The sequence below is a fragment of the Hippopotamus amphibius genome, chromosome 15, assembly GCF_030028045.1.
Source record: "Hippopotamus amphibius kiboko isolate mHipAmp2 chromosome 15, mHipAmp2.hap2, whole genome shotgun sequence".
Lineage (NCBI taxonomy): Eukaryota > Metazoa > Chordata > Mammalia > Artiodactyla > Hippopotamidae > Hippopotamus > Hippopotamus amphibius.
Genome location: NC_080200.1, coordinates 28411904 through 28555496, shown reverse-complemented (window position 1 = coordinate 28555496; position 143593 = coordinate 28411904). Strand labels below are relative to the sequence as shown.

At 44.7% G+C, this 143593-nt stretch overlaps 2 protein-coding genes and 1 long non-coding RNA gene across 5 annotated transcripts; 2 read left to right on the top strand and 1 right to left on the bottom strand.

Annotated features, from left to right (window-relative positions):
- Nucleotides 1–31686: 31686 nt before the first annotated feature.
- GFPT2 (glutamine-fructose-6-phosphate transaminase 2) lies at nucleotides 31687–77703 on the top strand. The gene is made up of 19 exons (XM_057708153.1): nucleotides 31687–31794; nucleotides 50117–50224; nucleotides 51099–51197; nucleotides 51706–51831; nucleotides 54083–54141; nucleotides 54797–54931; nucleotides 57214–57275; nucleotides 58898–58977; nucleotides 59752–59869; nucleotides 64345–64508; nucleotides 65936–66031; nucleotides 66111–66208; nucleotides 66496–66616; nucleotides 69230–69387; nucleotides 69541–69655; nucleotides 72209–72336; nucleotides 74266–74433; nucleotides 75443–75604; nucleotides 76831–77703. Exons 1-19 carry the CDS (start codon nucleotides 31788–31790, stop codon nucleotides 76873–76875), a joined length of 2049 nt encoding a protein of 682 aa, XP_057564136.1. The 5' UTR covers nucleotides 31687–31787; the 3' UTR covers nucleotides 76876–77703.
- A 3781-nt stretch (nucleotides 77704–81484) lies between these two features.
- Nucleotides 81485–86632, bottom strand: LOC130836142 (uncharacterized). The gene is made up of 3 exons (XR_009049128.1): nucleotides 86435–86632; nucleotides 85377–85600; nucleotides 81485–82543 (listed from the first exon to the last, which is right to left on the bottom strand). It is a non-coding gene; the product is annotated as an uncharacterized LOC130836142 (long non-coding RNA).
- Nucleotides 86633–86897: 265 nt separating this feature from the next.
- On the top strand, nucleotides 86898–138568 carry MAPK9 (mitogen-activated protein kinase 9). Of its 3 annotated transcripts, none has more exons than XM_057708154.1 (12): nucleotides 86898–87054; nucleotides 99045–99215; nucleotides 110753–110882; nucleotides 113330–113388; nucleotides 115925–116063; nucleotides 124993–125158; nucleotides 126574–126645; nucleotides 129764–129946; nucleotides 131297–131421; nucleotides 132615–132678; nucleotides 133938–134009; nucleotides 135376–138568. In XM_057708154.1, exons 2-12 carry the CDS (start codon nucleotides 99094–99096, stop codon nucleotides 135516–135518), a joined length of 1275 nt encoding a protein of 424 aa, XP_057564137.1. In that variant the 5' UTR covers nucleotides 86898–87054; nucleotides 99045–99093; the 3' UTR covers nucleotides 135519–138568. The 3 variants fall into 3 exon arrangements, with proteins under 3 accessions (XP_057564137.1, XP_057564138.1, XP_057564139.1); XM_057708155.1 differs by having other exon boundaries at nucleotides 135371–135518; XM_057708156.1 differs by lacking the exon at nucleotides 135376–138568 and adding an exon at nucleotides 135266–135344.
- The last annotated feature ends 5025 nt before the right edge of the window (nucleotides 138569–143593 follow it).

Sequence of the window (143593 nt, the reverse complement as noted above, 5' to 3'; positions counted from 1 at the left end):
AATGTTTTCTGTGTGGTGTAAGATAAGGGATCAAGGTTCATTGCGTATAAATTTCCAGTTGACCCAGCTCCATTTATCTGAAAGATCTTCCTTTCCCCCATTGAATTACACTGGAGCCTGTGTGGAAAACATATATGTGAATCTATTTCTGGGCTCTGTAGTCTTTCCATTGGTCTGTGTGTCTGTTCTTACACCAATACTACGACATCTTGATTATCGCAGCTTTGTAGTAATCTTGATATCACATCGTGTAAATCCTCCAACTTTGTCCTTCCTCGGGTTTGTCTTGGGTCTTTATATTTCCATAAAAATTTTATTTTATTTAACTAATTTATTTTTATGAAATAATGTTTTTCTTTCATCTTTCTCTGGTATAAAAAGTAATGCATGCTCATTATATCCATATAAATTTTAGAATCAGCTTACTGTCTGCTGGAATTTTCTTATGAATAGCATTGAACTCATAGATCCATTTAAGGAGAATTGACATCTTAACTAGAATGAGCCTTAGAATCCATAAATATGTCTACCTCTCTATTATTTAGAACTTTATCAATTTGCTTTAGTAATGTTTTGTATTTTGAAGTGTATAAATCTTGAACATCTATCATTAAAATTTTTGAGAGTATTGTATTTTGTATTTTTTGTACCACCAAAGTGGTACAAATACTCTCTCTGTTCTTCCCTTTCTCTCAACCATCGTGTACATATTCTCGATCTAAATTTTGACAGGAGCCAGTCTGATTGGCCTGCTCATCACCACAATCTCCCTAAGAAGATAACTGCCCTTGAGTCTGGTGACTAACCTGAGCAGGAGCCTTCAGGTACAATATATTTTCACAGGAGGGAGAGACTGTGTGTGGCAGCTACTGTGACTGACATGACTGCTACAGTTCTGTAGAGGGTTGAATGGTGTCCCCCCCACCCAGAGATATGTCCACCTAGAACCTCAGAATGTGACCTTCATTTAAATAAAAAACCTTTGCATATGTAATTAAAGTAAAGCTCTGATATGAGAACACCTTGGATTAAGGTGGGCCCTAAACCCAATGACAGGTATCCTTATAAAAGACAGAAAGGAGAAGAGACACAGAGAGTGCACAGAGGGGAGAAAGTCACGTGAAGACAGAGGCAGAGATTGGAGTGATGCTTCTACAAGGCAAGGAACACCAAGGATTGCCCACAGGCACCAGAAGCTGGAAGAGGCATGGGATGGCTTCTCTCTCATAGATTCCAGAAGGAGCCAGCCCTGCTGACACCTTGATTTCAGACTTCTGGCCTCCAGAACTGTGAGAAAATAAATTTATATTGTTCTAAGTCATCGAGCTTGCGGTAATTTGTTATGACAGCCGTAAGACACTAACACATACACAAGACTAATAACTGATACCTAATAGACACCTGAACTGATAGATAATTAAAACTAGTGCACCTGATTGAGTGAAAGAGATGCACTTCAGAGAGTGCAGGCAGAAGCACCTCCCTCTTTCACACCACACTTTTTCCTCCACGATGTGGAGGTTGTCCCTGAGCTCCAATGGGGCCAGCCTCAGGCTGGGATTCCTGCAGTAGAAAACAGGAGCCCTGGCCAGTCCCTTCACTGTACTGTGCCATGTTTTTCTGACTCCTCCAGGGTTGGAGGGGTGGGAGAGGAGGGAAGAGAAGTACCATTTTAACCTTGTGTGGTGCCTTCCAGACGTGGCAGATATCCAGATGCTAATTCTTTCCTTGGCTGAGTGCTTCTGAGATGCTCTCAGCACCCTCTGGCTACCGTTTCTTTACACTGGAAAGACCCTCCCTCTGCCTCTGATCTGGAAATTCATCCTGCAGACACCCTCTTGGGTTTGGGCAACACAAGGTCAGCCACCTTTCAGATACCAAGTGGCCACAGGATGCTCATCTTGCTGAGCCAGAGTGTAAACACCAGCCATTCCCAGCATGCTATTTTAGTTAAAGTGACTTTAAAGTAAGATTTAACATCTGGTAGGTCAATTCCTGCTAACCTTTTTATTTTAATAATTCCTCGTGGCTTACTGGCTCTTTCTGGCGTAGTGAATAGTGAAGTAAGCCAGAAAGAGAAAAACAAATATTGTACGCTAACTCATTTATACAGAATCTAAAAAAACAAAAACAAAAACAAAAAAACGGTACTGATGAACCCAGCAACAGGACAAGAATAAGGATGCAGATACAGAGAATGGACTGGAGGACATGGGGTTGGGAAGGCGCGGGACGAAGGGGAAGCTGGGATGAAGTGAGAGAGTAGCATAGACATATATACATTACCAACTGTAAAATAGATAGCCAGTGGCAAGTTGCTGTATAACAAAGGGAGATCAACTCAATGATGGGTGATGCCTTAGAGGGCAGGGTCGGGGAGGGTGGGGGGGAGTCACGGGAGGGAGGGGATATGGGGATATGTGTATAAATACAGCTGATTCACTTTGGTGTACCTCATAAGCTGGTACAAGAGTGTAAAGCAATTATATTCCAATAAAGAGCTTGAAAAAAACATAATTCCTTGTATACTTACTCTTTGCTATAAGCTTTTAAAGCATTTGTCTAGCTCCCGATCTCCCTTCCCATCTCTTTCCCCCAGCTCCCAAAAGCCAAAACACATTAAACTTCTATTTTAATTTGAGGGAAATTACACTTTTATGGTATTACATTTTTCCCATCCAAGAATTTAAATTTTCTCTATCTGTTAAATTGTGAGTATTTCTATTCAGTTTCATAGCTTTTCTCATATAGGTTCTGAATCTTTCTTTTAAAATTATTTCTAAGATTTTATAGCTATCATGAATACATTTTTACTTTCTTTTCTAGCTGTTTTAGAAAAAACAGACTTTTTTTTTATATATCGTATTTTCAGCCACCTTAAATTCTCTTATCAGTCTTAGTAGTCTGTTTCCAAAATGTCTTGGCTTTTCTGGATGTACAATAATTTTGTTTGCAAATAAAGATAATGTTTTCTTTTTTTTCAAATATAATCAATTAACCAATTATTTTCTTTTCTTGCATTATTTCTTTAGTACCTCAAAAATAGGCTTGAATTTAATGGTGATGGCAGAAATATACTTTTTGCTGGTAATTTTAATGAAAATAATTTCAACCTATCAGTAAATAGTATGATACTTGGTTTTGATTAATATGTTTGTCTTAGTAAACATTTTTTCCTTCTATATTTTATTTGAAATTTTTATTAGGTATGATTGCTAAATTTTATTAAATGCCTTGTTACGTGTCTTGATATAGCCACATGCTTTTTCTCCTTTATGTAAATATTTTCTGATGTTGAATAAATTTTCATTTTTGGAATAAGCCCTATTTGGTCACTGTGTATGTATATATATACATACACACACACACACATACACACACACACATATATACATATATATAAAATATAGTGTAAAATATTGTATATTCCATTATATTTTATGTCATATCATATTATATAAAATGATGTATAACTTATAATATAAATTTTATATGTATATAATGCATACGTAATGACCAATAGGGTTTATTCCAAAAATGAAGTTATTCAAATCAGAGAACATTTACACAAAAGAGAAAAAGCATGTGGGTACATATATGTGTATATTACCATGCATACATTATATATATATATAACTGGTTTCAATTTTCTATTACCCTGTCATAGAACAAATGTAATCGTAAAAACAAAGTGAAAATATTAAATTCTAGTTATATACCATGGCCTTTGGAAGGCTCTGCGGTTTAGTGGCTACAGCACAGACTCAGGAGCCCACCTCGCTGAGTTTAAGTACCTACTCTATCACTTCATGTGCCCAGGTGAGAAGCTATATTTCCCAGCCTCACTTATGGATGGAGGTGGCTAAGGAGTTGTAGGCGGACCTTTTGAGAAAGGCAGACTTTTCATGTTTCTGTTTCTCACCTTTCCTCCCCCTTCTCTCTATTTAGACACTGGGTATGATAGCTGGAGGCCCAGTAGCCATCTTTTGACCTTGAGGATGAATGTTACGTGCTGAGAATGGTAGAACAGGAAGGTAGAAGAAACCTGGGTCCTGGTGCCATCATGGAGCCATCACCCCAACTGTAGCCTGCCTAGACCCAGACTGCATTTACGTGGCACAGAAACACACCTGTGTTGTTTAAGCGTTATTTCCTGAATATAATTTCCAGCTGAAAAAAGTAACAAAGGAGCCAGCTCACCCCACTGCAAGCATAGAGTAGCTCTGTGGAGCCTTGCATACCACAAGCCGCTGCCCCCAGCCTCTCCTACCTGTTGCAGACCAATCCTAGGAAAGCAGGAAGGGCGCCCCAAGGGAGACCCAGACCTGTGCTTTCCAGCCATGCAGCCAACGTGGAAATGCATAAGGCACCAGCTATGCTCTTCTGGGAGCCTCCAGCCTGTGCAAGACACCTGGTCATCTTTAGGGGGTTCATCCAGATGCCCAAAACCTAGCCTTCTTGGGACTTAAAGCCCACAGATGTTGTCAAATCCATCAAGACTCAACTTCCCTGTGCTCACCTCCCTGCTGGCCAGCCCCTCAGCCAAAGCCAGTGCCTCAGGCTTTGAATTGGAACCTCCCTCCCTCAAAGCCTGACCTCATTTCATAGAATTTGGTCTTTCCACCAGGGGAATAGTTACCCCTGGTTGGAGGCCCTACCCTGAGGCCCCAGGACAACATGCATGGCCTTTAGCAGCCAGAGCTGTTGGGCCCAGGAAGTTGGGCACATGTCAAAACAGGGCCTGCCTGACCTTTAAAAACAGTAAGTTATACATACTTTACTAAAATGAATGAGCTAGAAGTTGTTCCTGGAAGAAAATTGCAGAAACAAAAGTCCTCCCCCAAGAGGATCAAATAGTTCCCCCAAATAAAAATCAAGCAGAATTTCATAAGAACTCTTTTTGTGTGAGATATATTTTCTAAACTAATACAGACCCCAAATTAAGAAGACAACAAGACACCATTCATGCTCATAACACTTAAACCAGATACACTAATTTTATAACTATTAAAGCAATGGTGATGATTTGATTGCAGTGTGTTTTCCTACCTCAACAAGGTTAACAATCAGAAAGAATGTATTACTCATTATGCTTAATACAAACCATCCATTATGACCACTGGAAGAACACTGACCACGTGGTAACTGCTAAATCAATCTGAGATGCACATAAATACTAAAGTCTTTATTGAAGTGTTTCATATTTGGTAATTACTATGATGCTGTACTCTATTTCATGCTTCCCTTGTGAGCTTCTCTGGCATTCACATAGAACAAATAAATTCTTCATAGTCTCTGTAAAAAAAAACAAACAAACCAGGGGCTGCCTTATGTGAGCTCTTCAAGTTTCCCGTATCTTGTATTCACTGTTTAGAACAACTGGGCAGACCCTTCCTCCCAAAGCCTGTGGGTCTCAGGGCTTCTATAAACTTTCCCATCCCCATACACCCCACAATACTGTTGGCTGGGAGTTTGTCCAAGTCTGGACCCTCACAAACACTGCGCTCTTTCTGTGGGTACCACAGACACCAGGAAGGTGTCTTCTCGCCTGCCTAGTGCTCCCAGCAACATTGGCCCTGCTTTCCACTCCTCAGTAAGAGCTTCTGCTACATCCAGCTTCTTGCACACCTCATTTCCCACCTTGGCCCATGTTTGTCTCCTGGTTTGAGAGGGCAAGATTCTCTAAGTTAGGGATATAAATGGCATCAAACTGGCTTAAACAGCAAAAGAATGTATTGGATCATGTACCTGAAAAGTCCAGGCATGGATTACAGGTCAGACTTGCTCCAGCTCTTCAGACAATATCACCAAGAACATAACTCTGTTCTCTCCACTCTTCCTTCCATGGTGATGGCATCCTTCTGCAGGCTCTTCTCTCACGTTAACAAAGCAGCTGTGACAGTTCTGCACTCATATCCTCTCCCCACAGAGGTGTCTTCTAGAGTTTCCACAATACAGAGAGGATGGGTTGCATTCAAAGAATTCTCAGCAAACAGCTTGTGTTGCATTGGCCCTGGTGACTCAATGAGATTGTCTTAACATGGACCTTCCTTAGCGTGAAAGTTATCCTGGCTTTCATTTGGGGAACGATCCTTCCTCTTGTGGTTCAAAAGGGGCTGACTTCACTGATAGAGAGTAGCAGGTGATCTGAAGCACCGAGGGTACTCAGCCGCGGCCTCCTCCTTACTCTAGACCCCGGGTGCTCATTCCTCGCCCTGGCCTCATTGGGCCAGGAGTCTGAAGCCAGAGGAGATGGGAAGGCCTTGGGGACATGGAGCCCTCAGCACAGGTAGAGGCTGGAGGGGTGAGGGTTCCACTCCACCAGCACCCCCTGCGTACTATAGCCTGGGGCAAAACTGGCCTGCAGGCAATGTGGGCCAGGAGAGAAGGCTGCAGAGGATTCTGTGAGGGGCAGGACCTGTGGGCCTGATGGCCACAGGCACAGAGAGCTTCCCAGAGAAGGTCTTGAAAGAGGGGTGAGGTAGACTGTTTCCCACAGAGAGCATGGCCTGAAAAGCAGGTATATAGGAGCAAGTGGTTGAGATCCAGCTGCTGGATGGACAGGTTAGGGCCCATCCGAGGACCACATGGAACAACAGACAGTGTTGCAGGGGAGGGGTGCACAGATAGGGCCTTGGAGCACAACACTAGCTTCAGCAGACACGTCTGCATCTTTCTTCTTGGATGCCACGTCCCAACCCCATGACCCTTCTATAGCTTCTCCCCATTCTCCAGTGACCTGTCTCTCCTCCACCCAACCCCCACCCTTGCCAACCCTGACCCCCGCCGCCTGCCTGGTCTGGCTGTTCCGCTGTGCACCAGGTTGCATCTGGTATTCATTAGCGAGCAGTGCCCCCCACCCCCTGCTGCTGTCTGCACCCAGCCAGGAGAGCACACAGAGCGGGGTCCCCAGGCCCAGGCCCAGGAGGAACAGGAGGGGGATATAGGAGGATGTGCAGATCTGGGGGATTTGGACATTTTGCAAGAAGTAAGTGGTCTGAGCCAGTCCCTGCAGGCACTAGCGGTGGGGACGGCAACGATGAGGGCGCCTACTGTTGCCATGGCCACAGCTCTTTGAAGTGGACACAGCCAACCGCCCCTGACAGAGGAGGATGCAGGGCTCAGGGAGGTTACGGAGCACCCCCCGGGTAGACATGGGTAGGAATGGAGCAGGGCTCTGCTGGCCTTCCAGACCTTCCTCTGGCCCTTGGGATACCGAGGCGTTGGGGTGACCCACTAAGAAGATGGAGGAGAGAGGTGGCTGCAGGAGTGGAACTCAGGGGGCCAAGCTGAGAAGGGACCTGGGGAGGAGTACTGAGGCCTGGCCCGCAAGTGCTGGAGGCAGGCGCACATCTCAGACCCTCTTACTGCCCTTAGAAACAGCACTGCTTGGACTTTCTTGCTGTATAAGACATCCAAAGGTTCTGGCTGCCAAACTGAGTTCGTGTTTAAGAGACCACACAGGGATGGAGCAGGAGCAAGACTCCGGCCTGCCTGGAGGGCTAGCCTGAAGCAGGTGCCTTTTACCCAGGCCTTACTGAATTGTCACCACCACCTGGGGTCCTATTGCCCATGGTACAGATGGGAGGCTGTGACTCGAAACGAGGTCACTGTGCGAGGTCACGAGCCAGAGACTCCTGCTGCAAGGGCCCTTGGCCTCAGGCTTACCCGTCCTGGGAAGGAGGAAGAGGAGGCAGTGGTGCAGGCACGTTCCTGCAGGGCCTCCTCTGAGAATCCAGGAGGGGTGGGGGGCGGCCGGCCTGCCAGGCTGCAGAGCAGAAGCCTTTACTCCAGGATAGGAAGCCCCACTCCTGCCCACGTCCCTGCTCCGCCACAGGGTGCTGGCATATTTCTCTAGCACATTCTTGGCAGGGTCTTGTTCCTGCCCCCAGAGAGGCAAAACTTTCCCAGTGCCTTCCTGTTCAAGTTCGCGGGCATGGGATGCAGACTCACAGTTGAAAGGACCAGGTGTGCAAACTTGGCTGAACAAAGTTTCTTTTCTTCCTCCATGAGAAGAGTGAAGGCCAGACCTCAGGCTCCTACCAGGGAGCGGAGGGGTTTGGCCCAACCATTAGCTCAGCTGGAAAAAAAGAACACAGCATTCTCAGACACAGGGGCTTCTCTATTTTAGGGACTCAGAGTTCCAAGTTTCAAACCAGTCTCTGTGTTCATGGCAAGAACTGGCTTCGGGTGTCCAGGACAGGAGGCCTCACATGTGTTAGCAAGACGGCTCCAGGGTTCTCTGAGCTGCTGCCCTGGCTCACAGGTATCGCCCCAAGGACAGAGACACAGGAAGCAGAAAAGCTCACTCTGAAAAGACCTTTTAGAGTATTTGGTGTAATTATTCTTCACCATTATTTGCTTTGCTTTAATTTATTGCCATGAATAATGCTTTCATAAAAAGTAAATGAAAACAAAAACGTTATTTTAAAAGATAAGTTCCTCTTAAAAAAAAAAAAATTCCCTGAGTGGGTTATTTAGAGTTTTGCCTAAAATGAAGCACAGGGCAACCATTAAGAAGTATCTTAATGTGTAAGCAGATAGACTCTCCCCCTTCTTTCTATTCTAAGAAAAATAAAAGAAGCAAGACATGATTCTTGAGAAAAAGGTGGACAGAGAGCCTGTTGCAGACCAGCACGGAGACAAGAAGTCCTGCTGGTCCTGGGTCTCCACCCCCATTCATCCAGCTTAGATGGACCTAAGGGCCCCTCAACCTCACTCCACTCTCCATCCCATCCCCACACCCTTTTAAATCAACATGAACAGCTGCTACGCATCAGGCACTGTTCTAGAATCTGGGGCTACAGCAGTGGACAAAACAGAAAAATAAATCCCTCCCCTCGCGGAGGACATTTCCATCAGGGAGAAGGACTAGGGACACAAGACCAGTGGGTGGCCTGCTGACAAAAGCTCTGTTCTGGAGAGAAATAGAGCCAGGAGGGAGGGACGGAGACGCTGGGACAGGGGCTGTGTGTGTGGCCGGCGGGGGGTGGGGGGGGGATGCTTCGTTATTAACCACGATGTTCAGGGAAAAGTTTCATTGAGAAAGTGACAGGGGAGCAAAGACTTGAAGAAGGGAGAGAGGCTCCCACAGGATCCTGAGCGAGGAGAACACAGGCAGAGGGAAGAGCCTGAGGAAAGGAGCTGACTTGTTCCAGACACACCCAGGGAGTCGGCTCTTCTGAGTGACTGGATGAAGGGATAGGTGGGAGAGTGGCAGGAAGTGAAGAGAGGGTGAGGTGGTGGCTCGGAGCAGAGGGGGGACCCGCTTGTAGTGGGTCCCCCCAGAAAAGGTATGTCCCTGTCCCAGAACCTGTGAATGTGACCTTCTTTGGAAAAAGTCTTTGCAGACGTCACAGAGGAAAAGCCAACGTGAAGACAAAGGCAAAGTAAGAGTGATGCCGTCACAAGCCAAGCGATGCCTGGAGCCGGGAGAGGCAAGAAAGGGTCCTCCCCTAGAGCCTCCAGATAGAGGTGACCCTGCTGACCCCCTGACTGCACCCAGTGAAACAGATTTTGGACATCTAGCCTCCAGACAGAACTGTGTGTGACTAACTGCGTGTTTTTTAAGTCACCGATTGTGCGACGGCGGCCACAGAAAATGAATGCAACATTGCAACAGGCCGGGATGAAGGTGGCGAGACCCATGAGGAGGTCACTCCAAGACCCAGCACCCAAATGACTCCCCAAGTCCATCAGGCCTGCCCATACCCAGGGTTTGCCATGTGTACCCACCACCCGGTTTTGTTTTGTTTTTTAATGTCTCTCCTTGTTTTAATTTAAATAAACATTTCGAAATGCAATATTCGATGGCTAAGTTAAATATAAAACTAGATTCATCTTCCATAAATAGAAGGTAACCATGAAAATAAATTCAAAGAAAGCCAAGGTGTTACCGCATCCTAATGACATGCCCCACGACCTACTGAGCTCTCTGAGTCTACAGCCATCTCTTTGTATCTAAAAACATAAAATAGCTCTAGTGTCAGAGAAGGCCTTTCGCCTCAGGGAGAGCTGCTCCAGCAGTGCCCCTCCTGCAGTCAGCACGGCTCCGCTTTGCAGCGCCCACCCCGTGTGGGCCAGCACAGCCTTCATTCCTCAAGTCCCCAAGCCCCTACCAGTGGCAGTTTGGGTGGTGTTGGTCTCTGTGTCAAACCCAGTGGGTGGGAGGAAGGGTTTCCATGATGGGGGCAGGGACTTGCAGGCCAGGGAGGTTGCAAGAAGACTCATTCCCTGGAAATGAATGGTTAAATTGATATGAGCTTCTCCCCTGGACGACGGACAGCCTGGGGATGAACCTAGTTTTACTGGTATTTCTAACTGTTGAGGTTATCAAATGAAGTGCACCAATATTTAGTTACAGATTCATTTTGCTCCACATGGTTTTTAAATCATGTGCACACAGAACTCTGGCTTGAGTTTTTAAAGACACAGGGAGCACACAAATGAATGACACACAGGCATGATGAAAACACTTGCCAGTTTCAGAGACAAGTTGTAGGAGACCCAAATCTCCAGCTGTGAGCTCAGAAGTGTAGGAAATGAGTGTCAGTGACTTTGGTTTGCTCTGCAGAAACACTGCACCCTGCTTTGTGTTCCAAGAGCCTGACCTCTGGGTAAATCATAAACCCACATGCCTTCCTCAGCAGGGAGTACAGATCAAGGTATTTCTTCCCCAGGGCTGTCTGTGTTCCTTTCCCAGAGGTCATAGTTCCTGGCTGGCAGCCCCTCCACATAGCCCCCTCCTCCTTAGTGTCTGATACTGCACACTGCTCTTGTCCCTGCAGGCAGAGGGTAGTGGCAGAACTTCTCCTTTACAAAGCCTGGGGCTCTGCACTCTCCCTCAAGGCTTTCCTACATCCTCTTCACACCTTGATGGAGTCCTTTATTAAACTCTCCTTAATTTACCCTATTGGAATGTGCCTCAGGAAACATATCCTCAAAATGGTCCCTGGGACCCAGTTGTCTACATATTCAAGGAACACAAACAGCACTTCCTAGCCAGGGGGAAGGCGCATACGGGATATCTGGCACCATCAGTCCCCAAAGGATGGCTGGGGGTGGCATGAGATAAGTGCAGGTGGAGGGCAAGGCATTGGAGCATCAAATGGCTATGATACTCAGTTGCTTAGCAACTATGGTCCAGGGAACAGTAACAACCCTAGAGCATCATTTGCCAAAATGTGGCTTCTGTCCACGGACTGGTGCCATCCACTGACTGATTGTTGCTGATCAGAAACTAGGTAAATTCAGAAAGTGCACGTGTTTGGAAATCTTTATAGCATTTTGATCTAGCTGCAATATTCAAGTGCATCCAAGAGCATGACCAGTGCTCTTATTGCCCAGGGCATAGATCTGCTGGGGCATTGTCAAAGACTCACGGTGAGTCACACGTGGTGCAGGCGTGTTCTTAATGTGTGCAGCAGGACCTTGTTACCAGGCGTGGGTTTTTAGAGTTAGTCTTTTCTGTAAGCCAAGAGCATTTAAAATATGTAACCCATTTCTTTCTTTGAAAGATAAATTTAACTATAACTTATAGAATTAATTGTTGTGATTTTTATTAATGAAGACTTGGAGATGAATTTTTAAAATCTGACATGACTTGCTCCATTTTAGAGAAAAGTTTAAAATGGACATCCTGAGCTTGCTTACTTTAAAAGCTTTGCATTCATTTCTGTCAACATACCTCTGTATAAGATTGCTTTGGTTTCTCTACTATCAAAATTACTAAAGTAAAGAACAGAAAAAGCTTAGATATATATTATTCTCTGCGTGTAGCTCTGGGTCAATTCAATCTATTAGATAAATTAACAAGCGAGAGGCAAGTCCATTTAAAAGCTTCAAAAATGGGAATCATTATTGGACTCCTTTTTGTTTATTTACAGCTGCAGAATGACAAAGTTATTAATGTAGTTAAGATTCTTTACATTAATCACCTGTAAGTACACTTTCAGTGACAGGTACAGTTTTGTGATCTTAACAATTTTTTCTAATACAATGCTGGTTCTAATTACATTTACTGAAAAGTAATTTTATGCACGTCAAATCTACTATTTTCTATGTCTTGTTTTTTAATTTCTTTTTTCAGTAAATCCTTTTTACTGTGTTTTACATAAGTACTGGTCTGCAATGGCTTGGAAATTTTTTTAAATGAACCTTCCCCACAGACAGTTTGAGAAGCCCTGTGCTAGAGAAGGAATTTAGGGACAAGGAGAAGTTCAGAGCCGAGAATGTCCACCTGAGCATGCAGGTGCAGGGTCAGGAGGCTTCACAGCAGCCTTGAAGGTGTTCCTGAGAAGCAAGGCAAATGTGAGGGAAAACCACGCCTGGGGCCCTGACTGTGATGACAATTAAATGCTCAACACCTCTGGTATTAGTTACACGTGGTAAGGGTGTGGGGAAGAGGGAGACCCTGAGACATGGTACAGGGACAGTCAGACAGGCACACATGAGGCTGAACTCTGAAACCCCCAGATGCCTCCAGAGCCTCCCTCGACAACAGAGCCCCCTCCTGTGCCAGGAAGTAGCCACTGCTGCACAAAGACCCCTCAATGTCTGTGTCTGTGCGTGCCTGTATCCCTCAGTACCACTGGACCCAGAGTAAGTCACAGTTCACTACATCAGACAGAGAAGTCCAAGGCCTAATCTCAGAAGGGGGATCCTCAACCCCCTAAAAGTTACCTGGCCTTGCCAATCAATCCAGATGGCCAGGAGCCCAGGGAATACGGAGGCAGGGGTTGTGGCACAGGTTCTAACGCGTTCATTAAATGTAAGAATGTATGTAAGAATCAACCAGCCCCCATTCATTCGTAGATGTACCTTATAGGAAAGTGCCGGCTCGGGTTAAGGGAGTGATGCTGTTGGTTAGCCATTGGAAGGCTTGAAGGAATATGGTTGAAACATTGGAAACTCCTGGCACACTGAGCAGAGAGCCTGGAGGGCTAGGAAGATGGGCATTTGAAGTCACATAATAGGTGTCATCTGCTCTACCACTCTCCAAACACCACTCCTGGAAAGGCCTGGAGTCAAGTCCTTCACAAAGGCAGTAAGTAAGGCTTTGGTGAGGGGCCACCCACATCCTTGCAAAGCTCGGTGGCAGCTATCTCTGCGGGTTGGCAACAGCGGGGGACACTGCAGGGGAACTCGGTTATCCCACCCTCAGGGGGAATAATGGAACCCTGGAGAGGCAGAGGCAAGTGGCAGCATGTAATCAGCAGTAACAACACCCAGGTGGTACAGGTACTACAGGAATGCGTGGTAGCAGAGTGACCTGACTATGGGGGCCTGTGCTGGGCGCTAAACAGCCACAGAGTCTTTGGGATGAAATCAACAGGCAACTCTAGTGGGTACAGTGGGGATTTGTGGCCTCTCACCAAGGTCCGGGACCAAGAGTGCCTGGACAGGAGAGGCCCTGAAATGCTAGCATTCTACTTTAAATCTGCCCTTATGCCTTCCCCAGTGAGACTCACGTTCATTTTCCAGAGTAACTATGCACCAGGGGAACGTACCTAGGCCTTGCAGGAATTCGATACTGGCTGTGAACTGATGCTAACCCTTGGAGACCTGCAATGGCCCACGCGTCAGAGTGGGGCTTCTGGAGGTGAGGTGATGGGTGGAGTCTTGGCTAGGTCCATCTCATAGTGGACCACATAATTCTTTCATAACTCCCCGCATGCATAGCGTGAGGGTAACGTGTTTCATACCGAGACGAATCCCCACATTGATTCCCTGACCCAAGACCGTTATGGTAAAAAGTATAGAGCCTTGGCATACTCCCACATCCCCCCAGGAGAGGAAACTGAAAGCGATGCTATTGGACTGGTGTGTGCAGGGATTGGCCTCAACGGCTTGAAAAATACAGTGTGGCGTCTTCCACAACATCCTCACTTAATTCACCTGTGTGTTCAGGGCACGTGTGGCGGCGGCAGGGTTGGGGGAGGGGGAGGGGTGGAGAATGCCGTTCCATATGATATCTTTACCAGGGCAAATACACTCAGCTCCTGGCACCTATTATCCAGCTGTGAATTTGTTTTTCCTGTACCTGTCAGTAAAGAAAATCTAAAGCACTTTGTCCTCACATACCCTGGGGCCATGTCACTTTCTTCTTGAAATCCCACTAAACAAAATGCTGGTCCGTTGCACTGATCACATTATACAGCAGAGGTCTGAAAGGCAGGGAGCAGCAAGCATCCTCAAAGCCCTGGTAAGATACATTCCTGCCAGAGTGTATGAGGTGAACTGTGGGAAACGCAAGGGACCTCCTCAAAGGCGAAGTTTCTGAGGGGCTGATGATCTTGGAGAACGCCTCTACAGCAAGAGAGAAGTTGCTATACATTTCTCCACCCACCAGAAAAAAAGAGAGGTAAAACTATTTGGATTTTGCAGGCAACATCTGCCACCTTTGAATACCTTTTCCAACCATTTCCTGGGTAACCTGTGGTTGTGAGTGAGGCCTGGAACAGGAAAGAGCCCTCCCCGGCACAGACGCCAGGGTCCTGGAGTAAAGCCATGCCCTCTTCTGCCCACATGATTCTCCACTTGAAAACAACTTTCTGAGCCACTGCTGGGCCCTGCTAGAGCATGTACATTTGACTTTAGGGTAGCAAGTGTTCCACATGACAAAATACCCATCAGGAACTGGGTGCTATGTGACCCCAAAAATCCCAAAATTGTATGTACAAACTGCCTTCCATGTTAAAATGGAAATAGTAAGTGCAAGCAGGTCTGGAAGGCACCATGTGCTGTAGGAACTGGAGGCTGGGATCCCCCACTGCATTTGCCCCAGTGCTTCCCAGCCTCCGCCCCAACTCACTTCGGGCGCCTTGAAGAGCTGCTCCATGACCAGTTAACAGGAAGTTAAAGGTCCTATCTCATACATAGATTCTATAGCAAGCCAGCATCAGAACAAAGTGAGAGGCAGCTCCCCTACAGAGCCTCCCCCAGCTGACCCAGAAAGAGCATGCTGAAAGGAAATCCTCTCTGTGGAGGCCATGTATAACGTGGCCTTGGTGAGAGGGATGGAGGCATGTAAGGCGTAAGGGCTCAACAGCATGGACTTTGCTGCACCAAGGCTGATCTGGCCACTGCCACTGCTGCATACCTACCTGCCGACAGCAGAAGCCAGTGCCAACACCCTGGTGTGGCACCACTCCCTGAGGGACCAGCTGGCCATTTGCTGGCAGTTTCATTACGTTGGAGCCCTGCCATCATGGAAGGAAAATTGCTTTCTCCTACTGGGATGATGCATATTCCAAATTCATCTTAGCTTCCCCAGCCTGTAGAGCTTCTGCAGCACCACCGTTCACAGACTCAGAGACCATCTTATCCATCACATGGTACCCCACACAACACTGCCTGCAGCCAAGGGACACATTTTATGACAAAGGAGTGGGCCAGTGCCATGTCCCATCACTGAGAAGCAGCTGGATTGTAGGAGTGATGGAAGGGCCTGCTGAGGGTCCCATTGGGGAATCATCTGTGGGACAATAGCTTCTGAGGTTGGAGTGCTGGCCTGCAAAGTGCTGTACATGCCTCAAACTGGTGACTGATTATGCTGCCATCTCCTCCTTATGCAGAATTCGCAGGCCAGGGAACCAGCATTGGAAGTGGGAGTGGCCCCCTCTCACTATTTCGCCGACACCCACTTAAAGAAGTTTTACTTCCCTTCCCAGTCACCTTAGGCTCTGTGAGAGTTTACCCATCCTGGCACCCAGTGGAGGAAATATCACAGCTGTTGTTCCTACTGCTGGAAGTTGAGAGTGACCCCTGGCCATCTGAGCTCTCCTTTCACTGCACCAATAGGCAGATGGAAGACAACTCTGTACTGGGCAGGAAATTGACCCCAGTTACCAGAAAGAAAATGGGTTATTGCTATACAGTGGGAACAAGGAGGACCCTGTGTGAGTCCAGGGGGTTTCCTGGGGTGCCTCCTAGGACCCCTGGCCCGATAGTACTGGTTAACGGAAAGTGCACCCCCTGTAAAGACAAGCCCGCTAAGGAAGGATTCGGAAGCTGTAGGAGTAAAGGTTCGGAAAGAATCACCAGATAAAGAACTCCACCTGGGTGGTGGAAGGAGGCGCTATAGAAGTAAACTACAGCCTGTGGACCAATCTACTTTGCCACCGGTTTCTGTCACTAGAGCTTTATTGGGACACACCCACACTCATTGATTACGTATCATCTACAGCTTCTGCAGCAGAGATGCGTTGCAACAAAGAGAGCATGGCTCACAAAGCTTAAATATTTACTATCTAGTCCTTGATAGAAGAAGTTGTGTTGGGGAGGATATGCAAAAAAGTGAAACTTTGTACACTTTAGTGGGAAAATGAAACCACTATGGAAAACAATTCAGAAATTCTTCAAAAAAAATTAAAAATAGAACTATTATATGATCCAGCAATTCCACTTCTGGGTATTGATCCAAAGGAAATAGAAACACTGACTTGAAAAGATATCTGCACCCCCATGTTCACTGCAGCATTATTTACAATAGTCAAGACATGGAAGCAATCGAAGTGACCACAGATGGATGAATGGATGAAGAAAATGAAGGCAGTCTTGCCATTTGTGACAACACGGATGAATCGTGAGGGCATTACCGTAAGTGAAGTAAGTCAGACAGAGAAAGACAAATACATATGATTTCATTTATGTGCGGAATCTAAACAAACAAACACAAAATCAACTCATAGGTAGAACAGATCGGTGGTTGCCAGAGGCAGGCAGTGAAGTGTGGTGAAACGGGTAAAGCTGGTCAAAAGTCACAAAATTCTAGTTATAAAATAAATAAGTCCTGGGCATGTAAGGTACAGCGTGGTGACTATAGTTAATAGTACTGTATTGTCTGTTTGCAAGTTGCTAAGAGAGTAAGTCTTAAAAATACTCATCACAAGGAAAAATAACTAATGTGAAGTGATGGATATTACCTAGACTTCCTGTGATCATTTTGCATTACGTATATTCAACTATGAATTGTTATGTCGTCCACCTGAGACTAATATTACATTATATGTCAATTATATATCAGTGAAAAAAGAAAAAGAAAAGAAAAAGTTGGCTAACCCTTGCTATCATTATTGGGAAATGTTGGGCCCACTGTAGAAACACAAAATTTTCCCTGAAAGACTGGATGCTGAGGGCAATCTTCCGTTTGCCCCTCCAGACTCGCTGTCTACCCTCCTCCATCCTATCCTACATCCCAGGAGGTTGATCCGTACGGACCACCTCAAAGGGCTCTCTTTCCCTTTGACATCCATTTGGGTTCAGCAGTGGGAGACATGCAGCAGGAAACTGGAGGAAGCAAGGAGAGTGAGGTTCTTCTGGCCAGATCTCCTACCTCCCACAACCCGAGAACACAGCTTCTGTCAGACAACAACTTCCACACAGCCCCTCTCGTCTCAAAGTTCTGGGAGTTTCTCCCTCTCCTTACCCCTTCAGGCCAAGGAACAGTAACATTCCCTGCTGCTGTCCGCACCTTCACAATGGGTTCTTTTATGAAAATCTTCTCAAACAACCCAATTTGAGGGTGGCATCTTATCCTGCAGGAACCTTGACTGGTACAAAATATAACTGCTTATTTTTTCTACAGTGAAACTTAACATGAATCTTCCAGGACTGTGCTCAGTTTTAGTAGATTCCTCGCAATCCTCACTAATTTAGGGTTTCACTCATGCATGCACCGCACACACCTGCCTTCTCTGAGGTTGTATATAAGTAGAGTGACCCTACAACTGATTTGCGGGGGATAGTCCCATGTGACACCTCTTGTCTCAGCATCATTATTAATTATGCCCTCCTTCACTCCCAGAGTCCCCAGTTTAGATAGTTAACAATATGGTGACCCTACACAGATGGTGCTCTGTGTAGACAGCAAATGATGTGGTGACCTACATAGAAAGTGCTGGGCTAGTCTAGGGGACAGCCTCATTCTTTGGCCAGACTATCCAGCTGGCATCAGCCCCCTTACCTAGTCTGGCACTGAGCTTTCAATCCTTGCAGTTTCCAGTGGCGTCCTCCTCTATCCTGACCACAGAGCCTTCCCTGTTCTACCATTCTCTCAGCTTCTTCTGCCCACTCTTCTAGCCACTTGGGATTTATCAGTTAGAACACATGGGGGAAAAAAAGCCCTGCTTGCAAGAGTTTTTCTCCTTTCTGATTTTTGAAAAGGTGTTTGTGAGACTATGAACTTTCCTTTGAATACCACCTTGGATGCATTCCCTAGGTTTTAATATGTACATTCTTACACAATTTCTGTTCTAATTCCTCTTCTTCTAAGGTTATTTAGAAGGATTTGTTTTTTATTTTCAAGTAGTTTTTTTTTTAACTATCCTTTTATTGTACTCAGAAAAGTATTTTTCTTGGCTTCTACTTTTTGAAAAATGTTTAAATTTATCATAAAATTTCATGAACATTCCTGTCACCTTCTATTATTTAATCCTAACAATTCATCAAGCTACAGTATCATTTCCTTTTCACATGAGAAGATGGAGATTCAGAAAGGGCCAGCAATTTAGGGTCTTTGGGGCAGACAGGGATTCAACCCTAACCCAGTAGACTGGAAGCTGTTTCCCTGCCATGAGAGGAGTCCACTGGGGGATCCCAACAGGAAGAGCCTGCTAGGCAGCTGCTTCTCAGCACTGGCCGGACCTTTGCATCTTCTCAGTGGGTGACAGCAGAGGAACAAGATTGTCCAGTCAGAGATATGTGGTCACCCTTGCAGGCCTGAGAAGCCACCCCCTCAGATCCAAGTGGCAGCCCAGGCCCCACTTGGCCCTCCCTCCAGTGCAGCAGAGGAAGCAAGGCACCGGCAGGGAGGATTACCTCCAGCCTTGCTCACTCAGTCTTGTACTCTCAGAGGCAGCAGGGTGAGCAGCGGGCAGGCAGTGGATGTCAGGCAAGTAGCCAGGACCATTAGGTGGCTACTTTTAATAGGAGCCGTCAGGGGAGGCTTCTCTCATGAGCCAGTCCAGTGTGGCAATTATGGCAAGACAACTTCCAGGCTGGGGGAACAGCAAGGGGCAGGACGTTGAAGATGAAACAAGTGACTTCTTGTGCCGTCCACTCTTTGTCACTAGAGAATCAAGCTCACACATCTGAGCACAGCCCTTGAGGTCTTTCATACCATCTCCTGGCCTCCAATTTGCTCCTTGTTCACATATACACATACATACACCCATGCACACATACAAATATATACATGTACACACACTCAAATACACATACACAAATTCACACACGCACATGCACGTGCACACAGACACACATACACACACAAACTCCCCAGAACATGCTGGACCCCTCCGAGAACAATCTGAACAAATGTGGGCCATGAGGAGTGACGGAGCATGTGTGCCAAACCTGGGAGTGCCACCCCACCTGAAGGGCCAGCGTCAGCAACAGCCTGTGGTCATTTGAGGGCCCCCCAACTGCCAGATGACTCTGCACAATGCACTGAGCTCTCCTCTCTCCATCTGTCCAATGGGTGGATTGGCTCAGAAGGCCTCGGAGTTCCCGTAGCCAGCCACAGCCTGACTCACCCGAACTCTGTAAACAAGCAACATGCAGCGTATTTTCTTCGTCTGTTAATGACAAAATGAAAATCCAAAAATCCTGTTGATCTGGGAGGGGTGACAGAAAGGCCATCTGGCCAACACCCATCCCCATGGCCAGTGATCTTCCATTTCCCAGCTGTGTTTTTAGGAGAAAATAAATAAGACTCCAAAAGCTGCCAACAGGGTGGCTCTGCAGTTGTCCTTGGCAGTGACCCCTCAGAGAACCCCCAGTGACTATGCTCCCTTGCCCTGTCTGGAGCCCCACCCATTGGTCCCTGCTGGGACCACTTTAGTTCACATCACTGAGCAGCAGCAACTGTAGTCCACTTTCCATGGAGGGCCCAGCCTCTGCCTGTGCTATAGCTCTCAGACCCTCTCTGGCCTTCCCCACTGTCCTCTGATCACCTACCCTGTGCTTCATGGTTTGCAGAGCCCATCCTCATCTGTCCTCATAACCGCACAGGAGCTAATAGTTCTCAGCCCCATTTTATAGATGAGAAAACTGAGGCTCAGGAAGATGAAGGGGCTTACAAGGTCACAGGCCTGCAAGAGGGAGCAACAGAAGTCTGATCAAGCCTCTGGGCTTGGATTCTGTCCCTTTCCCCCTACATCTTCCATCTCCTCAAATCCAGGTCCCAACTCCAAATTCCGTCTCCAGCAGAGTCCCCTCTCTGAGCTCCAGACTCATGTCCAACAGACTGAGGACCTCTCTGCTGGGGGTAGGTATCCACAGTCACCCCAGATTCAACAGGGCCCGAAGAGTTGTCCTCACCCCACTCAGCCTGCTACCATCTTATATTCCAAAGACCAGCAAATGGCTCTCTTGTTGCCTTTATAGAGCTGGATATTGGGGGCCATGCCATGGCTCTCTTTCTCCCTACTGTCCCCTTCTGGTAGCTCTGCCTGGGCAACCTCCCAGGTCTCCTGCTCACCTCTCCTGTCACCCCAGGCCTACAGCAAAACTACCCCTGCCCCCCACCCCGCCCCCCGCCTCCCGCTGCAGAGATCTTTCTAAAGTGCAAAGCCCACCAGGTCACTTCTGCTTAAGGACTTTCATGGAAGCTCTGTGAGGTTCTGAAGTTCTGACTGAATTTCAGAAAGCATTTTTATAATTCTTAGCTGATTGAAGATCTTATTTATATTTTTCAATTGAATGCCTTTTTTACAAGCGGAGGAAAACATTGGCCATCTAGGAAATAAGTACAGTCAGGGTGTTCAACATCGACTTACTTGGAGCTGGAAGCATTTGTTTTTGAAGTGGTACATAGTAATAATATGCCATTGTACATGCTGAAAGGTTTCTATGGTACTAAAAGTTGTATTTTATCAAAAATTAAATGTTTTAAGAAAATAATTGGACAGTAAAACAAACTTTTCTTCTTGTCAAAAAACAAACAAAAAAACAGAGGAAACCCCAGCCCCCTGTGCTCCACCCAGTAGCTCAACCTGAGTGGGCTTCCAACATACCTCTCTTCTGCCTGACCTTACCTGTCCTACTGATCTGTGATAGACAAAAGGTTACCCCATTAGCCATGCCCTTAGTCCGGTAACAGCACCTCGGATTTTACTTGGGAATGTCCACCCCCACCATCACCCCCTCAGACACTCAGCAAGTGTGATGGATGGATGTGGCCCATCGAGCATCTTCCCCCTTTCCCACGTGGGGACCCTCCCCTTCGCCTCTCATTCCAGGCGGCTCTGGGGTGAACCCTATTCCCCAGCTCGAGCTCAGGTCCATGACTAGGGAAGTGAACTCACTTCTCACCCCTCCGCAGGGTGGCTCATTATATACACCCCAGCCACCAAGAAAGCACACTTGCCTGAGCCCTGAAATCACCCAGAAGCAAGCTGAGTGGGAGACAGCACCGTGAAGACAGTGTTTGAGCCCTTGGATCTACTTTCAGGAACAGCAAATTTCCTGTCTTTTTTGCTTAAGCTGATGTCAGATCGAGCTGCTATAACAAAATCACTGTAGACCAGGTGGTTTAAAAAGCAGACTTTTTTTTTTTTTCACAGTTCTGGAATCTGGAAGTCAAGATTAAGGTGCTGGCAGATTTGATTCTCCTGGTTCTTGGTGAGAACCCTATTCCTGGCATGAAGACGACTGCTTCTCTCTGACCTCACATGGCCTTTCCTTGGTGCGTGCACGTGTAGGGCGAGAACTCTCTCTCTTGCTCTTCTTGTGAGGCCATTTATCCCCCAGGAGGGTCCCAGCCTCATGACCCCTGCTAAACCTAATCTCTTCTTAAAGGCCCCACTTTAAACACCATCACATTGAGGGCTAGGGTTTCAACATACGAGTTTGGGAGGACACAATTCAGTCAAACATCCAGTTTGAAGTACTTTCCTGCTCCGTGAACTGAGCAGAGGCCTGAGGCCAGCACCGTGCAGGACTCAGGGTTGGGGACAGAAGGCAGGAGGCCAGCCCAGGCAGAGTCCTGTGCTTGGCAAAGACCCCGGGGGTCCCAACACAACGAGATGCCGAGGTGCCCCATCACAGGATTACAGGGATTTCCTTGGTGACAAATGAGAGAACACACGTCACGTCCCAATCATCTTCAGTCAGACAGGTATGAAAGGCACCTGGCACAAAGTCATATGATAGCCAGGGCCCCCGGCACGGGCAGTCCCACAACCTGCCTGTGTGTTTAGGGAGCTAAGACAGGGTTAGCAAGTCCCTCCCAGGAAAGGCTTCTGTGGTCATTTGTTACCAGTGTCTCGTCTCTGCTGTGAATCCACATGTGCATGTGGATATGCCAGGCTGGAGGCGAGGGGTTCCGACGTCAACCTGGTCTTCAGTTAGTTTTGCTCACCAACGTCTGCAGACCACGAGCATTTTCAAAATATTTCACTCCACAGACTGAGTCCATCAGCTTCAGGACATGAGAGAATTTGCACCCCTGTAGGACACAGAGCCCCTTGTTCCCCTTGCCCCAACAGCTCTGCTGAGGAGCTGCCCAGCCAGGCAGCTCTGCCAAGAAGGCCAAGACCTCAGCTCAGCAGGCACGCAGGTGAGGGCAGTGGAGCCACCAGGAAGAGCTGGTGGTGTAGGGGAGGCTGGGCCCCATCACACCCCTGTGGGCACTGTCCCTCACCAATGAGCCTGGAGGGCCCCAGAACTCAGGGACCTTGTCCTGGAAGGCCTGCGTGTGCTCCACAACCCTCAGCCTCACAGCACCAGCTAGGCCTGAGTCACAGGTCTGCCATCGGCCACGTTCCAGGCAGGACAGAAGACCCACGCTGCTACTCCCAGGCAAGGGGCTAGCCCCTCTGCTCCCCAGGAGCACCTAAGCCTTAAGGACAATGTGCCTTTCCCACCAGCCTTGGAGGCACTTGATTTTTTTTTTCAAGAGGATGATGAAAGTGTTCTCACATGGATCGTGGTGACGGTTGCACAGCTCTGTGCATAGGCTTAAAACCACTGAATTGTATGCTTTACACAAGTGAGTTGTACGGTTTGTGAATTATATCTCAATAAAACTGCTCCATTGAAACAAAGCACAGTGAGGATTACACCCTACCTAGTATATTTGTAGCCCTCTTTTCTACTGAACAACATAGCCTGAACATAGCTGTGCTGTGTTTCGTGGTGGATTCTTTCCACTCTTCATGTAACCAGTCCCCTGTTGATATATATTGCCAAATTTCTCTCTAGAAAGTTGCACTCATTGACACTTTCTCAGGCAGTGTGTGAGAGTGCTTGCTGTCTTCTTCTTACGGAAGAAGAGATTTTGCCTTGCTCGAGACCACACCCTGAAGCTGCAGAAAGCCAGGGCTCAAAACTGGCCAGCCCAACTCTGGGGCCAGTGTCCTCTCTGCTGTCACGGCTGCCTCTAGTTTGCACTGGCATCTCCATCCCTTCCTGGTCTCCACATCTCCTGCCTGCTCCAGGCCCTGGGGCTGCTGCTCTTCCAGTAGCACATGGTCCCACACAGCCTGCTCTGTCTGCTCTGAGCCAGGCAGGAGACAGACATCCAAAGGAGCAGTTATGCAGGGCCTCGCAGGGTATAAAAACACTTGCTATTATCAGACCATCCCAAGTGGTGGAGGCAATGGTGTGGGGGAGGCTGTGTATGCTTTATGGATTATAAATTTAAATGTCTTAGAGATGTATCACACAAAGGCACTGTGTAGACACTGTTAGTATCCTGATTTAAATCAAGTTATAAAAAAAACATTTTGAGACAACCGAGGAATATTGAATGCATTCCGATATATATCAGTGTTGAAAATAAGTGAGTGTCTGATAATATTAAGGTACTGCTATTAATTTTGTTCAGTGTGATAATGGAATTGAAGTCATAAGAGTCTTAATTTATAAATACACATAATGAATTATTAACAAATCAAATCATATCAGGACTTGTTCCAGCAAAACAAAACAAAACAAAAGCTGGAGGGACAGGTGAGACAAGATCAGCTACATGTTGGTAATTGTTGACTCCGGGTGACAAGTATGTGGGGATTCATTAGACAAGTTTTGAAATTTTTCATAACAAAAATATGTGTATGTATGTATTCATATCTGCTAAGATCAAAAAAGATTTTCTAAAGATAGTATTGTTAAAGAAAGGAAGTTAAAAACTGCACAATCTGGATTCCATTTGAAAGAAAAGGAACAGGACTTTTTTAGAGGGATGTTATTTCAGAACATGTGCAAGACCTCTCCGTGCCAGCACAACGGGGGTTTTACTGTCCCGCTTGTTTTGTCTCTGAAGGAGGTGTTCTCACCACTAGAGGCATCGAGGTCCTCCTTCATGTCAGCTCAGGCTGGGTAGAATAAATCTTGGTCCCTAACAACGGAGTCACTTCACTGATGCAAAGGTGGAGAACAGACACCCAGCCAGGGCTCCTGCCTTCTCTGGCAGCTGGTTTCCTGGCGCACCGTAAGGTACGAGACCTCCAACTCCCCAGTTCCACAGAAGGTCGAAGTTTCAGTAACAGTCGGTTCACAGGTTATATAAACAGGTGGTGGCGCTACCTGCATCCTGTGAGAACCCTCAATGCATTTCACAAAGATCAGTACTTAGAAGACCATGTCCACTACATGGAGGACCCGCCCCCACAGTGTACTGCACAGAAAGACAGCGGATGCCTACTCAGTGAATGGGCAGGCTACCTGGAACCCCCCAAGCAGGGGCCAAAGAGAAGGCAGTAGTCCTTGTGGACAGGGTCAACCTCACCGAGTAAGGCAGGGCCCCTGCCCAAGCAAAGACAAAGTGCCTCAGAAGTCCAGGCATGCACACCTTCAGGCAGGACTGGGTCCACATGCACAGATCTGCTCTTCTCTGTTTTATTTCCACTCTGGTGGGGATTTTCCCCACCGGGGTCAAGCTGGTTACAAATGACACCCCAGTCTTACATTCTAATACCTTAGTAACTTCGCTGGAAAGAAATTCCCTCTTTTCTAATGGGTCCATCAAAACTCCTCCAGGATGACACTCACTGGTGCTCATAGACCTGATCTAGGTCCCTGGCCCAGCCCAGACCCAACCCCTGTGTCCAGAATATGATGCCATCATTGTCCAGGCCTGGGTCATGTGCTCACTCCAGGAGCCAGGGAGCAAGCAAGCCCCTGTGATCCAGCAGGTTGAGAGCAGAGCCCAGATGTCTCCTCTGCACATCAGTTACTCCAGAAGCACCCTGGAGTACTACTCTGCCGGCCTACCTAGTGAACACCCAGACAGTCCCTCCCTGAAGCCTCCTTCCTGCAGCAGGAGGGTCTGGGAAGGTCTCACATCCCACTGCCTCAACAAACATGGAAATGAGGCCACACGTGGGTCAGGAGTAGCTCCAGGAATGTTCTGGGGCCCAGCCCCTTGTCTGGTGGAAGTGGACGGACCCTTATGTAGGATGCCCTCCATTGCCGTGCAGGGTGGCCCAGCCAGAAGCAACCCCTCCCCACTGACGGAGAGGGAAACCAGAGAGTCCTGGACCCCAAACCTCCACTTTCTGTCCTTTCCCCAGGCTCTAAGAATCACAGCCAAATGCCACTGCTAGACTGGACGACTTGGAGGGAACACACACACTAGCCTTGGAGAGCCCCCTTCCCCACCCCCCACCCCCACACAGGAATCTGTAGGATATCAGCAGCGTGAAGGAGCAGCTGGCCCAGTTGCCTTCGGGCCAGGCAGGAAACCCAGGCAGGGAGGACAGCCAGCACCGGCCTGGGAGGAGAGACAGGGAGAACATGGGGGTCAAGCTCTTCTCAGGACACTGCCACCCTCAGTGACAGGCAACTGTCACCCCTCAGGGTGAGGCCAGGATCGCCAGCTCTTCTAATTGGTCACAAGAAACGGGATGTCCAGGGCACAGCCTGGGCCCTTTTTCATCTCCGCTTAGTAGAGGGGAAAGCAAGGAGATGGGAACGCATATCAGGGACTTCTTAGGTGGCGCAGGGGTTAAGAACCCGCCTGCCAATGCAGGGGACGTGGGTTTGATCCCTGCCCTGGGACGATCACACATGCCTCGGAGCAACTAAGCCCATGTGCCACAACTACTGAGCCTGCAATCTAGAGCCCGGGAGGCACAACTATTGAGTCCTTGTGCCGCAACTACTGAAGCCCCATGCCTAGAGCCCGTGCTCTGCAACAAGAGAAACCACTGCAATGTGGAGCCTGTGCACCACAATGAAGAGTAGCCCCCGCTCACGGCAACTAGAGAAAGCCCATGTGCAGCAACGAAGACCCAATGCAGCCAATAAATTAATTAATTTTTTTAAAAAAGAATGCATATGAGAACCTCTGCAGGGATCGGTGGCAGCGAGAGTCACCAACTGTCACAGTTTGCCCAGGATTGAGGGGTTCCGGGAACATGGGAACGACAGTGCTAAAACCAGAACAGTCCCAGGTAAACTCAGACACAACCCAGGTCACCCTGGGTGGCACCGCTGAACAGAGGGATTCAGAGCATTTCCTGAAGGGAATGTGCAGGATTAAGGACACCAACAGGGCTGGGTCGGCTTTGGGGGGTGCTCTGCCCATCATAACCACTTGGGCAGGAGCCACAGAGAACAGCTGCCAGACAGAACCTGAACCATGGGGGGAGAATGGCGATCCTGACTGCACCCCCACCTCCACCACAGGCCTCCTGCTGGGTGTGTCCCCCTGGCTAGAGCCAACCACAAGTCAGAGGGCCTGGGACCCCAGATGAAGGCCGGCTTCGCAGGGCACAGAGCAGGGGGAGGGGTGAAGAGTGAATCTGGTGACTTTTTGTCTCCGAGGAGATGCTTGCCTGAAATAATGGAGCCTGAAATAATGCACTGTTTGGCATGGGTTGAGCTTGGGTAGTGCCATGCAGGTGTTACCATCACCAACCCCTGTGTCTTGGCCAGAGAGCCTCCAAGGCCTGCACTCCATGGGGCGGACCCGCTGTTCCCCACTCACTGCCACCCCACAGCCAATGCTTGATGCACTCTCAGATTTCTGCTTGCCCCACACAGACCCACACCCTCTCCTGGCAGAGCAGAGCAAGAGGCCAGGCTTTCTCTGGGTACAATGGCACCAGAATTACATCAGGGACAAAGCTGGCATTCCTCGGCCAAATTCAGGCTTCGCAGGACTATTTGAAATTCTTTCTAATCAGAATTCAAACATCAGCTACAAGACAATTTTTGCAGTAGGGCCATATTTTTGTTTAAATAATGACGATATATACAAAAAAATAGTGTTTGTGGTGGGTGTAAGGGGAGGTGGCATAAAACGTTAATAGTGCTTAACCCTTAAAAAAAAATTTTAGGGGGGGACTTCCTAGGTGGTGCAGTGGTTAAGAATCCACCTGCCAACGCAGGGGACACGGGTTTGATCCCTGCTCCAGGAAGATCCCACATGCCGTGGAGCAACTAAGCCCATGTGCCACAACTACTGAGCCTGTGTGCCACAACTACTGAAGCCCACGTGCCTAGAGCTCTTTGCAACGAGAAGCCACCACAATGAGGAGCCCACACACCACAACGATGAGTAGCCACCCCCCCCAACTCGCCACAACTAGAGAAAGTCCATGTGCAGCAACAAAGACCCAACACAACCAAAAAATAAATTAATTCAAAAAAATTTTTTTAATTCTGTATTTCCTAAAATGAATACGTATTTCTTCCAGAAGAATGAAGTTATAAAGATTTATAATTAGCCCTATTTTTTAAAAAAAATTAACTTACAATCATAAAAGAATACATGAATTCAGCCTTATGGCAGACCTCCTCCTCAGTACCTGCAGGAGAGAGAAGCTGAAACAAGTTCTCCAAGGAGCTCCTCGGGAAGGTCTGCTCTGTGCAGCCCAGCCTGTACTGAAGAGCAGTCTTCGCTAGCCTCAGAGCTGGGGGAGCTGAGGGGAGGAGGGGGTGGGGGGGAGGGGGCGGGGCAGTGGAGTGCAGCCACCTGGCGGCCAAAACTTGAGCTGCACAACCCTCCCTGTTTCCCATGCCCTAGCCAAGCTTCTGAGGCCTTCCTCCCCAAGGCCCTCCCTCTGTGGAAGGATTACTACCTCGCTTTCCCATCTAGTTCACCGTTTGGGGCTGTCCTCAAACCCTCGCCCCAGGCCAGACTCTCCAACTCTCCCTAGCCAGGGGCCTTTTGTACCCCACTCATCCCGCATCCACCTACCCCCGCTGCACAGGAGGTGGGAGTGGAGGGCTGGTGGGTGGCTTCCTGCCACACAGTCAGTTCTGTTCTCATGCTTTGCTGCTCCTTGTTCTCCCCACTTCAAGTCTGAGCTGAGGTCCAGCTGCCCTGAGTCAGGGTACCCCATCCAGGTCATGACATCTGGTGTCTGGCCTAGGGTCCCTGAACCCCATCTGCTGTGGGAACCATTCAAGGTCCCCCTAGAATCTCAAGGCTGCCCCCAGATAAAGTGATCCAATGCAGGGCTCCCAGCTGCAAGCACCAGTACCCTGCATCCCCAGCTCCCTGGACCCTCCCCTGAGGCCTGGGAAGCACTGTATTCCACCACTCTGGGCAGGATTGGGTCTTTGGGCAAAAGGAGCCAATATTGAGGTCTGCCTGGCAATTCTGCTCCCAGAGGGGTACAAAGAGATATGGAGGAACAGGTTATCACCCCAGGATTCCCAGTGGCCACAGTCCAGTTGGGACAGTTGGAGACTGGTGGCAAGGTCCCTGAAGGGAGTCCTTGGGAGCTGGTGACAGCCCAGCCAGAACTCCTGCAGGAGTTGTTAGAGAGTGGCCTTCACCATACCACGGACCCTGTAACCCTCCCTAGGCCCCAACAGAGATGACACAGGGAAAACAGCTGAACAGGGCTTGTGGCCGGGAGATAGCAGACACCTTGCATGTCTTCCAGAACAGCCATGGGACTCAGCTGAACTGTGTATGGGGTGCCGGAGAGCAGCTCTTTGGGGTGAGAGAAACCAGATCAATTAGCAAACCTTCTGACTATAAAAATGGCCTTGAGGTTGGAAAAAATGTGCAGGTGAAGAAGCCATGTCTTTGGCTGCTATTTGCAATCTTAGTGTGAGGTCCCACCCTGCTGGCCAGAGGGGTCAAGGTCACTCCTATAAAGTGGGGTCAGAGCTAGCAATGGTGATCAGCCTGGGCACTAGATACCCAGCACCTGCTGGGAGTAGGCTCAGGGCCCTGCTCCACCAGGCCCTGTAGGCTTCTGCCTCCAGCTGCTCAGTCTCACCCTTCCGGAAGCACAGGTATGGGGCCGGGCTGGGGAAGGCATCTATGCACAGTCCCACATCCTCCCTCCTCTGAGAGGGACAAAGCCTGGGTCGCCTGATCCAGCCCCCCACATCCTGGCTTTGTGACTTTGGTCAGATTGCTTAATTTCATCAAACCTCAGGGGCCTCCTGGGCTGCACCTGGACAGGTCCCAGGCAAGGCGAGAGCAGGAAGGGGCTCCAGCCAGCAAGACCAGCTGCCTAATTTCTCCCCTGCACTTCAGATTCCAGTTCCAGCAGGTTGAAGGAATCAGGACTCTACTTGGTTGCAAATGACAGAAGTCACTTCAGAGTGCCTTAAGTGAAGATGGGAAATTATTGAGGCCTGATGCTGAGAAGCCTAGAGATAGATCCTGGCTTCAGGCCCAGCTGAATCCAAGGGCTTCAAAAATGTATACTTTCTCCATCCTAGGGATCTGCTTTGCTCTGGATTCTTCACTCTCAGCCAGCCTCTCCCCAGCCAACCCGGAAGGTGAGAAGAGGGTCCCTGGCATCACCAGTCTACCCTCTAGCCAGCTGTGCCACTGAGCAAGAGACAAGCTCATCTTTTCTGCTCATCTCCCCCAGGTCCATAAGCAGGTTGTCTTGGGCCACACCCTAATCCCTGAACCAAAGCCAGGGCCAGGGGTATCTAATGGTTATTTGGCCGGGCCCAGGCCACTGTCCTCCCAAAGGTCTCTCAGGGGCTGGTCTCCAAAGCAGGGCAGCAGCTGCAGATACCTCCACAGGGGTCCTACCATTCATGCCACTCCCCACCAGCTATGAAACCCCGAGGATGAGAGGGGACAGATGTGGACACTGCTAGGACCTCAGGGCTTCTGCTGTCTTGGTGCTAAGACAGGGCCTGATCCTACCCCCACCTCAGTTACAGAGGGTGGAGGCCAGTCTGGGACAGAACGGCCTGATCTCGCAACTCAAGCTCTCGCCCTCAGCCATGGGACCTTTGCACATACCAGTACCTCCCTCTTGAGTCTGTTAACTTCCTCTGGCAACTGCCCTGGCCCTATACTGACCTGCAGCAGCCCCAGCTCCAGCCCCAGCCACGTCCCAGGCAGCCTGGCACCCTTCACGTTAGCCAGGCCTCTCCCTCCCTACACCCTATGTCTCCCCTGGAACCGTCCGGCTCTCTATGACACTGGACCAAGCATGTGCCTCCCACCACTTTGTAAGCGCCACGAGGGCCCAAGCTGGATCTATTTTCACTCATCATTAGGTCCCTCGTACCAGGACAGGCATGAAGCCAGCTGCTCAGGAATGAGGGAATGAGGGAGCGAAAGTGACAGCCCACTGTGGAGGGTGAGAAGCAGTGCAGCAGTTCCTGAACCAGCTCTGCTGTTCCCCAGCAGGGTTACTCAATCAACCCCTTCCTTACTGCCGCTGAGCCTCAGTTTCCTCAAAGGTCCAATGGGTACAATAAACACCTACTCCTGCCATGGCCTGCAGAGCCTTGTGAAGCTAGAGACGGATTACATCAGGAAAAATGCTCTAGACGAGACGTAAAAAGCTTTGCTTTTTCTCTTAAACGACTGAAGAGTATCTGTTTAGAATTTCAGGATTTTTTTTTTTTTTAAGTAAAATAAAAAACACCAGATGGCTTCAAAGTACGCAAATGTTGGGCCAGTTCTCGTCGTGATCTTCCTCGGAAGACCTGGCCCAAAGTGTAGAGGGAAGGGGAGGGGACGGCCGGGAATAGGGAGGGGGAACGCACGCCTTCGTGACTCACCGGCCCGATTAGGGCTCCCGAGATTAGGCCGGCCGATGGGGCCAGCTGCGCGCAGAGGTCGTCCAGCGCCTCTCGGGGAGGGGGTCGCTTCCTGGGTTCCCCCAGCTTTGCTCAATACTCGGGGAATCCTGGCCTCCGACTTCCGGCTCTGCAGTAAATCCCAGGTGCGAGTTCTGACACCGCCCTGGCTGCCCAATTTGGCCAAAGTCCCTTTCCATCTCTGAGCCTACCTTGTGCTGTGCCCCTGGTGCCCTGAGAGCAGTTTGGCACACAGAGGGGCGCACGCCCGGAACACGTGATGTTATGCCCGACATTGTGCTCTGTGACACAGACTGCCTTAAACCTCACGACGACCAGGGAGTTGGTCCATTGTTATCCCCATTCTACAGACAGGAAAACTGAAGCACAGAGCGGTTCAGTCCCCTGCCTAAGGTCCCACCCCGACTTAGTGGTTGAGTCTCAGTCTGAACTCAGGAAGCATTCACCCCCCCCCCTCACCCCCCGCACCCCTCCCCTCCCCTCCCCATTTCCAGCACCTAACCCCGGACGCCCACGTATTACAGCCGGGACTTGCGCTTGGGAGCCGCCCCTCTCCCGCTGCCCCGACTCTCGGAGGCCCAGTGCCCGCCGTTGTCACGACAACCGGGGGCCAATGGGGAGCGGGCAGGCGGGAGGAGGCCCCGCCTCGATCCCGCCCTTGGAGGAGGGCCTCCGAGCTATAAGGGCCAGAGGCCGAGCGCCGCGAGCCAAAATCCAGGAGCGCAAGGTGCGCACGGGAGCGTCGAGCGTCAGTATCTCGCAAAGGCCCGGAGGCGGAAAAGGCGCGAGGAGCCGCGAAGATGTGCGGTGAGTGCAGCACCCACCTGCGGCCGCCTCGGTGGGGGCCGCGGGTTCCGGCGCCCCAGCCTCTCAGAGCCCGGGCCCGAGAGCCGGGCGCCGGGGACTGGAGGCGGCGCGAGATGGGGGCGTCGATTTGTCCGGGTCCCCGACCGAGGGGCTTTCACCGGCTGGGCCTGCCTGCCCTTGCCAAGGCTGCCGAGTGGGTGTCCCAGGGAGGAGTGAAGGCGGGGCCGGGGAGGTGCCCAACCCTGGTCTCGAACCCACAGAGGGGAGAGAATTGGTCCTGCCCTGGGCCTGGACCCTCGAAACACAGAGGTGTGTCCGCACCCCACGTCCAGTGAGGAAAGCGCCCCCAAGTCGCCCACAAAGGCGGCCAAGCGCAAGCTAGCGCGCATCCGGGTGCGGGGTGCCCAACCCGGCTCTTAGCCCATCGCGAGCACAGTTGAGAGGCGACCACACCTGTACCGTCCCCGTGGTGTCCGGAGCAGCCCGTGGTGCTCTCAAGAAGGGCCTGTGCCTCCTCGTCGCGTCTCAAAATGAACTTCTTGTCCCTAGAAGGATTGATTCCGTTATTGCCGCCTCTTTGCTGGAAAGAGCCCGCGGCGAGGCGCGGGAAAGAAGCAGCACCTACCGCCGAGCCTCGCGCGGAATCTGGGAGAGGGAGCCCTGGACTGGGGAGCGGGGTCGGGCCCCCGGCGTCTCGAATACGGCGGTGACTGGCCGCTGTCCCTCGAGCCTGCGGGACGGTGGGGTGGGCGGCCCGGCCGAGCGCGCGCATCTGCAATTCCTTACTTGCTGGGCCGCCTCCCCTGGCTGGGGAGAGGGCCGAGAACTTCAGCTGGGACAAAAGGTCACTGTGCTTTTATTTTTTTCTTGAGTGAGATTCAGTTTCCCATTGCAGCGTTCTGTGGCTGGAGGACCTGGTGGAACTTTTGAAGCCATGAAAGGCCTCTGTCTGACATTGCTGAGGGCTGCTGGGGTGGGGTGCCAGCGGTGAGCCTTGAGTCAAGGTCTGTACAGGCCTTGTTTCTGAGGCCAGGCGCTCCTGAAAAAGTAAAAAAGGACCGACTGACCAAGGAGCAAGCAGCTGACTTTTGCGATGCAGCCTCTCCCAGGCCAAGCAGACATCAACTGAAATTCCTAAATCCTCAGCAAAAAATGTCAGGACTCCTGGGCTTCATTGGTAACGTACATCTAGGGCTGCCTGTAGGCATTCCTGGGGGGAGAGAGATAAGGCAAAGGGGACAGTTTTGCCAAGAAGCTTTGAGTTCCAAAGTCCTGAGTGTTGCCTTTAAGGCCCTTGGCCACCTGGTGGTCTTAGAGCCAGACTGGTGCACCCAGACCCTCCCACTAGGTCTGAGCCTCCAGCATGAGTAGCTTTCCTCCTCTCTCATGTCCTTCTGCTCCTACCACCACCCTAGCCTTCCATCCAGCTTCCTACATGCATCCACCTTTCTCTGTCATCCTTCTGAGCCTGGAGGTGCTCAGACTCTCAATTTGGAGTTTTGTTCTACTTTCTGAAAGGGCTGCTGTGTTTTTGGCCCCTATGGAAAGGATGGGCTTTGGTTTGTAACTACCTGTGTCCTCCCATCAGGGGTCCCCGCTGGCACACCCCACCCTCCAGCCCTCAGGGAAGTCGGCAGTCTGGTGGAATTCCTGCAATGGGAAAGTTATATCCTTTTCAAGTAGCCAAGAGAAAGTGTCAGCTGGGTGCTAATGTGTCTTTTACATCTTTCTAATCCTTGCCAAGCACCCCTGGTACAGAGGAAGCTGTCCTGGGCTCAGAGCTCACAGCAGCCACTGGCTTCGAACCCATTGGTTTGGTTGGTTTCTGTTTTTTTTGTTTTGGGGGGTTTGTTTTATTTTTGGATTATGGTCTGTGTATATATGGCAAGTGATATTGGTTTTCGTTTATGTTTGTTTTCTTTTGTAATGAGTTTAAGTTTTAAAAACTTTAGTCAATTTTGTAGAAAAATATTAAAGAAATGATTGTGCATTTGGTACAAGGATAGTGCGAAAACTGTGACGGTGCTCCTGGAATAAACCACTTACCCTCTTCCCTTTACCTTTGGAGAAACTGAGGCCCAGAGAGGTCTGTGTGCACCTTTTTCTAAGCAGTGGTTTTAGGTCTTTTCTCTGGGCTGGCTGTGGTCCCGCTGGGACCTGCCACCTTGAATCCACCTCAGAGCTCAGATCTCTGGGGCTGGTTCCTCAGGGGTCAGCAGGGGTTGAGCTGAAGGCCTTTCCTTATCAGTTGCTGGTGACCAGGTTCAGAGTGGCTCCTGCTCTCCCTGTCTTTGCTGTGTCTCCCACAGGAAGCTGGACCCAGTTCTAGTTGACCCGCCACACACTAAGCAGTTTCAGTGAATTGAGAGTTTAGCTGAAGTGACACATAGGTACTCATGGGTAGTTTTGTGGACATCTGAGAAGTGCTGGCATTTTGCTGACTGTGTGCTGATAAAAAGGTTACTATAGTCCCTCTCGTACCCTCCATTCCCACCCCAGAGAATAAGTGCTCCTGGAGAGGCCCTGGGGCCCTGCTGGCATGGTCCTCCCCCCAGAGAAAGGGGCAGGTAGTTGGAGGGCCAGTCCAGAGGCTGACCAGGGATGGAATAAGTCATGAGGTAAATGCTGCCATGGAGGGAAGACCTGGGGCACAAGCTGCAGCCAAACTGGCAGACAGACGTCTTTCTGTTCGGTGCACAGGATTTAAAATTTTTTTTTTAATGACTGTGGTCACCAAATTACACAACTGGGAGATTTCACATAACTAGGTAGGATTTTGACTTCTCTTGAAAAAATCCTAAGATGAGCAACTCTGAGTCTATGTTTCTGAATAGTTTACAGTGACCCCTGGGATGATGGGTGCAAGCTCCCCAGTTCTCTCATCCTGACCCAGCTCCTCACTCACTGATGTCACCTGATGGCCCCCATGCCGTCTGAGCTTGGGACGCCAGCACAGTGGAGACGGAGACACTGACTTCCCCTGGATGAGGGGGAGGGACCTGGGACAGTGCCCCAGGCCTGATTTCAAGCATGACCTCTGCAGAGAGAAGAGGGTGATAGGTGTGCCGGGCTGAGGACATGGCACAAACCCGGGCACGGCAGCAGGCATGGGTGGGGAATCTGACGCAAATGATTGCATGTCCCCTTTATGAATTCATAAGTCTTCCCTGTCCTTCATTCCTGTGTTTAGTAATCTATGAGGGGGGAAAAAGGACTTGAAGAAGAAAGGATTGTTAATTTTTGCTAGAAGATAAAGCCCTTGCCTTGAATTCATCTTCTTTTGTATTAGTTTCTCTCGCTGCTGAAACAAATTACCACACACTTGCTGACTTAAAATAACATAAATCTATTTTCTCACAGCTCCGGAGACTAGTTGTCCCGCAGTTAGTTTTATTGGGCCAACATGTAGGTGCCAACAGGGCCCCGCTTCCTCCAGAAGCTCTGGGGAGACTGTTCCTTGCCTCTTCCAGCTTCTAGTCATTGCCGGCATTCCTTGGCTTGTGGCTGCTCATTCCAGTCTCCTCCTCTATGGTCACATCTCTCTCCTCTTCCATGTTAAAGCTCCCTCTGCTGCCCTCTCATAAGGACACTTGTCATGTCATTTAGGGCCCGTTCTGTATAATTCAGGATAATCTCCCATCTCAAGATCCTTAACTTAATCACATCCATAAAGGCCCTTTTCCATTTACAGATAGATTCTAGGGGTTAAGACCTAATATTTTTGAGGGCCACTCTTCCTCCTGCTACAGCTGGGTTCTTGCTTTCAGATGCCTTCCCCAAGAATAGTCCAGTGTTGCCAATCCCGACAGCCACAAGAACATTGACCAGAGGGTTACCCTCATCCCCTGCACCACACACACCCAGCTCCTCTGGTCCCAGTCAGAAGGTGAACAGAGGCATCCGTTAAAGACCCCTTCCTTCACTGGCGTCATGCCACATACTCAGTTGGACCTAATAGGTTTCATACTTTCTCTGAGAGTCAGTTCCCATGTCATAGAAATATCGTGTTTCTTGCTCTCCATGAGTGTACGTGACACCCTTCCTACTCATCTCTTCTCTGCAGAAACAGTCATGGTTTTATTCCCCAGAATCAAGAGGGGCCAGGACACACACACACACACACACACACACACACACACACACACACACACACACACACGCAGTCTGTGTACTGCACAGTGGTCTTTCAGGAGAGTTTGTCAAGTGCTTACGGGGGCTTGCTTGCCTCTTGTCTTAGCTGAGGAAACAGCAGTCCAAGGAGATTACTTGACTCAGGAGAGCTCATCCTTTTGTCCAGAATTTCTTTTGGCTCTCAGAACCCTGTTATTTTTGACACTCTCTTCCTCCTTAACAGTTCAGTTCATGGATGGATGCCTCAGAAGAGACTGGGCTGGAATTGATGGGACACAGACTCTGGGGTCAGGTCGCCTGGCTTGTTGTCTCTCCAACCCACAGCAGCCTTGAGAGACACACCCTCCTGCACAGTGATACGCAGATAAATGTTTAACAACCAGCTCTTTGGTTTGCCAATTTCTGTGGAGGGAATACTCTCCCCATAACTACTTTCAGGTCATCCATGTGAGGTCCCTGAACCTGGAGTTGGGAAGAGATGCACGCAGTTGACGCTTAGGAGCCAGTCTTAGCCACTCTCGAACACAACTGTCCCTACATATGGGGCTTTCGTGGCACTCTTTTGTGGAGGGCTGCAGAGAGGCCACTGGGCAGGGGCTCAGCACGGGCTGCCACCCTCCTCCACATCTTCCTCCGCCTCCCCCACGTCATCATGCCATTTCCCCATCAGTCTTATTCATCAGGGGTTTCCCAAGCTCTGAGAAACCTTGTGGAGAATTTGTGATATCAGATGAGTAAATAGTGCTTTTCAGTTGAGGATTTATTTTTATATTTAGCAAAATTTACTTATAAAGGAATAGTAACTTGAGGTTCAAACACTCCTGGGAGGAAGTTCTGAAGATTCATTAGGTTCAAAGCCAAGTAATTTAATCTAGTCATCTGCCTCTTTTTAATTTTCAAAGGAAATATTTCAGTGGAAAAAAAAAGCTTGGCTTTTTTATAGCTGAATTTGGCACTTTGAACTTTTTTTTTCTTGAAAAATTTTTAAGTACAATTTAGAATATTTGTATGTTGCTTCCCCTTTGTTTTTTGGTGAAACCCTAATGGAACAGGGACACCAGGAATTTTCTATTAAAAAGAAAAATGCGTTGCCCACATTTACTGCAAGGAAGCAGAGTCTCCTGTTATCTCAGGGATTCGAATGTTGTGGTAACTTTAACCCTTGGAGTCCCAAGGAGGCCTGAAGCAGGGTAAGGCTGTCCCCGGAGGAGCCAGCCCCCTCCTGACCCTGAGCCAGGCCTGGGGGCTCCTCTGCATTTTTGAGAGGACCCAGCTATGCGACCTCACGCTTCCTTCGCATCTCCACCTTTACTCACTTTCGTGAAGAAGCAGCAAAAATTGTCCTCCCCACTTCATGAATAAAGTGGCCTCCCCTGGTCTGCACAAGAGAGACCTGGACATCCAGCGAGGCCACAGCTTCCTTTCAACCCTCGCTCCTGGCCCAGTGGCCTCCCCCTTCTAGGGGCCTCACCTGGAAGAGTATACTGCCCACCTCCCCTGGCATGCCACACACACACACACACACACACACACACACACTCAGGAATTTTATGAAGCAGAAATCCAACTGGCCATGTCTTCCAATGTGGGACTTACTCTCTACTAGACTCATGGACTAAGGAGGTCAACCTCTTCAATTCTGAGAAGCATTGGATGATGATGGAAAGAGCACCCTCTGTCTGGAGAGGGCCCCAACCTGGCTGGGTGGTGACATAGCTCCAGTGGAGGTACAGGTGGTATCTCTGCCTGGGACTGTCCACTCTCAATCACAGCGAGGGCAGTGCTTTTGGGAAGCTGATCCTTGGAAAGATACAGATGTTTTCCAAAACTATAGCCGCAGAATCAGAATGGGGAACCCAGCCCACCCACTGTGGACTTAGACCTTCTTCCCTCATCCTCCAGGCCCCCAAAAAACCCTCCCCCATCCAATACCCCAAGCACCCCAAGGGTTGTAGAGGAAGTTCCAGGAGTTCAGCAATCCTGGTTCTGGCGGGGAATACAGAGACCTTGCCCCTCCATCTAGTGGTTGTCATTTTCTGTCACTTGAAGGTTGAAGCACCCCTGCCTACATGGATGGACCTCTGCAATGCCTTTGGTCATGAGTTCCTATATGATCTCTCAAGTCATATTTGGAGGGAGCATTTGAATTTCCAGACCCCCACGGTGGGCTGGGCTAAGGTACACAGTCTCCTCTTAAAGGGCTCATCTCCATCCTGCATCACGTGTGCAATCTCTTCTGGAATCCCTCTGAGTTTATCTGGGTTTTTCTCCTTTTGGAACCTTTTCTCACTCATTTTCCCCATCAGTTTTGAGAGTGGGACCCTGAAAAGCTGGTTGGAAGCTCTGAATGCTGGGATGGCAGTGTGGGCCTGGTGTATACACTGAGCTGCAGTGGTTAGGCCAAGGCAGCCTCTGCCCCAGGGCTGGGCATTTCTTCAACCAGCTTGGAGGGATTTCACCAACCCTCTTGGGCAAGGGAGGGAGGTATGTAGTGGGAGCCAGCCTTGCTGTGGTTGCCTCTGCCCTGTGGGGAGGGGGCTGGATGGGAAGACAAAGGTGGAGTCAGAAGCAGGAGTGTACGGTGGAAGGGGTGACTTCCCAGGGGTCAGCGGAGGGTGTATCAGCACGACCTGGACCCCACCAGGGGAGCTCTGAGTGTGTCCATCAAGGGCCAGAGGGGCGTCTCCCCACAGCCCAGGTACCCTCTGCAAGCTGTTTCTCATCCCTTGGGGTAGGATTCTCATCAGATCTTATGCTAATTTGAGGGGCAGCAGTGATGAGTCCCTGCAATCAGGTGGACCTGGTTGTGAATGATTCAACTCTTAGGCCTTGGGGCCAGAGACGCCCTGTCTGTTCATGGGAACCACAGCCTGGGCATAGGCATTGTGAGGGTTAGACAAGGTGAGGTTCTGAGAGTATTGGCACATGGGAAGGCTTCATAAATGGTGGTAGGGGTGGTTGTGATTTACTCTGCAGTCCTGCCCGGTGGAGTTCTGGGATCCTTGCCCAGGACCTGATTCATTTATCTAGAAAGCGCTCCGCCCCAGTCCCAGGACCCTCACAGTGCCTGCTGGTTGGGGGTGGGTGATGCTGGGGCATAGAAGCCTCTGTGCTTGAGTGTCTTGGGGTTGCCCCTAGAGCAGTACCTCGCTGCCCTGATGAAAGGAGCTAACACGCAGGGACGCTGGGCTCAGCACTACTCATCCCCCTGGCCTTTCTGTCCCTCGTCTTTACACTGGGGGTTCCATCTGTTTGTGCCTGGTTGAGGGTGGCGATCTCCAGCCCAGCTCAAAGGTCACCTTCTCTGATCACCCCTCCCCAAATCCATTCATGCATACATTCATGCAAAAAATAGTTACTGAGTGCCTAAAATGTACCAGGCTCTGTGCTGGGTTCTGGGAATATAGAAATGAATAGGACAGATAAGCAAGACACGTGTGATCTCCATCCTCGTGAAGGTTGCAATCCAGTGGGGAGTCAGCCAAAAGACGAGAAGGGAAATGCTGTGTAGGAAATGCACCGGGCCATGTGACTTTTATGCCGGGTGGCCACCTATGCAGAGAGCGGTACAGGAGCCCTCTGCCCCTTTCGCACTTCGCAGCTCCCAGCCTCTCTGCCTGCAAGTCTCCTGAGGGGTGCAGTGGTGCCTGTACACCGTGTGCTGTCCTGACTCGCCCTGCAAGGCCCCCTGACTGGTCCATCTCGGCACCTCGCAGCATGTAGCACTGTGATGAGGCCCCCATGGGCCAGAAAGATGTTTATGGGATGGTTTACATAGATCTTTTTATTTATTTATTTATTTATTTATTTATTATTTTTTGGGGGGTACACCAAGTTCAATCAACTGTTTTTATACACATGTCCCCGTATTCCCTCCCTTCCTTGACTCCCCGCAACAAGTCGCCCCCACCCTCCCCGCCCCAGTCCTCTAAGGCATCTTCCATCCTCGAGTTGGACTCCCTTTGTTATACAACAACTTCCCACTGACTATCTATTTTACAGTTGGTAGTATATATATGTCTGTGCTACTCTCTCGCTTCGTCTCAGCTTCCCCTTCACCCCCCGCCCCCCCCAAACCTCGAGTTCTCCAGTGCATTCTCTGTATCTGCTTGCTTGTTCTTGTCACTGAGTTCATCAGTACCATTTTTAGATTCCGTATATGTGAGTTAGCATACAATATTTGTCTTTCTCTTTCTGACTTACTTCACTCTGTATGACAGACTGTAGTTCTGTCCACCTCATTACATATAGCTCCATCTCATCCCTTTTTATAGCTGAGTAATATTCCATTGTATATATATGCCACATCTTCTTTATCCATTCATTTGTTGATGGGCATTTAGGTTGCTTCCATGTCCTGGCTATTGTAAATAGTGCTGCAATAAACATTATGCTACAAGTTTCTTTTGGGATTCTGGTTTTCTTTGGGTATATGCCCAGGAGTGGGATTACTGGATCATATGGTAGTTCTGTTTGTAGTTTTTTAAGGAACCTCCAAATTGTTTTCCATAGTGGCTGTACCAACTTACATTCCCACCAACAGTGCAGGAGAGTTCCCTTTTCTCCACACCCTCTCCAACATTTGTTGTTTCCAGATTTTGTGATGATGGCCATTCTGATTGGTGTGAGGTGATACCTCATTGTGGCTTTGACTTGCATTTCTCTGATGATCAGTGATGTTGAGCATCTTTTCACGTGTTTGCTGGCCATCTGTATGTCTTCTTTGGAGAAATGTCTATTTAGGTCTTCTGCCCATTTGTGGATTGGGTTATTTGCTTTTTTGGTATTAAGCTTCATGAGCTGCTTGTATATTTTGGAGATTAATCCTTTGTCTGTTGTTTCATAGGCAATTATTTTTTCCCATTCTGAGGGTTGCCTTTTAGTCTTGTTTATGGTTTCTTTCGCTGTGCAAAAGCTTTTAAGTTTCATGAGGTCCCATTTGTTGATTCTTAATTTTATTTCCATGATTCTAGGAGATGGGTCAAAAAGGATCTTGCTTTGATGTATGTCATATAGTGTTCTGCCTATGTTTTCCTCTAGGAGTTTTATAGTGTCTGGCCTTACGTGTAGGTCTTTAATCCATTTTGAGTTTCTTTTTGTGTATGGTGTGAGGAAGTGCTCTAATTTCATTCTTTTACATGTTGCTGTCCAATTTTCCCAGCACCACTTATTGAAGAGGCTGTCTTTTTTCCATTGTATATTCGTGCCTCCTTTGTCAAAGATAAGGTGCCCATATGTGTTTGGGCTTACTTCTGAGTTCTCTATTCTATTCCATTGATCTTCCTTTCTATTTTTGTGCCAGTACCATACTGTCTTGATCACTATGGCCTTGTAGTATAGTTTGAAGTCAGGAAGCCTGATTCCACCAACTCCATTTTTCCTTCTCAAGATTGCTTTGGCTATTCGGGGTCTTTTGCGTTTCCATACAAATCATAAGGTTTCTTGCTCTAGTTCTGTGAGAAATGCCATTGGTAATTTGATGGGGATTGCATTGAATCTGTAAATTGCTTTGGGTAGTACAGTCATTTTCACGATGTTGATTCTTCCAATCCAGGAACATGGTATATCCCTCCATCTGTTTGTGTCGTCTTTGATTTCTTTCATCAATGTCTTAAAGTTTTCTGCATACAGATCTTTTGCCTCCTTAGACAGGTTTATTCCTAGGTATTTTATTCTTTTGGTTGCAATGGTGAATGGGAGAGTTTCCTTAATTTCTCTTTCTGCTCTTCCGTTGTTAGTGTATAGGAATGCAAGAGATTTCTGTGCATTAATTTTGTATCCTGCTACTTTACTAAACTCATCAATTAGTGCCAGCAGTCTTCTGGTAGAGTCTTTAGGGTTTTCTATATATAATATCATGTCATCTGCAAAGAGTGACAATTTTACTTCTTCTTTTCCAATTTGGATTCCTTTTATTTCATTTTCTTCTCTGATTGCTGTGGCTAAAACTTCCAAAACTATGTTGAATAATAATGGTGAGAGTGGACACCCTTGTCTTGTTCCTGTTCTTAGAGGGAATTCTTCCAGTTTTTCCCCATTGAGAACGATGTTGGCTTTTGGTTTTTCATATATGGCTTTTATTATGTTGAGGTAATTTCCTTCTATGCCCATTTTCTGGAGAGCTTTTATCATAAATTGATGTTGAATTTTGTCAAAAGCTTTTTCTGCATCTATTGAGATGATCATATGGTTTTTATCCTTCAATTTGTTGATATGATGTATCACGTTGATTGATTTACGTATATTGAAGAATCCTTGCATCCCAGGGATAAACCCCACTTGATCATGGTGTATGATTTTTTTAATGTGCTGTTGGAGTCTGTTATACATAGATCTTAATCAAGCTGTAACCAGATCACACATTTGGTTTCACCATCATTTCCCCAAGTAGAAAGCCAAAAATAAGTAACAGTACAATGGTACTATTTTCCTTGTGGTTTTATTTAATGAGAATTTCTCAAGGGCTTCTCACGTGCTGTATGCATACCTGCGTGAGGAGGAGGGAGCACTTGGCCTGCTCCATTTTCACAGATACAGACACTTACTATGTGGCAGGCACTGTTCCTCTTGCTTTACAAAGACTGCCGTGAATTCTCACAGCAACCCTAGGAAGCAGGTGCTGCCATCACCAAGCTCCACTGGGAGTTCAGTGACCTGCTCCAGGCCACACAGAAGCAAGGATGGGTCTGGGATTTGAAATTGATATTTGATGAAGGCAGCGGGCGGTAGCTGCCACCCTCTGTGCTTCTTGCTGTCACAGACTAGTGAGCAGGTGAGGGAGGAGGCACTCAGGCAGGGTGACCCCGAGCCTGTCTTTACACATTGGACCGTGCGCTCAGACAGTGCTTTCTCCCTTCTTGGGGCTCTTGTTCCTCCAGGTGAGCAGAGCTGGGGAGCCATAGTGAAGTCGAATTGGGCTAGCTGACAATCCTGTACCCCCCACTCTCTAATTCATACAGCAGCACCTGGTAAAACACGGTATACAGGCACGTGGCAAAATATCCTGACTGTACAAGAGGACATATGCAGTGGAAAAGGAGTTTCTGCCTTCTGTCCAGCACCCTCGGCAGTGGCAACCACTGCTCCCTGGGTCTTCCAGAAATACTCTACGTGTCTCCTTGTCCCACCTTGGGTAATTTACACACGTTCTCAAGCCGCTTTTTTCCCTTGACTCATCTTAGAGAGGTAGCTTGTTTTCCGAGAGAACTCACAGCTTCGCCTTGTTCTCTGTATAGTGCTGCCTACCCGTGGCCCTACGGTGGCCGCAGGTGGCTGTGTCATCACTTACCTGGGCCCTGCCAGGCATAAGGCTGTCCCCAGTCCTTAGCTACCACAGACAGCACTGAGCAACTATCCTCATGCATGCACACTTGAATCTCTGCACCGATATCTGTTGCATACACTCCTACAAGTGTGGAAGCTTTGTTCAACAGATGTGTACATTTTAATTTGAGAGATTGCCAAATTGCCTTCCAAAGAGAATGCACAAATTTGAACTTTCACTTATTGTCAGACTGGTTGATCTTTACGGATTTCATGGGTTAAAAATGGGTTCTCGATTTCTTTCCAAAGAGAATGCACAAATTTGAACTTTCACTTATTGTCAAACTGGTCTTTACGGATTTCATGGGTTAAAAATGGATTCTCGCTCTAGCTTTTATTGTGGTTGAAAGAGATTCCAGAGGGGAATTCTGACATGGGTAGCAAGTAAAATTCTGGGAAAGCAGCTTTATTTTATTTCATTTTTTTTTAAATAGTAAGAGCATGGTATAGGTGCTGTTTTATTCACTTTCACCTGGTAGCGTGCAGGGAGAATCCAATCAAGAGGATAGAGGAGAGGGACAGTGCTTAAAAGAGTTTACTGAACAGATGTTGGCATGCAAGAGATTGCATGTTAAAAATTAAATTTATGCCTTCTTGCACAAAGACCTTGAAAACCACTTCTTGGCAGCCCCTCTCACCACAGCAATCAACCAAACGGTGCCTGAGTGGCTGCCAGGCCTCCAAGCTGGGTGTGGACGCAGCTGGTGGTCCTGAGGGCAGGGACCCTTTAGCAGTGCCGGCCAGTTCCAGCCCACCAGGGGCTCTTTCAGCAGCACCACCCCGCCACCAAGGAGGCTGTTCAGATCTCAGAGCCAGAGATGCATACGTGCCTGACGTGAGTTCAGCAGTGAAGTTTGACCCAGAGGAAGGGGAATTGCAGGGGAGAATCTGCGAGCAGAGCCGTACCGCGCTCTTGTAAAAGCATTTGGGATTTAAAAGAGTTGGTGTATGGGCCTTTGTGTCATCTGCAATGCCTGTAGCTCCCCTTTGAGAGGGTGCAGGTATAATTCTAGAACAATTCCCAAGGTGCCAGGAAAATTTTGCAGTTTAAAAGATTACAGAAATGGTTTATGAGTTGCTCCATCCTTCACATAACCATCTCCCATAGCTATGTGCTCTTCACATTGACTGGAATTTGACCATCTCCTCGAGGGAGCGTCCTGATTTTTTGCAGAAAAATTAATGTTGTGAAAAGTTTTACCTAAGCATAGATTGTGGTGATAGCTACACAACTCTGTGAATATACTTTAAAACCATTGCATTATACACTTTAAATGGGATCATATTATGGTATGTGACTTGTATCCCAACAAAACCGTAAAAATTTACATTAAAAAGTAACTACCTTTTTTTATATATAAGTAAGGTGACAAAAATACAACCTCTGGCCAGACGCATTTAAGTTTGAAGTGTAGGGTAAATTGTGAACTCTTAAAGCACAGATGCTCAGCCAGGGAGGTGCTTCTCACCTGACCCAGAAGACAAAAATAGCTGACTGCCAAAATTATCCTTGGCCATTTTTTAAAAGAAAATGTCTGTAACTGCTCAGAAAGCACACTATGAGTGTTTTTAAATATAAACCCTGCACCTTAATATTTGTGTGCAGATATATCCTGTATATAGCAGCATACAGTACCGAGGAATGCAAAATATAATTTTTAGCGCTGTGTAATTTTATCGCTTTTCTTTTGACTGTCTAGATTAATTTTAGCAAGTTAAGTTTCATATGATGTGACCCTACTTACTGCTTAGGAATACAATATTTACTTAATTGCAGTTTAATCATTCATTCAGATATACTGTATGACTCGAATATGATCTAGAGACATTACATATGTTACAGAGATACCACGTGTGGTTTGCTTTATAATCATGTTCAGCCCTCAGTTATCTGCAGGCAGGTTGTCTTCTCGAAGGTTTATCTCTGGCAGATTTTTTCCCAATTTTATTGAGATGTAATGGACGTGTAACATTGAATAAGTTTAACATATACAACATGGTGATTTGTATATGTATATATGTATTGGCATATGTTATATATGCGTGTGTGCATGTATTGGCATATGTTATATATGCATGTGTACATGTATTGGCATATGTTATATATGTGTGTGTACATGTATATACATATTGCAAAATGATTACCCCAATAAGATTAGTTAACGTTCATCACCTCACATACTTAACATTTTTCACTATGATGAGAACTTTTAAGATCTACTGTTTTAGCAACTTTCAAATATGCACTAGAATATCAACTATAGTTACCATGCTATACATTGCATCACCAGAATTTATCTTATAACTGGAAGTTTGTACCTTTTGACCACCTTCACCTAATTCCCTCACCCCTCACGCCCCACCTCTGGCAACCACCAATCTGATTTCTGTATTTATAAGTTAGGTTTTTTTAAGATTCTGTATATAAGTGAAGTCATACAGTACTTGGCTTTCTCTGTCTAACTCATTTCACTTAGCATATTCCCTCAAGATTCATCCATGTTGTTGCAAATGGCAGGATTTCCTTCTTTTTTATGGCGGATGGTATTCCATTAATATTACATGGATAAAGAAACCATGGGATATATGGACACTTAAGTTGTTTCCATGTCTTGGCTATTGTAAATAATGCTGCAATGAACATGGGGGTGCAGGTACAGATATCTGGCAACTTTAAAATTTTGCTCAGACCTTTCTGTCATCCTAGAAAATTGTTGAGCAAATTAAAAAATAATAAAATGTAAAAATTAAAACTGAGAAAATAAACCTTCTTTTAACCCTATTCATCCCCGAGGCAGTGCTGCCCAGAGGTTAGGATCATTTAAGTCCTAAAATCAGGTATCTTTGGTTCCTCTCCTAACTCTGGCCCAGTTCCAGAAGGTAAGGGGACGGTAATGACAGATTCAACCTCTAAGGCTGCTTCAAACTTTTTTTTTTTAAAGAGCTTTTATTGAGATATAATTGACATATAATAAACTGCATATATTTAAAGTGTACATTTTGATTTTTTTTCTTATTAGTAGTGTATATATGGCAATCCCAATCTCCCAATTCATTCCATTCCAACCCCCCCCCCCAACTTTCCCCACTTGGCATCTGTGTGTTTGTTCTCTACATCTGTGTCTCTGTTCCTGCCTTGCAAACCGATTGATTTGTACCATTTTTCTATATTCCGCATATATGTGTTGCTATATGATATTTGTTTTTCTCTTTCTGACTCATTTCATTCTGTATGACAGTCTCCAGGTCCATCCATGTCTCTATAAATATCCCAATTTCGTTCCTTTTTATGGCTGAGTAATATTCCATTGTATATATGTACCACATCTTTATCCATTCGTCTGTTGATGGACTTTTAGGTTGCTTCCATGTCCTTGCTATTGTAAATAGTGCTGCAATGAACATTGGGGTGCATGTGTCTTTTTGAATTATGGTGTTCTCTGGGTATATGCCCAGCAGTGGGATTGCTGGGTCATATGGTAATTCTATTTTTAGTTTTTCAAGGAACCTCCATACTGTTCTCCATGGTGGCGGTATCAATTTACATTCCCACCAACAGTGCAAGAACATTCCCTTTTCTCCACACCCTCTCCAGCATTTACTGTTTGTAGATTTTCTGATGATGCCCATTCTAACCGGTGTGAGATGATACCTCATTGTCGTTTTGATTTGCATTTCTCTATTAATTAGTGATGTTGAGCAGCTTTTCATGTGCCTCTTGGCCATCCGTATGTCTTCTTTGGAGAAATGCCTATTTAGGTCTTCTGCCCATTTTTTGATTGAGTTGTTGTTTTTTTTTTTTTTTTTTTTTTGATATTGAGCTACATGAACTGTTTATATATTTTGGAGATTAATCCTTTGTCTGTTGAGTCATTTGCAAATATTTTCTCCCATTCTGAGGGTTGTCTTTTCATGTTGCTTATAGTTTCCTTTGCTGTGCAGAAGCTTTTAAGTTTCATTAGGTCCCACTTATTTATTTTTGTTTTTATTTCCAATACTCTAGGAGGTGGGTCAGAAAAGATCTTGCTGTAATTTATGTCAAAGAATGTTCTTCCTATGTTTTCTTCCTAGAGTTTTAGAGTTTCTGGCCTTACATTTAGGTCTTTAATCCCTTTTGAGTTTATTTTTGTGTATGATGCTAGGCAGTGTTCTAATTTCATTCTTTTACATGTAGCTGTCCAGTTTTCCCAGCACCACTTATTGAAGAGCCTGTGTTTTCTCCATTGTATATCCTTGCCTCTGTTGTCATAGATTAGTTGACCATAGTTTATCTCCGGGCTTTCTATCCTGTTTTTGTATCCATTTAGCCAGTCTGTGTCTTTCAATTGGAGCATTTAGTCCATTTACATTCGAGGTACTTATCGATATGTACGTTCCTATTACCATTTTCTGAATTGTTTTGGGTTTGTTTTTGTAGGTCCTTTTCTTCTCTTGTGTTCCACACTTAGAGAAATTCCTTTAGCATTTGTTGTAGGGTTGGTTTGGTGGTGCTGAATTCTCTTTGCTGTTGCTTGTCTGTAAAGCTTTTGATTTCTCTGTCAAATCTGAATAAGATCCTTGTTGGGTAGAGTATTCTTGGTTGTAGGTCCTTCCCTTTCATCACTTTAAATATATTGTGCCACTCCCTTCTGGCTTGCAGAGTTTCTGCTGAGAAATCAGCTGTTAACCTTATGGGAGTTTCCTTGTATATTATTTGTCGTTTCTCCCTTGTTGCTTTTAATAAGTTTTCTCTGTCTTTAATTTTTGTCAGTTTGACTACTATGTGTCTTGGCGTGTTTCTGCTTGGGTTTTTTCTGCCTGGGACTTTCTGTGCTTTCTGGACTTGGGTGGCTATTTCCTTTCCCATGTTAGGGAAGATTTCAACTATAATCTCTTCCAATATTTTCTCGGGTGCTTTCTCCCTCTCTTCTCCTCTGGGACCCCTATAATGCAAATTGTTGATATGTTTAATATTGTTCCAGAGGTCTCTTAGGCTGTCTTCATTTCTTTTCACATTTCTTGCATCTTTTTGATCTTTGCATCCAGTATTTTTTCAGAGTCCTGGATCATCTTCACTTCATTATTCTGAATTCTTTTTCTGGAAGGTTGCCTATCTCCACTTCATTTAGTTTTTTTTTTTTTTCTGGGGTTTTATCTTGTCCCTTCATCTGGTACAAAGTCCTCTGCCCTTTCATTTTCTCTATCTTTCTGTGGCTGTGGTTTTCAGTTTCACAGAACAAAATACTGCTGATACTGCTTGACACTGCTGTCTGCCCTCTTGTGGAGGAAGCTATCTAAGAGGCTTGTGCTGATTCCTGATGGGAGGGACTGGTGGTCGGTAGGGCTGGGTGTTGCCTTGGTGGGCGGAGCTCAGTAAAACTTTAATCTGCCTGTCTGCCAGTGGGCGGGGCTGAGTTCCCACCTTGTTGGTTGTTTGGCCTGAGGCTACCCAGCACTGGAGCTTACAGGCTTTTTGGTGGGCTAATGGCAGACTCTGGGAGGGCTCACACCAATGAGCACTTCCCAGAACCCCTGCTGCCAGTGTCCCCGTCCCAAAGCCACAGCTGCCCCACACCTCTGCAGGTGACCCTCCACCACCAGCAGGTTGGTCTGGTTCAGTCCCCTATGGGATCACTGCCCCTTCCCCCTGGGTCCTGGTGCACACACTATTTTGTGTGTGCCCTCCAAGAGTGGAGTCTCAGTTTCCCCCAGTCCTGTGGAAGTCCTGCAGTCAAATCCCACTGGCCTTCAAAGTCTGACTCTCTGGGGCTTCCTCCTCCTATTGCCGGACCCCCAGGTTGGAAAGCCTGATGTGGGGCTCAGAACCCTCATTCCAGTGGGTGGTATAACTGTTCTCCAGTTGGTGAGTTGCCCACCCAGCAGTCACGGGAATTGATTTTTAGCGCGATTGTGCCCCTCCTGCCATCTCATTGCGGCTTCTCCTTTGTCTCTGGATGTGGGGTGTCTTTTTTGGTGAGTTCCAGTGTCTTCCTGTCAATGATTGTTCAGCAGTTAGTTGTAATTCCGGTGCTCTTGCAAGAGGGAGTGATCGCTCTTCCTTCTACTCCCCCATCTTGAACTGTCTGGTGCTTCAAGCTTTAATTGATACTTGTGTAAGAATGTAGAGACAGACCAAGGGTCTGTAGTCTCAAGCAGGTGAGTGGAGGAGTTTGGAAAGAACCAACATGATGCCTGTGTCTTCCTATTTGGGGAAATACTATTTTAATGTATGAATGCAGAAAATAAAGCCAAACAAAATCTTCTTAGCTGGTGGGCCTCCTTGAAGATAAGGATTCTCTACGGGGCAAGAGATGATTTTATGCTTGCTGTTGTAAACGTAGTGCTTATTGATGGAAGGGCTCCAAGCAGCAGGGCCAAGTGGAAAGTGGAGCAAAGGCACCAGCCCCTTTTCCTACGTGTCGCAGGAGGCTGGGGTGAGTGACCTCCTTATAACTCTTCCCAGGTGTGTTCTGTGCAAACCAAGGAGTCCACATAGCGGGCACTTCCAGATGTCCCTAGGTGGTTGCTTTCTTTTGCTAATCTTTTCTATTATAAATGTTGCCACAGTGAAAGACGTCTTCTGCAAGTATGTCCATAAGAGAAATTCTCTGCAGTGGAATTGCAAGGCCGTGGTGTGTGAGTGTGTTCCTCACATGCTTTGTGAGTCCTTTTATCACTGCAGGAGGGCTGCATACCATGCCTTTCTTGAAGCAGGAAGGGAGTTTGGCTCTTCCTCCGTTATGTCTGGGGAAAGCCACACCTTCCTCTGCAGGCAGCCTGGAAGCCCTGCGGTGATGCCCCTCCAGTGGTGTTGGTTTCCCCAGAAGTATTTTCTTCCAAACATGAACCAAGTGTTTTGTAAACATAAGGTTTTCCCCTCTTTTAACAGGAATCTTTGCCTACATGAACTACAGAGTACCCAGGACAAGGAAGGAGATTTTTGAAACCCTCATCAAGGGCCTGCAGCGGCTTGAGTACAGAGGCTATGACTCAGCAGGTAGGCTTTGCAGGCTGCTGTCGCATAAACATAATGCTTGTTCATTAAGGACATTTGAAAATGTCTATAGAAAACTAGAAAGAAAAACTAAGGGTAAAGAAAATACCCATCAAAAGCCCCCACGCATCAATATCTGTGTCCCTCCTCTGGTCCTCTGAAGTCTGGGGATGGTAGAGGTGTCATGCAGATCTTTATTGTTTTTACCTAATTATAATTATGCTATTCTGTAATTTTGTATTCTTCTTCTTTCGCTTACCTTGTCGTTTTCCATTACCCTAAATGCTTCCTAACATAATCTTTCTTCGTGGCTGCACAGTCCTCTACTGGATGGCTGTCTCAGAGTTTACTCCTCCATCCATGTAACAAGCGGATATTTAGTCTTTTTCCCATTTTTAATTAAGCAGCCTTAGGAGAAAAAGGAGAGCCAGATAATTAACATCCCTGTAAATTCTTCATAGGAAGCAAGTCAGATGAAAAATTGCAGGAACTCTAGTGCAGTGGAAACACCAGCTAAAGTAGCAAAATGCAAAGTGCCCAAATGTCCTTACATGAGCCCACTGCTATTGGTGGCAGATGTGGTGGCACCCCTCCCGCAGGCAAGCTCCCAAGAATTACCCTGGTAAGAAGCCGGGTGAGGCAGCCAGAGCCCGGCTTCCAGGCATATGTTCCCTGCTGGCTGGGAACAGTCACAGCCTCTTCTTTCCAAGTTGATATCCTAACACTGTCTAGTTCTCTTCCGGGCAGCAAGCCTGGGGAATTAAAAACTAATAAATCCACGGTTCTGTATAGCCCTCACCCTTGGTCATTCCCTGTAATGAAGTATGGGAGACAAAACTTAAATTCCAATCCAAAAAAAATCATTTTTATGTTACAGGTGTGGCAATCGATGGAAATAATAATGAAGTCAAAGAAAGACATATCCAACTAGTCAAGAAAAGAGGGAATGTCAAGGCTCTGGATGAAGAACTTTACAGTAAGTGGAAGACACGCCAGGCAAGAGTAATAAACGTGGCCTGGGTCACTTCAAAGTCTTTCCAGCACTGGAGACTTAAAATATTAACCTACCCAAGCAGGGAAAAATAGGAGGGTTAAGTCTATGTTGCAAAACTGTTTCCCAGGGTATGGGATGGTTTATTTCAGGTGATGGCGCACTGAGAATGTTTTTTTTTTTTTTAATATGCAGTACTTATGTATTTTAATTTTTCTGGCAAATGATACTACTTTTTCGTTTATGGTAAAGACCTATAATTTTCTTTTGAAAGTAAGTTTATTTCAGTGAAGTGAGTTAGGTTACTGAGGAGTACTAAGTAAGTAACAGCAGGGGTCTGGCAGAAGTCCCCAGAATGGGGCCTTTTTGGTCAATGGTGGGATGCACTTTTGCTGTAGCTGTTTTGTCTCCGTGTACTGAAGCCACCTCATGTAACAGTACTGTGTCAATGCTTATCGTTAAAGTGTGGCAAACTTATTTTTCCTTCATCTAGAACAAGACAGCATGGACTTAAAAGTGGAGTTTGAGACCCACTTTGGCATTGCCCACACACGCTGGGCCACCCACGGGGTCCCCAATGCTGTCAACAGCCACCCACAGCGCTCAGACAAAGGCAACGGTATGTAATATAGCCTCGCTCCCCTGTCCCTGGTTGTGCCTGGCTCTGACCTGTGCCAGGGTTGATCCACACCCACCACCGGCTGGCTTCTCAGCAGCCCTGTCTTCCCCGAGTACCCAAACTGGTGGCACTGGGCCCCAGACAGGAGGCAGGTTCAACCTGGCCCCTGGGTAATGCTGACCCCACTGGCATCTACAGGAAAACAGTGGCACTTCCCATGAATGCTGTTGGCTCTAGGGACCCAGCCTGAGTGGGACTTGGTGATGTAAAGGGTTGAAGGCCTGGGCACTGTTCCTCAATTAGGGACCAGGGTGTTCCAGGGGGCTGGGCACTTGAGGAAAGATTGGGGTTCCTTCCTCATCCAGCTATAGCCACCCCTGGCCCCAAAGAGAGTGGTCCTGAGCCAGGGCAGGTGGCAGTGCTCATCTTGTTTAGCATCTCAGGTGCCTAATCCAGTCCTGGTCCCTGTAGCAAGGGCCATCTCGTTCTCCCAACTCTCCCCTCACCATGTCAGCCCCCGCTCATGGGTCCACATCACTTGCTTGAACCCCCAGGACAGTTCTTTCTGCAGTGTTTCTCCTAAGTGATGCCCCAGTCTCTCACGGGGGAAGGACTGGGAGGTCTGGAGCTCCCACTGGAAGCTCTCAGGGACTCTGTGGTCAGCCCCCAGTGGGTACCAGGGCCTCTGGCAGTAGAACACGGGCATATACGATGGAGAGAGGGCATAATCCCTGACTCCCACCAGGGCTCCAAGGGCAGACGAGGGTCTGAAATATCATCTGGGCCTTCTGGTGGGTCTCCACTCTGGGTTGGGCCTGATCAGGTGAGGAGCCCCCGTGACCCACCCCTGGGCATGATGGGAGAGGGTGTCCCGTGGAGAGAATGATTTCTGGAGTCAGCCGGGACTCCACACCCCAAACTGACTCCAGAACGTGGCGTGATACAAATTCTTGCCAAGCCTCATATTAGAGTAGGGATCAGACACATAAGAGTAGCTGTGGGGTGTTTACTATTAGCTAAACACTTGACAAGCCTCACTACCATTCATTGTCATGGAAGCCAGGCCACCTCCCTGGTCAATGTCCTTTGCCCCTGTGGACACCGTGGTGCCCAGAGGCAGCTCACCCTGCCCGATTTGGAAGGGAAAGCCTCCTTTAGAGAACAGAAGAGCCCCATGCACCTCTCTCAGCAGAGCAGCCAGCGATAGCACAGGGGCCAGGCTTTACACAGGCCTACACGGCCAGAGTCTTGGGTAGTGAAGTTTCTTTGCTGGGTGGGGACCATTCCTTGCGTCTGGTCCATGCCCTGAGCCCTCACGCGTCCCACTACTGGGGCAGGCACCCTACACTCAGGAGGGGGACAATAGGCCCCACAGTGCTGAGGGCCTAGGACGTACATCCAGCCTAACCCCAAGCCAGACACAGAGGAGCAGCCGTGCTGGCTGAGGTGACACACTGTACCGAGATCCTGCTCCCTGAGATGTGGCCACGTCAGCCCCAGCCTCCTGCCCCCTCTGACGATAGGGTGAACCCCCACTTCACTGCAGACAATGATTCTGTGTCCCCAAAGCAGGGAGGCTCCAAGGAGATCATCCCCACATCCAAACTTGGACATGCCTGCTCTGACTCAGGATGAGTAACTGAAAATAAAACAACATGGAAAATAAGAAAGGATTTGTAAAATTTCTCTAACAACTCATCAGTGATAGCTGAAGAGAGTACTTTTAAGAAAGACTTATACCCAGTAGCTACACTGTATATGAAAATTACACAAAAAAGTATTCACAGAGAAAATGCAGATTCTAGGAAACCAATTAATGATAAGAAGTTAAGACAATAGGCTGAGATGGAAGAAAATGTGACGGGGTTAAGAAAATGATGTGAAGGAACAATGTCACAATAGATACGAAAAAATATGGAGGAGGAGATGGAAGTGTAGACAGTTAATAGAAAACAAAGTGTTAATCATTCCATATCCCACCTATTTCATGGTATTGTAGCCCACGAGTCAGAGCTCAGTGCGTGGCCAGGTTGGTGGATGCTTTTTATCAAAAGAGAAATGTGTTGTTTCCTCGGGTTTAAATTGTAATCATGGCAGATGTCAGCTCTAATCTCTATAAGTGAAGTTTGCTTAACGCAAGTGTCTGCATGAGCGGAGTTTGTGGTTTCAAGCTGTTAAATTGTCTTTCTTCCATCTGACTTGAACTTCATTTCTTCATAGCGTTTCTTTCTTGACTAAACTTTTCTTCCAGAGTTCGTCGTCATCCATAATGGGATCATTACAAATTACAAAGACCTGAGGAAGTTTCTGGTAAGATGCATCCCCTGGGTAACTTGTAAAGTCAAGTGGTATCGGTTTTTCCCAGAAACTTTCCAACCAGCTCATTTCCCTCCAGAAAAAAAGGCATAAGCTGATTGAGATCCACTCTTGGCCACGTCACCACATTGGACACAAACCTCACCCCCAGTGCAGCCTCCTCCCCAGATCTTGCTGGAGGAGAGAGCAAGGCATTCTCATTTACCTCAAAGGCTGTTGCAGATTCACAGCAGAATCAAATGAAAATGAATTTCTTTTCAAATAAATAACATACCGACTCATACACCAAATGGAATGCGGGGTGGGAGGGCAGACAGCAAGTGTTTCAAGTATGGAGAGGTTGTGGTATTGGTTAGGAGGTGGGTGGATTTGACTCAATGCATTTGATAATTTTGATTGTTATTATTTTGCAACGTCCAGATTAATGGCAAGGACAGCCTTCTGAGGCGGGATGATCTCAGGGAAGACTACAGTGACTCAGCCACATTAGGCTGTGGGATTTGGGCAAACGTTTCTCATCCTTTCCCCGTTTTCCTTGTTCTTGCCTTAAGTCACTGCAAGGACAAGTCATAAGGCAGGACAGGGAGCTGGCAAGGCCAGCATTGCACAACATCCACTATCTGACACTCTGTCCAACCAAATATTCCAGGAAAGCAAAGGCTATGAATTTGAGTCAGAAACAGATACAGAGACCATCGCCAAGCTGATTAAATATGTATTCGACAACAGAGAAACGGAGGACATTACATTTTCAACACTGGTCGAGAGAGTCATTCAGCAGCTGGTGAGTTATACACACATCTCATCTATCTAAATCATCCCTTCCTTCCTTCAGTTTTCGTAAACGTTCATTAGGCAAACTGACACCAAGTACCTGAGGGTTAAAGATGGCTCGGCTACAGCGTCTGGCCTTAAAATGTTACATCCTTATAGAACTGGGAGAAGTTCTGAGGTTTTGCTAGTAAACATCGAATAGAAACTGCTTTGCTTCCTTTTAGCATCTCTGAAATGGTGATAGGCCTTCAGATCTGTGGCTTCTTCCAATGGTGTGTTGCTCAAGGGACCTTGATTGTGGTGGTTCGTGTTGTCATCTTGTCAGTTGAGGTGTGTGCATTGTTAGTTTCATACCCAAGATGAATTTAACCACGTTGGAGGCTTAGAATTGTAGTCTTTCCTCCTGTTTCAATAAAGTAATTATTTGTCATGAGGGAGAAATGCCCACAAGTCCTTACGGAGTGGAGTTGGAAGGAAGGAAGAGGAAGGAAAGACAGCAAGTGTGGACATTTGAGAAGTTTGCTTGTAGAAGAAGAAGGGTGCAAAGAAATGGCTTAGTGGAGGGAGAGGGTTGCAGTTCTGAGGGAGGATGGTATTTTTGTGATAGGAGATATCAGGTCATGTCTGTGTGCTGAAAGCAGTGATCCACGAGGGAGAGAGAGATGGGTTGTCCCAGTGGGCTAGACCCGTGAAACAAGGTCCTTGCAAAGGGGCACATGATGGGGAGATTGTCCAAGAGAGACACCTCTTTGGAGGCGGAGGTAGAGCAGACCCAGGCTCTCCATAGGACGGTGGAAGGAGGAGAGGGCTTCAGACTTCCTAGAATCCATCCTTCTGAGCATCAGTGCTGTCCAATAGCTCCCCCGAGATGGGGGCAGCTTGGAGACAGTGTTCAAGGCCGAGAATCTGGAACATCTGAGGTCAGAGGCTGCTTTGGGTACCTCTGTCGTTTAAAACATATGACCCTTTGGTGTTTTCAATCTGTTTTTAAAAGTAAGTCTACTGTCAGGCCCTTTGCCCTATGCCTCCCATTTTGGGGGACCTTAATTTAGAGGACATTTATGAGTAAGAGTCTGTCCCATAACAAATGTACAGTAAACCAATTTAGTTTTGCAGCATAGTGTCTCCACTTTTCCGTTTGTAATTTTAAATTTTGGAAATGCTTCCCAGTTCTGGCACTTTTAAACTCTAGTGATTTGCCTGAAGCAACACACGGCTCTTTTTGGCAGAGAACAGGAAGAGTTTTTCTACTCAGTCCTACTTCATTGTTGACAAAACCAGCAGCGTGAATGTCTCAGGTTCTGTTGAAAGCACTTCATTTTGGGCAGTTTCAAAGGCCCTTAGAGGCCTGGAGATGCTGGCCCTGGGGTCTCTCTGGCTGTGTGACTGAGTTGGCAAACTGGCCATAGCATGAGGCCTGGGGTCTGCCCAGATTTCCAAACCTTGGAAATCCAGATTTATAGCTGGCTGTACATAAAGTCACGTAGGGTCATGGTTAGTACAGGGTGGTCAGAATGTAGGGGAGAATTTTGCATCAAGGTTTTAAATAGAAAGAGCATTTGGAGTCTTGAGTTAGGACAAGTATATTCTAATTCTGGTTTGCACAAACCGACAAGCTGAGGCACAGAGCACAAGTGGCAGTCAGTGCCACAGAAATAATAATTATAACAACTCAGGCTTCTGATGGGTCTCTATATGTCAGGCAGCTGTTCTAAGCACTTAAAATGCATTAGCTCACAGAAGCCATACAAGGTAGGACTATTTTCTTTCCATTCACCAGGGGGCACAACGAAGGCGGCAGTGATTGCCCAATTAAGGGTGGAGCAGGATTTGAACCTAGGCACTAATGTATGTTGAGCTAAACATAGGTCATAGAGCAGCCCCTTGAATCTCCACAATTGCTCCCTGAGTAGGTACCATCCCCGAGGCTCAGGACAGGACCCCTGGCCACAGTCCTCATTTCCTGAGGTTCTAAATGCAGCAGCCCACCCTGGTCATCACGGAGCTGGGAATTGTTCTTTGTGAGCCTGGACAGGGTGGTTTACATTGCTCACGATGAAATCCACAAGTTCTGGTCTTTGGTACTTGATTGTGTTACCGTCTGTTTCACTCTCCTCTCCCGACATCACCCTGCGCAAGCTGTCCTGCCTTCAGCACCCTGAGTGGGTGACCCCAGGCCTGCCCGCAGTGAAGGGGCACCCAGGGCGAGCTGCCTGGCTTAGTGGGCTGGGCTACAGCAGCCTAACTTAACCAGAGTAAGTCATCCTTCGCTCTTCTTTCCTGTCTTTTCAGGAAGGCGCGTTCGCATTGGTTTTCAAGAGCATCCACTACCCCGGAGAAGCTGTGGCCACAAGGTGAGGCAGAATGCATTGACATTTCCAGTAACAAATAAATAAAATAAAATCACTTAGCTTGAGGCACACGGGAGGAGTAGGGCCTCTGGCAAAGTGGAAGGTACTCACTCTATCTAAGGGACAGCTCTGGCTTAGCCACAGAGAATGTACCCCACCATCTCTGCAGCTGGAGCTTCTGATTTTTTTAAAGAGAAACTAGAAAGTTGGATTTTTATTTGAAATCTCTAGATTCTTAGAAATTCAATTCAAACAACACATTCAAACTAAAACTAAAATTGTATAGCAAGGGCAGATCCAGGTTTCAGGGCCATTTCAGAGATTCCCTTTAGAAAAAGCATGCAAAATTATGAACATGAAATTAGGAACAAAAATGAATGTTGATTTGAATCCACTAAAGAAGAGGCCTTGAAGGCCAAGAGCTCAAGCTTCATCACCTTCATGCCAAGTATGACCCAGGAATCAGCTGAGAGGGCCTGGGTCAGCCCACATGGCATTCTGTTAGAGCCCTGTGGCCCCCAGCACTGTGTGGATTCACACAAGTGGGCATCCTATAATTTTATATTCAGATGGATGGATTATCCACCCATCTGTCCATCTGTCCATACATCTGTCTGTCCATCCACTCATTTTCTACCTACCCATTCATCTGTCCATCTTTCTATCTGTCCATTGACCAATCTGACCATCTATCTATCCATCTATCCAACTAATATTTGTTGAGCACTTACTGTGTTCCGTGCCTTGGGGACCTAGTGGCACCCGACCTGGTCCTACCCTTAAGGACTAGACAGGTGTGCAGGAGGACCGCAGGGCAGAGGATGGCGATGCTCTGTGATGGGGGCTGGGAGGCTGCGCATGGGGGGCCTAAGGGGAAGCAGGTGTCTGCCTGGGGAAGGAAGGCAGAGAAACCAGCATGAGCAAAGGCAAGGAGCCCAGAGCTAGTGTGGTGCATTAGGGATCTGCCGTTAGGCCAGGGTGGTGACGGGGAAGGGCTCTTCTAGTCTCAGTGTGTGCTTACTGACACCTTCTGTGTGCCAGGCATGGGTGACAGCAGCGAACGAGCTTGTATGGACACTGCCCCATGAAACTCGAGAGCTGGTGGAGAGTAGGGAGGTGGGCAGAGGCCCAGTTCGGCAGGGTCTCGGGCGCCCTGTGGTTGCAGGCTTCATTCTGAAGGTGCTGGGGAGCCATTGAGAATGCACCCGTGAACCAGACTGTCATAGTATCTAGGCAGGAAATTATGTGAATGTATTATGATTTTATTTTTTTCTGGGACAGGAACTAACTTACCGTTTGGAATTTAAGTCTTTCAAATCATAGAATTACAAAATACCAGTTGGTCCCTATCAAACTTTGAAACTTCTTTTAAAATCTATTATCATGATATTACTCTTCTGAATGCAGAAGAAAGTAGTGTGAAGAAGCAATAAAGTTTTACTTTTCTAAATTGTCTGTAATTAGCAGCTCTATAATTTCTGGGGCAGTCTTTGGGATGTCTTGGGAGCACTTTGCCCTGGGGAGAAGGCTAGGTGCGGGGACCCTCACTTCAGTGCTCAGAGGACATCCAGCCCAGCCCAGGGTGTCAAGGCGATGGGTGACTCAGCTCCCTCTTGTCCGCACAGGAGAGGCAGCCCCCTGCTCATTGGAGTGAGGAGCAAATACAAACTCTCCACAGAACAGATCCCCGTCTTATATAGGACACGTGAGTTTCTTTTTTTTAAAATAAATTTATTTATTTACTTATTTATTTATTGGCTGCGTTGGGTCTTCCTTGCTGCACACGGGCTTTCTCTAGTTGCGGAGAGCGAGGTCTACTCTTCGTTGTGGTGCACCGGCTGCTCGTTACGGTGGCTTCTCTTGTTGCGGAGCATGGGTGCGCAGGCTTCAGTCGTTGTGGCACGTGGGCTCAATAGGTGTGGCTCACAGGCTTAGGAGCTCCGCAGCATGTGGAATCTTCCTGGACCAGGGCTTGAACCCGTGTCCCCTGAATTGGCAGGCAGATTCCTAACCACTGTGCCACCAGGGAAGCCCAGGACATGTAAGTTTCTTGAGAAGGACTTCAACAGCACAGCACTGTTCTGGTGCCAGCAGCTCCCCTCAGAGGTAGGAGGCCTTCCTCCACTCTGCTGGGGCCAGGTCCAAAAGGTTTTCATGCAGCTGAGACCTTGGCTCCCTTTTTTTCAAAAGCTTTTTACTGTGGGTATTTTCAAACACAGACACAAGTCAAGGGAGCAGCGTGTGGGTCTGTTATGTAAAGGCACCTGTGCCCCGATTGGAGCGTTGATTTGGTTTGTTTTGTTAGCAGCCGATTCAGTGCTCTTACTATTTGGGGATTTTTTTACACCATTCGGCTGACACAGCCAAAGCTAAAAATTGCACATTTCTCCCACACATATTCAGAGGGGAAATTGGCTTCTTCATGTTGTTCAGAGAAAATAGTTTAACAGGATTTGTGATCCTTCCCTTCATTTGCTAGGCAATATTGAGAATGTGAAGAATATCTGTAAAACAAGGATGAAGAGGCTGGACAGCTCGACCTGCCTTCACGCTGTGGGCGATAAAGCAGTGGAATTCTTCTTTGCTTCTGATGCAAGGTAGCTAGACCTTGTTTCCTTTCTTTCCTAGGATTATGTAATCAAGAATGACTGGATAAACACCCCCATTTCTTACTTATTCTCCCGTTTGAGCTGTTTCCTCAAGGCTCAGCAAGGGGAAGGGGTGATGGCAGATTTCAGCTCTCAATGGCCCTCCTGAGGAAATCCTTGCCCAGGGAGCACTTTTTGCATAGCTGTCACGGGCAGCACTGGTGGCCAAAGCCGAGGTCCACTGATCCACATAATGTTTTGGGCCTGTACAGAATAATTTCATTAGTTGCCCACATTTTAAAATTGGGAAATTTCCCATGGAAATCTGAATTTCTAGCTTTCCTGAAAAACCAGCAGATCTGAGCACACCAGGCTGCTCCCTCCAGCCCTCACTGGGGCTGTTCAAAGGCTGCTCCCTTTAGATGTGGCAAGTGTCTCCAGTCCTTTGGTCCTTCCTGAACCTTGCCTGCCTTTGCCAGAGTCTGACCATTCACAAAAGACAGAACCTAATGAGACTGTGAAACTGACATAAAGACTGACCTGTAAACCAAACTCTACATTCTCTTGACAACATGTGGTCTCTTGATTTGTGACATTTGGTGATCCTGAGACTGTGAAGAAAGAATGTTTTTCCTATAATAGTGTTAGGCTGACTGGGTAGCATCTTGATCCCCATTTAATACCATAAATCAGTGATTCGCAGTGGGAGTGATTTTGGCCTCCCTACCCCCAAGGACATCCAGAAGTATCTGGAGACATTATTGGCATGAGTGAGTGGGGGCGTGCTACTGGCATCTAGTGGGTACGGGTCAGGGATGATGCTGAACATCCTACAATGCACAGTGTAGTCCCAAACAGCAAAGAGTCATCGCCCTCCAAGTGTCAGTAGTGCCACGACTGAGAAACTCCGCCTTAAGCAGAAATCAATCTCAGGAGGATTGTAAACTTAAATATGAAAAAATAGGAAAGTTTCTTGAGGGTAACAAATAAGAAGATATTTATGCCCTTGGGATTGGTAAAGATTTCTTAAGCATGACACACAAAACAAAACAAAACAAAAAACAGTAAGCAAAAAGGAAAATGTTGACAAATGAGATTGCAATTTATCAAAACATATCACCAACATAGTAAAATGGTAAGCCATAGAGGAAAAGATATTTGCAGTTTGTATAACCAGCAATGTACTTATATCGAGAATATAGCAGCATTGTCCGAGAATCAAGAAGAAGAAAGACAACCTGGTGGAAAAAATGGGCAAAAGAATTTAAACCCATACTTCATAGTAGAGAATACCCATTTGATAATACCTGTATGAGAAATTGTCCAACCTTATCAGTCATTAAGGAAATTAAAACTACTTACAAAAAATAAATAAGTAAATAAAATAAAAGACAGGGCCAAGATTGAGGGTTTTGGTCCAATAGATTCCAAAGTCTATGTTCTCATCACTACGTCAAACAGTAATTCTGAAATCTGAGTAATTCAGTAAATTCTAAAATTCACGCCCATTTTAGTACAAAAAAATGTATACGCACACGTACACTCAGAAAAGACCGAAACACTTTCCTACTAGTTGAAATAGAAAACCACCGTAAACACCACCACTACTACATTCTTTACCCAAACCTTTATTATGCCTCTTTCCCACCAGCCTTGGCAGGGCCCTGCTGCGAAGCAGGGAGGATACCAGGCGAGGTCTCCTGGGGCACTTGAAGCAACGGGAACCTGCAGCCCAGGCTGCAAGGCCTGTTTCAGCCCACAACCAGCCCTGTACTTCATACTGATAGGAAAGGGCAGTATTTCCCAAACTGTGTTCCTTGTGGCACCATTTCATTGAGAAACTAATATTATTTCAATGATTCTAAGACATACAATTATTTTATAGATTTTAGCATCTAAAAGTGGCATCTTGCAATTATAATTTGCTACAGTTTTAGTTTCTTAAAAACATATAAAGTAATTACAATCTTAAGTACCTTATATTCAGTGAAGTATGGTAGATGTTTCTCAAAAAAAAAAAAAAGGCAAATGCCTGAAAGGAGATTAAAGAATTATTTGTAGGCAATGCAATGATATACTTTAAAAATCCACCTGAAAGGCTGGTAGAAGTAATACTCGTGGCTGGTGAGAGTTTGAAGGTGTGAAAATTCAACATCCCAGCAGCAGCCTCTTTGCTGTCAGCTCAGTGAGGTGGTTAGTAGGGGACCACATCCACCCTGTTCCCCCTCATGTCTCCACAAGTGACTGGCTCTCAGCAAACGTTTATTGAACTAAACAAGTAATCTATTTACCACAGCTGAAAAAAAACTGTTACTCCTTTAAAATAAATTTAAATAAAAATAGTCCAGAACGTGTTTGGAGAAGACTACAGAAGTGTACCATGAGAAACAAGAAGAGATTTGAATAAAGGGAGAGAGTCCACATTCCTTGTTGTTATTCTGAAAACATTCATTGGTTTAAAGTTAATTTAATAATTAAAAATTATTTTTAAAGATGTCGACTCTTCTTAAATTAATCTGTAAATTCGATACTATAATTAAAAGCCTTGACATTATTTTGTTTGTTTAGGTTTTGGGGACTTAATAAAGTGATTATACAACACATTGTATGTAGATGAAAAAGCACATATTAAAAACTAAGAGTGGCAAAGGTGACCCTCTCAGATATGAAGGCACACTGTAGAGCTCTCGTGACAGCAGTGGCGGGCACGTGCTGTACACTAATGGCCGGACACTGTGCGGAGGGCTTCACCAAGACGATCCCATTTAATAGTCACGATAAACCTCTGGTGAAGGCACAGCTGTCATCTCCCATTTTAAAGTCGAGGAACCCAGACGGGCTCAAAAGGCTGGTAAGAGACAAGGGTAAGGATTGCGCCTCAGGTCTAACTGCTGAGCCGGTAATCTTGGTGATTACCATCCATTCTGTAAATTAAGATAGTAATTATATTTAAACATGCAGATGTACACACACAAAAATACACACACACGTATTAAGCACTGTCTGAAGGACCATACAATGTAAGCAGCATTTATCTATTGGACATTGAATTGGGCCATTTTTACTTCTTCCTCGTGTTGCCTGTTTTCTCCTTTTTTTTTTTTTTTTTCAAAGAATGTATATTGTTTACGATAGTTTTTCCAGCGCACTGGCTTTCCACCCTTCTTAATCTTTCTTCCCTAGGATCTGGAGACGCCTCTCTTAGAGCCACAGAACTTGATTATTTCTCTTTTTAACTTTGCGTCAGGAGTTTTAAATGCTCATGTTTCTTCACAGGGCGCATTTTGATGTAGCCCTTGGTAGAAGGAGGGGTTTTTCTCCCATGGTCCTTCAAGTACCACCTTCATGGTTTTTACCATATCTACGTACCACCTGTACTATTGATTACCTAACTTTCTTTTTCATTTACCAACTTTTCCAACTTAATTTTATTTTTAAAAGAAACTCTCTGTTTCCATCTCAGGGGAAAAATCATTATTAGTTTCCACGCAGAGAAAGTCACTATAAAAATAAACACAATGACTGCACATTTCATTAGTGGAGAGATCTGATAGTTTGCTCTTAAGCCCCCCGCCCCCCAACTTTTTCTTGCTCTGTGTATGTGTGTGTAAGGAAAGGAGTCATTTGTCCTAACGAGTTTCCCACCATGTGGATTTTGTTGAGTGCATCCTCCGTGTTCTTCTGTTCACTGTATTTCCTACAAACGTGTTTGCAGGTGCCTAGAAGCTTGATGTTCAGGTTTGATTTTTGGTTTTTTTTTTTTTTCTGGCAAGACTATTTAATAGGTAGTGTGTCCTTCCATCAGGAGGCACTATGTCTCATGGTCTTTTTGTTGTTCTGTTAAAATTGATCAGGGGGTTCAAGTATCACCGAGCCTTATCCATCCGTTATAAAGCTGCTCTCAGCTTTTCATCTCCTCGTTTCAGTAGCCACTGATGGACCTTGATTAGGGCTATTGATAATTAGGAGTTCATAAGTTGATTATTACAATTCTGTCATTCCTTCTTTATTAGCTATATTTGTCCTATAAAGAGAAACTTGCCTTCATAAACTGGAGTTGTTCTGAAAGATCATTTGGAAAAGCAAGATAAATGTTTCATTCTTTCCCTTTATGATTCAGAATAATGTGTTGGTTCCTGAGCATTCTCCAAAGGTGACATTGTTTAGATCCTGGTCTGAAGAAAGCACTTATAGAAGGACATCTATGAGATCCTTGGGGAAATTTGAACATACTGGATATTTGATGATATGAAGGAATACCTATCACTCTTAGATGTGATAATGGTATTATAGTAGGGTAAAAAAAAATCCTTATCTTTTAGAGGTATAAGCTAAAAGGTTTACAGATGATTTGATGTCTGGGATTGGCTTCAGAATAATTCAGGGGGCAGGGGAGGGGCGGCAGGTATGAGGCAGTGTAACTGCCATCTTGTAACTGTCAAGGGCAGGCCCCGTCTCTGACACTCGTATTTTCCTTGCTCCAGCGCTATCATAGAACACACCAACCGGGTCATCTTCCTTGAGGATGATGACATTGCTGCAGTGGCTGATGGGAAACTCTCTATTCACCGGGTCAAGCGTTCGGCTAGTGATGACCCATCTCGAGCCATCCAGACCTTGCAGATGGAATTGCAGCAAATCATGAAAGGCAGGTGTCCTCTGAGGGTCCCTGTGCAGCAGCCTGAGGGGGCAAGTGCTCTGTAGGGGAGCTTCTGAAACTGTCTGCCCTGTCCTGGATGGACACCACAGCCTTCCTGCCTGCTGTGAGCACCAGAGAGGGGCTTCAGGTGGTCTGTGGCTTGTACAGCTCAGGGAAGTGGGGCGCCTGGCCGGGCGACTCCAAAGGAAGCTTCTGACTGTGTCCAGGCCCCAGGTCTCCCTGCTTGATCTGACCCCAGTCCATCAACTGCCTCCGACTGCCTTATGGACTCTCCGGGACACATTCCTACACCCCAGGCATCATTTCTTCTCTGGATGAGAGGCCTGCCGTAATGGGGGACCGTGGACTACTTTCTCCTTATGAGGGGAGCCTTTCTTCCTGCACCCACTTCTCCGCAGGGCAGCCTGGCTAAACTTTTAAGAACGTAAATCATACCCTCTTATCCTGCTGCGTAAAGCCCTCCAGTGGCTTCCCACCGTTCTTAGAATAAAACCCACACTCCCTGCCGCAGCCCACAACCACTCACACCCAGCCTGGCCCCACCTCCCGCAACCCATCCCCGCTGTGCCTCTCGCCGCTCACCCTGGCCTCCTCACTGTTACTCAGACAGGCCGTATGCTTGCTCCCCTGGGGGGTCATTGCACTCACTCAGCTTCTCACAGGACTGACCCCTTTTGATCATCTCCCCTGAATCGTCACCCCCTTAGAGAGCCTCTCCCTGATCCATACCTGCAAGGGCCCCACCCCTCCTCACTTGCTCTGTTTGCTTCATGGCACTCTTTCCACAAGTCCTCTGCCAAGGGCAGCGGACAGGGACCCTGGGATGCTTGGCATGATGCACATGTGTATCCCAGAGGACACTCCCACTCTGTCTGTGGACACCTGTCCACAGGCATCAGGCACGACACCTGTCAGGGCGTCTTGGATGTCATCCAATTTCATTCAGATCAGAGCCCTGGGAAAATGTGGCTGAAAGGGCTCTTCTGGTTTTTTCTTTAATACAGAAGTTAAGAGGGTATTTGGTTTTTTAAAAAATTGCCTGTTTCCTTGGGCTTGCTTAATTTGTACTTCCCTAAGTAGGTGGGTGTTGGAAAGTAAAGCATGTTGCTTTCTTCTGGCCCTGCTGAGAGGAGCGTGGCCCAGGAAGGCTGGCCGTGCCTTTGTTTCTTACATCCCTGGCGCCCTCAAGTCGCGGGCTCTGATATGCACATTGAAGATAGCAATCATACCTGACCTGACACGTCACCATGAGCATCAGGTGGGATAATACCTGGAAACACCCTTTGTCACCTGCAGTGGCCTGTACGTGTGTCCCTATGACTGACTGCATAACAACCTTTCTTTACTGAAAGCTAAGCAGTGGAAGTGCAACAAAATTAAAATTGAACTTATCCTGTCGATGTTTGTTTGACCAGGTAACTTCAGTGCATTTATGCAGAAGGAGATATTTGAACAGCCAGAATCGGTTTTCAATACCATGAGAGGTCGGGTGAATTTCGAGACCAACACAGGTAATGCCTTGTCTGAGCCCTGGGCCAATGCGCAGTCGCTGTGTTGTGTCAGTGTTGACGCCCTGCGTGTGTCCTGCAGTGCTCCTGGGTGGCTTGAAGGACCACTTGAAGGAGATCAGACGATGCCGACGGCTCATTGTGATTGGCTGTGGAACCAGCTACCATGCTGCTGTGGCCGTAAGTGCAAGATGCTGGGTCCTCGGGAGTGCCCGGGAGGCCGTGTCATCTAGGACAACGTGAGTCTTACACGCTGTCCTGCAATTGGCCTTCCAAATTTGGTGCCATGAGCGAGTATGAGAACTGGCACAGAACCCTTGCTCCTGCAGTCTGGCCTATGAATGCCTGAAATTCCCTGCCCACCTGGACACAGAGGTGCCATTTCATAAACTGTCCTAAGAAGCCCAGCTGCCCTTGTCCCTGTAGAATCCACGACTGACTTTAGTCCTCATTCTTGTTGGCTGCAGACGCGGCAGGTTTTGGAGGAACTGACCGAGCTCCCCGTGATGGTTGAACTTGCTAGTGATTTTCTGGACAGGAACACCCCCGTGTTCAGGGATGACGTTTGCTTTTTCATAAGCCAGTCAGGTAAGGGTTACGGGTTTCCATTCGTTCATCCAGGGCTCTGTCCTCTCAGTGACATACCACGCATCTCCCTCCCTCTTTTCATCCAGTGAAGTTCTCTGCACACAGGCCCTGTACCACACTCTCCCATGTACAGGGTCATTTAACCCTCAGAGCCATCAGCTCCTGTCCCAATTTATGGGGAGGGCCATGCAGCCAGGCGCTCCCTTCTCCTGCTGTTCCAAGTCCGGGACTTAAAGGACCACTCACCGGAGTGCTCAGAAATGTGTGCTGTGCTTAAATTAAGGGAAGGTTTAATTCTGCTGGTTGAGAGTCACTTCAAGAACTCTGTGGGCACCATGCAGTGCTCACACCACCCAACAGTGGGAGGCATGGAGAGACGCTGCTCAGGTGTGGAGAGCCCAGGCTGCCTTCAGCTCAGGAAACCCTGCCTGGGTGGCATTCTAACACTAGGCTCGGGTGTTTGCTGCAGCTCAAGGCAGGGCAGAGGGTCAGGGAGGCAATCCGTGGCCATATGCTTGGAATCCCCATGAGCTCAAATAGGGTTTTTATAATACTTAATTATGGAAAATTCCAAACCTTTATAAAAGAGAGACTCGCATAGGGAAGCACCTAGGCTCACCAGTTGTGTTATGGAATAACTCACCCATCTTGTGTCATCATATCCACTTCAACCCCTCCCCTTCACTGGGTTATTTTCAAGTCAGTCTCAGACATCACGTTATTTCACCCATAAATATTTCAGAATGTACCTCTAAATGATAAAAGAAAAATTGTAACACCAAAGTTGGTATCACAACGGAAGCATTCACAGCCATACCCTAATATCTTTTTATACTGCTTTCATTATGAATTTTTAATACCATTTCCATCTCAGTGACAAGCTAAGAACAACTAACACAGACACACCCAGCATCTAGCTGACCACCTCATACCCAGGTGCTGCCTTCATTTGCTACTGTTACCTTTGGGTTTACAATCCCATCAGAGCCTGAAAATGAGTTGGTGGAAGCCACTAAGCAAAGAACAGAGGTGGATTTAATGTGAAGATAACGCAGTGGCACCTCCTGAGTGACTTCATAGGAGGGGTGTAACGTTTCATTTGTTCAGCTCTTTACATTAAATTTTTTAAACTGTATCAAAAATAGGGGGCCTGCTGATGAAGACAGAGCTCCCTTGCTCCCAGCCCTCGCCCCCATTGGCATGGAGGAAGGGCTGTGTGGCACCCCGGTGCACTAGATGCAAGTTTGGGCAGAAACAGGAGAGAAGAATTGGGCCACGGTAGCACCAGCCTGCACTGCAGAGATGTTAGGACAGCACAGCAAGAGTGGTGGCTGTGTGGGTATTGAATGTTTGGTTTTCTGTTGTGGATCATATGTCATTTAGCTTGAGTTCTTTAGGACTTAGAAACACAGGACGTTTGTGCTGGCTTTATACATGAACCTATGTAAGCTTTTTTATAAAAATAATTTGAGTCCATACTAGGGGGCTGCAAGAAATGTTTTTCTTTAAAACAAGATCTCTTTGAGAAGCACCCTTTAGGGGCATTCTTGCTTTTTAAACTGTTAAATCTCAGCCCCTTCTGAATAAGGCAGCTTCAGAGTCCGAGCAAGGGCACTGGGAAACAGGCCCACTCCAGCACCCGCCGCTACTAGGCCTTGAGTGAGTGAGGCATTGATTTCCTCCATCCCCGAGCAGCTCATCCTCAAGGGAAAATGGGGGAGATGCCCCCCACCACAGAGCTGTCATGAGAGTTCAGTGAGACAGTGGACGAGACAGTTCTTGCCACATAAATAGCAGCAAAACCTTGAATGTGAGACTCAGCCAGGGCAGAAGGCCAGCCTGTAGTGCGTTGACTAGGAAATGGGAGGTGAGAAAGTGGAGGAGTACATATAAACCACTCGGTCTTAAGACTCAAGAGAAATTAAATTAGAGACGACCAGGGACAAGAGAGTCTTGAGTCATTTTTAGGAAAAATAATCTCACATATTTTACATGAAAACATCAATTGTAGAACTTAAATGTCCTATGTAACAATGATGCACGAACTTTTAATAAATTCCTTCCAGACTAGTGCCACTTACTAATCAGCGTTCATCGTCTAATTACAGACATGATCACAGTGAGCCACATTAACTGCATTATAAACACCTAAGTGATCGAGTGGCTCCCATATGTCTCTGCTCTCAGGGTCCGCACGTGGAGGCCCCATCCAGTTGAATAGTTTACCGAGTTTTATGACCTTAACATCCCCTAGAACATGCATTTCACACTGAGTGGTAACATGAGAAGTGATAAATTAATTTCAACCTTCAAGTTTAAATCCCCACGAATGTTTTATTTTCCTATTTACTTTTAAACCTAAAGAAGTCTCCTTTGTCAAGATCTAAGTGCTAATTGTGTTTTTGGCATTAATAGCCCTTGAATAATGAATATCTTACGTTAAAAAAAAAACAAAACACAGAAAAACTGTTGAGCATCCTTTCTGAGCACACACCGAGTGTGTCCAGGCATCAGTTTCTGCCTAAGGGCCAGAAGTAAATGAGTCAGGGGGTGGGGGTTAAGGCTTGGCAGAGCCACGTACCTGTGAGCTGAGAAGAAGAACGTGTGTGGCAGGTGAGACCGCGGATACCCTCCTGGCACTGCGCTACTGTAAGGACCGCCGGGCCTTGACCGTGGGCGTCACCAACACGGTGGGCAGCTCCATCTCCCGAGAAACCGACTGCGGGGTCCACATCAACGCGGGACCGGAGATTGGCGTAGCCAGCACCAAGGTAGGAGCTCTGTGGGCACCTGCAGGAGGGCCTCTGCTGGGCGGGTGGACAGGGGGCCAAGAGGGGAGCCCACGGATCTGTTTCGTCTTGAGTGATTGCCACATGCACGCCCCCACCCCCCCGGCTCTGCTAGCACCCCTGTTTTGTCCTCAGGCTTATACCAGTCAGTTCATCTCCCTGGTGATGTTTGGTTTGATGATGTCTGAAGACCGCATTTCACTGCAAAACAGGAGGCGAGAGATCATCCACGGCCTGAGGTCTTTACCTGGTATGTTCCAGGCTCAGCTGCTTGTTGTCAAGTCCCGTGGCCTGTTCCTGGCTGCTCTCCTACTTGAGTCTCTCCCACAAACAATGCTGTTAATCAGTTTCCTTCTCCTCAAAACTTTTAGTTAGCACTGAGTCCCTGCAGCAGCCCCCACGGGGCCAAGAGTAAAGTCCACACTTGTCACCAGGCCGTGGAGCCCAGCATGCTGGGCCCCTGTGCCTCTGACCTCGTCAAGCTCCCTCCCCTTCCCCGGGCTGCCTCACTGACCTTCTGATGCTCAGCAATGCCAGGCTTTTTCTGCCACAGGGCCTTTGCACTGGCTCTTTCCTCTACCAAAACCCTCATCCTCCAGCTCTTCATATGACTGATAGCTCCCATCACCCACATCTCAGCTCACATGTCACTTCCTGGGACCCTCCCTGGCCACCCTAATAGGGGCCCTACTCCCCTGCCCAGCTCTCTATAGAACACTAGCCCATTTGTTTTCTTTCTAGCACATGCCATGATCTGAAATGATCTGTTCTCCTGTGTATTGGCTTGTCTTCCGCAACCAACTGTGTCAGCTCCGTGAGCACACAACCCTGTCCGTCAGAGTCCCTGCTGGATGCCAGGTGTCCAAGCAGGGCAGACATTCAGTAATTGTTCAGGAAATACACAAGAAGGAGTGATGGCCCCAAGCCTCTTCCTGGCCCAGAGTGCTCCTTCACAGGCTCACCAGACTTCCTTCTGGAAGCAAGGGCAAACCCCAAAGAAGGCAGTGAGGGAAAGCCACCATGTAACCCTACAAGGTCTAGGGGTCTGAATCTGACCAAGACAACATGCTGAAAAATTATTGACAAGAAAAGCAGTCTTAACTTTAAGCCAGATAATGATCCTGCAAAAACAGGAACTCTATTCTGCTAAGTAGGCAGTTATTGAGATGTGGTGGGTCTACAAGACCCTTTCAGTCAAAACTATTTTCGTAGTAATATGATATTTGTAGTGGAGAAGATGCTTTGCCTTCCTCACTGTGTGGACATTTGCAAAGGCAATGGTGGCCACCGCCGGCACTTTAGTGCACTTCAAGGCAGAGGCACCACACTGTTCTCATAATCAAAATGCACATAGCTTCACTTAGGAACCTCTTTGAGGATGTGGTAAAATGCATTAGTCTTATTAAATTGCAACACTTTTTAATGTTCTGTGTTACAAGTGGGAGGTTTGCAGAAAGCGCTTCTGCTGCACCCTGAAGTGCGATAGTTGTTCCAGAGAAAAGTGGCCTGTGGTTGATTGAGTAGCAAGCTGACTTGGTACCTGGCAGACAGTTTCTCAAAAGTGAACCAAGTTAGCCCAACACTTCAAGAAAAACGACTGATAATGGTATCTGTTGCTAGTGATAACCTTTGAGCTTTCAACCAAAACAGGATCTAGAAAACTTGCAGCTGTCAGCTCGAGTTTGACCAGCTCGCAGTACTCAAAAACATCTCTGATGAGATCGTGGTGATTTTAACAAATATGATTTTTTTAAAAAATATTTTATAATGAAATATGTCCATTTTTAGATTTGGGTAACTCAGTGAACCAATATTTTGCAAATGGCCAATGCAGTGTTACAAAATTATGCACATGTAAAAGATCCATGTAAATAAGTGCAAGATAGACTAATACATTTTAATGTAACAAGGTAGGAAAAGTTTATTGATATGATCTCAGATTCCACATTGGCACCTGCCCTTTTAAGGAATTGTCACTTCTTAAGTTTGGTGTAATATCAAAGGACACTCACAATTATTTGAAAAAGTTATTTACATACTCCTTCTTTCTCCAACTACATATCTCTGTGAGGCCAGCTTTTCTTCCTATACGTCAACCAAAAAACGTATCACAACAGATTGAATGAGGAAGCAGATATGAGAATCTGTCTTTTATGAAAAAGTCAGGTGTTAAAGATTTGCAGCAATGTAAAATAATGCCACTCTTCTCACTGATTTTTTTTCATTTCATGGTTTTATTGTTATTTTTAAATGAGTGAATAAGTATCTTTCATTTTCTCAGCTTCTCATCTGGTAAATATTGATAGATATAACCATAAAAATAAAGGCTCTTAGAAATTCACCGTAAATGTTAAGAGTATAGGGGACTCCCGAGACCAAAACGATTGAGACGTGCTGGTCAAACCTACGCTGGCTTTGTTCCCAGGCATAGCATTTGGCCCAGATGAGGGGTGTTAATCTGGAGTGTCAGCTCTGTGGCTGGCCAGCTGGGGATTTAGCCTCTCGGAACCTCTGTTGCCTTGCCTGTAAAATGGAGCTAGAAATAACATTTCCCTGCGTACCTTATGTGCCCAGGAAACTATGAACAGAAATACAAATCACCATCGCAATAAAATCCTGGCCAATAGCTCAAGCTATTTCCCATAATCTATGTTTAAATTCCTCTTAAACTAATGCAAGGAAGGCAAGTATTTCAGTGATGTGAATTCCAAAACCTTGTCTTATACACCATAACTTTTCTTTGTGAATCTTGTTTCATAATTGGTGTGACTGGCTCTCTCCCTCTGCTGTGTGCTTGCCTTAGAGCTGATCAAGGAAGTGTTGTCACTGGATGAGAAGATCCACGACCTAGCCCTGGAGCTCTACACACAGAGGTCTCTCCTGGTCATGGGGCGGGGCTATAACTATGCCACGTGCCTGGAAGGAGCCCTGGTGAGCCCCTCTGCCCAACCCCCACTTCCACTGGCCCCTGCATGAGGGCAGGCATGGGAGACACCCCAAGAAACCAGCAGGAAGGAGGGCAGGGCATTGGGCTAGGGGAGGGAAGGGTGTTGCTCACTAACCAGATGTTCTGACATGGAGATTAGGGGTCCCGATTTCCTGAAGAGAAAGGGGCAAGGCACCCTTCTGAGAGCCCCTGAGGTGTCAACCTGCGCCAGGCTCCATCTGGGAGAGCCCATTCATACCTCATGAGCATCTTCTGAGAGGTTGGCAGTTATCGTTCACGTTTTACCCAGGAGGAAACTGAGCCTCCAAAAAATTCTTCTTGTTCAAGATTACATAGTGGAAGCGATCAGCCTAAGATTTGAACTCAGGTCCTCCATTTGGACTTTGCTTTTTCTGGCTACCACAAGCAGTCTGCGTGGGAGGATTTGGGCAGACCAGAACTGCAGGGTCGGGTCTCTGCAGAGTTTCCTGTTACTCCTCAAAACTTCCAAGGGGATCTGGGATCCTTCAGGAATGAGCATTGAAAGCCCTGCATTTTTTGCATCAGCGACTGGCTGTTTTGCCTACCGCAGCAATAAAGATCCATACTGGACTGAGAGAAAGCTGGTGGAGTAGGGGAAGATGCCAGGACCATGGGGCTACTGAGAGGGTGGGAAGCGATATCCAGGGACCCGAGCCTAGTGGTTGCCCTTTACGCACTATCCACTTGCCGTTTATGGGTCGGATGCTCACGCAAGGTAAACGGGAGACAATGTCACAGGTGAGGCAGCATTTGGTACCCAGACATGGGCATCATGTGTAAATCAGCTTGGCTCCCCTTCTCTCCCTGTGGGAGCAAGTGGCTGCACCCCACCACCACCCCCATGTGAAAGACCAATGCCAGGTACGGGAAACATTCAGAGTATTACAGGAGGTAGGGAGTGGGGGTGAGGCACAAGCCATGAGCTGCCTGACTGCAGTGAGCTCCAGCTGCCACATCCTTCCAACAGAGATTCTGACCCCTGCCAAAGGCATTTGAGGGGCCAGGCACACTGCTTCTCAGGGGCAATAGAGGCAGTGCCTGGGTGGGGCATACTTTGGGCACCCCACCTGTGTGCTCCTGCAGTCTGGTGCGGGGTGCTCCGCTGCAGCTCCTGAGTGTGCTGGTGAAAGATGCGTATGCAAGTGTGTCTCCAAGTTAGTCCCGGGGGGAAGAAAGGCGCTTTTACGCTGCGGCTGGCACAAGTCAGTGGCCCCTCTGCGGTGACTTGGGTACTCGCACTCCAGCTGTCTGAGGCATCCAGGGTAGAGCCACACTCCTGAGAATGTTTCCCTGACCCAAATAAATAGTTCTAGGGGAGTTGAGAAATGTTTTCTTCAACACTCTCACCAGTTCCATGATGTGGGTTTAATGGTAACTGAAAACAATGGGTCTCTCTAAACATAGGGGGGAAACTCCATTAACGCCCCTGTGTATATGTGATTTTGCTTGATAGTTAAGTTGGAGCAACCCTTTAGAAGTTATTAATGATCTAGGATTGGGGGTAATTGAATGAAAATGCAGAATACAAGGCCATCATTACAAATTATAACTGTTAGGGACGCTGTGGGGCTGGCTACAGAGAGGAAAGGGGAAAGCTAGACTAACACTGACGTGTCCATCCAAGAGGGAGCCTGCGCCCCAGAGCTGGTCTGGGGGAGCAGGCTGCGTGCTGGGCTTTGTGCCTGCTCAGGACAGCAGCCAGCCCTCTCCCCTGGCCCTGGCCTTGCTGGCTGCCCTCTGTGCTGTTGACCGCTCCACGTGTCCATCTGCCTTGTGGCCCTCAGCTCCCTGCTTCCTGGAATCACCCCTTCCCCAGCTCCCCTTTCTCCGCTCTGGCTGACCTGCTCCCTGTCTTCCCAGTGTGACAGTGATCCCACGTCATGTTTCCCCAGAAAATTAAAGAGATAACCTACATGCACTCAGAAGGCATCCTGGCTGGGGAGCTGAAGCACGGGCCCCTGGCATTGATTGACAAGCAGATGCCCGTCATCATGGTCATCATGAAGGATCCTTGTTTTGCTAAATGCCAGAATGCCCTGCAGCAGGTCACGGCCCGCCAGGTGAGGGTTTTCTGCCAGGCTGGGCCACTTCTCTCCTGTTCTCTCCCACACATGCCCACCTCACCCACCATCGGCCAGCACCAGCGATGGGTATTCCCACTGGGGAGCAGGTGTGAGTGCACACCCTCTCCTGGGGTCCCTCACGCATGGTGCACATTCAGAAAGGGACTGGCCAGCCTGTGGCCATGCCCACAGAAGCTCCCAGGTGAGGCCCCGGGATCCGCATTGTCCAGGGGGGTCCTGGATCCCAGGCCTGGAGACCAGAGGAGGTTTGGTGGAGAGCCCTGGGAGCAGCTCTGATACTGGCCACCCAGAGATCAATTTCACAGGTGAAGGGCACTGTCTTCCACAACATGGCTCTCACTTCAGCCTCTAGCTGCGATCTTTGGGTTTCCTAGGCCACCCACTCGTCTGACCAACTGGATCCAAATTCAGGAGTTCCCACCCCCCCCATTTTCTGTAAAACACAGGCTGCTATCTGTGCCCCGAACCTTCTTCCCACACTTCTTCGGGGAGTTGGCCTCTCATCTTTCAGACCTCAGTACAAATGTCTCCATTTTAGAGAGCTTCGCAGACCTCACTACTCTCTCCCAATCATGTTATGGGGTTTTCCTGCCTTGGTGGCATTCATCTGACATGCAGTGTTATTTATTGGTTTGCTTATTTATGTTTTTGTTTTCCTACCACTTGACTCTGAGCCCCTAGAGTAAAGGGTGAGAGCTCCTGCTCTTTGCAGAGCACATTGGAGCCACCCGATAAATGGGTGCTAAATAAACGCAGCAGGAGGGTGACCCCCCCGCCACCAGGGAAGCATAGGAACCTCGCCAAAAAGCCTCCAAACTCTTTGTCCTTTACACAGATCATATATATCGCCTCACCCATACCTCCAGCAAAAACAAAAGATCGCTGTTATTATCGCAATATGTTGATCTCAGACACTCTGTTGTGTGTGAAGGATGGCTTCTTTCAGAGATAATCTGAATCTTGTGATCACGTTTCTCCATCTTAGGGTCGCCCGATTATACTGTGCTCCAAGGACGACACGGAAAGTTCCCAGTTTGCATATAAAACCATCGAGCTGCCCCACACGGTGGACTGCCTCCAGGGCATCCTGAGTGTGATTCCACTGCAGCTCCTCTCCTTCCACCTGGCTGTGCTCCGAGGATATGATGTACGTCTAAGAACCGCACCTCACCCAGCAAAGGGGAGAGATATAACCCCAGAGTTCCATTCGGTTCTTAAATACTTATTTGGCATAAATATTCATAAGAGAAGTATTTTCATTTAAAATAACTGTTTTTAAAGGAACATACCCCCTGAAAACAAGATGGGAACTGCAAGATGTATGGAGACCGTAGTAAACCCTCAGCTCCTCACCCGGAGGCAGTGTTAATTAGCGAATGTAATATTTTATTCCAGTCTTTTCCTTGTGCCTGTGAATTTTTAAAGATTTTTTTTGAGACAGTATCAAGGATGAAATTTTATAACTTTCTTTTTAGTGTATTACAAATGTTTTCTCACCTCTGGAACCTGTAAGCAACGTTTGATCTTTGCACAATATTCCGCTGCAGTCTTACACAGATTTTAACAATTACTTAACCAGTCTTCTCTGATTTAAACTGTCTTTAATTTTTTTGGAATAACTGCATAAATAACAATTGCAGTGGATTATCTTTGTACATACATCTTCCTTCCATGTTAGAAGATTTATCCTCAGTCTAGCAAATCGTTCAACATTTTGGACTCCTATGTTGTCAATTTCTGTTCCAGAAAAGACCCAATTTATGACCTCACCAGAAAGTATGTGTGCAAATAAACAGGTTTTCTTACCGTTTTATTTTGAGAAGCTTTAAAAAACACACATCAAGACCAAAAACAATATAACAAGCATCTGATGGTATATATATCATGCAGCATTGACATTTGCTAGCATTTTGTCATATGTTTCTTCTCTTTTTTAATGTTACTGTAAATGAAATATGACTCTGTAGATAAAGTTGAAGCCCACTTTATCAACCATGCTCACATTTCCTTCCCAATACGCACCCTCAGCCAATAATTTCATGCATCTACTTCCAAGAAAGGTGAACTTTTAACAGTACAAATTGCACTAGCTGTTTCTATTAGCATGAATCATAACCTTTTAATAATGTTAATACTACATGACACATATCAGGTGCACCATAAATGTTTATTGCATAAACTAAACATTAAACAGTTCAGTGAAGTTTCTGGAATAAGAAACGACTTCCAAGAGGCAGGTCTCAACGAGCTCATGGTTGGAGGTGCCCAAGAACACCTGTCTCCTTGTAGTCAAGTGCTCTGAGAGTAGGCTTTATAACACAGTGTGTTGCTGAGACCTGTGGGGTCCTGAACAGCTACTTTCTGTCATTTTAGGTTGACTTCCCCAGAAATCTGGCCAAGTCGGTAACCGTGGAATGAGAACAAGAGTGTGAGGAGACCATCATCACCTTTAGTCTGATTCAAGACCTGTCCCAGTGACACTAAGTAGGAAGAAAAGCTGGCATTCTGCGTGTTCTGAGTAGATCCCAGTAGAGCTTGACGGCTTTGACGTGCCTTGTACCCAAGTGCTTTGCTTACAGCAGGTAGTGTTTCTCTGTGTCCTGAAGTTGCCAGAGAAGGGAATCATTGTTTACACATGGGGATCTGAGCAGACATTTCCAATACCGTGCAATAGAGATACAGCTCTCTTCAGAGTAACTGTGAACCTTTTTTAACCAACACTAGCTAGTTTTAAAAACAAAATATTTATAATAACAATTGTATAGCTTTTAAGTTATTTTTCTAGTATGTGGCTTTCTGGAGCTGAGGTGACACGCAGACTGTGCCCTCAGGCTACCCAGTGCTCCCAGTCTCTTGGCAGGGAGCCTTCATCTCAGATTTGAGTGCCAGGCGTTGCCCCTCTGGACTCCTTTCTCCTTTCCATCCTCTCTTGGCCGCTCCTGAGTCCTCTCCCCTGACTTCAGGGAAGCCCCCTCCCACCATCTTCCTATGCCTCCCATAAGTCCTGCCAAATCTCAACTCCCTTCAACAGCGTCTTCTCATCTAAATCTCTCCGACTCTCCAACTTCTCTTTCATCTGATCATGCTTCTTTTTAAGCCCAGGCAGCATTTTGGTCCCTGCTCCTGCCCATAGTAAAACAACATGAAAAATCCCATGCAAAAGGGTAGTTTCAAGTGGGTTATCTGTTTAAAAGCATGCACAATCAAAGTACTATGCAATTTTAAGACAATAAATACAGTACAGTTTTTTTGTCTTGTGTGTGTGGATGTGTGTCAATCTCATTCTTTTTGCATACATGGCTTTTGAGGGCTCCTCAATGAACTCGGCAGTATCTTGTGGGGTAGCCCTGTTTGCTGGTAGCCACTGGCATTGTCCCCACACCCGTGACCTGTGTGCTTCTAGGATGAAAAGAGGACTATTTGAACAGAATGGAACAAAATGCAGGCGATGTGGGGCTCTGGGATGAAAATCCACTGATCAGCTATTTGGAGATGATTGCCCAGAGCCTGAACGCAGCATGCAGAGGTGAAACACAAACTGGTACTTTTTCCCCCCAACGAGCCTATAAAGTCACCAGCTTTATGAACAGAATCAGGCAGGAAGATAGAAAGCCACAGGTAGAGTTCTTGTGGAGTTGGAATGTGGCGCCCAACGAAAAGTGCTATCCCAGACAGCTCCAATGGTGTCTTCGTGGCAACTGATTAGTTTGTGTAGCTGTAGAATCCCATCATATCTTTGTTCTGGATTGCCTGTGGGCTACTTAGTGACTTTTCCATCCACTGCTATGCTGTCCCCTTTATCCCAGGGGTTGGAAACCTGGGAACCACGTTTCCCAGTTAAATTCCACCAGTAAGAGGCACTCCTGGGAGATTTGAAGGACAGTTTAGAAAATATATTACCCATTGAGAAATTCATATCACTTATTCATATCACTTATTTCTGCTCTGGCAGAGGCAGACAGGAGGTCCTGTTGTGGCCCTTAGCACCAAAACACCCACTATGGCGGTACTCCCTAAAACTCACCCATCACTCAGTGCTCCAGGCTGTGGTGGCCACCAGCAGAGCTTTCCTGTGGCTTCTCCAAAATCCCAATTCTAGAGAACTGGCAGGAACCCAAGGGGCCATGATGGTATTCTCTGACCTCACTCCTGCCCTTCTCACAAAGTGACAAGGGTGTAAGTCCTGTTGGATATGCCTGTTCTGGTTTCTGTCTTCCTGACCAAACAATGGCCAATACAACTTCTGAGGTTAGGAGACTACAAACTAGGCAGAACATTTTTATCTGAACAAGAATCAGAAAAATGTATTTCATTCTTAACACCTGAGAGGTGATGACCATCCTGACTTCTGTGCTAATTGTTCCCTTGCTTTTCTTGAGAGTTCTACCTGTGTATCTGCCTCATACAATAATACTTAAACAATAATACTGCCTAGTCTTGAAATCGGAGGGCAAGCATACACCAGCCAGGCAAGGAGCGGGCAGCACTGCCCCCGCTTGGCGGAGGCTCCAGGAGGAGGTGAGCAGAGCAGTCTTGGTCTGACTTCCGCTTCTCTGGGAGGTGACAAGGCCCCTTCTGGAGAACTAGTGAGCAGGGCCACAAGTGAGTCTTGGGAAACACAGGGTTCTCTGCAGTTGGGTGCCTGGGAAAACTGAGGTGTAGACCAGGCGCTGGACATGCAGCAGAAGTCTGGTCAGTGAGAGTGGGCTGATCTGTCCTTTCTATTTCTGAGCCCACGTGGTCTACCTCCTGCTCTCAGGGAAGAGCTGAAAACTTCTGAGTGATATGCGTGTCCTCAGCAGAACCGGAGGGGAGAGACCCTCATCAGCACATGGTCAAGACAAGCCAAGTACTGTTGAGAGTCTGGGCCAAGTTCTCCTGGGCGTTCTGTCATCGGGTTAAGAAGGTGGCCTGACATATATACAATGGAATATATTGAGTTATTTGTAGCGAGGTGGATGGACCTAGAGTCTGTCATACAGAGCGAAGTAAGCCAGAAAGAGAAAAACAAATACCGTTTTCTATCTCATATATATGGAATCTAAAAATACGGTACTGATGAACCCAGTGACAGGGCAAGAATAAAGATGCAGATGTAGAGAACAGACTTGAGGGCACAGGGTGGGGGCTGGGGGGGAAGAAGAAGAAGCTGGGATGAAGTGAGACAGTAGCATTGCCATATATACACTACCAAATGTAAAACAGATAGCTAGTGGGAAGTTGCTGCATAACATAGGGAGATCAACTCAATGATGGGTGATGACTTAGAAGGGTGGGATTGGGGGGGGAGGGAGTAGCAGGAGGGTGGGGATTGAGGATATATGTATAAATACAGCTGATTCACTTTGGTGTACAGCAGAAACTGGCACAACAGTGTAAAGCAATTATACTCCAATAAAGGGCTTAAAAAAAAATGAAGGTGGCCTGATGGAAGGGGGATTCTTGGTGAAGAACAGTGCGCTGTGCAGTGTGGCTCAGTTACCCCACACATCTGCTGCAGAGCTGTCACCTTGGGACCATCTTTGACCATCCTCCAGGGGATTCCCTCCTCATCTCTCATGTCTCTTGCTTCCTGTCCCTTGTGTCTTCCTTCCTCTGAGTTTCCTTTTTTGTTTTGGTGGAGAACATCCTTCTTGAGTAAAGATGCTGGGAAGTAAAAGTTTTAGACCTTGCATGTCGGGAAATGACTTTATTACTCACACTTGATTGGGGATTTAGCTAATTATAGAATTAGCAGATAAAAACTTTTTTCAGAGTCATAAAGGTAAGGCTCCCTTATCTTGTTCTCAGTATTGCAGTTGAGGAGTCCAAAGTCACTCTTGTGTGCCTTGTCAGTGACCTGTTTATTTCCTTCCTTTTGTTCCTGTGTTCTGAAATATCACAACAAAGTGTCTTGGATCTCTTTTCATTTAGTGTTGATTTCAGTCTCGTTAATTATGACCTTCAAGTCTGGGATGTTTTCTTGAATTACTTTTTTATAGATTTCTTTTTGTTTCTCTAGCCTCTCTGTTATTCAGAGGTGAAGCTGCTGGGGGGTATTGCTCAGGCGTAGAGCATTTGACTGCAGAGGTGAAGCTGCTGGAATGGCCTGTCATTTCTTAAACTTTCTATTGTTCATTTTATCTTTTTGCTCTACTAATTGGGAGATTTCTTCAATTTTCTCTCCCAACCTGTCTACTACCAAGATTTTTCATTTCTGCCAAATTATTTAATTTCCAAGAGCTCTTTTTCTGGCTCTGGATAGATAGATAGATAGATAGATAGATAGATAGATAGATAGATAGATAGATAGATAGATAGATGGATGATAGATAGATAGATGATAGATGATAGATGATAGATAGATAGATGATAGATAGATAGATAGATAGATAGATAGATAGATAGAGATAGATGATAGGTATAGATAGATGATAGAGATAGATATATAGATATGTATATATATTTTTAAATACATACAATATTTTTAATTAACTAAAGTCCATATTTTATTCATATCTCCTTAATTTGTATCTAATTCCCTTTTCCTATTCAAGGACATCACATGTCTCCTTGTGCTCCTTCTGGCTGTGACAGTTTCTCAGACTTTCCTTGTTTTTGATTACCTTGACAGTTTTAAGGACTATTGGTAGGTATTTCATATTGATAGACTGTCCTACATTTGGATTTGTCTGGTGTTGGTCTTATGGTTAAACTGGTGCTCTGTGTTTTGGGGAGAAAGACCGCAGAAGTAAAATGCCATTCTCATCACCTCATATCAAGGGCACATATTTTCAACAAGTGTTATCACTGTCATGTTCACCATGGTCACCTGACTGAAGCAGTGTTTGTCAGGGACCCTATTTTTCCCCCCCTTTCCATCTGAATTCTTTGGAAGGAAGCCACTATGCCTATACCACACTTAAAGAGTAGGGAGTTTGTCTGTTCTTCCCCACTTTTTTTGTTAAATCATTTATTTCTCTTACTATGAAACTAATGGATTTTTAAAATATATTTATTTACTTATTTAATTTGTTGATTGGCTGTGTTGGATCTTTTTTGTTGCACACGGGCTTTCTCTAGTTGTGGTGAGCAGGGATTACTCTTCATTGTGGTGCACAGGCTCCTCATTGCAGTGGCCTCTCTTGTTGCAGAGCACGGGTTCTAGGCGTGTGGGCTTCACTAGTTGCGGCACACGGGCTCAATAGTTGTGGCCCACAGGCTCTAGAGCACAGGCTCAATAGTTGTGGCACACGGGCTTAGTTGCTCTGCAGCATGTGGGATCTTCCCAGAGCAGGCTCGAACCCATGTCCCCTGAATTGGCAGGCGGATTCTTAACCACTGCGCCACCTAAGTCCCCTAATGGATATTTTATACTTTGAGTCATAACCCAGTACCATGTTACTTATTTTGTTCGAATTGTTCCAGCTATGGCTATTGGGAGCTCTTTCAGTTGGCTCCTGGGACATGCCCCCTCATTTGTGTGTGTTACTCTGTAAGCACTTCCCTTCTTGCGCTACAACCTGCTCTAGGCTCATCTTGTATATTCCCCGCCCCTGCCCTAGAATCAGCCATTGCTCCAAGGATCCCTGGTTTCCTTTATCTGAGAATGGCCTTAGAAAACAAGACCTGGGCTCTGGGTGTGTTTTTACTCCTAGGATGTCATTGCTTCTAGGCCATCTCAGCTGAGAGAGCAAGATATAATCTGTGGGCTGAATTTTTTTTCATGGTGGTTCTTGTTTCAAGGATGCAATGTTTTTTCATACTCTCTGAAGTCTGCAATAATTTTTTTTTTCTTTTGGAATTTCCTTCTCTATATGGTCTCTGTTCCTTTCAAGTTGCAGTTTTCTGTTTGATTGTCTTAGTTTTCTTTGCCATGTGACCTTGGGCTGTCCAGTCAGATTCAAGGTAGGTGGAAAGTCCTGAGCACACAGTGCGGCTTATCTTGATGCCGAGATACACTGCCGGTCAGTCTGAAAGGGGGCTTGTGGGGGGATGGAGGTCAGGCCTTTCCTCTAGGCTTCAGGGCTGGTAAGACTTCCAGAGAAGAACTTTCCAGTCCCTTGCCTTTGAGCAAGGGTCTAGTGGCTGGTGCTCTGCGAGATACCTGGAAGAGGAGGGCTGAGGGTCACTCTATTCAGCATTTAGTCTTACAGCTCCCATGCCTTCAGCCATGCCCCCAGCTCAGACACTCTGTTGCTTATCACCAGAGAATAAAACCCAGACGTCTGCCTTTCCCAACTGTTTTCTGCCCTTTCTCCTGCCATGTCCTCACATGAGCCTGACTGACCAGCACAGGGGTGGCAGTCCTGCAAGGGGGAGCAATCAGAGTCCTCCGACTGCCCTTAGGTGGTGGAAGAGCAGAAGGTGACATGGGGAGAAGGGAGCTGACAGAGGAATGGGATGGGATAGAGAGCCTGCCTCTGGCTTCCAAGGCCTCAGCCTGGCTCTCACACCTGCAGTACTGAGATCAGCTCTACCCCTGCTCTCCCTCAGGTGCAACAATGCAGGAAATTCCCCCAAATTGTCCCCATTGGTTTAAGTGCAGTGTGGCTTTCTATAACACACAACTAAAACAGTATTGACTTGAACCCTCTGGCACATCTCTGGTCCTGGTAAGGGCTGGGGAGAAGAGAGAGGAGGGGTTAGCAGAGTGGGGGGAGCACAGGCAAAGTGGTGGTGTGGGGGGCAAAAGCAGCCATGCATTTGGTGCTTCTCTCCTTGAGTCCTTACGGCACCCCCATCAGCTTGGGGTCTCCACCGATGGCCAGCTCCCCGTGGAACTGAGCCTCTAAAAAGCTAATCTGTCGCCCCGAGGAGCACAACTAAGTGGAGAGCCTGACTGGAACCCAGGTGAAGAGGCCCACGTGAGGTGGGCAGGTGGGCAGGGTCTGCTCTGCTGGCTGCAGCGTCAAGGGCAGGGGAGGGCAGCCAGAAACAGGCTCTAAAGAGCCTCGGCAAAAGCGTGAGCAGGCCCAGGGCAGAAGTCCCCAGCCAAAAACCAAGCCACGTTTTCCTCTCTGATTAATCCCCCTCTCTCACCCCTACATCCTACCTCTAAGACCTGACAATTCCGCCTCTTAAACAGTTTTTTGTATCCCTTTACATCGTTTGTTTTGTATAACTTACACACATTAAAAGCCATCCTTTCTTATGTGTACAGTTCTGAGTTTTGACACATGTATAGTGGTGTGAAGGCCACCATAATTATAATACAAATAGAGTATACCCATCATCCGCAAAAATTCACTCGTGGCTCCCGGGAGTCATTCCCCTCCCCACCACTTGACCTTTGGCAATCACTGTGGTGACTCTGCTTTTTCCATAAGTTCATTTAAATGGAATCATAGGTGGTCTTATGCTTGGCTTCTTTTACTTACCATGTTCTTAGTACTTATCCATGTTGTGCACTTGGTACCAGGCCAGTCCTTTCTGTTGTCTGGTAATATCCTACTGCACGGATGTACCACAGTTTGTCTTTCCTTCACTGAATTATGGACACGTGGGTTGTTTCTAGTTTTAAACTGTTTTGAATAAAGGTGCTATGAACATTCACGTGAGCTCTTTGTGTGAACAGGCTTTTATTTCTCTTGGGCATATATCCAGGAATGGGATTGCTGGGTGATATGACAGGTATACGTTTAACGTTATTAGATACTATCAAACTCTTTTCCAAAGTGGATAAATCACTTTGCTTTTACACCAGCAGATATGGGAGTTTCATTCGCTCCACATCATCACCAACACTTGCTACTGTGTTTTTTAATACAGCCGTCCTAGTGGGGTGTGTAGTGATAGTGAGTTGTAATTTAATTTGCATTTCCCTGAAGTCTTGAAACAGTTTTAAAATCGGTTCCTTCCTTTTGACACCTGCTGCCTTGGCCCCGGGCCAGACCTCATCTTTTCTTACAAGGGCCTTTGCAGTAGCTCCCTAATTGGTCCTGTGATGTTAAGCCCCTCATCCCTGAAACTTCAGGTGCCCTAGTGATCTTTCCAAAATAAACATCTAATCACACTGCTCACTTCCTTTCTTAACACACCACAAGAGCTGCCCTTTACCTTCACAGCCAGGTCTCCACCTTGCAATGCCCCAAGGTCTAGCAGGTAAGGGATGAGTGAAGTTGCAGGCAGCTGTGAGTAATAGGGAGTTGTGGAGACTGTGGTGAACTAGGGGTCTCACCCAAAGGGTCGGCTCCCACTCAGTTCCAGCTGACCACTATGGGAATGTGGGTCCCACGTTGCCAGAGCTTTAACTACTCAAGAGAAACCAGCAACTGAGTTTTCAAGGTGAAAGCTCCCAATTTTTAAATGTCGGCAACTAAAAAACTTAAAAAACAAAGAAACAAACAACTCTCAGGGTTAAACGAGGCATATCAGTGAGCTGAAGCTAGATTATGCACCTCCAGTCAGCTGTGCTAATCCACCCACCTCAGAGGCCTCATAACTCTCCAGTACCCGCCTCCATCTCCAACAACACTAGGTGATGTGTGGCTCCCTGAACACAGCATGCAGGTCCACACTTCTGAACCTCTGGGTCTGAGTGCCCTTTCTGCCTAAAACACTGGCCCAACATGTTCCTGCTGGTTTTCCAGCCTCAGCTGGGACTTCCTCCTGTCCAGGAGTCCTTCCTCAACTGCTTCTCCCCATCTGGCAAGCTAGATCAGCTGTCAGGGCTCATGTGTCCCCCCTCCCCCACCCTTGCAGTTCTCACCACACTTGTGGTAGGATCTTCTCACTTGTTGGCCTGAACTGGCATTCTGTGCTCTCTTCCAAGCACAGACCAGCTCCCCGCCCCCCACCCTATCACCTCAGCTCTGTGTCCATAAATGTTCGCTGTACTTCATAAGCCAGAAAGAAAAAAAAAACCAGAATCTTTTCAGAAAACTCAGCATGAAATGCATATAGGTGTGTATGTGTGTACAATGATTTTTGGTACTCACTTTCCGAGGGGTGAGTGCTACAAAGTCAGGGCTGGAGTGTATCTGAGAATGAGTGCTCCTTTGTAAAACCGCAGTTCTGACAACCAGACCTCATTAGTTTCCCATAATCCTTGATGGTGGCAATTTTTGCTGTTTTCTGTTGTGCACCCCCAGGTGGGTGTACCGTTGGGTGTGGGCAGGAGCCTGTCAGGTGAGCCCTCCTCAATGCAGGCAACACTCAGGAGCTACAATTTCAAGCAGGGATGGACCGTACTCAGTTTTAGAAAACTTGTTCTGGTAGCCAAGGTGGGCGTGGCCTAAGGGGGACACTGTACCTGGATCCCTTCCTCCACCCTAACCCTCTTCTGTGGTCCTGGTGCCCCCAGCCTGGCCCTGGGTCACAGGCTTGCCACACTCCCCAAATTCTGCCACCCTGTTCCGTGCCCCTCGGCCCCTTAACTTCCCGCTCTGCAGTCCTGCTCCTTCCCCTCAGTTTGGCCCCTGCCCTGGCCACCCTGTGAGGGCTATCCCTCCTTCACAGTCCACCAGTCTCCCCATCCCCAAAGTCCAATTCCCCCACCCCATCCGCGGACCTCTGAGCCTTTCCCCAATGTGTCCAGCCTCCTTGCCTCACTTCCAGCTTTGCTCATCCAAACCCGGATCTGACAACACCTCTCCCATCATTTTGCATGACTCCAGACCTGCTGGAAGCAGACCCAGAGGCCTGTGGGAGATGCCTCGGAAGGTCACTGTCAACAAACCCCAGGTCCTGGGGGCCCCCAGCACTGTAGTCCCTTCCGTGCATTGACGACTTCGCCATGCTCCTCTGAGACAGAGGCTTGAACTCTGCTCCAGGCGCACCAGCCTGTCTTCTCTTCCCCGCGTTGAGTGACCTGCAGGGAACTGTGTCTGCACACGGCCATCTCCTCGCATCCCCCTCCCCCACTGCTGGCAGCACCCCTACAAATTCTATCACAGCGAGCAGAGGCATCCAAGGTCCCCTCCCCCCGTCCCCACTCGCTAGCCGCCTCAGCCCCCCGGTCCTGGACGCCAAGGCCGCAGCTTCCCCTCGCCCTCACCCTGGGCTTCCCCCGAGATGGGCCGGCTCCGTCTCCCTCCAGGCCGACTCGCCGCCGCCAGCCTGCACCGGCAGCCCAGTAGCGGCCCGGCTTTCGGTCAAGCCAGCCCGCCCCCTTCACCGCCTCCCGGCTCCGGGTTCGGCCGCGGCGCCACGGGCCCCGGTGCGGGACAGCGAGCTCAGCGAGCGCGCCGAGCGGGGCCTGCGTCAGTACCGCGCTGACCCGAGCCGCTGCGCGGCACCCGAACCCGGCACTGAGCGCCCTGGCTCCGCCCCCCGCCCCGCCCAGGCCGCCCGGCCGGCGTCCGCCCCTGCCCCGCTCGCGCGATTGGCCGCGCCCGTGAGGTTTGCTGCGCGCTGATTGGTCGACGCGCGGGTCGCTCAGGCCGGGCGCCGCGGCGGCGGCGGCGGAGGAGAAGAGAGCCAGACCGGAAGGGCCCTCAGCGCCCCGGCGCCCCTCACACCCACTGCGGCGGTGGCGGTGGCGGCGGCGGCGGCGGCGGCGGCGGGGCGGAGCGGGGCGGGGCGGCCGGCCGAGCCGGGGCAGCGGAGCCGCCAGCGCGCAGCGCCGCCAGTCCGCCCGCCTGCCTTCTCCCATCGGCGCGGCGGCGGGGAGGCGAGGTGAGCGCGGCGGGTGGGTTAGGCCCCGCGGGGACTCCCGGCCGAGCCTCGCCGCGGGGGGCAGGCGGGAGGCCCTCGCCGCCAGGGTCCGCGGCGGCGGCAGGCGGCGCGGGGCGGGCGGCGGGCGGACCGGCTTGCGTGGGGCCGACCGCGGTCTGCGGGGCGTGGCGACCCGGGTCGCAGCCCCTTGTGCTCAGGGCTGCCGCAGTCACTCCTCGCTCGCGGCTGTCAGCACCTCAGCGTGGAGGGCCCGCTGCCTAGTGGGGCCCCGGCAGACCCGCCGCGGGGTCTGCGGGCGCCACCCCCCGCCCCCGCCCCGCCCCCACCCCCGATTGTTGGGCACACTGCTGCACCCCCGCTCCGGGATGGTCATAAGACTGGGATCTGGTGCCTGCGACCTTGGCAAAGGCACTGACCCTCGCTGTTCCTCGGTTTTCCCCTTGCCAGAGTGGGGGAAATGTCTTCCCTTTTGGACACTGTTGTTGTTAGGCTATATAAATGTTTGTGAAAGCGCCTGGGCAGGAGCCCAGTGCACGATTTTGAAGAATTGGGCGGGATACCGCCCCTTGCTGGTTCGAATATGGCAGGAACCCCCTCCCCATCATCCCAGAGCTTCCCATCCTCACGGTCCTCCAGTGCCTTGTCATGGCAAACTCAGTGCCCAGCAACGCCAGAGCGGGCCCTGCGCAACCCACCCCAACCCCTTCCCCAACCGAGCACTGTTCTCCTATCCCGCCCATCTTACTTGCCTTGAACTTTCACTCTTATCTACCTCAGGACCTTTGCACCTGCTGTGTCCAGTGATTGGCGTTGTCTCCTGGATCTTTGCACAGCTGGCACCTTCTGGTACTTCTGGCCAGATGTCTCACTTTACACGATGCCTTCCTTGAGCACCCTTTCTTCCCTTAGTCACTCTATCTCATTATGTCGTTTAATTTTTTTCCTAGTATCTGGTTTGAAACTATTCTATTGATTTGCCCGTTTATTTTCTGTCTCTCCCACTAGGATGTAGCTTTATGAAAACAGGTAGTTGTCTGATTTGTCTACTGCTTTATCCCCCGTGCTTAGAAAGCACACAGTAAGTACTCTAATATCAGTTCAGTGAATGAATGAATGACCCTGCCCGTCTGTTGCCTCTGCTTTATCTGTTTGTTTAATGATTTCTGACTGACTTGTGAAACTTGTGTGCAGGTGGAAGCTTGCTTTCATTTTGTGAAACATTTTAATGTTCTTGACCCCTTTATTTGGTAACTGTCAGAACAAGCTGTGATATAAAATCTTACATTTTTATACTATTTTAGCTCTAACTTCCTTCCACACATTCAGGAGACATTTACTGAATTCTGCATTATCTAGGTCAGGCTTTTGGCTCGGCCCTGGGGACACAAAGGCAATAGCAACAGGGTCTCTTCCTTCACAGAGTCCAGGATCCCAGTGGAGACGTCAGACGTAGACAGTGCTAGGACAGCTTGCTGTAGAGGAGGGGCTGTGCCGTGGAAATTTTGAGGAGGTGATGGGTGCTGCTGGAGTTGAGCCTTGCATGGTGATGAGAAACTCATCAGGTGGGGGAGGCAAGGGGTGGGAAAGGGCAGGGGGAAGGAAGAACTTTAGCCCAATGTGGGTCAGAAGCAGCCTGTGGGGCCAGGTGTAAGAGCTTGGAGTAGTAGGGACCCTGGAGAACCAGACCCAGCTTACCCAGCAATTTTTAGAAAGAAGTCAGAACTCGACATTTGTATTTACACTCTCTTAGTTTTTAAATGTTGGCAGTAGCTAATTTTAAAATGTTTTAAATGCTGTGAACCAAGCAAAATACAGGCCTCATTCAGCTTTGTTGATTGTCAACCTCCAGGGCAGGTTGTATAGGAGGGAAGAGTTGCAATGAGCTGGAAAGGTAGCCCAAGGCGAGAGGAGCTAGGCCCTGTTTGTCCAGGTACTCTTTCTTTAATTGTCACTGGAGCCCTATGATAGCAGCTATGAAGCCCATTTATGCAGAGGAGGAAACAGAGGTTCCCAGAGTTTCAGCAGTCTGTTTCATAGCAAGCCCCTGGCAAGTGAAGTTTGAACCCAGGTCTCCCCCAGACTAGCTTTCTTTCCTGGGTCCCTCAGCTCTCAGTATTCTCTTTTGGCTCTTCGTTTGTTCTGGAAGAGCAACATCCAGTCTAGATAGTGTTTGCCTTCATTTAACCCTCTTTTTTTTTCCTTCTAAAGGATCCTGCAGGGTTAAAAATAATCCTGTTTTGGCATAGTCTTCCCGAAGAGCTTTGATTCTCCTGGGTCCCCTGAGGAGAATCCATTCCTGAGGATTTAATTTTCAGGATGCCATTTTGATTTGTTGACAGATTAAAATGTGTTTATTTGTCCTCCCTAAATAAATGTTAGAGGGTATGCCTCAATTTGTCTATTTAAAATAACATTTCTTAATTTTCTGGATAGAGAAAAGTGCCAGATGAAGCAGTTAATAGCAAGTAAACCAATTTATTTCATGATGCATAAGGTAAAACAAAACCACATTTTTTTTCTTAACACTACTGATTTGGCAGGAAGGTAGCTATTTCTAATCTAATCTAAATTTCTATTTCTAGTTTTAACTGGTGTAGTTATACTTGGTTAAGAGGGTGACATTTTTACATAATTTTCCTTAAGAATTATTAAATTTGTATTTGGCCTTTTGTGATTATATGAACTAGTTTCAACACTAGTCTTTATCTTAGCTGTTTATTATGAGAATTTCAAACAGATATGAAAGTAGACAGAGTAGTATCTGGCTTCAGCAATAACCAACTGGTGGCCAGTCTTGTTCATCCCTAACCCCATCCATACACCTCAACCCCCCCCACCCCCATAATTTTCAAGTAAATCCTAACTATCATGTCATTTCATCCATGAATTTTTCAGTTTATGTCTCTGAAAGATAAGGATTCTTTTAAACTCGGAAAAGCAATAATTCCTTAATATCATCAAATAGCCAGTCAGCATTCAAATTTCCAGTTGTTTCATAAATTTTATAGTTTCTTTAGTAGTTTCTTCATTGGAATCAGGGTCCAGATAAGGTCCACATATTGCGATTGGTTGATATGTCTTTAAATTTCTCTTAATCGGTAGACACTCCCCCCCCCATTTCTGTTTTTCTTTTCCTTGCAGTTTATTTGTTGAAGCAATAGCATTTCAGTTATTGGGATTTTACTGATTATACCCCTGCAGTGGGATTTCTTGTGTTTCCTCTGTATTTCTTAAAAGTTTGTAGCTGGATCTACAGATCCAGGACGCCTTCTTAGTGGGGTGTGCGCTTCCTCTAGAGGCAAGTAGTCCTAGTTGGCTCACACTGTGATGCTCAGTGCCCAGACCCATTGATTCATTAAGATGGCATATTATTTGGGGGACAAGTTTGTATATCTTTTGCCTAGCAAGAATTCACTTTTTAAAAAGGACTGTGGACCTTTCCAGATTTTATATTGGCCTTTGGATTGTCAGTTAAAATATTTTTAACTGATGCCTCAAATCCTCTTTAGAAAATGTTGGGGTGTAAATAAATAGATATAAAAATAATGAGCATGAGTAGTCCTCATTTTAGCATAGGAATTCCTTACAGCTAAGGAAATTTACCAACATTTGAAGGTGAACTTCAACAAATTTGATTTTAATTAATGTTGTTTGGTTTCTTGGTTTGTTTTTTTGGTTTTGGATTCTATAAAATATTCCACTCCTTTTTTTACCCCCAGCTAATTTTACCTTAGAACCTTTCTTTAAGCAAAGACTACATACTCCGAAACATTTCAGGAATTGTGAAAATAGATTCTAAAGATGTATGGATTACAAATGAGGTTGTTTTTTTCCCCTTAAAAGCGAGGCATTAATATTAACTCTCTTTATGTTGAATAGGTTCTTGCCTGTTGTGGAGCTGTTATTCGAAGTATTTCTGTAACTGAATTATTTGACTATTAGGAGAATGAACAGGGTGAAAACCACCTGTTAGTTTGTCTTTCCATAGGCTAGCATAGGGGGGCTTGTTTTAAAAACATGTTTTTTTTTTAGAACAATTTATTTAAAAAAATATCTCCACTCCTCTATGATGATTCTAAGAGAAAAAATAATTGTGAATTATTGCTTTTAAAATAACACCTTTTCTTTAAATATATATATATTTATATATATACACGCATATGCATACACACGCATATGCATACACACACATATTTTTACAAAACTGTAAATGATTTAATTTGTTAGACTACTTAAATATTGTGTATCTAAACTGATGCTGCCACTAGTTTGATTTCATTGTATCTAAGCATGAGGGTGCAACCCAGGTAGTAAATCCCCCAGCTCTGATTCTGGAATCAAATCTGTTTTTCCAGTTCTTAATTCTCAGAAACATAGCTACTGTTATATGTTGTAAAGTGGATGTCTTCAAACATTTGCTGAAACATTATCTGCCTGCCACACCCTAGAATGAAAAGTAAATTCTGTGCATTGCCTCCTGTCTACTGTATCTTTCACTGAGGTACTCACCAGTATTAACCATGTCATCAGTTCTTGCACTTACCAGATTTTAGTTCAGATTTTCAGAATGTAGACATTTGTTTGGGATAAGTAGAAGGGGTGTGGTAATATCTGTCCTAAGGTCAGCTGATGTTGAGACCTTGTGCTGTGCTGGGGACTGTGGTAGTTGTCCTCTGAGGTTGATTCTGCAGTTATTCTCGCTCTACAGATGAGTGTAATCACTTGCCCAAGTTCACTCACCCAGATAAAGGGCAGACCCACTGCCCTCTGACTCCAGAGTCCTAATCTTAACCATTGCACCAAGCTGCCTTACCACATTTACTCTCCCACTTAGTTTTGCCTTAACACATATTTACTGGACACCCACTGTGTACTGAATGAGTAGAGGATTGAGAAATAGATCAGACACATTTTCTGCCCTTGAGAAGCTCACAGAGTAGAAGTAGAGATAGACTTGCAGTGCAAATGAATACAGGTTGTGGTGCCAAAAAAGGGGCATGCCTGGCACAGTTCGAAAGCAAAGTCTGTAGAGGAAAACTTGGAGGAGAAGCAAGTGCTTGCACTAGACTTTGGAGGATGAAGTTTGGCCAGGGGAGCAAAAGGGGGAGGGAAGTCATTTCAGGCAGATGGGACAGCTCAGGCAGAGACCTGAAGGTGTGCAGTAGCTGGGCTCTGCTGCTCCCAGGTGGTTTGATAGTGCCTGAGAGTGGGTCAGAGGCCCTCCAGAACTCCTCTGCTCTTCTAAGGATTAGAATTTTACTCTCAAGGCAGTCAGTCACTATTGAAGGAATTTAAATGGGAGAGCAGTATGATCACTGCATATTTTCAACAAATCTTTTTTAATTCCTTATTTTGAAATAATTATAGATTCACAAGAGGTTGCAAAAATAGTACAGAGAGGTCCTGTGCACCTTTCACCCACTTTCCCCCCATGGCTGTATATTTATATACCTATAGTACAATATCAGAACCAGACAGTTAGCATTGGCACAAAGCTTGTACAGTTCTGTGTCATTCTACCACATGTGGAGGTTCACATACCACCACCATCACCATCAAGATACAGAACCATTTCATCATCCCACACCCCTTGTACTACCCCTTTATAACCACATCCCCCCCCCCACCTTGCCCCCCACCATCCATAACCCCTGGCAACCACAAATCTGTTCTATCTCTACAGTTTTTTCATTTCAAGAATTTGTATAAATGGAATTATGCACTATGGACCTTTTGAAATTGGCTTTTATCACTAAAATTGTCACTAAAATTTCATAATACCCTTATGACCCACCCAGTTTGTTGTGTGTGTCCGCAGTTTGATCACTTTTATTGTCGGATGGTGGTCCACGGTGTGGATGTACAGCAGTTGGTTTAACCATTCACCCCCTGAAGGACATCTGGATTGTTTCCAGTTTTGAACTATTACAAATACAGCTGCTGTGAGCATTCACATAAAGGTTTTCATGTGGACAGATCTTTCTTTCTAATGTAGCATGTGTACAGTGGTTTGCAGGTATCAGGAATGGAGGCTGGGCGAGCACTTGGACTGTTGGTGTGTCTGGGGAGCAGTGAGGCCTTTCCTCACAACACTGGGCACTGGGGCTGGAGGTAGGGAGACTGACGACTACAAGGGGCCGGCAGGAGGAATCCTTGCTGTGTCCTTAGCATCCAGCTGGGAGTGACGTGATGTCAAGAACTGATGTTCAGAAGAATGGCCCTGAGATGCTGTGAGGTTTTCGGTTATCTAAGGAAGAGGAAGGTGTTGTGCTGTGCTATTTTTAATACGAATTAAAGTAGGTAAGAAGAACAATTTGATTAAAACTTTCAGCGGCAAGCATTGAAACAAAGAGGGTGATTGTGAAAATCTGCTTTTAATCACAGCAGTCAATTAATTTAAATATTGAATGTGCTGGGTGTTTACTGTGGTTAAAGGTCTGACTCTGTGGATCACTGAGTTATCTTCCTCGTCAGAAGAAAAGTGTCATGGTGGGGTGAAGCCAGCAGGATGGGATGTGAAAGTCTGTGTTATGCTGGCCTGGTCCTGACTAGCCCTTGGACAACCACTTTACTTCCTAAGCAAAATTAGAAATATTATAGTACTCTATTGGGAAGAACACGGATATTGTGCACCTCAATTCAAATCCAAGCCGTGCCGCTTTCCAGCTGAGAATCTGGGCAAGTTCCTTACTGTTTTCAAGTTGTTTTCTCATTTTCAGAGTGAGGATAGTACTGCGTACCTCACAGGCTGTTAGGAGAACGTTTATAACTGTGTACTCAGAGCCCGGCCCACTTGCCTTCCTGCCTTCAATCTCATTTGCCTCAAACCCGTTCTCTATAAACGTGTCAGAGTGAGTTTTTAAAATGTGAAATATGTGCATAGGTTAAAAAAAAAAAAAGAACAGAAAGTTATAATGGCAAGAATGAAAGTCTCATTTCCCACTGTTTCTCTGCACTTGCTAGCATATTGTGGGGCGGGGGGGGCTGGAGGGGGGTGCATGTGTTTGTGTATTTTTCCATACGTTGGCATTTACTGTATGCACTCTTCTTTAAGTTGCTTTATTTACTTATATAGCTTATACGTCTTTCCATGTCAGTGCATAAAGTCAGTGCGTTGTTTTTAATGGCTTTGTTATACTTTTATGCCATAATTTATTCAGTCATTCCAAGGGTACTTTTTAGGTTACTTATAGTTTTTTTCCTGTTACAAGCAGTGCTACAAACATCCTTGCACGAGTACCTTTGAATATTTGTACATGTATATTTGTCAGATGCACTTATAGAATTGTAGTTGCCAGGTTAGGAGTCATGTGCATTTAAATTTTTCCTTAGGTATTACCTATTTTACTTCCAAAAAATGTTTTACCAGTTTACAGTTCTCACCAGCATATGTGAAAGTACCTGTTTCATCATAAGTAGGTTGATGCTTAACTTGCACGTAGGTCTTGACTCCTCCTGGAAGCCTTCCTTTACATGCAGCTCTCACTCACACATTCCACTTGTTCTCTCTCTCTGCCCTCTGGATACCACTCTGCTGGGCTTCTGCCGTGCAGCTTGTGCGTACCCCTAGGACACTTCCTACATGGTGTGATAATTACGCAGTTGGTGGTTTGAGGGAAGGGACTGTCTGATGAGTACTCCATTGACAACCCCTACCTCATGCTTGGCGCACAGGAGCCCATCAGGAAATGTTTGTTGGGAGAACTCAGCCCCACACGACTCGGATTGTATGTTCTTTCCAGCTTTAAAATTTTATAACTGTGTACAGCTGTAGTTAGAGCTAATATTTTTATTTAGAAAAATTAATCAGATTTAGTATTATATTTACAGTACATGTATTGCTTATATTTAGAATACTAGAAGTACAGAAAGAAACATTTTAAAGCATTTCTTACTCTAGGCTTTAAACAGGTAGGAATGTTCCTCCTGCCCAATGTTTATTTATAGAGTGGGTAGATTTTACAGGTCAGATTTTCGATTGGAGCATTTCATTTAACAAGCATTCATTGAAGCAGTATGGTAAGTGGGGAGGGTGTGAACGTGAGTCAGGTGCCTTTAGCAAAGGCCGTGCTGATTCCTAACCTCAAGACATGCACTCACCATACTCAGGTCTATAGGAGCAGAGTGTGTCCCCTTAGGAGCCTTTTCAGTAGGTCATTGGTGGGCATTGAACACTTTCGTATGAGAGGGAAGACAGGCCCTCCGTGCTTTTGAGGAGCTCCTGGCCTGTGGAGGGAGGCAGAGGCAGACCTGCAGAAGCCGAGTGACTGTGCAGAATGGTGGGCACTGGGTCCCACTGCTGGGAGCCGAGGTGAGGAACCAGCACCTGCTGGTGAGGAAAGAACTTAAGGCAGGGACTGCACCTTCAGTGTGTTGGTAATGTGGTTGCATGAAGGATTCTTACACCTCCCAATTTGTAAATTGTCTTCTGAAACCCAGAAGTCAATTTTGTTAAAACACAATCTCAAGAGAGTTGATTTCATTAATAGCTAAATTACATGCTTTCTTAGTTTGGCTTGGTGTTCTTTCTCTTGCTCTCATGAAGCTCGTGAAGCCCAAGCTTGACTGAGGAGATGGCTTTAATAGATTTTCTCTTAGGTGATTTTTTTTTCTGCCTAATAAGGGCAACTTATTTTAATTTTAAAATTATTTAAAATCTTGAGATGAAATTATATTAATTATTGACCTAATGATGTAATGTACTCCCCAAATTTACAAAAGCTAACCTAATACTGTACCAGTCAGAGTATAGGTTACAACAGCTATAGCAGAGAGAGTTCCAGAGTTGTTCAATAAGGTTGAGATTAATTTGTGCCAGTCTCATGTGGGCAGGTGGACCAGAATCGGGGCCAGCTCTGTGCCACAGGGTCATTCAGGACTCTGGCTAGTGGGTGACTCTAGCATCTTCAGCATGTGACTTCCATCTCTGGGTTTGTGACCTCTGTTCCTCCAGCCAACAGCAAGGGAGAGAGATAGATTGGAAGGCAAGCAGCTTTCTGTTTAAAAAATGATCTGGAAGTAGGATACATCACTTCTGCTCACGTTTCATTAGCTAAAGGTTGGTCATCTGGCCATACCTGGCTGCTAGGAAAGTGGCCAGATGTCATCTCTAGTTGAGTATCCATTTGTCCAACTGGAATAGGGTGGCTTCTATTACTGAAACAGGGAGGAGTGGATCCTGGAGTTGGTCAGCAGCCTGGGCTTGTTACACTGTTCCTTGGCCACTTCAGACTTAACTTGTCCAAAGCCGAACTTCCTGACTCTGCAGCTATCTCCTGCTTACCTCCAGCTGTTTCACCTTTACTTCTCCCCATCTCCTGCAGGGCAACAGGTCACATGCATTTTTCCTCCAAGCTGTGCATTTCTTTCTTTGCCCCACCTGTCACAGTCCTGCCATTTTTGTCAGGTCTGCTTGTTTTGAGTCCTACCCATTCAAATCCAACCCTTCTTCAGCTTCCCAAATGACCTCTCTGAAAACCATGTCCAAGCCCATGCCTCTCATGCTCTGATGCCTCCGCAGCTCTCAGGCCCAGGCGGCTCGGAGCAGCTTCCAGGGCCCATGGTGATCTGGCCTTGTTTTCTCTCTCCAGTTTTTTTCCCCCATGACCCAGCAAAACCAAATCTCAAATGACTTGTCATGCTTAGAAGGCAGGTCCAGCTCTCTGCACATGCTACCTCTTTTCCCCACACCCTAAACCTCCGTCCTTCTGCATTTAGGGCTCTCCTTGTATTCATTCTCGTCTGAGTGTAACCACAGTGTACACCCTGTAGGCTTGAAACCCAGAAGGCAGGCACGCTGGCTGTTCTTGCAAGGGACCTGGTCCACAGTGGTGCTCAAGAAATGCTTTATGAGTGACCAGCATTGCTGGTGCATTACAATATGGCAAAGAAACAGCAGGTTGTAGTGGCTCCTGCCTCTTCCCTGAGTCTGTTTCTGAGCCTTTGCAGCTGTGCTCCGCTAGTCAAGCTGAGCAGTTCACCACATCTGAGCACAGTCAGTTTGAGCTCTGTGCTTCTGCTCTGTCTCTGGCAAAACCATGCAGGGCAAATGCCACCTCCTCCATGAAACTCTTCTTGTCTTCTGCACCCCTGCTGGTGGGTAGGACCTCTTTTGCCTTTCAGCTTTGTTTACATTTTGCTTATGGCCCTTACCTCTTTGTAACTTATTTTACAATTTAGATAACAGACTCATTCCTCACACTTCTCCCCCAAATAGTGAATTAGGTGCTGCTTCAAGACCAGTTCCTGATTAATCTTGCTATGTCTTCTGTATTATTTATCACTTTCTTGTGCAAAGGCATCCTGTAAATGTTGGGATGAATTGTCTCAGCCTCTTAAAAACTAAATAAATTAAGTAAAGGATATTCCTTCAGATGTCAGTAAAATGGAGCATCACCATGAAGGAACCATTAGATACAGTGTTATGGGTCAGACCAGCAGAGGTATATTGAATGTTCACTCTGTCCCAGGGTCCAGGCCCGCCCTGTCCTCCTGTCCTGGGAGGACAGGGCGCCACGATGAGCAAGACAGATCTGCCCTTACCCTCCTCGAGCTTAGGGCCCCCTGTGAGAGGAGCATGGCACGGCCAGCTCACCTAGCCTTGGGTCTCTCCAGTGTAACACAGGGCTGATGATCCCTGTCGGTGACTGTGCGCAGTGTGTTAGTTTATCTAGTGCAGCGCTGACCTCCCAGAGGCCATCCCCAGCCATTGTGCAGCAGCTCTTGGTCAGAATGGCTGTGGTACCAACAGCTGTGCCTTGGCCACTGCCCTGAGAATGGCAAAGCGTGAAGCCACAGTCAGTTGGAGAAACTATTCATCTGATTTAAATTCTTTGTTCAGGCTTGGTATTAATCAGTTTATTTCCATGTTTAATAGAAGTCCTAGACATCGTGTTGAAATACGTATTATCACTCCAAAAAACTCAGTGGGTAGACATCAAATATTAGGTGTTAGAACAGCCAGGAATTTGGGGGAGCTGTAGAATAAAATTTAAATTCTGTGTTTTTAAACAGGGTAGAATATTTATGTAAATAATTTATTGTTGGCTTCTTAACTTTTAAAAAATAACCAATGTAATTAGCTTGCTAACTTTTGAATAAACATTGTCAGACAAGAGCCAGGGAACTGAGTAAAGGTAGCTGCCTGCCAATTTCTGTTTCCTTTGTTTTCTGTATAAAATCATACAGGCTCCTGCAGTGTAGGAATCTCAGCCTACTGTCTAAACCACAAAAAGGCTGCTCTGGGGTTGCCAATTTATACTTATACCTCATGGATAGCATCACAGAGTCCATGTTATTGACTATAGGTTACGACAAGAGTTCTCTGTCTATGGCTGTGTATATTGAAGCCCACTCGTGATATGGGGTGCAGAGAATGTAGGCCAGCCCCGGGACCACCTCACAAGGTAGGAACTCACGAACATGCATGGCACACACAGGTGTCACCAGGCCTCCAACATCCTGTTGTTCTTTAACTTACCGCTTTTACAGTCTCTTTGGCATTGGACTTGCTTCCTGGTTCGTCACTTTAACCTGAAGTTGTAGACTGCTCCATTTGTTTTTCTGCATGAATATGAATTGTAGACATGTTCATTTGACAACATCTTCAGAGGGCCTCCATCTCTGGTCGAGACAGCTCGGCATAATCTAATCCCACAGTACGCAAGCTGATGGGAATCACATAGTGAGGTGGTCTGGTCACAGCTGTAAAAATGTGCAAATGCTTTTCTCCAAAGATGGTAATTTCCTAATGCAGTCCCTTAAGATGTGGTCATGCAGGTCTCAGAGTTCCTTCCTTTCCTGATAGCCTTGTTCCATTAAATTGTCTTTGCGTTTTTTGTGTGTTGCTTAAGTTCAGAACTTTGGTCTAACTGAGTTTATCAACTTACAGCCACATTGTCTTATATACCAATAAATTTGAAACGCTGTTAAGTGAGCTATGCATGTACAATTTTAGTAAGGACGCATGTTCATTCTGTTTTTCTTTCAAGGAATCTGATGACTGTACCAGCCCTTCGGAATATTATATGACACTACATCATGAGTGACAGTAAATGTGATAGTCAGTTTTACAGTGTACAAGTGGCAGACTCAACTTTCACTGTCCTAAAACGTTACCAGCAGTTGAAACCAATTGGCTCTGGAGCTCAAGGAATTGTTTGGTAAGTATGGTCTGTTTCAATAGTGTAGACTGAGGTTTGATTGTAATATAATAAAAATAGATCAAAGTGGTCAGAATTTAGAAACACTGATGATAAAAATACTCTTTTCTTTGCTCTAGGTTTATAAGCTAAACCGAATCAACCTCTTGCTCTAATTATATGTAGTCAGATTGTAGGATACAAACTCAAATTCTTAGAATGCTGCATAAGTTTAAATAGGTAGCAATTTTTCTTTTTTCTGTGTTTCTTTGCTCTTTTTCTTCTTTCCCATTCCCTCTGTCATTATGATATTAGAGTAATAGGTATGACAGTGAGTTGTAACAGAAATTTGGAGTTTTATTCATTTCTTCATCCTGGCCACCTTTCCCCCCCTCCCCCTTTTATTCCCAATCACTCCTATTCATTTCTAGGCGCCGGCATTGCAGTGCCTTGGCCTTCATTGGCAGGATGAGGCCAGTCAGTGTCATTATCACCCCATGGATTAACCAGGAAGGGATGCCGTATGAGGGGTTGGGCTGGCCGTCTCTTCCCTGGTGTCTCACTTCAACTATGTGTCCAGCCCAGGACGTCAGAACCGTTGGTCTGACCCTGAACCTTAGTCTCTTGCTTGGTAAGACAGTCAGCTGCCGCGACATCACTGGCCAGCTAAAGGTAAAGTTTTTCACATGTTTTCTAGACTACAGTTATCAGCACTTCCCAAGCTTTTTATCCCTTAGTTTTCTGGGCAGTCTTTTCTTCTTTTTTTTGATCAATAAAAAACAAGATTGTCTTTGCATCTAAAAGTAACTGTGGTAAAGCTAAACACCCAATGATTACAGCTTGTAGGTAAAGGGGATTCAAGATAAAAGAGAACTCTTGGATATTCTGTTAGGAGAGTTTATATTTTTATTAGGGATGTTGGGTTTAGAAAATCTGCATCAGTAGTTAGTAATTGATCCTCTGTTGTAGAGACATGTGATCAGGGCAGTTAGTTGTTTTCTTCGGCCTAGGTAGTTAGAGGCCCTGGGAGCTGGAGAGGAGATGGTGGTTAAGAGATTCCCAGAAAAACTAATGAGGGACAAGGGGCTGTTTGGAAGGAATGCCTGGCTTACATCTAAAATAGTGGTGATCTTAACTTTCAGTTGATAATATGCTGATAGGTACTTACATCCAGCGTGCCAGGAGAAGTCTTAAAGTGAATGGATGGTTCATATCAGGGTACTTTGATGTCAGTAAACAGCTGTAGACAATAAAATATTCTTTTGATTTATAACCCATCTCTTATTTGGAACTGGATGGTAATTTGACATAGGGAATTAAGCAATACTGGTATCAAGGACATTTAATGTAATAACCACATTAAGAGGTTGACTAAGAGGGAGGGGATGTGGGGATACATGTATAAACACAGCTGATTTGCTTTGTTGTACAGCGGAAACTGACACAACAGTGTAAAGCTATTATACTCCAATAAAGATTGAATGAAAAAAAAAAAGAGAAGGTTGACTAGACATTCATAATTAATTGTAAAATGGAGGGCTTTATAAGGGGCAGGCTGTTAAAATTAATGACTTCATTACAGCATGGTAAATAACAATAAAATCACATGCTACTTTAAAAACTACTGTTTTTCAGAGATTAGTTTTAATTTCCAGTTTGCATATTCTACTTCTCATCTTTATTTTTTAAAGAAATGTTTAATAATGAAATTACTCACTTGTGGTATATATTTTTCATTAAAAAACTATAGTTTTGAAATGAAGGCTCCCAAATATACAATTATAAGCTAAACCTCCTCTGGTAAAAGCAAGGGTAGAATTATAGGATTGAAAGTTCTGAATTTTTAAAAAATAAGAATCCAGAAATAAACCCATACATCTGTGGTCAGTTGATTTTCAAAAAGGGTGCCAAGATTATTCAATGGGGAAAGAACAGTCTCTTCAACAAATGGTGCCAGGACAACTGGGTATTCACATGCAAAAGGATGAAGTTAGACTCCTACCTCACATCATGTAGAAAGTTAACTCAAAATGGATTGATGGTCTAAATATAAGAGTTAAAACCATAAAACTCTTAGAAGAAAACAAAGGGGGAAGCTTGATGACTTTGAATTCTTAGAAATGACACCAAAAGCATGAGCAACAAAAGAAAAAATTGGACTTCATCAAAATTAAAAATTTTTGTGCATCAAAGAACACTGTCAAGAGAGTGAAAACGCAACTCATAAATGGGAAAATATTTTCAAATCATATATTTGGTAAGAGTCTAATATTTAGAATATAAAGAACTCCTACAACTCAACAGCAAACAAACAACCCAATTTGTTTGTTTATTTATTTTTAGGTAAAAGCATCTTTTTTTTAAATTGGAGTATAGTTGCTTTACAATGTTGTGTTATTTTCTGCTGTACAGCAAAGTGAATCATCTATATGTATACATGTATCCCCTCCTTTTTGGATTTTCTTCCCATTTAGGTCACCAGCATTGAGTTGAGCTCCCTGTGCTATACAGTAGGTTCACATCAAACAACCCAATTTAAAAAACAAAACAAAACAAAAAAAACAAGCAAAGGACTTGAATAGACATTTCCCCAAAGAAGATTTATGGCCAATAAACACATGAAAAGATGCTCATTGTTAGTCACTTGGGAAATGCAAATCAAAACCACAGTGAGGTACTACTTCACACCCACTAGGTGGCTACAGTCACCAAAATGGAACATAACAAATGTTGGTGAGGGTGTGAAGACATTAGAAACCTCATACGTTGCTAGTGAGAACGTAAACTGGTGCAGCCGCTTGTGGAAAACAGTTTGACGGTTCCTCATCAAGTTAAACAGAGAATTATTATATGACCCAGTGAACACTCCTAGAGATATTCTCAAAAGAATTAAAAACAGATGTGCAAAGAAGACTTGTATACAAATGTTCACAGCAGCACTACTCACAGTAGCCAGTAGGTGGAAACAGCCCAGATGTCCATCAATAAATGAATGGACACACAAGTTGTGTTATATACATACATGGAATATTATTCATAAAAAGAAACGAAGCACTGATATATGCCAAGACATAGGTGATCCTCAAAAACATACTAAGTGAAGGAAGCCAGACACAAAAGGCAGTATTATATCCATCCATTTATGTGAAATATCCAAAGTAGGCAAATCCATAGGGAAAGATGCTGGTTGGTGATTCACAGGAGCGGGGGGAGGGGAGAGGAATGGGGAGCAGCTTTATAAGGTGTATGGAGTTTCCTTTTGGGGTGATGAAAATCGTTGGGGTTACTTAAAGGTGGTGGGTGATTGCACAACACTGAATGTGTTGAATGCTACTGAAGTGTTCACTTTACAGTGGTTCATTTTATGTTTATGTGACTCTCCCCTTCATAAAATTTTTTTGGAAAAAAAAAAGACTAAAAGATGCCTTACATTAAGGATATTTGTCATTTTTAAATGGATTTTTAACCCCTGACACTATAGAATTATATATAATATTTTCATGTTCTATTATGCATTAAAATATGTTGTCATTTTCTTGTAACTCAGGTTACACGTTGACATAATTGTAACTGTACTTTCACTTGACTCTGAGTATTTTCATTTAAATAATTTTATGACAATTTTATTAACAGTTGTAGAAGCAACTTTCACCTCACATACACGTAAAGGCTAAAATTTTAACCCCATCCTAAATTTCATGTCTTGCAAATCCCCATTTCTGTGGCCTGAATTTTGATTTTAAGGAAAGGTCAAAAACTGGGTTTCACCCTTTTCTGCTCAAGAAAGACGTCATCACTTTGAACTGATTAAGGCAGCTCCTAATGAGCCCTGCACAACTAACAGTTTATGATTTCTGGTGTGCTTATTCACTTAACTTTGTAACCCAAGCCAGTTATTCATTACCAAATCAAAACGTTTTAGTTGGGGTAACTTTACTGATGTGTGGAAAAGGGGTTAGTTAACTTGATTCAGATTACTGGTATTTTCTTTTAGAAATGTTTGTGCAATTATGAAAATTATTCTTAGACTTCTGGAATGTTTTCTTTTGGCTTTTAGACGAGGTGCCGTCGTGAGAGCTGGGCCTAGATGCTTGGAGACCTGGTTTCCATTATTACTTTACTGCTACTTTTTACCAGAGTTTGTGCTGGCTTCCTCTCAGCCAGGAAGGTGGGTGATTGCTGCTCACCTTCCTTCTAGGCCTGAGGCTTCGCGGTCCCACTGAACTGCAAGCAGTAGTGGTGCTGGCAGCGGTAGTCCCGCACCAACAAGAGGGAAACTTTTCCCATGATATTTCCCCCATGTGTCTTCAGAGGATTTTTTTCCTGCTCTGCGTCTTAGATACTGGCATTATGCTTTAAGGTCCTTAAAATAAGAAGAGTGTTCTTTTTGAATGAGGTGCAAGGAGAGGGTCTTTTACCTTGTTCTACTGTTTAGATAGAGCAAGAAACTATGAATGGTGCCAGTCAGACTCCTTTCTTCCTTATCCGTGATGGAGGGGCCTCAGTATCCCCACCATGGAGCCCTAACTTTTAGATAACCTCTTCTCTCCAGAGGTCTCTTCTCTGCAAATGACAGGTTCTTTCCCACGCCCGTCACTTTGTCCCCACTGCATCTCCTGGTTGGAGTCTCCTCTGAAACCCTGCTGTTCTGTCCAGACACTATTCCAGATAATCTCAGCTCATGCTTGGAATAGAACCTCCTCTCTGATCGAACCAAATGCTTGATTGATGCACATATGCACACACTGTCCAGAACTGTAAGATAATAAATTTGTGTTTTAAACCAGATTTCTGTGGTCATGTGTTATAGCAACAATAGGAAACTAATATATGTGTATTTTTACATTTTTAAGAAATAAAATATCATAGTAGCAATAATACATGGTTTACAAAACTTGTTAATCATCTGTTTAAACTAGAGCTTTATAAAGACGTAGGGACAGGTGTGCAGGTTAACCAAAGTGCAGGTACTGGTAGAGGATTAAATGGAGGAGCTGGGAACCAAATAAAATATTCTGAACTCTTAATATTGAATTGTTTTTACAATTGTCTGATTTATTTGTTTCTGTGTTTTTGTTGTTCGTTAAAACTGTTAGTAAAATAATTAGGAAGTAAGTTTTAAAATGTTTTGTATTTGAAGTATTTATAAAATTAAGTTATTAATAGAATTAAGTAATTACAACATTTTAAAACTATGGGGAAAATATGTGTACATTTCTTTCGTGTAGATATTCAGTTTTTCTCTCTTGTTCTAAAATCTCAAGCTATTTAACCAAAGTAGTAAGGACTGTTTGTTTTATGAAACAGTTCTATGAAGTGCTTAAGTTTTGGGGTTTTTTTTGCTTTTTAAAAAAATATTTTTAATTGAAATATAGTTGATTTACAGTGTTAATTTTTGCTGTACAGAAAAGTGATTCAGTTATACATATATATGTATTTTTTTAATATTCTTTTCCATTAAGGTTTATCATAGAATATTGAATATAGTTCTATGTGCTATACAGTAGGACCTTGTTGTTTATCCAGTCTGTATATAATAGTTTACATCTGCTAACCCCAAATTCCCACTCCATCCCTCTCCCACCCATCTCCCCCTTGGCAACCACAAGTCTGTTCTCTTTGTCTTTGCGTCTGTTTCTGTTTCATAAATGTTTATTTGTGTCATATTTTAGATTCCACATATAAGTGATATCTTATGGTATTTGTCTCTTTTTGACTTGCTTCACTTAGTATGATAATCTTTAGTTCCATCCATGTTGCTGCAAATGGCATTATTTCGTACTTTTTTCTATGGCTGAGTAGTATTCCATTGTATATATGTCCCAAATCTTTTTTCCTTTTATCTGTAGATGGACGTTTAGATTGTTTCCATGTCTTAGCTATTGTGAATAGTGCTGCTATGAACACAGGGGTGCGTGTATCTTTTGAATTATAGTTTGTCTGGATATATGCCCAGGAGTGGGACTGCTGGATCACATGGCAGCTCTATTTTTAGTTTTTTGAAGAATCTCCATACTGTTCTCCATAGTGGCTGCACCAACTGACATTTCCACCAGCAGTGTAGGAGGGTTCCCTTTTCTCCACACCCTCTCCAGCATTTGTTATTTGTAGACTGTTTAATGATGGCCATTCTTACTGGTGTGAGGTGATACCTCATTGTGGTTTTGATTTGCATTTCTCTAATGATTAGAAATGTTGAGCATCTTTGTGTGTGTGTGTGTTTTGAGCATCTTTTATGAAGTATTTAACTTTTAAAAAAAAGTGTTTAATATTAGATCTGACAGTACTTAGAAGTGACAGTTACAACCTTAACGTGTAACAGTTGGTATAACTCTCATTCCTTTTTGCTTCCTTTGATTCTGTACAAGCATGAATGTTGGCCTGTTCTTTCACTGTTTTATTTTCTATTAGTATATATAAATAAACATAATGTCCACAACATTTTTGTGATAAAGAAGATAATACGGTGTGAGGCACAGGAAGGCTATGATTCAGGAGAATTGAGCTCGAAGTCCAGCTCAGATCCTCATAGCAGTACTTCTTAGTGATCCTGGGCAAATCATTGCATCTTCATGGGCCTTAATAGTTACACCTCTATAAAATGTATGGTTTGGAATTTCTAACTTGAAATGGTGTATCAGACACCTAAACAAAGAGACCTGGAGGGCAGTAATCAGTGGCTATGAGAGCATTTAACAAGTTTCTGCAAAGGAAGTGAGAATAAGTAAATGAGACATTTGCCACAAAGAGAACTTACCTGTAGTAGAACTCCAGAGAGGTTGTGGCTATAGAGATGCCAGATACAGAAAACAAAGATGAAACAGGTGGCTAGAAATAGGGATGTTAATTAAAAATGTGTCTATGAGACAGTTTTGCTAGTTGGCTTCCAACATTCCCACCCCCATGGTCAGCATTTGCCCCTAGAGAGCGAGTAAGTAAATGAAGAATTATTAGGCCAGTATCTTGGGAAGGAGAAGCTTAGTAAGAGGAGCCCAGGATTTGGGGTGGTCTTTCCTTTGTGGGCAATTTGAAAATTCTGGAGTGGGCAGCTGAGAGATGGAGAGTCCTTTGGACTGCCTTGTGGGGCTACAGGAGACAGGGATTGGAGTCCAGGGCCCTCTAAAGGGGCTTAGTGAACTTCCTTTGCTTTAATTGGATTCAATAAAGGGCTGCATCCTAGAAGTGAGAATAAACCAGAAAGAAACAGGCCCTTGCAGACACTGCCACCTAGCTTCACATCATCTCATTTGCTGAACTCAAAGTAAGGTGAGCCCAAATTGCTAGTGCCCCCAGGTACCCAACAGAAATAAATGTAAATTCTACCTGGAGGAAGATAGCATCATACTGGATATCAAATTATTTCTAGATAGCAAACAGTTTGCAAGTTCAAGGTCCAGCACGTGATCAAAAATAACTAGTCACATAAGGAGATTAGACAACATTCACAAAATCCAGCACAAACAACAGAGAAAAGAAACAGATCCACAGGGGTCATTGTCATTATTGGATCCAAACTTCCAAAAAGTTATGTTCAGGATGATAAAAGACAGTATCAGAAATTTATGGTGGAAAATGAAAACTTTAAAAAACTAAATAGAAAATTAAAAAAAAATAAAAAACTAAATGGAAATTGTAGAACTGTAAGATATAGTGGTTGAATGATGAAGTTAAATGGGTGGGTTTAAAAGCATATTAGATATGGCTGAAGAGAGAATTGAGTTCAGAAAGATAAGTGAGGAAAAAGTATCCAGAATGAAGCCTGGGGAGACAAAAGGGTAGAAAAACACAGAAGAGAGGACATATTTGTTTACTGTTGCCACACAAATTACCATAAACTTAGTGGTTTAAAACAAAACAACAGCCCTTTATAATTTCATAGTTCATAGGTCAGAAATCTGGGTGGGCTTCCCTGGGTTCTCTGCTAGGTATTTCACAAGGCTGAAATCAAGGTGTTACAGGACTAGGCTCTTATCTGGAGGCTCTGGGGAAGAATTTGCTTTCACGTGTGTTCAGGTTCTTGGCAGAACCCAGTTCCTTGCAGATGTAGGCTGGAGGTCTCCATTCCCTTGCTCTCTGTCAGCCAGGGGCCACTGTGCTCCTAGAAGCTCCCACATCCCTTCTCACATGACCCCACTTCCATCTTAAAGGCAACAACGGCATGTCTAGTCCTTCTTAGGATTCAGATCTCTCTGACTTTCCCCTCTTCCCACCAGCCAAAACAAACTCTGCTTCTCAAGGGCTCTTGTGATTAGATTGGTGCCCACCCCCCGACCCCTTCCCTTGTGTTCTTCCTTTTGGTAAGTTAATGTTTAGTCCTCTTGCAGGACACAGGGTCAGGATAGTACAAAACAATCAAATGCCTAGAAATTGGTAGAACAAACGACTTCGGAAAACAGTTTGGCATTATCTACTAAAATAAAATATATGTAATCCCACTCCTAGCTCATCAGAAATGCATGCCCAGAACCATGTACAAGAATGTTTATGACCATGTTTTTTGTAATTGCTTGCAAACTGAAAACAACCAATGTATCTATCAACATTATGTTATATAATCATAGCAAAGGAATCATAGCAATGACACAGAATGCGTTATAGCTTCACACAGCAATGGATGTATCACAAATATAATGTCAAGTGAAAGAAGTGAGACACAGACAATTTCAGAAACCAGGCAAAAATAAATGATGCAGGGGCTTGAAGATGCATGTTTACCTGGTAAAAACAAGGAAGTGATTATCATAAAAGTCAGAAGTAGGGGACTTCCCTGGTGGTCCCAGTGCAGGGGGCCTGGGTTTGATCCCTCATCAGGGAACTAGGTTCCACATGCCACAACTAAGAGTTCGCATGCCTCAACTAAAGATCCCACATGCTGCAACGAAGATAGGAGATCCCACGTGCCACAGCTAAGACCCAGTGCAGCCAAATAAATAAATATTTTGTAAAAAAATTATAATATTAAAAAAAAGTCAGAAGGAGTTATCTTTGAGGGGATAGAAAGGGTAGTGATTACTAGGAGGTGGTGGGTGGTGCTTTGGAGGTATTGACAAAACGTGGTTCTTTATAATAAATCACTGAGATGAGAAACAAAAAAGGAAGTGGAAGAATGAATACCAAACAGGCGTAAGCCTTCTCAGTAACAACACTCAGCTTTGGAGTTCTGAGAGAAAATTGATTTCGAACTTAGAAGACAAAATATCAATCAAGGATGAAGGAAGAGTAAGATAATTTGTCTTCCATGCACTTTTTTTTGAGGAAATTCCTTGAGGATGTACTCCAACAAGGAAGAGAACACAAGAACGTGTAACACAGGAAACAATGGAAGGCAAAGAAAAGAAATCCCAGGCCAATAGCTGCACATCAGGCCTTGAAACGCCAAGAAAAATGTCTTCCCAAAAAGTGGAATAGATTCCAAATGATAGATAATGTGAGTAAGAAGATAGAAGTACTAGTGACAGGCTCTAAATAGGTATATTTGTCTTCTGTTAAGAATAAAAAAAAAAGTTTATTAGACACTTGTGGTAGATAAGTTAGAAAAAGTCATGATCTAAGAATAAAACAAATATAAAGCAGCATGATGTTTGAGAACTCATAGAGCGTAAGAAGAGAACCCACTTACCCTTAATGCCAGAAACAGTCTTACTATGAGTGGCAGCAAGGGTCATGCGCCCTTTAGAAATGAAATGTAACTTACCTCTCTCTGCAGTTAGTAATATTTACATGTGAGCACATACCCACACTCTGTATCTTGAGTTTCAACTTTTAGACACATCCTAAGGAAGAAACACAGAAGACTTAATCATAGAGATTGAAAGATGTGTAGTCAGGCGTAACCATTTAAGACAGAAATTTGGAGGAAAAGAGAGTAGAGAGCAGAGGAAAAAGAAGGTGAAGTGTAATATTCGCATTTTACATACTGGGGAGCAAGAATTCCTTTGAAAGTTGATGCAACAAGTTTAGGCGTGTTATTTATTGTCACAAGGGCAGCTGAGGGAAAAGTTAAAAATAACATGAGAACAAAAAACTAGGAGGAGTTGGGGATTTTAACAAAGTGACTGAATCCTCAGTTTTCTTAATGGGGAATAAATAAATAATTCTAAAGTTGATAAATGAGGAAATGGTGATAAAAGTATATTCTTTGGAGTTGAGATGTGACTACAAGAATTAAAGCCAGGAATAATTGAAGGTAGCTCCTCCTGGAGTTGGAACTAGGAGTGGGAAAGCAAGAGTCCACGCAGATATTCAGAATTGGTCCATTTGACTCATTGGACAAAAACTTTTGAGACCAAAAAATGTGTGTCTGTTTTTAAATTCTGGAGACTGATATATATATACATACATATATATATATATATATGTGTGTATGTATATGTATCTGATACACACACACACACAAATCACATGTGTATATATTAATGATTTGTTTCACAAGTAGATTTTTAACATTTTGTAATGCATATAAATACTGCATTTGCATATGGGCATGAGATTTTACATCTATGCATACATGTACATGTAATGTGAACTGAATTAAAGAAAAAATAATTCCAAAGTAACATGAAGTTTCTAATAGTTCTTAACCAAATGCTGCAGCAGACAGCCTTCAATGTAAAGAAGTTAAAATTGAATTGTTAGGGTTTTTTGGCAAAAAAATTATTAATAGAAGTGAATAAGTGTAAACAGTGTTACAAACTGAATAGAATAAATAGAAACAGTATTTTAAATGGTGCTTAGGTTCTCAGGTGGTCTTTAGCAGCTTTTAATCCCTGATGAGGAGCCAAAAGGTACCAATGACAGCAAGCATACTAGTAGTGCTAGCCTGAAACTAGTACAAAAGATTCTCAATTTTTCCTGTCTATTTTCTGGAGGAAAGTCGATCATAAATTTCAACTGGGAATTTGAGATGCTGGAAACACAGCCCCTAGAAGATTTTATTTCTCACCATAGTAGTATGAGGAGGTATTTCTAGTAGAATTTTATGTGTAGCAATTGCTTATGTTAGGGATTTTGTACCTTGGGGATTTATCATGAGCTGAGATTTTGGCTTCTCTTTTCTTTTTAGATTCTTCCATCTGGGAAAAACACAGTCAATCAAAACTTAGATTTGTTATATCCTTCTCATGAGCTCAAACCATTTTCTCCACTGTGATACTCTCTATCATATTTTATTCTGTGATACCAGTGACTTTTTTTCAACTTCTTGGCCTATTTAAACTGAAGATTTTGTTTCCTGACCAGTCTTGCATGCTCTTTATTAAGTTACTTGGTTCTGAACATAATAATCTCAACTAATAAAATGAGACGTCAGTGCGCAAAGGATTGCTGAGTCCCATTCTAGCTGCCGCTGCCGTCTGTGCCTCTGCAAAGGAGTCAGTTCATCCTGCACTCCTAGCCGACTTACCTTACTCTTCATGCGTAGAAATACCCTGAGGGGAAGCAAGCAGATTTCTCCTTATTTGTTATTCATTTAAAAAGATAATACATTGAATGTACATTCTGCATTGCTCTATTTTGCAAAGTCATCCTAATGGATTGCTTATTATATTTCTTAATTATAGTGCTGCTTTTGATACAGTTCTTGGGATAAATGTTGCAGTCAAGAAACTAAGCCGTCCTTTTCAGAATCAAACTCATGCAAAGAGAGCTTATCGTGAACTTGTCCTCTTAAAATGTGTCAATCATAAAAATGTAAGTTATACCTATGTTTCCTCTGTATACCTTGATGTTGTCAATGATGTGATAAGGAGATACAGTGAGTTTAGACTGAGGGTAAAGTAGTGATAAAAATACTGTTTAAACGGTTATATTTTACTGATAAAATTTTTACTCAACATTGGGGATATTGAAGTCGGCAAGAGGCATCATGGTCCATAGGAATGAAGGTCACTCAGCATGGGTGGGAATGTCAGTGAACCTGGTAACCATTTGGTTTTCACTATTTCTGTGTGTATAAAACGGCAGCAGTATTGACCTGACAAATTGAGAAATAGCTAAACACTTTTAGAAGAACATTGTTCTATTAAGTAGCTTTTACACATTCACATTTATTTAAATAAATGTTATTGAATGATGTTGTATTCAAGATACTTGTGCTTGGCATCTCTAAGAAATCAAAGCATTGTAAATTTTAAGGAATGACAGTGTCTCTCTAGAAAATGAGATACTCAGGCACATTTTATGTTCTACTGCTGATCCCTGAGCAGTATTTTGAACATGATTTTGATAAGCTTACCATGTTATAAAATTATAAGATGGTAAGTCTGAAGGGGCTTTAGAGATCCCCTCCCTTCTGACCTCTTTTGGTTACTGAGGGGATAAGTATTTCAGAGGACACTTCCACTGTATATGGCTCCTTTTGTTGTAACATTTATGCTGGATTTTTCTGGTGTAGGGACATTAAACACAAAACTAAGATTGGTTCAGTCTTTTGAGTCTGTGGTTTGAGTTTGTTTTTAATTTTTCCAATGCATGCTTTATTTTATACGTTAAAAAAAAAAAGTAAAATTTTTTTTCTCAGGTTCCAAAAAATATATGGTTATTATTATTTTTTTAATTGAAACAATATAAACAAGAAAGAAAAATCCTTGAATCTCACCACTCACAAATCACTATCATTAACATTTTGGTGAGCATTCTATGCATATATGTACACACATACATAAACAAGGTCAATTGTGTTATCATGCATCCTGCTTTTCCCCTAATGGAATATTGCTGAATTTCATATACATTAATGAACATGGCTAGAAACCATTTTTTAAATGATTGCGTAGTACAGATGCACAGTAACTCATTTAACCAATCACCTGTTATCAGATGCTTAGATTGTTTCCAGTGTTTTGCTCCTATAAGCAGTGCTGCAGTGAACATCCTTATACAGTGCATCTTTGCACGCCTGTCCAGGTGATTCCTTGGCCAAGATTACTGGGTCAAAGAGTATGTGCACTTTTGATTTTAATATATACTGACAAATTGACCTCAATTTTACACTTGTATTGAGTATCTGAGTATGTCTTTTATTTCAAAATACCCCAGAACTACATATTGTTGATTTTTTGTTTTACCTTACCAAACTGATAGATGACAAATGATACCTTATTTTTATTTGTGAGGTTGAGTTTCTTTCCCTAGCTCTATTAGCCATTTGTTTTTATTTCTTGAGAGTTTGTTTTCCGTGGCCTTTGTCCGTTTTTCTATAGAACTGTTGGTTTCTTCCTTTTGCATTTACAGAAGATCTTTGTATATTAAAGCTATCAACCCTCACTTCTTTTCCATCTGACCTAATTTAGGTTGTTTTTGTCATACTGATTTTTGTTGTTGTTATTTAATATAATCAAATCTCCTAGGTTTCCTGTCATGCTTAGAAAGGCTTTTCTACACCAGAATTGTGTAAATGTTTATCCATATTTTAATGTTTCATGGTTTCATGTTTTAGGTTTAAATTTCTGTTCCATTTTGAGTTTATCTTGGTATAAAGATTAAAGTGTGAATCCAGCTGTTTTTTTTTTCCCCTTGGCTAGCCAGCCACTCCAATCCTATGTACTGAATAATTCACCTTTCCCTCAGTCATTTGAAATGATTGAGGATGTATGTTTGATGCTCAAGCAGCAGAATTCATTGTTTAACCATTGGGGTGCCAGGACCAAGGCCTGTGGTGGGGTCAGTTCCTGAACCCTCCTTAAGTAAATACATAATGCTGTTAGGCATTTCATCTTTATCATACGAGAAAGATAAGCTTAGCTTTCATATTTCAAAACTTTTTAGAAATTTGCATATTATATTTGTTTTCAGAGTTAACATTGCTTTATTTAGTGTTTTTCTACTTGTAATTTCTACTTTTTTATGTTCAGATCTAGGAAGACATTATGTGTTAAAATTCCATAATAATAAGTTATGAGGGACACATAAAAGTGATTTGATTAATAGTGCATCTTATTTCCAAGATGAGAATTGTAATCCTGTAGCTTTTTTCAAATGCTATGTAATGGAATGTTTTAGTAAAAGCAATAATAATAATAAATACAAAACTCTGCTGTGATTTTTTTTTCCAGTTTTAATACATTTTAATGTTAAACTTAATTTTTATAATCAAGTAGAGTCATTTGACATGCTGAGGTATAATTTTCTCTTTTCAGATAATTAGTTTGTTAAATGTATTTACACCACAAAAAACTCTAGAAGAATTTCAAGATGTGTAAGTATAATTTTTATTCAGTAATAACACTGTGCATCAAAGACTGAAAATTTAGAAAAAAAAGTAACTGCTTTTTTAACTTAGGAAATGTAGGTGACAATACATTTTTAAATGATATCTTAGCCACTTTTCTCTGTGGAAGAGAAATATTAAAGAAAATGAGTAATAATATTCAACTGTTTGTGCCTAGATGGTTATCATTTCTACAGCAGATAAAGGATGACTAAAAATAGTTCTTCAGAGCAGACAGTGCCATTAATGCCACTGATTTGCCTTAATGAAATATAAAATGTTTTTCTTTAGTCTCCTGAAAGCCAGGATTTAGGTGTTTGTAATTATTATTTGAAATGGGTAAGTCATTAAATATTGTGTTTCCAGAATCTGAAATAGAATTATCTTACTAATGATGAAATGAAATATTAATTTATTGTTGAGATATAATGCACTTTATCCTAAATTTATTGGTGTATTCATCCATTCGTTCATTCAACAAATATTTGATTGCCGGGAGTCCCTGGCAGTCCAGTGGTTAGGATGCCATGCTTTAAGCCTGCAAGCCATGCGGGTTGGCTAAAAAAAGAAAACAAAACAAATATTTGATTGCCAACTGTGTGCTAGGCATTCTCTTGAACTTCACATGCCTTAGTGACCAAAACAGGCAAAAAATCCTTTCATTTTTTAAGAATTGCAGGCGGTCGTATTTCTTCCTAGAACTTGCAGGAAAGCCAGGAAAGATAGACAATCAACATAACAGATAAGGAAATGATGTCATTCATTAGGATGTGGCAAGTATTGTGGAAGGAATGGAGCTGGGTAGGGGGAATCAGAGTGCTGGGGGTTAGGAGTCAGGTTGTAATTTTAAGTAGGGTAGTTAGGGAAGGACCTCACTGGATTGGTGACATTTGAAGAAAGCCCTAAAGGAAGTGAGGGGGTTAGTCCTACAGATATTTGGGGGAAGGTAGTATCAGGATAGAAGGAACAGGCAGTGTAAAGGAGCAGAAATGAGAGTGTGCCTGGTGTGTTCTAAGAACAGCAAGAGCCAGCGTGGCAGCACTAAATATATGCAGTTTATTGTATGTTAACTGTATCTCAATAAAAGTTCTTAAAAAAAAAAAAAAAAAATAGCCAGCGTGGCAGGATCAGAGGAAGCAGAGGAAAGTAGAAGAGGTGGGCTCAAAGAACTGACAGGGCCAGACATTGCTGGGCCTCTAGGCCATTGTAAAGATTTCCCTTTTCAAGTCAGTAAGACTTTCAGCCAAAGAATGAGCTTATCTGAGTTAGGTTTTAAAAGAATAACTTTGGGGCTTCCCTGGTGGCACAGTGGTTAAGAATCCTCCTGCCAATGCAGGGTACACGGGTTCGATCCCTCGGCGGGGAAGATCCAACGTGCTGCAGAGCAGCTAAGCCCACGCGCCACAACTACTGAAGCCTGCGTGCTTAGAACCTGTGCTCTGCAACAAGAGAAGCCACCATAATGAGAAGCCATGACAATGAGAAGCCCGCACACCGCATTGAAGAGTAGCCCCCACTCTCAACAACCAGAGAAAACCCGTGCGCAGCAACGAAGACCCAGCGCAGCCAAAAATAAATAATAAAATAAATCTTAAAAGAAAAAGAAGAATAACTTTGGTTTCTGGGTCGAGAACCCACTGTAAGCAGTAGGACACAGACGACCAGTCAGGAAGCCATTGTAGCAATTCAGGTGGGAGAGTATGGTAGCTGCAGTTAGACCAGAGGGGTGGTAGTGATGGTAAAGGCAAGAGATTGGATGCCAACCCTGTTTTGAAGGTAGAACCACAGTGTTTGCTCTTAGAGAGGATGTGTGGTATGAGTGAAAGAGGAGCTGAGAACAGCACTTGGAGTTTTGGCCTGAGCACCTGAAGGATAAAAGTGCTCTCAACTGAGATGAGGAAGGCTGCAGAAAGAACAGATTGGGGGGTAGGGTAGAATCAGGAGCTCAGTTTTAGTTGTGGACTACAGGATGTCTGTTGGACACCCAAGTGGAACTATAAAGTAAGCAGTTAAATAAATGAGCCTGGAGTTGCAAGAGGGAGGTCTGGGTTGAAGGTGTTAATTTGGGAGTTGACAGTCTATAGATAGTATTTAGAGCCTTGAGACCAGACACCAGAGAAGATCACTGGTCTCTGGTCTCAAGACTATGAGTAAAGTGAGAGAAAAGAAGGCCAAGGACCGAGTGCTGGCACTTCAGTGGTAAGAAGCTGGGGACGGCAGAAGGGCACGGTCAGCCAGAAGTGTAGGATTGGCCATTGGATTTAGCAACATGGAAGGGGTCGGGAGCCTTGAGGACAGTTTCAGCAAAGTGGTAGGGACAAAAGCTTGATAAAAGTGGGATTAAGGAAAAATGGGAGGAAAAAACTGGAGATGCTGAGTATAGACACCTCGTTATTTTTTTACTTTAGCCAGTGCAGTGACTAGGTGGTAAGTTATTACTATTTCATAAAAATTCTGGTTTAATAACCATAAAGAAATTTTGGATAATTTTCATGTGTACACAGCTGATCATTTGTCTCCTCAGGTATTTGGTTATGGAGTTAATGGATGCTAACTTATGTCAGGTTATTCACATGGAGTTGGACCATGAACGAATGTCCTACCTTCTTTACCAGATGCTCTGTGGAATTAAACACCTGCATTCAGCTGGTATAATTCATAGAGTAAGTAGTCATACCATACTGGGTTTTGTTTTTTTTTTTTTTAATCACAATCATTTTGTTGTCATTATCTCCAGATTCAAAAGAACATAATATTTTTTAAAAATTTGTCAATGTTGAAAATCCAAATAAACTATGGTATCATGTTACTTTTCCAAGTATTGTTGAGACTAGAAGACATTCGTGGAATGCCTGTTTTGCCTGGGCCTATGTGAGCCACCCTGGATGCCAGCCTGAGCCAGTTGTTCACACTAGTACTGCAGAAAAATACTTTTTTTTTTTTTTAAGTTTTTATTTGGAAGTAACTTAAAACTCAGAAAAAAATTGCAAGACTAGGACAAAGAACTTTACTGTTTACCCAGATTTACCTGTGTTAATAGTTTTGCCATATTTGAAATCCCATTTGTAGTGAGGAGGAGTTTGAATTTGGGATGGGGGAAGGTTAGAGGCCAAGTAATATGTGATACAGTTGCTTGAGCTGTCTTATTGAATTATGGCCCAAATATTCATTTCTTACACTGTAAAATTCTACCACTCCAGCATCCCAGCCATACTGGTGGGAGCTTTTGGAAAGGCTCCAGGCAGACCTCTTCACTAGGGCAAGGCTGGAATTTGAGTAATGATGTTGCCTGTCAGGGAGTACGTATTTAAAAACCGGAGGGAGAGTCTCTAAGCTGGTTTTATAATTTTTTGTTATTTTTTGACTTGTACTGCTGGGTGAGTAGATCATGATAAAGGTTTTGTTTTTTTGTTTGGTTTTGTTTTTTTAGCAACAAAAATGTTGAGTGAGACTAGAGGCAGAGATAATATAGTTTTATTGAAAACATTCCTAGCATTCCTTAAATTATTACTATACTAATTTTGTTGACAGACCATCTTTCAGTATTATGTTTCAACAGCAAGAAGTTGTATTTTGTCTCAACTAAAATCTCTGTGGGGGGAAGAAGATAGTGAGATAAGAACAGTGAAGCCTTTCCTTTGCAAAAAAGAATAGAGAGATTTTTGATGGTGTGGTAGTAGTAATTCTTTCGGACCTATTGGATGCCAGGAAAGGTTGTTTCCATCACAACCACTGAATAGAGGCCTGATGCAGTAGCAGAGCCCACTACTCCAGAGAGGGCCAAACCCTTGCCCTTGTGAGCATGAGGCCTGAGGCCAGCCCTGGGGGCCTGGCACAGAGATTCCTGACCATCTTCGGTCATTTAAAATACAGCCTTTGCTGCCGCCAAGTGTTCAGTTAAAATGTAAATTCTGTGGATGAATTTGCTTTAAAAATAGTAACACTAGTCTTTTTAATTAAAAAGAAAGATTTCCCAGCATAGCATTCTATTTCTCTTCCTAAAATATTCACAGACCTTTATATAAATTAAGGCCCTCTTAATTTCTTTTAAATACATGTTGTATTAAAGTCTTGCCTGAGAATAAGTTCTCAGGTTATTAGGCTTCATTATGTTAGGCCTTATTAATTTTGTGAAAGGAAACTGTTTGTCTTGTTTGTATCTCCCCTCTTGGGCCCAGACATACATGGGGAGGCAATATCCTCCCACTTCAGGGGCCCTTGTAAGAGCCGCAGCACACCTGTGCCTGTGTCAGGTGACGTTCGGTCCCTGCAGTTTAGGCCCATGCCTGTGAACCAGAAGGTCACATGGGGTCCCAGGAAGTTTTTGGTTTGCCCAGTATAATTCCGCCAACCACCTCTCCATCCCTTTACCTCCCCACTGGGTCTCCCCCCCCCTTGTCTTACACCCTCCTGTTCACACATCATGTGTTCATTGTGGGAAAGGTAGATAAGGCCGCTGTTTGCACGCCAGGTCCCCTGCAGGTCCCAAGAGGTGATGAACCATAGTTAGCCCTTCAGCCTGTTAAAGGTTTTCTGTGAACTTTTCCTGTTCTTTTTTCTGTATACTATACCATAGGCATAGATACACACATTCAGTTTTACTTATTAAGGTGGTTTCATTCTAAACATAAAATTTAATTACTTGAAAAATAACACACCCATAATCCCACCACTTTTTACCTTGTATAATTCAAAAAATTGAATGGAAGTCCCCCAGTCCTCCACTGTCAACTGGAGGAGGTCAGTGATGGCAGTTGGGTGTGTTTCCTTCCTAACTTTACACTAACACATCTTCTTCCTTATGCTAATACCAGCATATCTGTTTATACTTATGTCCTTTTTAACTTGTATTTCTCAAAAACAGGATCATCTTGTACATAATTGTGCTTCAACTTGCTGAATGTGTTTGGTTGATCTGTTTTGTACTTTTATCAAGGATCAAATAGTTCTACAAATACTTATTTAAAAAGAGCCCCCACCTGCTCACTCTTATTTCTTTCTCCCCAGAAGCAAACTCTTTCAGTACTTTTAGCTGTTATTTTATTGTTTATCTCTGCATCTTGAAATAATATGATTAAATCTCTATTTGTTAATCTTTCTTCAGTTTGGGACATAAGGTACTGATTTAGCTCTTTGTCACCAACCGTGCCCTTCACCTGTCCCCCTGTCCTCCCCACATAGTTACTGTGTAATTGGTTTAGATCAGTGTCCATAGTGTGTTTTACATCATTATGACCCATAAATGCTTTTCACAGCTGAGCCTGTATTTAATACCACGATTATATTTCTTTTCCTTTCAACTTTTTGTCCCTAGAGTTAGCAACACTTGTCTTTTATTTGTTTGAGTTTTGATCTTCTTTGTTTATTTGTTTTAAGGAGGGGACAGTTTTCCATGTCCTTATTGCTAATTAAACCCTAAGCTCTCCGCTAGATGTCTGAGTCTTCTCTCACTGCATCCAGATGTCTTAGCTGTTTCATCAGTTTGATCGTCTGCTGGAGCCTCAGCCCTGCTCACATCTGGACTGTCTGCCCCCATACCTGATGCAGAGGCCTTATCCTGGACCTCGCCCCAGCGTTTTCCTGGGGATTTCCTTCAACTCTGGAGCTGAAGCCCTGCTTCCTGACCCCCATCTCTCCTTTGTTTTGGTGGGACACGTCCTCCAATAGCTTTCCCAAAAGTGGTACATAGGAAGTAAAGTTTTTGAGGCCTTGGGTATCTGAAACTCTGTTCTGTCCTCACGATTAATAATTTGGTTGGATATAAAATTCTCAGTTACAAATCAGTTGCCCTCTGAGGTGTACATACAGTACCCTATTGTAGTATAGTGTTGTATGGTTTTGAACTTTCTAATGTGATTCTTATTACTGACCCTTTGCAGGTGCCCTGGTTTGGGTTTTGTCTTATCTCTGGAAACATTGTTTGAAGTTTCTTTATTTCTTGTATTCTGAAATGTTATGATGATATGCCTCGATATGGAAATTTTTTGCATTAATTGTGGTGGGCACTTGTGGGCACTTCAGTCTGGAAGAACATGCCATAGAGTACTGGGAAATTTGTATTATTTCTTTCAGAATGCCTTCTTTACTGTGTTCTTTATTCTGTCTTTCTCTGAAGTACCAGTTAGTTGGAGCTCTTTTTTTATCTTTAAAAGTTTCTTTTTGTAGCATTTTGTTCTTTTTTTTTTTTTTATTGGAGTATGGTTGATTTATAATATTGTGTTAGTTTCAGGTGTATAGCATAGTGATTCAGTATTTTTTCAGATTATATTCCATCACAGGTTATTATACAAGATAATGGGTGTAATTCCCTATGCTATACAGTGTATCCTTGTTGCTTATCTGTTAATCCCATGCCTCTACTTTGTCCTCCCCCCCTCTTCCCTCTCCCTTTGGTTAACCACAGATTTAGTTTCTATATCTGTGAGTCTGTTTCTGTTTTGAATAACATTCATTTATATCATTTTTTAGCTTCCAAGTGATATCATATACTATTTGTCTTTCTCTGGCTTATTTCACTAAGCATAATGTTCTCTAGGTCCATTCTCCTTGCTGCAAGTGGCAGTATTTCATTCTTTTTTTTATGGCTGAGTAATATACCACATCTTCTTATTCAGTCATCTATTGATAGGGACTTGGGTTGCTTCCGTGTCTTGGCTATTTTAAGTGGTATTTTGTTCTTGCATGGAGGCACTGTCATCTTTACAAGGCTGGAATTTCTTTAAAGTTTGTTTTTTGTATTTTTTTATTTTTAGCCATGCCGTGGAGCATGCGGTATCTTAGTTCCACAACCAGGGATCGAACCCGTGCCCCCTGCATTGGGAGCACAAAGTCCTAACCACTGGACTTCCAGGGAAGTCCCCCTGTGAGGTTTTCTTGTTGCTGCCTACATTGTTTTTCTTTCCCCTGCGGTTTTGTTTTTTGTTTGTGCATTTCTTTGTTTTAGTGCATTTGGTCTCTTAGTGTCACATGTGAGTCTTTCCTCAAATGTCTGGTGATCTTTTGTCACTGGTCCTGTTTAAGACTGAAGCATTAGAAGGCCAAGTGGAAAGCATGGGTTGTGATTATTGAATGAGGGGTTTTTCTCTAGGGCAACAAGTGGCCACAGATGTCTCTTTTGCAGGTCTTTTCTCTGGACATCATTTAGTTTCTGTAGAAAAGGCTCTGGTCTCTTGACTGAGGGAGAGTCAAGAGGCTGCTGGTATGAGAGGCTGTATGGGGTGGGGCTGAGGTTCTCATGTGGCAAAATGCAGCCCTTCCCTACAGCGCCCTGTCTTCAGGCTGGGCCCCTCACCCATGCCAATCCTGTGCCTAATACCAGCAGACCTGTTAGTATTGTGCCTGAGGCCTGAGTCTGGAAACTCGGTTTCAGTTTCTCTAGATAATAGGCCAGTAGGCCAGTGAAGAAGGAACCAAAACTTTCTGTGGGGATCTGGGAGGTCTACCTTTGTGTGAGGCTTCCCCACCGCTACCCCCCAGATCCCTCAGTGTCCTGCTCCCTGCCCCATCCTGCCTTCCTCAGCACTTGTCATTCATTTCCTAAACCCTTGTGGTGCACACAATCTCACTGTGGGCCACTCGCTGAGCAACGTCGTTTATTCCTCTCTGCTGCCTTCCATCCCCATAGAGCATGTGGGGTTTTCATTGAAGGCATTAGTGTACTGCAGTGGCATTAGACATGCAAGAGATACATGGGGAGGAGGCCTGTGAGGAAGAGCAGAGGGAATGAGTCAGAAGAGGTGGGGAAGCTGGCAGGGGGCAGCCCAGTCTGACCCCTTGGAGTAGAGAGGGAATGAAGGAGGGTTGGAGCTGCCTGTCAGAGGAATCTGGTGTCTCATAGAAATTTTCCTCCTTCCCCATGCAGTCACTGGCCACAAGCTGCTTTGGGGTGTGTGGCCTTGTCATGAGCAGAGGGGAGGGTCAGGGCACCCCTCAGGGTGTCTTCAGTTGTACTCCCACCAGCAGAGAGCCAGGTAGGCATTTGCATGGCTGCTACTGTCCACCCTTGCCCCCTTCAGCTTTGCTTCTCCACACAGGTGAGGAGCAGGCCCCTCAGGCTCCCCATGGGCCCCTTCCTGAGGGGACGGGACAAACTATAGCCCCTTTCACTGTAGCTGACCTCGGAGCCACAGCAGGTACCCATTCTCTCCATTCTTCATACCCTCAGTCAGCACCCTAGCAGGTCTCTGTGCCTTACCTGAATATGACCCAGACCTTCATTCCTGAGGGGTCCAAGTCTGGTGGCTCACAGTGGGCCACTGGGTCCCTGGACCCACCCGACAGTCATCTCCCTAGTCCCCGCGTTTGTGGTTGGAACTGATACACTTGGCAGTGGATACTTTTGGCAGAGTGACCCCTACATTGGTTCTTTGGTCTGTGAGGTGAGAGTTATCATGATGAAGAAGGCCAAGTAGAAACCTGAAGGCCCCCTTCACAATAGTACATCAAAAACATTATTGAACTCTGGGAGGTGGGGGAGAACAGAGAAAATTAATGCTGCCTTTAAAACCTAAAGAATGGCAGGATGATGGTCCCTCATCACTCAGTTTAATTCAGTCATCCAGCCCTTGAGAAAACTAGATGGATGCCAGAGAATGGAGACCATCGAGGCGCAGCCAGCCAGTAGTCCTGATTGCAGCTGCTGTGCTGGACACAGTGTCGTTTTTAGAGCAGATTCATAAGGCTTCCGGTGGGGCATGTAGCCACTGATGGGGCGAATGCATCCTTCCATACTGATTGGAAGAGAGGAAAAGAAACTATTCACACCCCTGTGAGGTGGACAGTTTTGCTCTAAGCCTGCGTCGTCATAAAGTTGGAAGAGATCGGGACCAGTCTCCATTCATTATCCGGCCTCCACAACCCACTGCCAGCACCAGGTAGAGGAGGCATGATGTTGCTTTGAGTCTTTGACTTCCGGCGTTCACTTAGAATTCGTGTCTCATACTTCTCCAGATGTCTGCTTAGTCTCCTGTCCCCAGGTACAGTCACCCGAGCCAGTGGTCATAGGTACCTGTGGAGAAACAAAGGCAGTGGACACTTGTTACAATGTGCAGGGTCCTCCCTTCTAGGACACCTCTTTGTCAGTGGATTCTAGACTGAGAACTGACCAAGAGTGGCAATGCCCTCAACCTTCCACGACTCTGCTCTTGCCCTTTTTTAGGTACAGAAGTTTCGCCCACCCTTTTTGGCTGCCCCAGGGATGCCATCCCCGCACTCTGTGGGTCAAGCCCCAAAATTTAGGTGTCATTTGTATTTTAATGTGTTTCTTGTTTTCCTTGTTTGGGATAGTTTTCAAGATTTGAAGGGGCAGGGTCTTTACTCTGCCATCTTCCAACTACAAGCCCAGTCTGTTTGTGGAAAGCTGCTTCTGGTTGTGTGTGGAGACTGATGGGGAGAGCAGCTGTGCGTGTGAGGAGCCCGCAGGGGCCCTGGGACCTCTTTAAGCACCTTCCTGTTGGCAAGCGTTGGGAGGTGCGCTGCCTCTCCTGCCAGGACAAGAATCCACACCTTTGACAGCTTGGTTTGCATCGTATTATCACAGTTTTCCAGCAGATGGCAGTCAAGTGTGTTGTTCCAACAAAATCAGTGCAAGAGGACCATCTTCTGACAGGTGGAGGTGGCCAGAACGGGCATGTTTTCTAATCATGCAGCAGTTCATGAGACTGGCTGGCGGCACTGCTCTCATCACCCTTGTTCGTGTGGCTGTGTGTTAGTTCAAGGCCAGGTTGGATTTCTGGGGCTGCTGGGTGGTAAAGTAGAGATATTTCAAATTTTAAAAAAAATCAATCTCCTAAAGATAAAGCACCTATTGACATCCCCCCAACAGCATAAGGAAGGGTCTGTTTCTGTTTCTTCCTCCGGCACTGGGTATTGCCATTCTTTTCCTCGTTGCTGGAAGAGAGACCAAAAATGGTTCCTTGTCATTTGGGTTTTTAATTTTCACGGAGTTGAGCATGATTTTATCTATTAGTAATTTGTGTTCTGAAATGCCTGTTCTTGCCGTATTCTTTAAGGAAGCTGGAAACAAATTGGTTTGTTGTACCTTAGCAGCATGACTGCCTCCCCACAGGAAAGGGTCGCTGGTTTGCGTGTGGGGCTGATTCTTCTCGCGCTTTCCTTTGTGCAGGCTAGCAGCTGTGGGTGAGTTGGCCGTGCTCCCCACAGCACTGCTGCACATCAGGACACGCACAGGGACCAGTACATCTGCATGGGCTTTGTGGGAATTTTCATTATGTTTTTAAGCAATATATATTTATGAATTCTATTTTACTGAATTCCGGATGTTTAGAAAGAGAGCACTTAGCAGTCACGAAACATAATTTTAGCTGACGTAATTTTTAAGTGTTTTTCTGATTATCCCAATAACACTTGGCAGCTGTCACTCAAGGCACAACTATGCCCATTGGTGTCCTATCGATTGGAAAGTTTCAGGCAGGTGCTGGGCCTGAAACATCACTTAAAGTGATGGCCTTTCTGTGTGATGTGATTTGGCAGTTTGACATTGTAACTACACATTGGAAAGTGCTTGTGAGAAGAATAGATGTGGATTGTGTAGAAGTCATAGTGTGTAGGGTGAGTTTGCAGGCTGGAGTCCTATGCAAGAGTCAGATTCCTGTGGCCTGAGGAAGGGTCTGGGACGTGGGGGTTACCATGAAGAAAGGCCCTAGAGTTATGAAGGAAAAACTGTAGAAGTTGTGATAAGTTGTGTTGAGAGTGTGGTAGAGTGTGACACGTACATTCACTTGGCAAACATTTTCTGAGTCTGCTATGCAAGACTCCGTGCCGAGAGCTGAGAGCACAGAGAGGCCTTTGAAGCCTCCTCTCACAGAGCCAGCACTGGGAGGGGTGGCTGAGGGTAGTGGGGGGGGGAAGGGGGGTCCCAGGGAGGGGTGGGTACTTGGTGATCATGGGATTCTTCTTCCAAGGAAAGAAGAAGCCTTTGGAAGATCTTAGAATCAGAGAATGCTAGCCCTGCGCTGTCCAGTATCATAGACACTAGCCACTTGAGGCTATTAAATACTCAGAATGTGGCTGTGATTGTAAAGAAACACAGGATTTCAAAGACAGTACGAAAAAAAAGAATGTAAACTATCTCATTAATAATTTTTATATGTTGGTTACATTTTTAAATGAATACTTTGGAAATATACTGTATTGAATTTAAAAAAATTATTAAAATTAATTTTACTTTTCCTAGTCACTTTTTTTTAAGGTGGCAGTTAGAAAATCGCACATGTGGCTTGGACAGCAGGGAAGAGCCAGAGTGCTGGGAACTGAAGGCTGACCAGGCACAGACAGAGGGAGGAGTGGGAGTTGTGGAAACCCTCAGAAGGTTTTAAGCAAAGGAGCGTTGTGAAGGTCTAGACAGGGGAAGGGCGACCATCTGGCCCCTCTAGGCTGATTTGTATTAGTTTCAATTTGAGAATAGGATACTCCAAAATGGTTCCAAAATCCCAGGGTTCAATTCTGACTTTCCTCCTGCCAGCACTCTCACGTACGTCAGCGGTCGCTGACCTCACAAAGCCTTACCAATGTGAGATTGTTTGCCTCACCTGCTTTGGTTCATTTTAGTAATTTAAACCATTTCCATCATAGGACTTGAAACCTAGCAACATTGTAGTCAAGTCAGACTGTACCCTTAAGATCCTGGACTTCGGCCTGGCTCGCACAGCATGCACCAACTTTATGATGACCCCCTATGTGGTGACACGATATTATCGGGCACCCGAAGTCATCCTGGGCATGGGCTACAAAGAGAACGGTGAGTACAGACAGAGCTGCAAGAGCCCAGGATGTTTAAAACTAGTGCTATTAGTCATCACTGGTTTTCTTCTCTTTCCTGTGAACTATGTGAAATATACTGTGGAGACTGTGTTATACATAGATTATCATAGTTCACAGATGAGAAATAATTTTATATTTCTACTAGTTAAAATTATTCACTTTAAAAAATTTACTTTTGAAATTAATATTTTTGAACATTTATCAAAGTATAACATACTTACAGAAAAGTATGCACATCTCAAGTGTGCAGCTTGGTGGGAGCACCCCCACGTCACCAGCAGCACCCAAGGCCTCCTGGCCTCCCCCTGGGCCTCAACCCCAAAGGGAAGCCATTATTCTCGTTTCCAGCAACATAGATTGATTTTGCTTATTTTTGAACTTGATATAAATAGAATAATACATGTGCTTTTTGTGTGTAAAATTGGTATTTTTTTAACAGCAAAACTTATTCTAGCAATATCAGAGCTCTTTGAAACTTAGCTTTTGAAAAATTTGTCAAAAAGAACTAAATCACATTTACTTGTTAAAAAAAGAATCTGAAAATTTGCCTGTCATCTGAAATGAGTTGTGCTGCAAGTTTAGTCAGATATTTTATAACCTGTGCTCCCACTCTGAGAGACACAGCTCTGTGGGTTTCCAGTCCTCTGTGGACATGAGAGAAAATGAGGTCCCCTGTTAGCTTCTCTCACCCTGCCCCCACCATCAGGGGCACTAAATAGCCCTCTGCTTGGGCATCTGAGGCCTGTCATTCAGCTGGGCCCCACAGAAGACAGCAAATGGCCCGAAGTTCAGGCACCTCTGGCCCACACCTGGAGCCCACACAAGCCTGTCCCTGTGAGGCCCTCATTCTGGAGGCGTAGTGTTCATATTTTTAAAAAGTCACGCTGACAAGTTGGGTGTGTTTGTGCTTGGGAGGGGGTTTGAGAAAAGACATGTGGGAGGGTCTCTGGCTGGTTTTAATCACCTGGTGTTTGGTAGTGGACATCTGGTCTGTCGGGTGCATCATGGCAGAAATGGTCCTCCACAAAGTCCTGTTCCCAGGAAGAGACTGTATCCTTCATAGGGAGAGCCCCAGCACTGACCACGGAGGCCGGGGCAGGGGTGGGCGTGTGCCTGGAAGCAGCTTGGTGAGGACAGGCGCTTCTCTTATCTGGGACGTTGTTTGTTTTTGAAGCTGTAAAGTATTGGACTCTTTGGCACTGAAAGCCCAGATTGCTGCAAACCAAAGGCCAAAATAGAGGTCAGCAATCTTCCACACTGTGTAAAAAAGTTCACCCTTAACTAGCAATTTATTTTCCATATTTGTGTGTTTAGTACACTGTTGGAATCCTTTTCCTCACCTTTGTTTTGTTCATGGCACTTCATAATTTTGTCATTTCACTTTATTTTCAGTTGATATCTGGTCAGTGGGTTGCATCATGGGAGAGCTGGTGAAAGGTTGTGTGATATTCCAAGGCACTGATCGTATCCTTCCCGGGTTCCTTCCCGGCCATGGTTTCCATTAATACCAAAGGCAGCAGGAGCTCAAAAGGAAAATGTTGTAACTCTAGACTGTAATCTGAGGGGGTCTTGATTATGTTTGTTAAATTAGTGTCACACACCAGATGGTTCAATTTTATGTTTTCTTTTTTACTTGACTACCTGTAATGATTTTATTGAGGTATAGAATTAAGTTAAACCAATTTATATTAGTTCTTATTTTTATGAAAAATAGCTTATAAGAAATGTATCTACTCTTTGACAAATGTATTCTGATATTTAAATGAAAATACTGTTAATTCAGTTAATTTATCTAGAAATTTGTTGTCTAAATTTAATAGGTCAATATTCTTATGTAATTTGTTTAATATACTATTTCATTAGTTACCAGGATGCATTAAAATATTTTCCTCCAAAGTAAGAACTGAAGCACACTACATAAGACCTAAATGCAAAAGATTAAAGTGAAAAGTTTGTGAGGAACAATATTTGCTAAATTTTTTTGTTTGCTACTCTTCTGACATTTTGTAGGAAATTTTAGAAGATCCACTTAGAAGGTTATTTTGTGACACACAAAGTCTAAATAAATATAAAATGCAAAAAAGGTCAACTTATACTGTGGTCGACAAATTGTATTAATGACAGCATAAAAGAGAATAGATATATGATAGCTTCAACAGCTTTCTTTTCTCATATTCCTCATATTCTTCCATCTTCAATATTTTTTACTCTAACATGGTTTTTCACATATACTCTTTTTTCATTTGTGTTCTAACCACCTAAAATTTTCATTAGTCTTTTTGATGTTTTTTGTTACAAAAGCTTAAAGTGGTCTCTGTCTGCTGGCAGATATGGGTTACCTTTAAAAGAAATTAAGTTGTATAGCTATGTTTTATATGTATTTTATTAAGTAATTTTAGTTTTTTATAATTTTATGAGGGTGGTTTTCTTGTAATATAAATTCTTCACAACACAAACTTGGGATGAGAAGATTTTATTCCTATCATTTTACTTACCTTCCTTGACATTTTCCACATCACAGATTTTACGTGAAGTTAAACACAGCATTTTATTTTGTTCTAATAAATTTTCTAGCAATTTTCCATAGCCTTACCTTAGATTCAGTTATTTCAAACTGTAAATAAGATCTTTAGTTTGCAAATAAATTCAGTTAAAAAGGGAAAAGTTGATGTAGTCTAAAGATTTATTTATTTATTTATGGCCTCACCACAAGGCTTATGGGATCTTAGTTCCCCGACCAGGGATTGAACCCATGCCCTCAGCATTGAAAGCGCAGAGACCTAACCACTAGACCGCCAGGGAATTCCCTAAAGATACATAATTAGAAGTATCTACTTAACATTCAGTTTCTCTCAATTTTTAATTCATTTTGTGTCTTTCCTTTAATTAATTAAATGTTTTCTTCAGAAAGTACAGAAATGTGTGAGAACTTTTTGGTACATTATTAAGCAATTTAAAATTCTTCATTTACATATTAACATCTTGCAGTGTCAGTAATAATGATTTTATGTATGTCACCTAATGTCATTCTCAGAACATACACAGAGATTACATCATTTTCCAAAGACAATTCTGCTAACTTTTTCAAACATTAGATAGGAAAAGATCCTGGAAACCAGATTGCAGTTCTCAGAGGTTTGTTTTAGATTTGTAACCTGAGGTAGAAAAGGAACTCCTGTCCCTGCATGGCCTGTGAGAAGGAGAAAGCTTTAGCCAGGCGCCTCCCAGGGAGCAAGGGACCCCAGAAGCCAAGAAGCAGGTTACTGAGGGAGGTTCATTGACACTGTCAAAAAGGTGAGAATTGAAGGATGGTCATCTGCAACTTTGATGGGTGCAGTTTTCATGAAGTGATGGGGGAGAAGCCTGATGAGAGGATGTTTAAGAGAGAAGGAGAGGCTGGGAACTAGCGATACAAGTATAGACAGCTCTGTTTTGCTGCAAGTAGGAGTGGTAGCTAAGCTATGGATGTTCAGCCAAAGGAAAGTGGCTGTTGTTTTAAGATGGGAGAAAAAAAAATTGTTTGATTGATGATGGAATCCTCCAGTGGATGAGGTACCAGCAAGAAGAAACAATACAGGAGGAGAGAGGGCCTCCTCCTTTGTTCTTTCAAGAACATGTGTCTGTCCCCTAGGTTCTGTCACAGTGGTGTCATTTTATTTTTCTAAGACGTACCTCAGTTAGTCACTTTTTAAAGATGCTGTTTATTTGATTCCTCTGGCTTGTTTTCTCTTTTATACTTTTTATGGTTTTATCAATAGAATCGCTTTCCACATTCTTCTTGCCAGTTATCTCAAGCCCCCAGTGAAAGGCAAAGCTAGTACTGTCTGCATTTTACAAACAGGAAGATGAGACCCAAGGGAGATTGGCTGCCTGATACCTCGTGAGTGTCTAATACATAATGGAGTCTGAACCAGATCATGTATTTTGGAAGGAAATAAAACACAATCCTTTGCATTGCAGTGATGGTCAGGGTCAGTGCCAAGTGAAACAGAATGACCTCTCAAAGCTGTCACTGCTCAGTGTAAGCCCAGCTACAGTGGGAAGGGACATGGTGAGGGCTTAGAAAGTCCAGAGCCCTGGCTGCTGCCCCCTCCCTCATGTACTCCATCCTGCCAGGCCTGCCTGGCAGGGATGGCTCCCAGCTGTAAATTGAGCAGTCAGGTCTCTCTACTTTAGGGAGCTTTAGCTGTAACATAGCTTTATTATGAGAACTGATTTCAATTTGTCTATGTAACTACTACCTAATTTCATGTTTAAGACTTTCAGTCATAAGTATTCTTCAATTACAAGATAACGTTATTTTGATCTAGAATGGGAAGGCACATAGACTTTATTGTGTTGATTTAATAAACTGTGATCAGAGCTTATAAGATGCAGAGTTGTTGTTTTTTTTTAATAGTCTTAACTTGGAACCCAAACCTTATTTGAATATTATTTCAGAATGCTTGTGCCAACCCAGGAGGGTGGCCTGGTTAATTACTTATTGATAAATATAAAAATAAAGTTTTTCTTTGAATGATGCTACTTTATGTAATATGAATATAAGGCATTTCAGTTGTATTTTCCTCAAGAGATTCCTTAGATATTGATCAGTGGAATAAAGTTATTGAGCAACTAGGAACACCATCTGCAGATTTCATGAAGAAACTTCAGCCAACTGTGAGGAATTATGTAGAAAACAGACCAAAGTATCCTGGAATCAAATTTGAAGAACTCTTTCCAGATTGGATATTCCCATCAGAATCTGAACGAGACAAAATTAAAAGTAAGATGTCCTTTTTTATTATACTGGTTTTCATAATCTGGATGAAACTTTCACTTTTTTATGTTTTCATTCTAAAACCTGTGAACACTGAGAGACAAAACAGTTGAAACCCTCAAAGTCATTTACAGGCTAGAATGAAGGCGTTTCAGAAAGAAAGCTAAAGACCTAGAAGTTTTGTCCTCAATAAGATGACTTAACTGAAGGCCAAAATATTTACATCAGTCTGAAAGACTCATATTAATTACAACAAGTGGAATTCAAACAGTTTTCAGGTATAAAGAATACATGAATAAAGATTCTAGCCAGTTGAGTCATAAATTTTAAAAGGCACCTTCTCCCCTTCTCCTGTGCCCATCACTAAAATGTGTTTTAAGGGAAAAGAATACATTTGTTTCTCTCTACATCAAGATAAACTGTGCCTCATTCAGAAAAGCCCCATATCTTCTTTGCCTATACATGTGAATTTTAATTGCTGAAACCTAGGTGAGCCTTGTATTTAACCACGTTATTGAATTTGTTGGATTTTTTTCTATTAATCTCTAGATTTTAAAATAAGTGTATACAGGTAGGCAAAGCAGAGGCATCTTGTGAAGTGTTCTGTACTGTGCAAATATGAAATCATTGTGTGGCTTAGTCTGTTCTAATTTCACTTTGATGTGGCACCAGGAAAAAAAATGCTTTCCTGTGCTTCATGCCTGCACTCTTGGCAGTGCCACCCTTAGCTTAGCTCCCGTACTTGCCTTGGCCATGGCTTCTCAGCCTTGTGCCCTGTCCTTCTCCCCTCCCAGCTCAGAGGCTGAGAACACACTTGGAAGCCTGGTTTGTGGTGGAAGTGGCTGCTTGACTTTAGAAAAAGGCTGATAATCTTGAACCCCTCAACAATTTCTCAAAGTTAATACACTTTTGTTCTGTCTGTTCAAGTTTAGTTCTTTTTTTTTTTTTAACTTATTTATTTATATATTTATTGTCTGCGTTGGGTCTTCGTTGCTGCACACGGGCTTTCTGTAGTTGCTGCAAGCAGGGGCTACTCTTCATTGTGGTGCACAGGCTCCTCATTGTAGGGGCTTCTCTTGTTGCAGAGCACAGGCCCTAGGCGTGTGGGCTTCAATAGTTGCGGTACATGGGCTCAATAGTTGTGGTGCACAGGCTCAATAGTTGTGTCGCACGGGCTTAGTTGCTCCGTGGCACGTGGGATCTTCCCAGAGCAGGGCTTGAACCCGTGTGCCCTGCATTGGCAGGCAGATTCTTAACCACTGCGCCACCTAGGAAGTCCCAACGTTTAATTCTTTATTGTGTTATTTTCAGGTTAACAGCATTTGTTTATTAATCTAATATTTGTTTTTACCCTAGCAAGTCAAGCCAGAGACTTACTATCAAAAATGTTGGTGATAGATCCTGACAAGCGAATCTCTGTAGATGAAGCTCTCCGTCACCCCTATATCACCGTTTGGTATGACCCTGCTGAAGCAGAAGCAGTAAGTATCTGTTTTGAAAAGACTTATGTGTAAAGGCAGGACATGCATTTCCTTGGATCTTCTGTCAGTCTTGAATGGCTACTTAAAGTCCTGGATTTTAAAGGACTCCTGATTACAACGAGGCCAGGTAACATGGGTCACAACCCCTTTTGGGATGCTTGTTACCGGGGCTGTACTCAGAGTACCTCAGGAGTGAACATGCTTCTGCTGTGGGGATATAACTGTCTCCATTTATGCAGATGCGGCTGTGTGATCATAATATCATGTTTTGTAGGCATCCATTTGTCTACCTGGCACTGTGCCTTGGGCTTTGCTTACATCATCTTGTTTAGGCATCCAGTCAGGCTGAGAAACTTGCTGAAAATCACAAGTTTGTTCGTCCCTCCCCAGAGGTGCCCGCTAGGGGAGTTCCCCTTCTGACTCTGGTGCTCGTGTGCATTTTTCTGTAGCAGCACTGGTGTGGATGGTCTTCAGCTGGGAGTGAAGTAACCACATAGTGGCATGCTTATTATTATGTCTTGGCCAATGCATTTAACCACCATTTTTTGGGGGGGGTATAGTTGTTTTACAGTGTTGTGTTAGTTTCTTCTGTACACCAGAGTGAAGTAGAGATCCCTGTGCTATACAGCAGGTTCTCATTAGTTATCTACTTTATACATATTAGTGTATCTGTGTCAATCCCAATCTCCCAATTCATCCCACGCTCCCAACCACCATTTTAAACGTTGTTTTTTATGAAAAGAATTTGATTTTTAAACACATTATTTTAAGCAAATTTTTGAAGCAGTCCATTTATGAATTGGGGATGGAGTTTGGGAGTTCTAACAGGAAGAAATATAAACCCGAAATATGTTTTGCAGCTTCTTTATTTCCTAGCATAGTACCTTGTCCAGGGTGGATCTCTAGGAAACAGCCTGTGATTACTGATTTTATAATTACATTTGAGCAAATGTCTTTAGAGTGTGATTATTAGGAGGACTATAATAGCTCTATTTTTTGGCTAGTTTTTCCGTAATTATTTTGATTCTGAAACTGATGTAAATATAACATTTGTGAAGAAATCTTTAATAAGCTGTGTATTGAATGAAACTACATCCTTATTTTAAATAATTTAGAAGTCTTACAAGCGATTCCTTTTCTTCATGCTTCATTATTTTTTTAACTATTGAGTTCACCTGTAATTTAATTTTTAGCCACCACCTCAAATTTATGATGCCCAGTTGGAAGAAAGAGAACACGCAATTGAAGAATGGAAAGGTAAATGCAGAACTTATTTTGATTGTTACTTATGACATTTCTCGAAATGGGGCAACTTATCACTTTTTGACAATAGCCTTTCTAAGGGAGGGGCAAGAGACCCTGCAACCCACTTATCCTCTCTCCTCCCACTTCCCAGTAGGAAAAGAACTTGAAGATAACAGTCTCAGAGAGGAACATGTATGAATTGCATATTAGTTGCTTCAAAAGAGAAAAATAAACTTTTTCACACAATCTTACATTATCAAATTTTGGTTTGTAAACTAAACTCAGTGATTGTATCACACTTACCTTGTTAATGTGTTGCAAATTGTTCAGTAACCCCAGTGCACAGGCCCCTGTAACACAGACATGAGACCCCACGGGGGTCATGTGATCTTATGCTGTATTTGTAAGCCATGTAGTTACATATGTATTTTAAAATAAGAGTTTGGGAAAAATTTTAGATCAAAAATGTCCAAATAGTTATTATTACCACTCTAAGATTAACCAAACAACCCACAACAAACTAAACCAGTTAAAAAAGAGGCTGAACTAAAAATTTTTCATTAAAAAGCAGAACCAGTACTAATTGAAAACTACGGTCAGCGCAAGTCAAACACAATGATGTGTCTTTCCCAAGAGCCCCTCCCCAGGATGTAGGGACACCAGCAACCTGCACACACACACACCCGTAGCCCTCACTAAGTGCTTGCAATGAGCTAATTTTATATCATGAATAGCAAAATTTTAGGAAGTTGCTGATACCTTACTTAATAGGTAATTAGTTTTTCTGACAAATGGAAATTGAGGAAAACTGAGATCAAAGCCAAGAAAAAAACTTAGATAATTGGATTGATTTCTGGCCAGTCTGGAGGGGTTACATTTGGAGAACCACAAGTAATGATGCAGGAAAACATGTGCAAAAAGATGTGAGACTATCCAGTACTTAAACTGTCCTGTTAGAGCTGCTTTACTAGTACTTTCCCTCCCTCTCTCCCCTCCTCCCTCCCTCTGGGTCTCACTCTCCACCCCCACTTTGTAAAACCCTGTCATGGATCCAGAACTACCCTACATTTTTGGCTATCTTAATAGTTGGGTTGAAAAGATATAATGGATCAAATTATATTTTGGTCTAGGTAAACTGTATTACTTAATTGTCTATCGCAATTAAAAATAGCACATCACATTGCCTTGGAGTGGTTCCAGTTGATTTGGAAGCAGGGTTTCAAGATGCAAAGAAACTGATAAAGCATTTTAACTTGAATTTCTGTTTGAAGAGCTGATTTACAAAGAAGTAATGGATTGGGAAGAAAGAAGCAAGAATGGTGTTATAAAAGACCAACCTTCAGGTTAGTGATTGCTTTAATTGTTTGGTTGCATAATATTTTTTTTTCCCTATTCATTGTTCGTAAGTGACCCCAGTGTGTTGCCAGCTTGACCAGCATTGGATTTGAAAATTCCTTATATGAAATAGTCTTCTCCTTTTTAGTTTGTCCTGGTGGTGGCAGCTAACATTTTACTGATGTGCCAGGCAGCAAACTAACTATGTTATGAACATTCTTGTTTCATCCTTGTAACAGCTGCTGTCAGTTTCGTTAACAGATAAGGACATTGAAACTTAAAGCCCTTTCAATGTGCATGACCCTCTTTGTACTTCCCTCAACCAGTTAAAAAAGAAAATTAATGTGAATCTAGATAAAATGGAATTTGGTTTTCTTTTGAGAAAATTGTTCATGTAATGCTCCCATCTTTCTACTTGATCTGCTTAGTGGTAGAAGTCCAACAAATAGGTAATTTTATGATTATTAGAGACATAATATATACAAGTTAACTTATGTCCTATAGGGTTCTACCTGAAACAGAATTCTTTGTTATATTTATTTTCTCCTTCCACTCCCACTGGAAAGCGCATGCATGTGCACATAAGTACATATTGGACTGCTTCTTATTCTTGAACTTTATATTCAGCATGACGTATGTGTCAAGTGTCTAGAGATTATATAAACTTCAATACGAATTTAGGTGCTTGTTGTTAAGTAAGCACAAACTTAAGACTGACCACTGAGAGCCTGAATGTTTTGTTTTTGTTCAAATGAGACTGAAATATAGATAGTAGGAAGTAGGATAGTTTCATTTACCTTAAAATGTCAGTTTTGGGGATTTAGAAAGCAAAAATAAAGTAAACAAGAGTCCACTATTTTTTTTTTTTCCTTTTCTTATTTGTTTGTATACAGTCCTTCTTTTAGAAGATATTTTTATTGCAAAAGAATTTTTCAAAGCTTGATGCTTTTTTTCCTTGGACTAAGTGTTTATGATTATAATTGAAATGTCTGAAAACACTTGAATCCTACTTGGGCTTAAGCCTTTTGTGATACTGATAGTTTTAGGATAAATTCAGCAATTTTCTTTTAGTATCTTTTTAAAACCAGCAGGTATTTTTAAAGTAGTTAACATGATTATACATGAGTGCTTTATGATGTTTAGTACTGGGAAGAAAGAGAATATTGCAGGGAAAGAGAGGAATATTTGGGATTTTGAGCCTAAAGAAAGACTCCAGAAAAAGTTCAAAGTGTACAGTCAACTAACTTCTTGTTTATACTAATAGTATAGGAAACTACAAAAGGACAGAGCTGAGAAATGACCTGAAGTCTCATTGCCTGGATTTGAAGCAGTGTCATGCCTCAGATTTTATTATATTTGGTTTTCTTAGCACAGATGCAGCAGTAAGTAGCAACGCCACTCCTTCTCAGTCGTCATCTATCAATGACATTTCATCCATGTCCACTGAGCAGACGTTGGCCTCAGACACAGACAGCAGTCTGGATGCCTCAACAGGACCCCTTGAAGGTTGTCGATGATAAGTTAGAAATAGCAAGCTTGTCATCAGTGAAGGAACTCTCGCTTCCATGGGCCTGAAATACGTGGGAGTTGATGGAACCAAATAGAAAAACTCCATTTTCTGCATGTAAGAAACACGATGCCTTGCCCCTACTCAGTTGTACTAGGCTTGCCTTGCTTAGATTATAAAATGAATCAGTTTATGTCTAAAGAAAAAAAGTGCAAACCACACTTCTAGAGATTTTGTTCAAGGTCATTTCAGGTGAGCAATTAGAATAGATTATTTTTTTTTTAAGTTGTGCGGTAATAGTGGCAGTTTCTCATCCTCAGTAACTGCTGGGACTTATATGCATGTGACCACAAATGCTTGCGCGGACTTGCCCTCTAGCACTTCAGAAATCAGTGTTTATTAAGCCAAATAATCTCCAAGGTAGTGCTGCTTCTAGAACTGTCTCTTAAACCTCTTAAGTCATTTGGTGTCTGTCCAGAAAAAAGTAGACTTATGTGTATTAATTGGCCGCCATCATATTATCATATCTTACCTGCTTTTAGGGTATGAGTTATTTTCTTTCATATTTCAGAAGGAATATAATTAAATATATATAATAAATAATGTAACTTTTCTTAAATTTGTCATGTTTTGAGCTAAGAATTACCACTGCTAAGACCAGGACACTTTGTTTTCTCTAAATTGTCTTAGTCTGTGTGACTGTACATTGAGCTTTACTGCATGATAAAATTTTAAGTTTTGTTTTGTGCTGCTTAAAACATATATACCTTTAAAATTCTATCTACCCTCTCTCTTTTTTATTGGTCTTCTGGACTTACTATTAATTTAAAGTGCTATCTAGAACTTCATCTTCTTTATTAGCCACCTAATACCCATGTCAGTAATATGATGGCAAATAGATTCTTCAACCCATCACCTGCTGTTAGAATAGAATTTTATGACGTGATCACTAAAGATGATTGCAGTCACTTACTAAGTGCTAGCTTCGCTTGAGCCTGGACTGGGTCCTTTCTTACCTCCCATCACTCAAGGTAAGATATGATTTCACAAGGCAGAGTTTCCCTCTTCCAACACAGCATTCTTACCTGACTTTCTTTTCTGGAAGAAACCATATAAATGCCCCTTTGGTCTGTTTTAGGAAGCAAGCTGATTCAGAATGCCTGTTTGTGGTTGTTTTCCATTTTGTGGAGGCATTTCCTTTTCCTAAGGGAATCCATGAATGTTCTGGAGAAATTCTTCTGAGGGATATGGAAGAAATGTCCTACAGGGTAATAGTTAACTATTGAATATTTTCTGATTTTAAACTGCTCACCTGAAATTGATACTTTCAGACTGATATGGAAATTGTTCAAAATTCAGTAAAATACTGAGTATTGAAGTGTCGTTGCAGAAATGGAGTTACGTTGGTCACGTGGCTACCTGTGCTCATAGTGCTTTTCCCCGGAGCTTCTTCTGTTACAAATTCATATCTTGTGTTTAGTTATTTTGGAAGCTATTGGGTCAACATTGTTCGCATTCTATAGAATGTGTTCTGAGGAGGAACTTTGATAAGAAAGTTTATTATAAATATTATCTAAAATATATGATTATCTCTACACCAGTTGTATCTTATTGGTCTTACCACTGGAAACTGGAACCCTTGATGAACAAAATTAATATTGAAGTAATAAATAGTTTTATATTGTGAGGTTTAGACACATTCAGCTATAAGATGGAAATGCTAACTTGGATTGAGACAGAAACACCTATTATGTGGCTTAGGGTTATTTTGGTTTTGGAGGCCTAATGGTATTGTGAAGAAAGTTGTCACTATAAACATAAACATCTTAAAATGGCCTCCTCTCTAACACACATCCTTTAAAAAGACTTTACTAAATCTATCTTTAAAAAGAAAAACAAACAAAGGGGAGAGTTTTAAAAATGCATTATCTGTCCTAGGCTTGTGTATATGCAGCACAGGGATGCTGAAGGCACATCGAGGCCGCGCTGGGTGGTGGTGCATTCAGCCAGGTGCCATTTGTAAGTGGAGCTAGGTGCCGCCCAGATTGGCTTTCTGCTCACTCATTCCTCTGTGTGTTCATGGACGGAGTCCGTGATGGCACAGACGGGTTTCCTGCCAAGACCACCTTCCATCAGAGATCGGTGAGTGTACCTAGGACAGGTCACAGGGCTGCAGACACCAGAGCTCCATAGAAATACCTCACCCCACTTCAGGGTCCTCGCTCCCGAGCCGAGATGTGCCAGGGCCCTGGTGCAATGCAGATAGTTTCAAATGGCTCTCCATGGATAAATGCAGATGTTGGATAAAGAACTGAAAAATTTGCTCAGTTTTTCATCTTTTCTATTTTATTTTTGTAATTTATATTGTACACAACCCTGGAAGTAACTATTTTGGACACATATTTTTATAAACCAGGTAATTTATTATTAGCCTGGAATCTGGACTAGGTTCATTTTGTTTGTTGACTTAGTTTTTTGTTAAAAAGGAAATGACTGCCTCCCCTATGTCGGGTCTTGATTTCAAGTGCAGGTCCCAGAGAGCAGACAGAGCCTGTCAGAGTAGGAGAGCATTCTAGAAACACGTCCTGCACAGTGTTGATCAGCTGTGGAAACGGGATGGAAACAGGGCTCTGCGCTTATCCCTGCGCCATGAAACTCAGAGCTGCAGTACTAAAAGGAGAAAACCCTTGGCAGGGCACCTTCCTGACACCCAGAGGCCAGAGCTGAAACACTGAATGGGATGCTGGTTTAATCCAGATTTGATGCTGTGTCAGTCATGGTTACAATGTGTGATGAGTCCGTCTGATTGATTTCTAATGTAACTCCTCCAGTGTTTCATACTGGTAATAAACACAGGTGTGACCTTTCAGATTGCATATCTCAAAAGTAACATTGCCTAATGTTTTATAATAAAATATATTATGTGTGTTTTGATTGGTGAAAATAATACAAATACATTTTAAAAGAGAAGTATATCGCATTTCCAGTTTTTGTGTTTTTAAGTGACAATTGACTGTATTTCACATTAGCATCTCTGATTACAGATTTAACGTGAACACAGGTAGATATTGGAGTGTCGTCATTTCGATCTATATTAGCAGATGTTTTTAAATTGAAAAGCAACACGTTTCTGTTAGATCTCTTACTGAAAATACTCTGCAAATTCCTGAATCTAAGTTTTCAAAAACATGCAGTGCAAAATCGAATATTCGGAGGAATTGTTTTCTCACAAGGTGTGGCCAGAAGAACCCACCAGTCAGTCAGTCTTTCCTTGTATCACTTAAAATCCTTAATGGCGCCTGTGTGCTTGTGGTTTTGTGCATGGATGAGCCTCTTTCATTTTGCGTCTGGTTTTGAGGCACTTTAGGATGTTTACTACTTAAAACCACAGGAATAGAGGGCCCACAATGGCTCACTTTCTTCGCTGCTTAAAAGGACTAGACTCATTCCAGATGGATGAGGATCAGTCTTAATTTTAAAGGTCTCTAGAGAAGGAAAACATTTCTCTTGATAATGATTTGGGTTCCATTTCTCTATCTTACCCCCTTCTCACTTTCAATGTAGATAGTACTAAAATACTTCTAATTTATTGACTTAAATGGTACATGTAGGTGGGTGGGATTTTTTTTTTTTTTTTTTGGTGACAGGAGGGGTAATATTTCAGAATAACTTAATATGTACTTTCCTATAGATCCTGTGGCTACTTGAGTGAATTTAAGCGCAAGCTTACCTTTGACAATAAGACAGTTATTTGATATTTTTGGTCTTTAATCAAGAAAATTGGTAACAAAATCAATAATAACAGTGATGGAGTGGCCAGTAACGTCTCTTTGAAGCCAAATGTGACCATGATTTAAGAGGGATGTGCCTGTCATGGCCACTGGGAACTTGTCATTTGCTGTGTCCTCAGAACCCGGGGGCCCTTGTGAACAAGGGTGTTTGCTATACCATTTCTGTGCTGGGGATTTAGTATTGGAAGGAAAATTCAGAACCAGTCCTCTAACCCCCTGCACGACATCGAGGAGGCTGCAGCCCCTCACCCATGTCGGGAAAGGGAGCAGCAGGGTTGCCTTCAGCATGCTTCGCACTCGTGCAGATCTTACTCTTCTTATAGTCATGAACACCTCAGAAAAAGGCCATGAGCACAGAATTTTGCCAGACTTTCTGAGGAATCCTGAATCCTGGTGGATATCACGTTGAGCCCCTTTCTAGAAGCAGCTTCTAAATGCTTTGTGGTCTTAGAGGGAAGCAGAGCCTGCAGGAGGGTTCTGCTGGCCTTTTCTGCTCTTAGTGGTTCTGACACTTTTGCATACAGATTTTGGTATGAATAGGGACATTTTTACTCTGAGCCCCAGCACAATTCGGTATTCTTGTTCTGTGTCAGAAAGCGCATATAGAGGCTGAGTTCAGTGAAATGGATCGTTTCCAGCTTTAATTCCAGGGGGAGCTTAGGTGCAGGGTAGGAACTGTAGGCTTATAATACAGACTTCATAGAAACATAGATATGATTAAATGCATCTCTTCATTTTAAAGAAGTAGTTCTGTGCTTTGAAGTAAACTCTTGGCTTTATTTTGTCTATGCACTTAGATTTCATGGAGAGTGGGAATGGATGAAGAGGTTCTCGAGTTCATACTGCCATTTAGGGCAGGAATCAACCTGAAGAGGTCACCCAGCCTCTGCTCAGATGGTTTTAATGAAGAGAATGCTCCTCCCACTGAATGTTTTGTAGTTTTGACTGTTAGAAAGTTCTTTCTTTAACTGAACTGAAACCTGGTTCCCACAACTTCCTAGGTCTTTCCTTTGGGTGAAATAGTGAGTCTGAGCCATCTTTATGAGACAGGCTTTAGTATGTTAGTTGGAAAAGTAGGCTCCAAGTGTTCCCTTCTCTAGCTTAAATTCAAAGTTCTCCCAACCCTCTTTCATATGAAAAAGCCCCAAGAGCCTCACCACCTCAGCACACCCTAAAAATATGGGCCCAGAAGTGAACATAATATTTCGGATACAGCCTGAGCATACGCCCTTCAAACAACGTACCACTAATGAACACTATCTCAGGTGGCCTTAGCTTTAACAGCCACGTCACACTCAGAGCCTGCAGTCCTGCAAAATTACTGGCTTTTGTGATATTGCAGTTAATCCTGATTCTCTCAATCTTCATAAGCATTCTGTCTGCCAGCTTGTGACCTCCATCAGTTTCATGAGCATGAACAGGCCTTTTGAAAATTTATCCACAAGGTGACTAACAGCCTTGAGTGGCAGGATGGAGCCTTTAGGCAGACCCAGCAGTCACAGTGACGGGAGCCATGTGGCCGGCACTTTGCCAGCTTCCTCAGTAGGGTTCTCAGCAGGATGGCTTGTCATTCAGCTCACGTGGAGTGTTATCTTGCCACGAGGTCAGGAAGAAGAACCTGGATGGACACCATGCAGAAGTCATGAAGACACTTCAGCAGCTGTCTCTGATCTACTTACTTCAAGAAAAGAAATGAGTTTGGCACCGTGCACTGGTTCTCAGAGTTCATTCTTTTATTTTCTCTTGGGAGAAGCAGGTGGTGAGTGCTTCCTCTTCATGTCTACACCTTTAATATCTTTTGGCCACTTAGAAATGTGACACGTTGCTGTCTCAGTTTCCACAAGTCGGCGAGTGGGCAGGGGAGCAGGTTAGAAACAAGTGTTGGCCTTATTTTCTCTCCGCATGAATAAAGAAGCGATGTGTTTTGAAGAGTAACTGTGATTCCACGTGGGGCCAAGCTGCCCCCCAGTTGCCTGTTGATTACAGAATTGTGTTCATCCGGCACAGCCTGGCTCAAGCTGGGCATTACTTCAGAAGTTTATCACCTTGAGCATATCTTGTGCCTTTTTTCAGCTAATAGCAGTCATGCTACTTTGTTTTCACTTGATTTTAATCTGGGCTAGAGTTGCATACAGAATTTCACTAATAGTTCAGTTTGTCCAACTCTCCATTTTAAAGTTGACTTCTTGGGTGTTTTTAACAGCAAATATCACACTAAAGATGCTATTAAAAAAATAACTATTTGATGAGAACACTCAGGTATATGTGTTTGTTCTCCAGTATTCTCGTAGATGGCTCCCCAGTGGTGCCTGACAGAGGAATACAATGCAGCAGGTGAGGGCCTGTCTCTTCCTGCCCTCGCCCACCCTCTCTGCTCCCAAGGGAGCTGACCCCTGGCCCCTTCCAGGAACTTCACTCCTACAGTCATCTCCATTCTGTGTCATCACTCTCCCCTCCCTCTGCTCCATCATTTCTACCTTTATGTCGCCCGTGTTAAAAAGAAAAAGCTGCTTAACCCACCATCACCGTTGAGTTGCTTCCCTTCACAACAGAAATGAAGAGCGGTGTATACTCACCTTCTCCACCTCCTCTCCTCCTATCTGCCCCCTTTTCTAAATAAAAAAGATGTGTATATATGAAAACATAATCAAGAATGAGAAAGTAAACACACTTTTCTCTGGAGGTGACCACTCTTGATAGTTTATTGTATATCTTTCTGGTAGTTTTCTGTGGACACATAAACATCTAGATGATTTTTTGTTTTGCTTTTTGCCCAAATGAGGTCACATTGTACGTGCTGTTTATAACGTGCATTTTTCAGTTAATGGTCTCCAATTGTCCATGTCGGTAGGTTTTCATCTGGTTTAATACCCAGGGCCTTGGGATTCCCCCACTGTCCACAAAGTCCTTTATTAGTGTGTCCCACCAGGATCCAGTTGAAGCCCTTGCGTTCCTGGTGTCTGGTTTCTGGTTGTCATGTTCTTAAGACTCTTCGAATCCTCCATGACACCACCCTGTGTTGTCAGGCAGGTTGGCCTGCAGGATGTGCACCCTCCAGCTCTGTGTGGCTGCATCCATGGGCTTGCACTGACCGTGCTCTCCATCTTCAGTATTTCTTGGATCTGGAATGCACATCCAAAGGTTTGATAGATTCACCCACATCTTTTGGTTATAATACATTTAAGTGATATTGTATCCTTTATATGAACTCACACCCAGAGACATTTCATATCTTTTTGACCCACTGTCAGTAATGCTAAAATTGACCTCTGGGTTCGGATAGTGCCTGTTCAGTCCTCCCTCACGCAGTCGTGTTTTTCTCACGACTAGAAAGTCATCCACCTGGGCCCATCCACCCCATACCTCGTGCAGTTACCCCAGGTGGTAACTGTTCCCATGAGCAGAAATTTCACAAGGGCTTAGTTCAGCCATCCCTTTGACAGGAGCGGAGAGGTGGCACTCTGCTGTCAGGGAGAGCTTCCAGGCATCAGCTCTGGCTGAAAGGCAGGCTCCACGCCTTACTCCTTCCCTTCAGCAACCAGTGCTCAGAGTCGGGTGTGGCTTCAATCCCTACCTCAAATGGTATCACAAGAAGGTTTATATTTCTGGCTTTCTCTGAGTATTTCCAGTCATTCTTTTTGAGACTTAAATTGCAATAACTGTGGCCAGGGAAGCTCCTTAAAGCTGATTCCCTCCAGTCCTTTCGACTGACTTCATTAAGTTTTTAACTTTTTACTTTGAAATAATTTCAGACTGATAGAAAAGTTGCAGAAATAGTCCAAAGGATTCTTGTATACCTTTCCTCACCCCAGTTCCCCAAAGGTTAACATTTTACCACATGTGCTGGAGCCTCCTCTCTCTGCAAACATGTAGCTATACGTGTGTGCGTGCACATCTGCTTGTGCAGATGCGTGTGTTCCTGTATAAACACATTTCTGCTGGTATACAGTCACTAATTTCCCCCCATTGACTGTTTTTACATGCAACCAGATTTTTTTTAAGCTCCTTATTAGAATATAATTGCTTTACGCTCTTGTACCAGCTTTTGAGGTACACCAAAGTGAATCAGCTCTATTTGTACATATATCCCCATGTCCCCTCCCTCTTGCGACTCCCTCCCACTCTCCCTGTCCTGGCCCTCTAAGGCATCACCCATGATCAAGTTGGTCTCCCTTTGTTATACAGCAACTTCCCACTAGCTATCTATTTTACAGTTGGTAATGTATATATGTCTATGCTACTCTCTCACTTCATCCCAGCTTCCCCTTCGTCGCGCCACCCCCCCAACCTCATG

What these genes read in the sequence shown, in the direction of transcription:
- GFPT2 (XM_057708153.1), top strand. An exon ending in TCTGGATGAAGAACTTTACA is followed by an intron (nt 51,198 to 51,705) that starts GTAAGTGGAAGA and finishes TCCTTCATCTAG; the next exon opens with AACAAGACAGCATGGACTTA. An exon ending in GGAGAAGCTGTGGCCACAAG is followed by an intron (nt 57,276 to 58,897) that starts GTGAGGCAGAAT and finishes TTGTCCGCACAG; the next exon opens with GAGAGGCAGCCCCCTGCTCA.
- MAPK9 (XM_057708154.1), top strand. Translation starts at nt 99,094, where the DNA reads ATGAGTGACAGTAAATGTGATAGTCAGTTTTACAGTGTACAAGTGGCA. An exon ending in GATATTCCAAGGCACTGATC is followed by an intron (nt 126,646 to 129,763) that starts GTATCCTTCCCG and finishes GAGATTCCTTAG; the next exon opens with ATATTGATCAGTGGAATAAA. An exon ending in CGCAATTGAAGAATGGAAAG is followed by an intron (nt 132,679 to 133,937) that starts GTAAATGCAGAA and finishes TTCTGTTTGAAG; the next exon opens with AGCTGATTTACAAAGAAGTA.